Here is a 103,392-nt window from a genome sequence, read left to right on the forward strand (position 1 = left end):
CTCTAGACATAGCTGTCCAGTCATTTAAATCCTGGCCTCAATGTTACCATTCAGAAATGGGAATTCATACCTAGCTCACAGTATTGCGATACATGCTAAGTGAATTAATACAGGAGCAGTTTCTCACCCCTATGAACCACTCAATAAACACTGTTTTTTGTAATAGAACATTGAAGGAAGAAAAAAATAGTCTTATCCAGCTGGGCATCTATCAGGAAAGGCTAAATGGAGGAGGTGCCATCGAGGCCAAGGTTGAATGCCATTGAAGAGTAAGGAGAAAGAGGAGTGACCAGAAGCATGGGGAGTGGGGAGGCTCTGGTAGGATGGGGCAGTGAGTGGGTGGGTAATGGATGGCACCTGGTAGGGGGACCTATTGAAAGATCTTTGAGAGACAGGATCAAAATGAGAAAAGGAGGGGGGTTAATACAGTAGGCACTCTGCAAACTGAGCTAGGTCTCCAGCCCCATGTGAAATTTTTTGAATACTAAATGTAAAACCTAAGGGTTATCCACCAAGCAATGGGAACCATAACATTTTTTTAAGGAGAAGACAAAAACCTTATTTGGCTACCATCAATCCAGACAACTTTATGGTTTTACAAATTTTCTCTTTTCTTTCTTTTTTTTTTTTTTTTTTTTTTTTTACGTGTGTGTTTTTTTTTTGTGTGGTGGTGGTGGTGGGGGGGGGGCTTTTAGACAGTAGTCCCGGGTGGCCTTGAATTAACTATGTAGCCCAAGCTGGTCCAGAATTCACATCCTCCTGCCCCAGTCATCAGAATACTGGGATTCCAGGCTTGAGCCACCAGGTAGGGCTTGTAGTTTTCTCCTTGAGTGTTGACACCAATGACTTCTGGACGACTAGTGGTTTGATTGATGGAAAGGATGAGATTTGAAAGGGAGAGTGAATAACGGAAGGGTAAGTGTGAGGGGGATTAAAAGTGCATCTGGGGAAATAGTAGAAAAGACATCTTTCTAAACTTCCCATTCCTGGGGCCGAACTCGAGGCGTAAATTGCCTTCTTTGCACTTCGGAATTGGAAGTTTCCGCCTCAGTTCAGGGCTTCTTTTAACTTCTGCACGTTCCTTTACGAGGGAGGTGCAAGCGTAGGGCATTAGGACCCAGCGATTGTTGTAGTGAGAGTCGTTGAATCTCGATCTCTCAATTTTTCTCTCCAGCTCCCTCCTCTCCCTTTGTCATTCTCTCTGCTGCCTCCGCAGCGTGCCTCTAGCTCTCCCTGTGCTAACTGCCTGCGCCTTGACAGCCGGGCTGCGCAAAACAGAGGGATTAGTTGGGACCTGCCTTGGTGACCCCATGGCATCCCCACGAACCGTAACTATCGTGGCTCTCTCAGTGGCCCTGGGACTCTTCTTTGTTTTCATGGGGACCATCAAGTTGACCCCCAGGCTCAGCAAGGATGCCTACAGTGAGATGGTGAGTGATGTAAAGGAGCGGTGAGGAGCGCTCCACTGTGGGATTGTGGCAACCTCTCCTTTCTTTCTCCGGTCCAGTGCCTTTCCCTTAACCTCTCCCCCAACCCCGGACCCTCCTCCCTAACAACTTTGCAGCTCAGAAGGAACAGCTGAACCGAGAGCGATTTCTTTGTGGGCTATGCCGGGAGCAACTGTTTTGGTGCCACTGCATGCCAGTTGGGGGAGGGGCTGCCCAGCGAAGACCCCCCAATTTCAAGTCAAGCAGGAGGCTGAGACCTGCGTAGCACCTGTCATCAGTGAGCCTGTCCTTTCCAGTACACACCCAAAGTCCCAGGCACAACCAGTCTACAAGTCTGAGTCCTTCCCTCTAAGCTAAGAGTTTAGGGAGCCAGAGTTTATCTATTTTAGGGAGGAACAAAGGGGAAAGAGAGGAAGAGCTGGGGTGGGGTGGGGAGACGGGTTCCTAAAGCTGGCAGTTTGTAGAGGCTAACTAGGTATTCTTCGTCATTCCATGTGCAGAGCTGACAGTATTTCTTTAGGCACTGGGGTATGATCTGGAGCTTGGAGACAAAGCAGTCTTGCCCCAAATAAAGGTCACTGGGCATCTTCTGCTTCTGTCCCTTCCCTGGAGAGAAAGCTGGATGTTTCAGTTTATCTTGTGTGTGGGCTAATCTACAGAATCTATCAAGTCTGTTTGAACCGCCTGTAATCCCAACCATGCCTCCGGTGGCTGCCCAGAGCCGGGCCCTCTGCAGGTTTCCTCTCTGCAGAGTTGGAATGCCCGAAGGTGACTGGCCAAAACAGCTCTGCAAACTGGGGGTTGGGCTACCTTCCCCAGTTGGGTGCGACGAGGACCAATGTAGTGGAGTACTAGGAGATAGCAAGAGATGTTTCCAGCACTTTCGGTCTCTCACCTCCGCCCCTGTCACTTTGCCCATTCCCCGGCCCGGGTTGTAGTGAGCCTGCTTCAAGAAACCTTTGCCAGGGTGTCAGTCACTAATGGGAGCAAGCACAGAAAACTGGGCTCTCAAGGTCAAGATGGAAATGAGCTTAGGGGAGGAACAGAAGAAAGAGAGAAAAGAGGCAACAGGGTCTCTCCTTTAGGGCTGAGGCAGGAAGGAATAGCCTCAGACACTGAGTGGAATTCGTCGCGCTCCGAGAGCCCACTGCAGAGCCTCCCAGGGCCCCTCAACATCAGCTGCAAAAGGATGAAGTCTGGCAAATTGTAGATGTTCAGAAAATACTTGCACACAGCTCTGGCTTGAGCGATCTGCTTTCTTCCTTACCATGGGATTACTCTGGGATGGGGGAGGGTGGTTTAGGTCTAGCCCCAGTGGCAAATCCTGATATGCTTCTCCTTCTCATCTCCCCTCCTCCCAGTATGTGAGAGCAGATGGAATTGAAAGCAGGTCAAAATAAGTAGCCAAGGCTGCCTGCGTTGGGGAAGGGGGTAGGGTGGGGTAGCAGAAGCCACCAAAGGCCTCGAAGAGGTTGAAGTACAGGGAAAGGGCGGTGAAGAAATGCTTTTATGCTTTTGTCTTGCCTGGACTAGTTTAAGTGTTTGATGCTAAAACACGAATGTGCTCTTGTTTTACTTTTCTCATGTACGTTTATTTATACTTCTGTGCGTGTGCACCAGAGGTATTTTAAGCCTTCCCTTTCTTTAGGGACATAGCTTTCTTCACTATGCTTCCTGCACTCTGAACCTTGCCCAGCTGCTTTGAAGGAACCCCAAGCTGCACCCTAAGTACAGTATTCGCTCTGCAGGCAATTCGACTAAGATGGAGTCACCACCGGGAAGCTTCCTACCAGCTTGGCAGGCGCTCCTGAGGAGTACTAGGCACAAATGGGTTTAGAGTGAGCTTCTTCCTAGGGAGTGGAGCTGTCTATTGCAGCCGAATGAAAGCAAGAGAAAACAAGCCTGAAGATCTCCTGGCATAAACAGAAAAAGATTTAAATTGGTATACTCTAACAGAGCAGTAGGGAGCAAGTGTGTGTGTGTGTGTGTGTGTGTGTGTGTGTGTGTGTGTGTGTACACTCACGCACTCACGTTAGCTCACTTCTGTGTTTCTGTACTATGGGGCTTTTGGAAGGGTGGAAATACTATCTAACTGGAAGGTAGATGTCACAGTGATTTGAACCTTATAGAGGATTTTCAGACTGCTCTTTTCCAGGGTTTCCTCTTACACTGAGTGTCAGGTTGTGGCTGGTGATGGCTTTCTGACATAGGGCCCACTGCCCAGGCTTGTCCCAGTTTTAATCTGGAGCCCACATGAAAAGGAGGCAATATTCAGTTCTTGAACAAAATGTGCTTAATATATATTGTGGACACCACTCAGCATGCTAAAGCTGCAGACTTAGAAGTTTCTGGTTAGCTGAGGTACATACCCTGAGGTAATAAATATGCTTTTGGAGACTATTAGCCAAAAAGAATATATAGACATATATTCATATATATATATATATATGAATATATGAGTGAATGTATGAGTCAAATGAGTTATTTGTAACATTGCTTTATTGTCACCCTTTAATCTTCTCTGTTTTTTTTTCTTGATTATGCAGTTCATAAGCCATCTCATGTTTCTGAGAAGAGGTCAATAGTCCTTCAGAACAACACATTTAGGACAGATGGAGTGATTATCGAGACTTTTCTATTTCCCATTTTGGAGTGATTTCTCTGCATTAGTGGAGTTAGTCATATATTAGCTGCAGTGGTATTTCTCATAAGACCTCAAGGTGGTGGTGGTGGTGTAGTTCTAAGATTATTTATTTAGAACGTATCTGTGAGGTGGATTCATCTTATTAGACCTTTCCATTTTACTAATGGATAATTGGAGCACAGCAGGTTTAATGATTTATCCAAAGTCATAGGAAAAGCTATTGTCAGACAATAGATTGAAAACCATGTGCATAAAAGGTCATTGAATTGTTTTGGTTGGTAGAATCTACAATCGACTCTCTAAAATACCTGACACATTCCTCTTCCTTTTTCTTTTGCATGAGTTCAATTTCCCAATCTATATTTGGGGGCTTTATTTTTGAGCCAATTTTTCAAATTTAGATTTTTGCATTTCTTTTTTTTTGGCCTATTTTTATCTCTATTTTAAAGCCATTATATGCTAGCTCTTTGATACACATGTTAAATCCCAGCATTTAAGAGGCAGAGGCAAGTGAATCTCTGTGGAGCCAGCCTGGGCTACATAGTAAGTTCCAAGATAGCTAGGGATACATAGAGAGACCCCATCTCAATAAATAAATAAGTAAACAAATAGATAGATGATAGATAGATGATGGATGGATAATAGATAGATAGATAGATAGATAGATAGATAGACAGATAGATAGAGCTATTATATTATCTTAGATATGATTCCGTCTTTGAAGAATAACTAGAGAAACTGCTAAAAACCAAACAAAATACCATGAATTTTTTTCCTGGCTCTACTGGAACATACAGGGAGGATTAGAAGGCAGAGTGCAGGGTTTGTATTCATACAAGCCAGAGTTAGATTTCTGGCACTCTTGGCATCTCAGTTTCCTTATTTGTAACATAGAAATAAGAATTCCTACCTCAAAGGGTTGTACACATTAACCAAGACAGCATTTTTATGATATCTGCTACAGTGTTTGCTACAGTAGGTGTTCAAGGAAAGTGTTGGGTGAGATGATGGTGTTAATTGACTCTATTTTATGCAGTGGTTTTCAAACTAATCTGAATAGTCATTTAAGGGGCTAGAATCAAGTGTGCAGAAGAACAAAATGTACTTTCATGTGCCCTTGTGAGCAGACCTTTATGCAATCAATAATATTAAAGAATCCACTTGCTGCTGTGTGATGCACAGTGACTCTTGTACAAAATTAGCATACGAATCTCTGAATAATCTGTTTGGTATGTGTTGTCTCATACCTCCCCCAGATTAAGGAAGTGTTATTATACAGTCTTCTATATCCCAAGTGACTCCTGAGTGATCAGAGACTCCCTTGACTGAATGCCTCATTAGCTCACTTGAATTGGGAGACAATGTTTACAGATGCTGCTAAGCAGTTTCCTGTGCAGTGGCTGGGGGTACATGGATGAATAAGTTGCATGCAATTTGTATTCAGCTTTCTGTAGTTGTGTTTCTATCCAGGAGGCCACATATATATTAATAAGAAAGCACCAAAATTCTGTCACAAAGAAGCCAAAGGATTTGGACCCTGGGGACCATGGGGGCAAGTCTCTGATTCTTTCCATCCCCTCATAGAAGATTTGTTGATTCTATTAATTTGGTTATCTGTAGTTAGTTAAATGCTCCCCTGTTTGTGCAGCCTGAGTGAGACATTCCCAACATGTTTTTGCAGTTTATTTAATGTCCATGGGCAATCTTTTATGCTTCCAATCAGTGCCATTAATTGCTTTCCAACTAGGTAATAGGGTAGTAATTCACCGAAGCTTAGACTTCTTAGAGGCGATGCAGTATATCTATTCCCTTAGAGAAAAAAACAGACCCTGAGATGGGATGTGACTTACTTGGTTCACACAACCACACAAGCTGAACTATACACATCACATCAAAGCTGCTACTGGGATCTCATAGATTTTCATTTGGCTAACATCTGACTTAGTTTCAGAGTGGTTTTGACTTAACAGTAAAGGACAGATTCCCTTGTTTTAAGAAGCAATTGTAGATAGAATCCCCTTTGCTTAATAGGATCAGGTTTGTTAGAGTCCTCTTTAGGGAGACATTGATGACAATGGCAAGTGGAATCACTGAAAAGGTACTTATCATTCATGTGAATAGTTAGCAATTAAACATGATGAGCTTTTTGTTGCATTCAGATAATGCTCTATGATTCACGGGTGGCTTTTTTCCTACAAAAATTCATGAAAATCATATGTGAGTCAGCAAATTGTTCAGCTTGTGTAGGTTTTATGTGGTCTAAGATAGTAACTAGGCTGAGACTTTTAGGCAAAATATATTTTTGTCAGTGCACTCTTCCACGTTCATGTAATTCTCCCTGTAAATTGTATTGGAGTATCACACACACACACACACACACACACACACACACACACACACACAATGTATAACTGTACAGTCCCAGAAGAATTCAGAATATTCCCATGTAAGTATGTACCCATTAGCAGACAACCAGCACTCAGTTACTACCCTACCAAGGATAATTTTATTGTCGTGAATTTTAACATTATAAGATATTTGTATCTGTTTTCTTAACTTTAAATACATCTATTATATAGTATATCAGCCCATCTTTTTCTTTCAACTAGTTGGCATAAGTGAACCAATGATGATCAAACTACTTACCCTCTATTACTGTTTTGTCTTGTTAGCTTACTTAGGTTGGTTATTATTGTGATTATTATGTGACATTCTTGAGCTAACTGTTCAAGTTTAATGTCACTAATATGAGCTCATGGCCCTGGCATGTTATGAAGAATAAGTAAACACAGAGAAAAAGGGGATGAGTAAAGAACAGCTCGATGTGCTTTCCTTTACTCTTTTCTGAATCACATGTTTTCATACCAAAAGGATGAACCTGCTTGACTCACTGATGCTATTAAAATGGGTTCTGTAGCTTACAAAAGTAATGATTTCTCATTGTGTGGTTCACACAAAGTGTGTGTGTGTGTGTGTGTGTGTGTGTGTGTGTGTGTTACTTTCAGTTGAAGCTATGGTACTGTGAATCTTTGATTAAATTTCCAAAATACTCATCTAACTTATAAAAGGGGAAACTGAGGCAATATGCTACCTGTCATTTTATCCAAGCAACAAGACAGATACAGGTCCAAGGACAGTGCTGCCCAGTGGGCCTTTGATGATATTTGAAGCATTTGACAAAACACTTCGGTTTCCCGTGTCTTTGCCCCTTCGAGGAAACCATGGTTTCAGAGTCTGTTTCATTTGAAGGAAAAATAAAACCAGACATAAAAAGTGAATTGTGACAGCTTTTGGGGAAAGTGAGTCAGTCAGCTCTCTTTATACCTGCCATCAGTAGCATCAATGTCTTTAGAGATCAGTTACTACAGATTCAAGACGCCTAACCATTTGTTTGTTAGAAATGAGGTGTCACATTAAGAAAGGTGCTGGCAATGGTAGGAGTCTTTTGATGTCTGTCTTCTTTTCCACAACAGAAAGAATGCAAGGCTCCCTATAATGTCAATATTCACCCCATCTCTGATAAATCATAGTCTTCAGTTGGAGTCATGGGTCATAGCTCCTGTGTGTTTACTCAGCTTAGAACTAAAGATTTGGTGAAATGCCTTGCCCACATTCAGTTTTCTCTTGAGAAAGAGGAGGAAAGAAAGAGGCAATAAGGGTTCACAGGTTTCTTCTGGGTATGGTTACCGGGTCAGGAGGATGCCTGCTCACAGATTTCACAAACTCATAGATAAGAATCTATTCTTTTGTTTTTGTTTCCAGCAGGCTGCCCTTGAGTTCATAGAGATCTGACTGCCTCTGCCTCCCAAGTGCTGGGATTAAAGGTGTGCACCACCACTGCCCTGTTAAGAATCTATTGAATGTTAAGTGATTGATGCTGGGGAGGGTGGGGAAATCTAGAGAAGCTATACAGTGTATATCTGGATGTTAGGGGACCCGAAGAGACTGTAGAATCTCTAAGAAACTTACTTTGTTCCCTTTGTGCATCCCTCAGAAGCTCCACCTTTAGTATTTAGGAATTCTTCTTTGAAAAAGTTTATGCTGTTAATTAGAAATGGTCCTTCTGAAAGTAAAACAGTGGGTTTTTGTGACTTACTCCAGTAATCTTAGCACTAAGGAGGCACAAGTGCAAGGCTCACGAGTTCAAAGGCATCCTCAGGTACTTATTGAGACCAGCTGGGTTACAGGGGACAAGAGAGAGAGAGACAGAGAGAGAGACAGAGAGAGACACACACAGAGAGACAGAGAGAAAGAGACACAGACAGAGAGAGAAAGAGACAGAGATACACACTGAGACAGAGACAGAGACAGAGACAGAGACAGAGACAGAGACAGAGAGGTCATTCTTATAGCCAGGTACAGCACAAACCTGTAACCTCAGCATTCCATATGCCAAGACAGGAGGGAGTACAAGACCATCTTGCTTTTAAGAGATCACATTGGCTTTCTGCCTGGTTCTTATATTCTTTTCCTCAGTATTCATAGGGGATAGCTTCAGGACACATGTCTCCCCCTTTCCAGGAGATACCCAAATCTTTGGATACTCAAGTCTCACTTAAAATGATCTAGTATTTACATTATTTATGTACATATTCCCGTCTAGATTACCTTTGGCACCCAACAAGCACAAATGCTGTAGTAAGGACTGACAAATTCTAATAGAGATGTAGATTTAACTTTTGAGTCTGCAGCTGGTTGATGCCTCATGTGTAGAAATTGAGATCTGAGTTTACTAGTTCTTCATCTGGTATCTCTAAGAACTCTGTGTGCATGTGTGTGTGTGTGTGTGTGTGTGTGTGTGAGAGAGAGAGAGAGAGAGAGAGAGAGAGAGAGAGAGAGAGAGAGAGAGAAAGGTGCCCATGGAGGCTACAGACCTTAGATGCACTGCAGCTGTAGTCACAGGTAGTTGTGAACCACCCTACATGGGTGATGGGAATTGAACTTGGGTCCTCTGAAGGATCAGTAAATGCTCAGCACTACTACTGAGCCTTCTCTTTACTCCCCACTCTTTTCTTCTTAGAGTCTGAGTTTTATTGAGCCATAAAGGAGAATGCAATTATGTCATTTGCTGGAAAATAGATGCAACCAGAGTTAAATAAATCTGATACATAAAGACAAATTCACTTGTTTTCTCTTTATTTGTGAGTTCTAGAATCCTCCTCCTCCTCCTCCTCCTCCTCCTCCTCCTCCTCCTCCTCCTCCTCCTCCTCCTTCTTCTCCTCCTCCTCCTCCTCCTCCTTCTCCTCCTCCTTCTCCTCCTCCTCTTTCTCCTCCTCCTCCTTCTCCTTCTCCTCCTCCTCCTCCTTCTCCTTCTCCTTCTCCTCCTTCTTCGAATAGAGTCTCACAATCCCAGTCTGGCCTCAAACTCACTATGTAGTTGAGGATGACCTTGACCTTCAGATCCTCGTGCCTCTTCCTTCCAAGCTAGGATTACAGGTATGTCTTAACATGCCCAGTTCATTCTCCTACATGCTAGAATAGCACCCTACCAACTGAGCTATACTCTAGCCCTAGAATTGTTTTTATATTTACTTGTTTGGAGTGTGTGTGTGTGTGTGTGTGTGTGTGTGTGTGTGTGTGTGTGTGTTATTGCTAGTCTAAGGCATCTCACCCTATCTCCTTGTTGGCAAGTATACCTGTTCAATACATCCCCATGGTTTCCAATAAGACATTCCTTAAAATCAAATTATGTTGCTTCCACTGGATATGGGCCAAAGTCCAAAGCTCAAAGCTCAATAGCACAATAAAAGTTTCCACGATGCAGTTTGTATGTTTTGCTTCTATTTTATCTTTTCTCTTTCCTCTCCATGCTAAAGTGAGGTAATGTTTGCAATACATTCATCTGCTTTATGCTTCAGGGTCTTTCCTCTCTTGCAGTGTCTTCTGTTTGCCAAGTCCTTACTGTTCTTGTAAACACCAGCTTTTCTTTTAAGATTGCACTCTTGTTGTCACCATCTGAGGAGATCTGAGGATATGCCCCAGCTATAACTGTTACATTATTTTATGCAACACTCAACACTGTATCACACTCACACATTTCAGTATCTACCCTTTCCCCTTTAAACTTCAGGCATCAAGAAGGTAAGGCCTTTTGACAGATTCATATTTGCATTTGGAATAGTCAGTACAATGTCTAGCATACAGAAAGAATAAATACTGAATCAGTGAATGGAGCTAGGGTTTATTTGTTCTTCGAGACTGGGTCTTGTGTATAGCAGGCTGGCCTCAAACTCTATGTAGCTGAAGATGACCGTCAACTTTTGATTCTCTTGCCTTTACCACGGGAGTGCTGGGCTTACAGGCAAGTGCCAACCTGAGGGTTGAACCCAAGACATTATGCATGCTAGGCAAGTACTGTCAACTGCCCCATTTAAAAATAATTGATCAGAATGTTTGGTAGATTCTACAAATATACTCCAACTCTGCTTTTAAAAACCTACCGTACATTCCAATAAAGGAAGTTTGAATTAGTGAGGCTTTCCCATCCCTTGTCTTGTGCCTGGGTTTGGATAAAGTAGGCACTAGAAAGTGTGGATAGGGATCACATGAACCAGCTTTATGGGTTCAGTGAATTTCTTTTAATTTCTTAGTGATTTATAGGCAGCAACTTTTACAAAACTAGATTTGCTGCATCACTACTTTTGGTGCCTATCTTAGTCCATTCAGATTTGCCATAACAAAATATTACAGATTAGCAGTTTGTGGACAACACACATTTGATTTTTCACAGCTCAGGAGGCTAAATTCAAGGTCAAGGTGCTAGTAGGTTTGGGTCGGCTGATGGCCTTTGTGGTTAGATGGTTCCTTCTAAAGATGATGGTAGGGAAAAGATACCCACTGGTATGTTCTTTATTCTAATGTTAAACATGTGGTTAATGCATTGATTTCCTTATGATATCCCCACTGTAGAAACGTGCTTACAAGAGCTATGTTCGAGCCCTTCCTCTGCTGAAGAAAATGGGCATCAATTCCATTATCCTTCGGAAAAGCATTGGTGCTCTTGAAGTGGCCTGTGGCATTGTCATGACCCTGGTACCTGGTCGTCCCAAAGATGTGGCCAACTTCTTCCTGCTTTTGCTGGTATTGGCCGTGCTTTTCTTCCACCAGCTGGTTGGTGATCCTCTCAAGCGATATGCCCACGCCTTGGTGTTTGGAATCCTGCTTACCTGCCGCCTGTTGATTGCCCGCAAGCCTGAAGACCGATCTTCTGAGAAGAAGGCCTTGCCTGAGAGTGCAGAGGAGCAACCATCTTTATATGAGAAGGCCCCACAGGGCAAAGTGAAGGTGTCATAAGAATTGGAAGTGCAAAGAATGGACCTTCTAGGCAGTTGCTTTCTTGACACCCAAGATGACATCAGTGTGTGTGTGTGTGTGTGTTTTCCTTTGCTTTGTCTATCTTGGGGGTTAAGAGAAAACTACAATGTGTAAGTTAATTGGCTTGTGTACATTTATACCCTAAAGTGACCTCCCCACATTGACATTCGTGCACCACCTTTAATCACTCTGGAGCAACACTCAAATCTTGCTGCATGTACATGTATATGGCTACTATTGAGGTGTATTTGTGAGATGGACTCCAGCAAGCATGTGACTGTAAGATTATGTGTGGGGTAATGTATTTAACTGCCGTGTGTGGGTATACTCGTACGTGTAGAGGAGACTCTGATCTTGAACTAATCCTGCACAAGTATCCTTCCCTTTATAAATTGATGCCAACAAAGACAGAATAAAAGAACTGTGCCATAAAGAGAGTTGTTTCCTAGTGGAAAACAAATAACCTAGTTGGATTCTTCAAGGGATGCAGTAGGAGGGGTCTCCTTGCCTTTGTCTGAGCCCAAGCTACTGAGCTCTTTAGTGGTTGGAAATTCACTTAGTAACCTTTTACTAGACACTGTCAAGTTTTGCTTTAAACACAAAGCTGCCCCACTTTACCATTCTCAGGAGCCAACCAGGATCTGAAGCTTCCCCACTGTTTCCACTGAGGGACCAGGGATTCATCCTGGTACAAGTGTCGATCTCCAGCCCTAGTGGTTTTCTGAAACCTGCAATTGAATGGAGAAGCTATAGCCAGTGTTTATCTGTAGGAAGAGTTCTCTACTCCTAGTGATTCCCCACTGAACTTTGTTAAAGTTAGCAAAGTCCGTAACACCCCCTAGATATCTGTAGATATCTTCAGATACTCTATTTTACACCTCTTCAGCATTCCAGAGGGTGGAGTTTAGCTGGGGGAAGGACATTTGACATAGGTTAGTTGGATTGACCAGTATGGAAATTTGCTTTTGTAGTTACATACTGCTGTTTCTCTTTGTTAACTGTGCTTTGATGGTTTTAATATTGTTGTGCCTGGGATGGGGGAGGGGCGGGGTTGTGTGTGGGGAGAGTGCTTACTGTATTTTCTTCAGTGCCATTGTTCTTGATAATTGATACTTGTCTTCTTTCGCTCATTCTTTCAAAATAAAGGTTTTTGAAATTTGGAGGACATGGTGTGGCTATGGACTGCAAATCTGGAAAGAAAAGTTCCTATAAGCAAGGGACTTGGATTCTTTTTTCTGTGGGAATTCCTTGAGGTTTCGGTGTTGTTGTTAATATTTGTTTTAAGTCAGGGTCTCACTCTGTAGCATAAATTGCCCTCAAAGTAGAGATCCTCTTGCCCCTTCTCCCTCTCTGAAACTAGTATCCCTGGCTGGCCTGGAACTCAGAAAAATCCATTTGCCTCTGCCTTCTGAGTGCTGGGTTAAAGGTATGTGCCACCACACCTAGCTTCTGGCTCACAAACAAACATCTAGATGAAGGAGGAGAGAATAAGGGCATGATAGTCTCAATATACAAATGAGGCTGCTAGCTTTCTTATCCTTTTAGGTTCCTTCATGGTTTTTTTGATGTTACCATGTAAGAGGGAAAGCCTTAGAGTCAGGAACCTAATGCCATCTCCAGGTTTAGGAAGGTCTTTGTTGAGTGAGTCAAAGGAAAAGATGAAAAATTATTTCAGAAAAACCCCAAGGGTTCATTAAATAAATATGAAACAGTGTCTCTCACCCCAGTGTGGCCACAAAATGACAAGTTGTACTGCCACAAATTTGTCATGTTAAGTAAGCTATTTCGTCACGTAGGGTACCATTTCATCTGTGAAAAGGAGGGTGAAGCCTTCAATCCTGTTCAGTTTACACTTCTTTGAGTCTATTAAATCATTAAAAGCATGAAAAATGGCTCAATAAAAATTTCAATTTTACTAAAGAGCAGCTATCAGAAAAAAATGGACAGTCTCAATTTTTATGCATGAGTAAATGAGTTTGTCAAACTACTCTGAAAGCCATGTTAGATGTGGTAGTCATGTCTGCTGTAGTCTATCTCAGATACTTCAACTTAATCCTTCATTATGCTTATCTGACATGACAAATTTTTCCCTTTATAATTTGCATAAAGTTCATAATAATATTATGCTCACAAGTCGCTGAGAGGCATTAAATTTATCTCTTATTCCTAGGCATTTTTCTCCTTTTAAAGAGAAGGATCACACTGTCTTTAGGGAGTCCTTGAACCTTCAGTGATTGCTCTTCTTCATCTCTCCTGTGCTGGGATTACAGGCTTGAGACACCACTCTGGGTTTTACTCCTAGTTTAATAGATATTAAATTAGGGGCTAAAGTTAGACCCTGGCCTAAGTTCTTGTTGCTCGTTTCACTAGTTTAAGGCCAGTTAGTTCTTTAAAGTTAGGAATTTTTTTTTTAACTGTTGACAGCCTTCCAGTATATTAACCTGTCACTCAGAATGTTTTTAGTAAGTTTAAATTACCTGAACCCATCGTCTGTCAAAATCAGGCAGATCTTGTGGTTTCCTCTGCCCCACTGTCCCAACTCTACAGCAAAGCAACAGACTTTTTAAGCCACACAGAATAGGGGAAAATCCACCTTTATTGTCAAAATTTCAGTTTCACATTTTTTTTCTGCAGATTCGAAGCCCAGACATTTGGGGGTCCGTGCGGACAAAATGAATAGGACACTTGACCACATTAAACTCTAGCCACTTAGCACTGTTTCACTCAGAATGACTGATGCAAGCCTTTTAAAGACTCACAGAACAAAACTCAACAAGGGACTTCTGGAACAACTCTGCGGGCAAGGGCGCGCCGCAGGCCTACGAGGGTGGGGCCAGGCGCTCTGCGTCATCGAGCTGCGTCACTTTCCGCTGGCGCGCGCGCGCGCGACCTCCCGCCCTAGAGCAGCACTCGAGCCAATTAGTTTTTTGGTTGAACTAACTCTTCAGCCGCTGCGGTATCCTGGGAGCATGCGCGGGGCGTGGCCCGCGCCTTTGAATCTCAGAGGCGGTTTTTGGGCTCCGGAGGCTATGTGTTCGCGGAGGTTCTCTAGGTGAGTTGCGGAGCGGCTGGGGTTGGGGTGGAGGCTCAGAGATCTGGAATCCTGTGACTCGCGGGGGTAGAACTAATCCTGAAAAGGATATCTGGGATCGAATTTTTCTCTGTGATCCCAGGAATCGGCCTAGTCGGGAGTGGTTTGCCAATTTCCCTGTTGGGTGGGGAGGGGAGGAGAATTGTGAATTGACCCGGTGCTGGAACAATTCGTCCAATAGGGTCATTAATCTGCTCCCTGGCTCCTCCTCTATAGGACGCTTCTGTCATGGGATCTCTTCCTCCGTTTTGAATTTACTTGCTCTCTTCCTCTGATCTCATCAGTTCTAGGGTGAAGAGATTAACGTCATTCCCTCTGTCCCCATAGATTTTTCCCACTTGAAGCTAAAACCTGAGAAGTCAGTTTTGGTTCCTTATTGGTCATTCTTGAGTTTCCTCATTCCTAATTGTTTTTGTTGTTGTTGTTTTCCCGTTTTAACAGTCTCCCTAAGTGCATATGCTGCTGAATCGAGCATCTAGTCTGCCTCTAAATGAGTATCTGTTTTACACTTTTACACAGCCTGGGCCTACTGTGGGCCACTCATCTGCTTTCTTTGCCAAAGCCTGGTAAGTTTTCTTGACGCTTCTGGACTCTACTCTTCTCAACAGAAAAATATGGTCTTAAGTCTTTTATCTCCTGCGGCTTCCTATAACACTGAAAATTCAAGAGTCCCTACTTCTTGTTTATACTCCATGGCACTTAGATTTCACCTTAAAGGTCACTTGAGAGAGGTGTCTTAATTATTTTCCTATTGGCAACTTATAAAAGAAAGCATTTAATTTGAGGTTTACTATTCCAGAGAGTAGTGGAGTCCATGGCCATCATGGTGGCAGGCAAGCAGGCATGGTACTGGAAGCTCAGAGCTTATTTGATCTGATCCATACACACAAGGTAGAGGGCTAAATGGGCCTCTTCTAACGGATTAGGGCCAAACCTAATCCGTCCCAAACAGTTCCACCAACTGGGGACCAAGTATTCAAATACATGGACTTATGGGGAGCTTTCTCATTCAAACACAAGAGGCGTTTTCTGAATATCTACATCAAATTAGATTCCTACTCTGCCCTATTTCTTTCATTTCACCATGCTGGTCACATGTTGGTTCATTGACTTATTAACCCTTGAGCCCCAGTGTGGGGTTTTATTTTTAAAAAAAATACCATGATGTTTTATTTTTACAGCCTTGGTAACTAGTCTTGTGTTTGGCATAAAGATGGTACACAGTAATTATCTATTAGATGTGTGAATTAATAAATGGATAACATCATTACCCTGGGCACGAATTAGCTTTTTAAATGGTGTGGTGGTTTTAACATACTACTGACACAAAAGGATTATAAAGAGTGAAGGCAAAATCAAGGAGTGGTAAAAAGAAAAAGGAGGGGTAGGTGTAAGAAAAGATGGCAGTTTTGAAATGGAATGGTTTTGTATTTATATGATGCAGCCAATAACATTTACATTGGCAAGTTATTAATCTGTTTCTGTTTGGGTCAAGGGCTTTCTTAAAAAATGGCTAGCCTATGGGTTGAATGCCTGTTGCATATGGGAACTCCAACAAATATGGTTATGTCTGTAGTGATTAATAGTAACGTGGCACTTGTTTCTGTCTAGAACATGAATGCAGCAATGTCAACTCAAAGGCTTACTAGAAACTCCCAGCTACAAAACAGAGTTTCTCAAGGCAGTAATAGTCGTCAGACCAGTCTCTTAGACTGGAAGGTGAAAGACAAGTCAGACAACTCCAAGAGTGTCTTGAAAGAAAGCAGTTCAATGGAAGATTCTAAACATGCTGATGATCAAACTGAAGATGCTTTGCAGATAGCAATAGGATACTTCCAGAAAGGTAAAGGCAGGTTGTTTTCCTTGTGAACCTGCAGAGGTTTTGTTTTGTATTGGTTTTATTTACTTTTTTGTATTGAGATGGAGTCTCTGTATCTCAGGCTGGTTTTGAATTCACTTTGTAGCTGAGGGTTGCCTGCAGCTCCCAATCTGCCTGTTTCTAACTCCTAATTGCTGAGATTCTAGGTGTGCATTACCATGTCTGGTTTATGGGGAGCTAGGGATAGATCCCAGAACTCTAGCAACTGAGCTACAGCCCCAGCCCCCAAAGGCCTATGTCTCTCTAAAAATATTGCAGTTTTAATTGCTGGATGTAGTGGCAGACAGACCTGGAATTCCAAGCAATGGAGGTAAAGCTTAGGTAAGAGGAAGATAAATTGAAGGCTACATTGGGCTATATAGTGTGAACCTGTATAAAAATAATTCTTGGTTTTTTTTCTTAAGACCTTTTTTTGAGACAGGGTCTCACTGTATAGCCCTCTCTGGCCTGAAACCTACTATGTAGACTAGCTGGCCTCAGACTTACAGAGATCCACCTGCCTCTTTCTCCTAAATGCTAGGATTCAAGGCATCATCATGGCCACTCATAAGATGCTTTTAAAGGAAACATGTTTTCATTTATTCAAATTTTTATTTAATAGTCATTTATAGAGAATGTATTATATAATAGTATATTATATGATATAGAGAAAACAAGACATCTTCCCAGCATAGTTGGCAGACACTGTGATCACCTGAGAGAATCTTCAAAACAGACTAATGTTTATCATCTACTCTTGGCCATCTGATTTTGTTAGTGTGGGATGTAACTTGGCACTGTGTTTTTTTTTTTTTTTTGTTTTTTCTTTTTTTTTTTTTTTTTTTTTGGTTTTTCAAGACAGGGTTTCTCTGTGTAGCCCTGGCTGTCCTGGAACTCACTCTGTAGACCAGGCTGGCCTCGAACTCAGAAATCCACCTACCTCTGCCTCCAAAGTGCTGGGATTAAAGGCGTGCCCCACCACCACCCGGCCTGGCCCTGTGATTTTTAAAAGGTTTCTCGTAGGCTGGGGAGATGGCCCACTTGCTAAGTGTGCGTGAACAACTCTTGGCATGGTGTTTGTGCTTATACTGGAAGTACTAGGGCAGCAGAGATGAGAGACTTCTTGTAGCTTACTGGCCAGAAGTCTAGCCGAATTGGGGAGCTCCCAGTTCAGTGAGAAGCCTGTCTGAAAAAAGGGGTGGAGAGTCAGCAGCATCACCATTGTCTCCCCCCACCACACACAGACACACATAAACAACACACACACACACACACACATCTACACATGCACAGGAACAGGCACATGCACACCTATATACACAAATAAAGATTTCTAGGTAATTCATTGCACTGCAAAATTTGGGAATTTTTCTAATTTGAAAGAGATTTTAATTTAAGTTGAATTATTTCTCTCTCATATATATGCATATATATATATATATATATATATATATTATAGATGTCAGTGCATGATGAAAGTATTGAGTAATAAAGGCTCTCAAGGTCTTTTTTTTTTAAGGAAGACATTTGTTGCATGAATCTATCCCTTTAATAAAGTTGTAATTGTTGAGCATGGAGATGGAAAGAATTTTCAAAGTCTCGTTGTTTAATATTTTTTTCTTTTTCCAGGTCCTAAGAAAGCTTCACTGAGTAAAAATATAGTCTTGGGAAAACACTTGAAAACCGTGGAAAATGTGGCTTTGAACAATGGCTTAGCTCCAGAAGCAATTGATATTTTATTGAATGTGGCACTCAGTGGCAAGTTTGGTATGTTCCATTTGTCATCAGTTTTTTTTGTTACTTTCACTTTTCCTCATGGTTTGTGGGTTTTATTTGTTGTGTTTTGTTTTGTTTTTTCCTTGCAAAAGGAAATGTAATGTGTCTTTTCTTATTTTTTATTGACAATAGGTTTTTTATACAATATATTGTGATTCTGGTTTCTCCTTTATCATATCCTCCCAGATCATTCCCACCTCCTGACTTATCTCACTCCATTCTTGCCTTCTCTCTGTCTCTTTCGAAAAAAAAAAAATAAAGCAGGCAAACAAACAAACCAGACTAGAACAAACCAAACGGGCCAACAAAAAACATGAGAAGCATATACACACCCAGAGATACAATGAGATAACTGAAGTTGACTTAGAGTTTGCTAAGTAGACTAGGCTGGTCTTGGATTTGCTTTGATCCTTCTGCCTCTGCCTCCCAAGTACTGGCAATAAAGTTGTGTACCACCACAGCTGGGCTTCTCTGTTTTTAAGATTTGTTTATTTTGTTTTATGTATATGAGTGTTTTTGCTTGTATGTATATAAACTTTGTGTGTGTCTGGTGTCTGTGGGAGTCAGAAGCGTGTGTGGAATGCTCTGGTGCTGGTGGTTGTGAGCCACCATTGGGTCTTAGGAACCAAACCTATGTCCTCTGCCAGAGCATCAAGTTTTCCTAACTTCTGAGCCCCAATCCTTTAAGATTTTTTTAAATTAAGTTGTGTGTTGAAATAGGTTGCCCTAGTCTCTCCATAAGATCAATCTAGTAAGATGACAAGGTGGGATTTCCTATGTTTAGACCATTTCATGAGCCAAGAATATTTGTGTGCATATTGCTGAAAGTGACCAGTTACCACATTTTTATAGGGAAAAATGCATATGGGGCTCTGTCATCAGATGCAGGACACCATTTTTAGCAGTTTTTTAGAACCATAGATTAAATAGCATTCCCAAAGAGGGTCTTTAAAAGATCACTTAGTTTATTGTATTGTTTTAGGTTTATTTATCTGACAAGTTTCTATTTGTACTGTCTTCATTTCAGTATCTCTGACCCTGGCAGTCAAAATGCGTTTTTCTCCCATTTCTTGTCCTAAGTTCATTGATTAGCATAAGAGGTAGGAAAGAGACTAAGAAATCCCACCCAATCAGTGTTCCTTTTACTTTTAGCTTTCTCTCACCTGAATTCACACATTCAGGATAGCTTATCTTCATTTTATTGTGTATGGGTTAACAGGCTGACTCATCAGGCCTCTGTGCAAGCCTAAGACTTGAGTTTGGTCCCTGGGACCCACATAGTGGACTGAGAGGACCAATTTCCACTCTTCCACTAGGAGTCCTTTGACCTCCACGCATATGATACAGTATAGGGACACACACACACACACACACACACACACACACACACAAATGTAGAAGGTAATACAAAAATGTGAAGACAGGCCCAGACTGGTTAAAGAGACTTAATGTCAAAGCTAGAATCAGGAAAGTCACATTTCCTAACTCTCATTCTAGTGTCGATGCCTGCATTGCCACCATTTTCGCTAATGGTACAGTATGCTTTAACACAAACTGTTTTCTTGTCTTTGCATAGTAATGTATAACCTTCCATTCTGTTTACAGAAGTGGGTGTGAGTGTGATTATATGTGCTTTCACTCTAAAGGTACCATACTGGCTGATTTTAAGTATCTTACTTCTGTTCTTTACCTGATTAGTTAGTTCTGTCTGTGTGTTCCTAGAAGTTAAGCCAGACCTAATGGATTTCTGTCCTTGAAGGTGGTGGTTTCAGATACTTTGGTTCTCATACCTTTTCAAGAATTTGTGTTTCATTGATATCTGCTAAGATCAATTTTACATTTGTGTCTCCCTTAAAAAATATATGTAGAATGGGCAGTTTAAAATTTTTTTTCTGTTTTGATACGTAAATATCTGATACCCGACCATGAATTAGTTGTTGGAAGCTTTTCCTGATGTATGGCAGATATTGAGGTATTGTAAAATGTCTCAGACTCTAGAAATTTGTTTATGATATTTGAAAGAGTAATCTCTGAGTTAAGCCAATGTGGTAGCACACATAGGTAAATCTCAACACTAGAGAAACTGAGGCGGAGAATTGCTTTGACTTCAAGATCAGGCTGGGCCACATACTGCGCCTATCTAAAAAAAAAACAGAAAAGGAAAGAGAATAATCTCTGCCTTTTGTTACATCTATCTATCTATCTATCTATCTATCTATCTATCTATTTATTATTTTTGAGACAGGGTCTCACATTGTAGCCTTGGCTGGCCTGAAACTTGCTATATAGACAGGGCTGGCCTTGAACTCAGAAATAATCTGCTTAGGTCTGCCCCCTGAGTGCTAAGAAAAAGGTATACACCACCATACCTGGCTGTTACTTTTTTATTTTTATGTTTAATTGAAATATCCTGAGGTCAAATGTTACCATCAGGATTCCTCTTTTCTCTATTAGGTATTTCTGTATTGTTCTCCATATTAGACCATTACATTTATCTCTGGGAACATTGAAATGAGTATTTTGGAAATCGGTATGCTAGAAATGGCATCCGACATGCATAGAGACTGTAGCTCCACGGTTCTCTGTCTTCCTAATGCTGGGACCTTAATCCAGTTTCTCACGCTGTAGTGTTCCCCCAACCATCAAGTTGTTTTCATTGCTACCTCATAACTACAATTCTGGCACTCTTGGGAATCATAATGTAAATATCTGATATGTGACCCTCAAAAGCATTGCACCCCAGTTTGAGTGCACCACTGCTTTAGACTGCACACTAATTTTAGAGGTTACTGAGGAAAACAGAGTAAGTATAGAAGCCCCACTTTGAGTTTGTTATCTGGCAAGGATGTAGTGAAGAGGCTATTTGAAAATGTAAAAAGGTTAGTGGATAGAAATGGGAGATAATAAAACCTAGAATCGCCAGGAAAATCATTTTTTATTAAGATTTTTTTATTCTTTGTTTTGTTGTTGTTGTTACTTGTTTTTCCTTTTTTTTTTTTTCTAATCCTACCATCATTGCTTTGCGTCTTCTCTACAGAATGACAGTGTGGACATTGTTGGTAAATACTCAGAACCATAATGAATGGAACTTGACAAAAAGCACGCAGAAAGCACTGTGCAGGATAGAGAACAGGAAGAAATGATTAGACTAGTCCAGAATGCTACAACCCCAGCTAATCCCAAGGGAATGCCTTTCATTCTACAACTTTCCCAGCTTTTAGGGAAAGTTGAGATTGCCATCCTGTTTTTAAATTCTTTTTTAAAAGATTAAATTTTAGTTGTGTTTGTGTCTGTGTGGAGATACGAGCACATAGATGCTGGTGCCCGCAGAGCAAGGAGGCATCACAGCCATTGAACATACAGTTGCAGGTGCTTCTGAGCCACTCATATGGGCCGTAGGAACCGACCTCTGATCCTTTGTAAGAACAGTATGCACTCATAATTGCTGAGCCATCTCTCCAGCTTCCCACCCCCAACCTTTTTTTTAAATTCAAGACAGGGTTTCGCAGGGTCTGGAGAGATGGTTCAACAGTTAAAGTTCAAATCTCAGCTTCCACAACTATCTGTAACTCCAAGATCTGACACCCTCACAGAGAAAAGTCTCTCTGTAACTCTGGCTGTCCTGGAACTCACTCTGTAGACCAAATTGGCCTGAAACTTAACGATCCAGCTGCTTCTCAAGTTCTAGGAATAGTGATATGAGTTACCACATCCAGCCCTTTAAAAAAAAACTTAAATGCAACAACTCATGAAGATACCTGCTAGTAGGTTTAGCCCATTAATATTAATATATTGTGTTATTGCAAAAATAAAGTGAAAAACACTTGGAGATTTCCTTGTGATTGAAAGGCTTTTTAGTGTTGAGATATAATTCATATAGTACTAACATTTTGATGCTTTAAAAATTGAGTGTATTGGGATGAGGATATGTCGCAGTGATAGAGTGCTTGCCTAACATGCTTGACGCCCTGAGTTTAAGCACTGGGACTGAAAAATAGCCACATCGTATCTTTTGAATATTCACTGAGTCCTGCAATCATCAAAATGATCGAATTGCTAAATATTTTAATCATTTAATCAAAAGGAAATGCTTTTCTCATTTCTTCTTTGTGAGACACGGTAATACTGAATACAGCTCAGGCTGACCTCAAACATACGATCCTCATGCCTCAGCCTCTTGAGAGCTAGGATTACAGGCCTGTACTTCCATAGTCAGCTCTTAACATCCCCCCACCTTTTTGATACAGGGTTTCTCTGTGTAACAGCCCTGGCTGTCCTGAAACTCACTCTGTAGATCAGATTGGCCTTGAACTCAGAAATCCACCTACCTTTGCCTCCCAGGCGCTGGGATTAAAGGCGTGCGCCACCAGGCCTAGTAGAGGTTTTAGAGTTATGACCCATAGTGATTAATAGCAAAGTAACAATTGAGACCCTGAGATCCAGTTTAATTTAGAGTTGGTCTGTTTTCCAGGGAATGCTGTAAACACACGGATATTGAAGTGCTTGATTCCAGAAACTCACATAGCAGAAGACTCTGTGCTTAAGGCAGTATCCTGGCTCTGTGTTGACAAGTGTTCTGGTAATATCAAGGTAATCTTTTTGGATACTTTGATGATAAGTCCTTCAGAAGCCACTTAAGGGCTAGCAAAGAAGAGCCACTTATGGAGTAATGGCAGTGGCCTTTTGTACATAACCTGTGGTTTCAGAACAATATAGCTTGATAAAAGGACCCTGTTCAAAAAGAAATTTTTATGACGAAATAAAAATCCATTATCCTACTTGGTGCTAGAAGCTTTTAAAATAACGCTGGGGGTGTAATTAACGTTCTTTTGTGACAATTAGTTACGTTTGTTTAAGGATAGTGTTTTTTTCTCTGTCAAACAGGTACTTTTTTATCGTTGGTTGGTTGCGATGTTTGACTTTATTGATCATAAGAAGCAAATTAATTCGCTGTATGGCTTCTTTTTTGCTTCATTGCAAGATGATACTCTGGTAAGTAAATATTGACCAGCATTGAGCTTCAAATACTGTATTTTTACATGTTGGCATGCCACCTAATGTGTGTTCTATACTTAAAGATCTGTTAAGAGTACAGAAGATATTGTACAGCAGACATCTTTGCTGCACTGTCTCACAGATTAACAAATCTGTGGTATTTGCCTTATATCTTTAAAGAAAATAATGCTACAGACAGAATTTTGTTGATTTAGCCCAGTGATTGCCATTTCCCCTTTTAAACCATATCAGAATTCTTTGGGTGACTTGGTCTGAATTTTCTCAGCACTGCAAACTACATCAAAGCCAATGAGAAGGAAAATATTATATTTCACAAATATAATTTGTTGCAAATGGACCGATTTTATTAAATAGCATAATTATTCCTATTAATATATTAATAATGTCAAGAAATCAACCTACTGGCCACCTAGAATATTTCCAAGGACAAGCAGTAGTTTACAGACCATGTAAGGCACATACCTAACTAAATTTCTCTTGGCTTTGGGAATGGAATTCATGCATTTATTTTATTTATGAAAATTCATGTTGTCATCCTTTTTCTTTCCTCGTACTGGGTAGGCATAAATTTATTTTTATTAGAGATTTACTTATGTGTATGAGTGTTTTGCTTACATGTATGCTTGCATAGTGCCTGCAGGCTTAGTGTTCACAGGGTTCAGAAGAATGTGTTGCATTCCCTGAGACTAGAATTATAAACAATTTTAAGCTGACATGTAGGTATTGGGAATTGATCCCATGTCCTCTGCAAGAGCAGTGAATGCTCTTAACCACTGAGCCATCTTTTCAGTCCCTAGATTAAAAGGATTTAGCTTTTTGTAGTTCAGTAGTACAAAAATGTAGCAAGGAAATTAAAAAAATCACATGAAGGTAATAACTCATAGTTAAATTATGAGGATAGAGATGGCTCAGTGGCCAAGAGCAGCTGCTGCTGTTTCAGAGGGCCTGGGTTCAATTCCTAGCACAGGGTGGATCAAAACTATCTTTAGTTTTAATCAACTTTAACTTCAGTTTCAGGGGATCAGGTGCCCTCTTCTGGCCGCTGCAGACACTGCACACATGTATTACATAGTTATATAATGCAGACAAAGCACCCTACACATTTTTAAAAAGTTGAATTATAAAAGATGACAAAATAAAAACATGAAGATAATAATTACTATACTATATTTGAAAATGAAATCATGCAAATCAGTGATTAGTGAAAACATAAAAGATGTAAGCATTGAGTCTGGCCTTGGAAGGGTGAATTGAATTTGGGATTTTTTTTTTTTTTTACAAGATAGTTTCACTATGAAGCTCTGGCTAGTTTGGAACTTTCTATGTAGACCAAGCTGCCCTTAAGTTTAGAGGTCTGCCTGCTTCTGCCTGTCGAGTACTGGTGTGCCACCATGTTCTGTGGTTTAGGGCTTTGACAGGAATAAATAGTGTTAGTTATGAGGGGAAGATTTCAGGCAAAGCTGTGAGGTGTAGAAGTTGGGTTTTAGGAGACTACAGATAGACCAGCCTGACTTAGTTGAACTTGGTATTGGGTGATAGTGATTGATAATACTGAGAAACATGGTTTGGGAATAAATTGTAGAGTTTTTTTTATTAGAAGTTGAACTTTATTTTATTTTGAGACAGGGTCTCACTACATACAGAAAATAACTAAGACAGACAGAAAAATAGTATATATAACTCTTTGATTTTTTGTGTAGTCATAGAGAAATGTATTAATCAGCATAGTCAGTTTTAGAACATGATCTTACTTAATTTACTATAAAAATTAAAGAACCATATAAAATGTGGTCTCTTATAACTGGCTTGTTTTTTTGTTATATTTGTTAAGGTTTATTTTATAATTTTTATGTGTATGTCTGTGGGGATAAATTCCATATGTATATGGGTGTTCTCAAAGGCCAGAACAGGGTGTTTTATCTCCTGGAGCTGGAATTATAGATGGTGTGAGCTGCCTGCTGTGGGTGCTGAGACTGGAACTTCTTCCAGAAGAGCAGGGAGTGCATTTAACCACCAAGCCCTTTCTTCGGCCTTCTTTTTAAGTGAAGCGTTTTTCCTTAATACTTTAAGGAATACATGTTTGTTTAGTGTGTGTGCACATGCATATGCCAAGGCACATGTGTGGAGGTCAGAGCACAGCTCGAGGGAGTTGGTCACTATTTCTACCATGTGGCTCCTGGGACTTGTACTCCTCTTGTCAGGCTTGGCAGCAGGCACCTTTTTTACCCATGGAGCCATTCTGCTGCCCCTTACATTTTATCTATTTTGTGTAGCTATGTTGATATGCATTCCACAACATGTGAGGAGGTTAGAGGGCAACTTGCTGGACTTGGTTCACTCTTTGCGTCTGTGAATCCAGTGTCTTGAACTCAGCTTATCAGGCTTGGCACCAGGCAAATTTACCTGCTGAATTGTTTTGCTTGACCATGACTGGCTCTTTAAAATGAGAACTATGTTTCTATATTTTTAAAAAGATTTATTTAGTTATTTTATGTATATGAATGTTTTATCTGTCCATATGTACATGCCTTATGTGTATGCCTGATACCCTTGAGGTCAGGAGAGGACCTGAGTTCCCCTGGTCCTGGAGTTAGAGTTTTGAGCTCCCATGATGATGGTAGGAATCAAACCCAGGTCCTCTGTAAGAGCAGTAAGTATTCTTAACCACTGAGCCCACTCTTCAGCACCTCTAAGTTTTTTTTTTCTAACTGACTACATTTGTGTAAATATCACCTAGCTCAACAAATGGAAAAAGACTCTAATAGGGTTTTTTGGATATGAAAAAAATACATTGTGTTCATAACGCATGTATGTGAGTGTGGGTACTTATCTACCATGGTAGACTGTATATGAATGTGGGTATGTATGTATCATGGTGGACTGTGCGTGAGTCTGGGTATGTATCTACCATGGTGGACTGTATGTGAGTGTGGATATGGATCTACCATGATGGACTGTATATGAATGTGGGTATGTATCTGTCATGGTGAACTGCATGTGAGCATGGGTATGTGTCTGTCATGGTGGACTGTAATGTGAGTGTGGGTATGTATCTACCAGAGTGGACTGTGAGTGTGGGTATGTATCTGCCATGGTGGACATGTGAATATCAGAGAACAACTTTCAGGACTTGGTTCTCTCCTTCCACTGTGGGTTCCAGGGATCAACTTGAGGTCATCAGACTCATGCTGCAAGCGCTTTTTACCTGCTGAGCCATCTCACTGCTGCTATTTTCTGGTTTGTGTGTTTGAGACGGAGTGTATAGTTCAGGATAGCCTTGAATTCACTATCTTTCTGCCTTGTTAAAAGTGTGGGGGCTGTAGGTATGAGTCAGTCATCATGGCTAGCAGCGGGGTTTAGCTTTTAAAAGTCATATTTCTTAAAAGTCATTTTCATAGACTTTGATAGGATTCTGACTGTGCAGTGACTCAGATGTGGCAGTTAAATATTTGCCATCAAGGCAACTAGAATGTATGAGATACATATGGATTTTTCCTTTCTAGATGTGATTAAAGGAGAATGTCAGATTCCCCATAATACCAGCCGGAGCCTCAGGCCAGCAATTGGATGGCATTCATTTTGTATTCAACATGATGAATAGTGTTGCTAATGGCTCATATCCTAGGGGTGTGAGGCAATGAATTTGTACTGAAATCTAAATTCTTTCTTCTTAAAATTATGTTTAGAGTCTATCTGAGTCCATTTCTAAGTACAGAAAAAGCAGTTTAGAATATGCTCTCCTTCAAAGTATAGGGTAATGACTACTAATATGCAAATTTGTGTAAAGACTATCATTGTGTTGTTTTTTGTAAAACTAGTGTGTTTATTATTTGTATGTATGTGTGTACATGTACATGCTTGTGAGTATGACTTAAGTGTGTGTGGCTGTGCACCCACCAGTGCAAGCATGTAAAGACCAAGGGAACTTCTGGAGTTGGTGTGTTCCTTCCAGTGTTCGGTCCAGTGATTAGGCTTGCACAGTCTGAGCTTTTCTCTGCTGGCCTTCTTTTCTATTTCCACTAAATAGTTGACTTTTTCTCTTTTTTCTTTTCTGAGATCAGCTCTGGCTGTTCTGGAACTCAATACATAGACCAGGGTAGCCTTGAATTCACAGAGATCTGCCTGTTTCTGCCTCCCAAGTCCTGGGATTAAAGTTGTGAGCCACCATGCCCAGCTACAATTGACTTTTTCACGTTTGATCATTGACAGCAAATATTGACAAGCAGAAGTAATGTTTACATGTGAGGGCCATACTATTTTAGTTACAAGTGTCATTTCAAATTAGCTATTGGCAATACAGGAAGGAATGTGAGTGGCATTCATCCTACCTGTCTGCCTGCCAGCCTGCCCATCCATCCATCCATTCATCTACCATCTATCCATCTGTCTATGACATGGTTTCAGGTATCTTACTTTAACTAAGACACTGAGATACAAAATTAAAACTTTTATCCTTGGGGTAGAGTGATGGCTCAGCGGCTAAGAGCACTTGTTCTTCCAGAGGACTCTAATTTGATTTCCAGCACACAACAAAGTGGTCACTTTAGTTTTAATTTTGTATCTCAGTGTCTTAGTTAAAGTTTGCATTGTGTGAAGAGACACCATGACCAAGGCAACTCTTTTCTTTTTCATAGCATTTTATATGTTTAAACAACAATTTATATGGCTATATAATGCCTTACTATTTTTCTACACTATTACTTAAATTTCTCTATTTTTGAAGCAACATTAAGATATTTTAATATACTTTTGCATATAATTTTGTTTTCAATTACCAAAATACTCTTTGTTTCTTATATATAACTTTCATTTTATTTTATTATTGTTTTACTTATTCACTTTACATTCCACTCACTGCCACCCTCCAGGTTACCCCATCCCACTGTCTTTCTCCCTTCCCCCCACTTCTCTGAGTGAATGGAACCCCCTGGGTATCCCCCCACCCTGGCACTGCAAGTCTCTTCAAGGGTAGGCGCATCCTTTCTCACTGAGTTCAGACAAGGCAGCCCAGCTAGAAGAACATATCCTATGGTTAAGAAACAGCTTTTGGGATAGCCCCTGCTGGAGTTGAAGACCAAGCTACACATCTGCTACTTATGTGCAGGGAGGCCTAGGTCTAGCCTGTGTGTGTTTTTTTGGTTAATGGTTCAGACTCTGAGAGCCCCAAAGGTCCAGGTTAGTTGACTCTATTGGTCTTCCAGTGGAGTTCCTATCCCCCTCTGGTCTGCAATTCTTCTTATTCTTCCATAAGAGTCCCCAAGCTCCATCTACTCTTTGTGGGTGTCTGCATCTGACTGAGTCTGCTGCTGGGTGGAACCTCTCAGAAGACAGCAATACTAGACTCCTGTCTGCAAATATAACAGGGAATCATTAATAGTGTCAGGGATTGGTGCTTCCAAGGCAACTCTTATAAAGGACAGCGTTTAATTGGGGCTGGTTTACAGTTTCAGAGGTTTAGTCCATTATCATCATGCTGGAAAGCATGGCAGCATGCAGGCAGCCATGGAGGAGCTGAGAGTTGTACATCTTGTACTGAAGATAAACAAGAGTAGAGTGGCAAAGCCCACCCCTACAGTGACACACTTCCTCCAACACGGCCACACGTACACCAAGTACACACCTCCTAATAATATTACTCCCTGTGGGCCAAGCATTCAAACATGAGTCTATGGAGGCCATACCTATTCACTTACTAAATGCTAACTAGTATTGAAAGGAATGTGTAATTTTTAAAGATTTTTTGAAGTTTTCATTGTATGTGTTATTGCACATGATGCTGTATTACATAAGGACATTGTCATACAAGGCTGTATTACATACTGAACATATTTCCCTCATATTTTCCTAACTTGCCTTTTTCATACTCTCCTGCTCCTTAATCAATTCCCTTTGTTCTCTAAACTGTTTTCCTTTTACTTTCAAGTCATATATGCATATATGATTTTGTGTATCTATGTAAAAAATATGTGAGCCACACATGAGAGAAAAAATGATAGTTGTCTTTCTGAGACTGGTTTAATTCTCTCAATATGATTCTCTTCTATTAGATCTACTTTCTGGCAAATGACATGAAAAATTCCATTGATTATAAACATCACATTTTTTCTAAGCAATTTTTAAAAAAATTTTGTTCAAAGTTGTCCAGATTGTTTTTATATTTTAAAACAAAAATTTTAGGCTGGAGAAGGGATGCCTCAGCAGTTAAGAGTTTTCCTTGCTCTTGTAGAGGACCTGGGTTTAGTTCTCAGCACCCACACGATGGCTCACAGCTATCTGTAACTCTAGTTCCAGGGGATCCAAGGTCCTCTTCTGTCCTGCTTTGGCACCAGGTGGACATGTGGTGTATATACATATATGAAGGCAAGTAGTCACACATAATAAAGATCAAGCAAAAGGCAAAACAGTAATTCTCACTCATCTTGTTGCCAACTGAAACAATTTCCTAAAAATATCACTGTCGCATACAGGTTTGAGCACACCTAGTCAGAAAGCATCCAACAATTCAAATCAGATCTGCAAGTGTGCACATGCAAAGATACATGCATTCATACATGTATGTGGGCATATAACTCACAAAGATGAAAAATGGAAAATAGTGTCTTGCTTCATGCAACAAGCCATAGTCAAACACAGATACATTAAAATCATTGTGGAGCTTACCTTTAAGCTATCTGTAAACAGTATGTATGTATATGTGTGTGTATATGTACACACACACACACACACACACACACACACACACACACACATACATACACTCACCAGGGAATTTGGTATTTAGATTTAGGTATCATCCTTCAGCGTTTTCATTAAGTGCCTGGAAATAGCTCAGTTCATTTAATCACTTGTATCCAGCATTTTTGATAAGGAAATTATTGTTCACTGATGGCCTGAAATTCTTTTACTTAGCATATGATTGACATTTGAGGAGGCTATGGTGTTATTTTATTTGAAATAACATTGTCATTTCTCATTGTTTTTATTTTAACAGTGCCCTTATGTTTGCCATTTGTTATATTTACTGACCAAGAAAGAGAATGGTAAGTGTTTTCACCCCAGCTAAATTCTTTCCACTATGCAGAGCCAGCATTTGTGTCATCCTTTATAAACGTAAATAACTATCTGCACTAGTTGCATGACAACACTCCTTTTCTGAAAATTGGTTTTCGAGTACTTTAATCTGAGAGTATCTGCACAGTGCCTTGACTGAAGAGGTATTTATATTTTGAATGTGTTGTGAGAAATTATATGACTCACATGGTGATTAAGTATGACTGACTTCTTTTGCTGAAGCAAAGGCTAAGAACCACTTTTCTTTCTGTTTTCTAGTCAAACCATTTCGTGCTAGAAAATTGCTTGATCTTCAGGCCAAAATGGTAAGTGCAGAAAAGACACTGGAGAATCCATTTGCACTTTGAGCTAGGCTTTAGAGACACAACGCCAAGTGACTCATTAGCTTGAAGGAACTCACTTCCTGGAGAACTCAGTCAACAAAATGAAAAATCGTAATCAAAGCTGAGAGTAAAGATCAGTGTTTAGAAAAAAAGATCAGTATTTAGAGTTCCTGCCTACCATTCCTGAGGCCTTGGTTCAACCTCCAGCACAGTATGTTAATTTTTACCAAAAAATGAGTTCAGTTAGCCATATGGTAAGTCCTAAAGGTATCTGCAATATTTGTTTTTCTAAAAAACTTGTATACATACATATTATGTCTGTGTGTATGTATGGGGTGTGTGCTTGAGTATTTTTATTACTTCTATTTCTTTATAGTCCAGTCATTGCCCCTCTCCTGGTCTGCCCTCCCCACAGTTCCTCATCCCATTCCTCCTTCCTGTCTTCAAGAGGATGTTCCCCGCACCCACCCTCTGCCAGGCCTCACCACTCCCCGAGGCCTCAAGGTGCTTCTTCTCCTATTGAGGCCAGACCAGGAAGTCCTCTGTTGTATATGTGTCTGGACTTCTGACCAGGTCCTGTATGCTGCCTGGTTGGTAGCTCAGTGTCTGAGAGATCACAGGGGTTCAGATTAGTTGAGACTGCTGCTCTTCTTATGGGGTTGCCCTCCTCCTCAGCTTCTTCCAGCTTTTCCCTAATTCTGCCCATTGGTTGGGTGTAAATATCTGCGTCTGACTTTTAGCTGCTTGGTGGGCCTCATGGAGGGCAGTCATGCTAGGCTCCTGTCTGTAAGCACACCATAGCATCAGTAATAGTGTCAGGCCTTAGATCTTCCCCTTGAGGTGGATCCCAAGTTGGTCTGGTCACAGGACCACCTTTCTCTCAGTCTTTTCTCCATTTTTGTCCCTGCAGTTTTTTTAGACAGGAACAATTCTAGGTCATAATTTTCGACTGTGGAATAACATAAAAGAATCAACAAAACCTGTCTTTCTACTGGAGTTGGACTCTATGAGTTCCCTCTCCCCACTGTTTGGAATTTCATCTGAGGTCCCTCCCTTTGAGTCCTGAGAGTCTCTCACCTCCCAGGTCTCTGGTTATATTCTGGAGAGTCTCTCCACCCCCTGAGGTTGCATATTTCTATTCATTCTGCTGGCCCTCAGGGTTTATCTCCTGTCTCTTCCCCCAATACCTGCTCATTTTCCCCTTTCCCCTCCCTCTGTCCTCTCTCACCCAGGTCTCTGCCTCACGTGATTGTTTTCTTTTCCCTCCCAAGTGGGAATGAAGCATCCTCACTTGGGTCCTTCTGCTTGTTAACCTTCTTGAGTTCCATGGATTGTGTCCTAGGTATTCGGTGCTTTTTGGGGCTAATATCCACTTATTAGTGAGTACATACTATGCATGTCCTTTTGGGTCTGAGATAGCTCACTCAGGATGATATTTTTTAGTTCCATCCATTTGCCTGCAAAACTCATGATGTCCTCGTTCTTAGTAGCTGAATAGTATCACATTGTGTAAATGAACCACATTTTCTGTATCCATTCTTCCATTGTGAAACATCTGGGTTGTTTCCAGCTTCTGTCTATCACAGATAAGGCTACCATGGACTTGGTGGAGCATGTGTCCTTGTAGTATGGTGGGGCATCTTTGTGTATATGCCCAAGAGTGGCATAGCTGTGTCTTCAGGTAGATCTATTTCCAATTTTCTGAGGAACCTCCAGATTGATTTTCAGAGTGGTTGTACCAGTTTGCAATCACACCAGCAATGGAGGAGTGTTCCTCTTTCTCTACATCCTTGCCAACATGTGCTGCCATCTGAGTTTTTGATCTTAGCCATTCTGATTGGTGTAACATGGTATCTCAGGGTTGTTTTTGACTTCTTTGCCAATTTGTATCCCCCCCCCATATCCTTTTGTTGTCTAATTGTTCTAGCTAGCACTTCAAGTATTGAATAGATATGGGGAGAGTTGGTATCCTTGTCTAGTCCCTGATTTTAGTGGGATTGCTTCAAGTTTCTCTCCATTTAATTTGATATTGGCTGTTGGTTTGCTGTAAATTGCTTTTATTATGTTTAGGTATGGACCTTGAGTTCCTGATCTCTCCAATACTTTTAACATGAAGGGATGTTGTATTTTGTCAAATGCTTTTTCAGCATCTAATGAGATGATCATGTGATTTTTTTCCCTTTGAGTCTGTTTATATATAGTAGAATATGTTAATAGATTTTTGTATATTGAACCAATCTTTCATCCCTGGGATGAAGCCTACTTGATCATGGTGAATGATGGTTTTGATGTGTTCTTGGATTCAGTTTGTGAGTATTATATTATTTTTGCATTGCTATTCGTAAGTGAAATGGGTCTGAAGTTCTCTTTCTTTTTTGAGTCTTTGTGTGGTTTAGTGATAGAGTAATTGTGGCTTTATAGAATGAATTAGGTAGTATTCCTTCTGTTTCTATTTTATGGAATAGTTTTAGGAGTGTTGATATTAATTCTTCTTCGAAGGTCTGGTAGAATTCCACACTAAAGCCATCTGGCCCTGGGCTTTTTTTGGTTGGGAGGTTTTTAATGACTTCTTCTATTTCCTTAGTGGATATGGGACTGTTTAGTTTACTTGCTCTTGACTTAACTTTGGTATATGATATCTGACTAGGAAATCATCCATTTTATCCAGATTTTCCAGTTTTGTTGAGTATAGGCTTTTGCAGTAGGATTTGATGACTTTTTAAAATTTCCTCAGTTTCTGTTGTTACGTTTCCCTTTTCATTTCTGATTTTGTTAATTTGGATACTGTCTCTGTGCTTTCTAGTTAGTTTGGCTAGGGGTTTATCTATCTTGTTGGTTTTCTCAAAGAACCAGCTTTTGGTTTTGCTGATTCTTTGTATAGTTCTCTTTGTTTGATTTGATTTGTTAGATTTTGGCCCTGAGTTTGGTTATTTTCTGCTGTCTACTCCTTTTGGGTATGTTTGCTTCTTTTGTTATAGAGCTTTCAGATGTGCTGTTAGGTTGCTAGTGTAAGATCTCTCCAGTTTCTTTACCAGGGCACCTAGTGCTATGAATTTTCCTCTTAGCACTGCTTTCACTATGTCCGATAATTTTGGGTATGCTGTGTCATCATTTTCATTGAATTTCAGGAAGTCTTTAATTTCTTTCTTTCCTCCCTGACCAAGTTATCATTGAATAGAGAGTTGTTCAGCTTCCATGTGTACATGGGCTTTCTGTTGTGTTGTTGAAGACCAGCCTTAGGCCATAGTGGTCAGATAGAATACATGGGATTAATTCAATATTCTTGTATCTGTTGAGGTTTGTTTTGTGCCTAATCATATGGTCAATTTTGGAGAAGGTATCATGAGGTGTTGAGAAGAATATATATTCTTTTGTTTTAGGATGAAGTGTTCTATAGATATTTGTTAAATCCTTTTGGTTCATAACTTCTGTTAGTTTCATTGTGTCTCAGTTTAGTTTCTGTTTCCATGATCTGTCCATTGGTAAAAGTGGGATGTTGAAGTCTCCCGCTATTATTGTGTGGGGTGTGATGTATGTTTTGAGCTTTAGTAAAGTTTGTTTTATGAATGTGGCTGCCCTTGCCCTTGGAACATAGATGTTCAGAATTGAGAGTTCATCTTGGTGGATTTTACCTTTGAAAAATATGAAGTGTCCTTCCCCATTTCACTGAATAACCTTTTTTTTTTTATTTCACTGAATAACCTTTGACTGAAAATCTCTTTTATTGGATATTAGGATGAAAATTCTCACTTGTTTCTTGGGACCATTTGCTTGGAAGACTCTTTTCCACCCTTTTACTCTGAGGTAGTGCCTATCTTTCTCATTGTGGTGTGTTTTTTGTATACAGCAAAATGCTGGGTCCTGCTTCTGTATCTAGTCTCTTAGCTTATGTCTTTTTACTGAGGAATTGAGTCCGTTGATATTGAGAGGTAGTAAAGACAGATAATTGTTAGTTCCTGTTATGTTTGTTGTAGTAGGTGGCATTATATGTATGTGATATTCTCCTTTTGGTTTTGTTGTTAGATGATTAATTTCTTGTGACATTTTGGTATAGGTACCTTCTTTGTCTTAGAGTTTTCCTTCTAGAATCCTTTGTAGAGCTGAATTGGTAGATAGATATTGTTCAAATTTGGTTTTGTTATGGAATATTGTGGTTTTTCCATCTATGGTAATTGAGAGTTTTGCTGGGTACAGTAGTCTTGGCTGGTATTTGTGTTCTCTTAGGGTCTGCATGACATCTGTTCAAGATCTTCTAGCTTTTAGGGTCTTTGTTGAGAAGTCTGGTATAATTCTGATAGGTCTGCCTATATATGTTACTTGGCCTTTTTTCCATACAGCTTTTAATATCCTTTCTTTGTTCTATACATTTAGTGTTTTGATTATTACATGAGAGGATTTTCTTTTCTGGTCCAATCTTTTTGCAGTTCTATAGGCTTCTTGTACGTTTATGTCCATGTATTTCTTTAGGTTGTGGGAGTTTTCTTCTATGATGTTTGTTGAAGATGTTTTACGGTCCTTTGAGCTGGGAATCTTTGCTCTCTTTTATTCCTATTATCCTTAGGTTGGGTGTTTCATTGTGTCCTGGATTTCCTGGATGTTTTGGGTTAGGAGGTTTTTAAGTTTTGTATTTTCTTTGACAGTTGTGTCAATATCTTCTAAAGTATCTTCTACGCTTGAGATTCTCTCTTCTTTTTCTTGTATTCTGTTGTTGATACTTGCACTTGTAGCTCCTGATCTCTTTTCTAGGTTTTCCATTTCTAGGGTTGCCTCCATTTGTGTTTTCTTTATTGTTTCTACTTCCATTTTTAGGTCTTGGACTGCTTTGTTCAATTCCTTCACCTGTTTGATTGTATTTTCATATATTTACTTAAGGTTTTGTTTCCTCTTTAAGGGCTTCTACCTGTTTACCCGTGTTTTCCTGTATTTCTTTCAGTGACTTATATCCTCCTTAAAGTACTCTATTATCTTCATGAGATAGGATTTTAGGTCAGCCTCCTGGTTTTCAGCTGTTTGTATCTAGGGCTTGCTCTGGTAGGAGAACTGGGTTCTGATGGTGCCAGAGTATATAGGCTTCAGTTGCTTATGGTCTTGTGCTTGCATCTCACTATCTGGTTATCTCTGGTGTTAACTGGCCTAGGTGTCTCTGTCTGGAGCCTGCCTCCTGTGTCCCTGGGTTGCTGTAGGCCTCCTGGTAGACCTGTGGCCCTGGCTGCAGCAGATCTCCTGGGAGGCCTTCAGACTGTGGGGTCTTCAGATGGGCAGACAAACTGATGGTCTGCCCTGGCGGAAGGTGCAGGCTGGAAGGGCTGTATGTTTGTGAATGTATTGGAGGTGGTGGTATATGTGCAGGACAGAAGACAACATAATGTGTAACTTTTTAAATACTGCCTGCATTTTTTAGACAGGGTCTCATTGTTCTAAAATTTACCACATAGGCTAGGCTGGTTGGCCAGAGAGTTTCAGAGATCTACCTGTCTGTCCCTCTCAGTCCCTAGCGTGGTGATTTCAAGCATATGCCCCCCCCCTACTTTTTTCTATGATTGGGCTCAGTTCATTTATGCTTATAAAGCAATCTTTATACTGAACTTTTGTCTAATCCCTAAATATATTTTCTGGGAAAACATTCCATTCCATGCCTGTTTTCTCAACACGTAGGAAGCAGAGGCAGAAGGATTATTTGGATTACACAATGAGCTACTATCTAAAAATAAAACAAGCCCAGCTCAAACACTGTATTGAGTTTACAGGGTCAGAAGATGTCTTCAGCATTGACTAAACTGAACCATTTTCGTTTTCTAAACAATTTAATTTTAGTTATAAATAATCAACAAATATATGAAAAAATCTCCAGTATCTTTAGCCGTAGGGAAATACATATCACTACTACAAGGTGGTCATTCCAACTTCAATAAGTTGGAATGACTATTATCAAACTTTCCCACCCACAAATCAATTGTTAGTATGAATAAAGGGTGCTGGTTTTGCTCATTTGTTTGAAAGTCTTTAAAAATCACATTTATTTAGTTATTTAGTTATTTGTATGAGGTGGGTGTGGATGTACACATGTGGACACTACATGCCATAGCTCACATGTGGAGGTCAGAGAGACAGTTAGAGGAGTCATTTTCCCAGTTCTCTCCTTCCACCATGTGGGTCTGAGGTGCAAACCCAGATTTTCGAGCTTTGCAGGAAATACTTTATCTGTTCTCTTGCCAGACCTTTTGGAACCTTTAAAATTACCTCTCAAAGTTATTGTACAAACTAAGGGGTTTAGTTATGGTATTTTAGTATATCATTGTACCATTGCTCTCTTCTTTTTATTTTCTCTATCACTGGTGATTTCATGTCACATCCATATGCATATGCACATATATGTCCATGTATAGAGAATTCTACCTAGAGTCTACGTATTAGAGAAGCATGAGATATTTTGTTTGTCTTCTCCCTCAAATTAGCTCTCTTTTTCCCCTTATTTCACACCTTTGTCCCCTTCATAGGCTTCATTTTAATTTCGTGTCATATATATATATATATATACACACATACATATATATGTGTGTATATATATATATATATACATATATGTGTATATATATATATATATATATACATATATATGTATATATATATATATATGTGTATGTATATATATATATATATACACACACATACACACACACACACACACACACACACACACACCACAGCACACTACAGCTATATCCTTTTGAGCCCGGGTCTGTCCATGTAGCCCTAGTTTTCTTAAAATGTGCTCTGTAGACCTGACTGGCCTTAAACTTTTTGCCAGTTTTCCTGCCTCTGCCTCTCTATTACTGGGATTACAGGCATATGCTATTGTGCCTGGCTGATATATTTATATTTAATTCTAGATTCCTCATAGAAGCAAAAACATTACATTTTTCTTAGTCTGGCTTATTTCATTCATTATAATCTCTAGTTCATCCATTTTCAAATTATGTAATTTTTCTTCTTTTTGGGTGAGTAAAACTCAACTGTACATGTTTGTCACATTTTCTTTATCAATTGACCTTGATTGACATCTTGGTTCCATGTTTTAAAAAATGTAAAATGTATTTATTTTATGTATGTATTTTCCTGCATGTGTGTGTATATACCACATGCATGCAATGCCCACAGAGGCCAGAAGAGGGAAGCAGATCCCTAGAATTAGAGTTAAGAAGCAGCTGTTAACTTCCATGTGGGTAGCCCCGATGTCTCTATAGTCCCTTGGTTACATATTTTTGCTATTGTGAATAGCAATAAACATGTATGCATAAGTATATCTCTGATACCTGATTTAACTTCCTTCAGGTATATGCCCACGAAGTCAGTTCTATTTTTAGTTGAAAAAAAGGAATTTATTTATTATTGGTTGGAATTTAAATTCGTACAGGCATTATGGAGAGCATATGGAATCCTACCCCCCTCCAAAAAAGAAAACCCCTAAAAATAGAGCTACCATATGATGTAGTATTCTGGGTTCACATGGAAAGCAAATGAAGTCAACATAGCAAAGTGGTACTTGTATTCCTTTACATATTGTGACATTTATAGTGTGCATTAGGTAAGATAGACTCAGCTGAGGTACTTGTTTATAAATGACTGGATAAAAAGGATATTATAAATATGTAAAATGGAATATGTTCAGACATAAAGAAGAATGAAGTCTTCTTGCAGCAAATTGGATGGAACTAGAAGACATTAAAGTTGAATAAAAGGAGCCAGACACAAAGACTAATATCACATGTAGTTGTTAAAAAGTGTCAGTGTTAATATGGAGTATTAATGTCAATTGAAGGATGTATTAGGGGAATACAGGGAGGTAGGACTATTGCAATAGTCAACAATGCAGTCAACAGTGTAAGTTGTATTAAGCTGTTGTATTAAATGATCTCATTGAACCCAGTTAATATTATATATACATATAATGTTAATAAAAATAAAAGGTTAAAAATAAAATTTAAGACGTTTTGGGCAGGGGGTGTAGCTTAGTTCGTAGGGTGCTTACTTAGCAGACACAAATATCTGATTCAAATCCCAGAACCACTTAAAATTGAACAATATGGCATATACCTGTAATCCTGGCATTTGGGAACTGGAGACAGGTGAATCAGCAGTTAAAGGTCATTTTCAGCTACATAGCAAGTTTGAAACCAGTCTGGGTTACATGAGTGTCTGTGAGTAGAATACAGTCATGTTCCGTGTCATGTTTTAGTTAACAGTTGACCACATACAATGGTGTGTATCATAGAGCCTACCATGTAAAGTTAAGTAGATCATATGGTTATTGTAGTTTGCCTACTATTGCTTTGATTAAACACAATTAAAAAAAAAAAAAAAAAAACAAAAACAAAAACAAAAAAAACCTTTCTGAGGAAAGAGTTTGTTAGCTTACAGTTTATATAGTCCATATTGGGGGAAAATTAGGGTAGGAACTGAAGCAGAGGCCATGGAGGAATATGGCCTACTGGCTTGTTCCCATGGCTTTCTTAGTCTGCTTTCTTATACAACCCAGGGATGGCTCTGCCCATAGTGTGGTGGGCTTTCCCATATCAATCATTAATCAAGAAAATGCCCTATAGTCTTACAGGCAATCTGACCAAAACATTTTCTTTGAAAACTAATTTGTTTAAATTATTTATGTATATAGCTGTTCTGCCAGTATGTATATCTGTGCACAGTGCTCATAGAGTGCTTGTGGAGGCCTGAAAAGGTGTCACAAGTCCCCCAACTGGAGTTACATATGGTTGTGAACTGTCATGTAGGTGATGGAAATCAAACTTGGGTTCTCTGGAAGAACAGTCTGTGCTATTTAGCCCTGGAGGCATTTTCACAATTGAGATTTTTCTCTTCCCAGACAACTCTCGAGTATGTTCCAGAGGAAGGATGTTTATACAATAATGAACTCACTGACAATGCATCTCTCATAATACATCCCCATGATTGTTATGACTATTGTATTTCTCAGTGTCATTTGCTGTCTTATTTTGTATAGTATTCAATTCAGCAAAATTGTAATGTCATGAAAAGACTTGGTTACTTACTTAGTTTTTGAATGATACGCTTTTCTTTTTCAGTAACCCGCTGTATTAAAGGTAGGCATCCAGCAGCAATGACTGTTTTCATTGTAAAGTCAATCAATCAATTACCCCTCTCTGTATGTTTGTGTGCATGTGCACTCATACACCGATTGCATTATAGATGTGTGAGTGTGCATGTGCTATGGCGCGCTTATGGAGGTCAGAGGACAATTTGCCATAGTTGGTTTTCTCCTACCATTCAGGTCCCAGGAGTGAACTCATGGCATCAGGCTTGGCTATATAGTTGCCTTTACTTAGTGAGCCATTTTATCGGTCCATATCCACCTTTTTTGAGACAGAGCCTCTTCACTAGTCTGAAACTTGTCAAGTAGGCTATGCTGGCTGGCAAGTGGCCGGCTGGGGCAAGTCAACCCTAGGATCTTCCTCTGCCTCTGACTGACTCTGCCTCTGTAACACTGGGGTTACAAATGCATACCACCACACATGACTTTTTAAAACTTGGCTTCTGAGGATGGAACTCAGGTCTTCATGTTTGCCAGGCACGTACTTTGTTGACAGCTATTTATTTGCTCAGGTATGAAGTTAGTAGTTTTGAAGGATTATTTTGGTTGTATCAAGCTGTTTGACTATTGTATGCTAGTAGAGAGGGCAGCTGTAAAGATGGAATAATCAACGGCAGCCAGTACATGAAAAGTGGATTACAGTACACATTACAGGCCTTCAAACTGAAGTTTTCAGGATATATGATGATCAAGTATTCTTGTTAAATTAATATCTATTCTGTTCTGTTTTTCTTAACTTTCACTCTAGATCCTACTGCCTGATGTCTAATTGAAAGATGAGCATATTCTATCTATCTATCTATCTATCTATCTATCTATCTATCTATCTATCTATCCATTCACATTTTGAGATAGTATCTTGCTGTATAGCCCTGGTTGTCGTAGAACTAGCCATTTCAACCATGCTAGCCTCAATCTCACAGAGGACTTTCTACCTCTACTCCCCCTTCCCGAGTGCTGGGATTAAAGGCATGTGCCAGCACACCCTTGCTACTATTTTTAAAAACCTTATTTGTTTTATATGTATGGGTATTTTGCCTGTGTGTATGTATGTGTACAGTGCCCAAGTAGGCCTGAAGAGGGTGACAGAGCTCATGGAAGTAGTGTTACAGACCCTGTGAGCTGCCCAATGTGGGTGCTGGGAATAGAACCTGGGTCCTTTGCAAGAGTATCAGGTGGTTTTAACAGTTTAGCTATCTCTCTAGCTCCAAAGATTAATAAACATGGAAGCTTAAGTAAATTGCTATTCTGAATAAGCCATGGTGTGCTCGCAACTATGAGTTGTGAGACTAAACTACAGGCAGAAGAGTTGAGAAAATACACGGAAGAAGTGATTTAAGGAAATACCAATGAGAAGATTATCCATTGGAGAAGTTTGTTTTAAGATTGTGGATATAAATTATCTGGTTACTCATTTCCTTCCTTCCTTTCTTTGTTCATTTTTTTCTGATACAGTGTCTTATTTATTGCTGTTACTAAAAGCACACTTGGGAGGAAAGGGTTTATTTCATTTTACAGTGTGTAGTCAGGGAAGTCCGGAGCTGATGCAGAAGCCATAGAGGATCCTTGCTTGCTGACTTGCTTGCTCATCATGGCATGCACAGCCTTCTTTTTCATGTACCACGGGATCACCTACCCAGGGCTTGTCCTACTCACAATGGGCTAAGCCCTTGAATATAAGTCATCAATCAACAAAATGCCCTCCACAATGGCTTGCAGGACAATCCTATTGAGGCATCTCTCAGTAAAGATTCTCTCTTCCCAAATGACTTTCCCTTGTGTCATGTTGATATGAAAACTAGCCAGCACAGTTTCTCTGTTTTTAATCCTGCCTGGCCTGGCACTGTCTATGTAGACTAGGCTGGTTCTGAACTTAAGGTTTCCATTTATTTCTACTTCTGTTTCCTGACTGTTGGGAGGTGTTTGCCACCATACCAGGGTGGCTACTCATTTTCATACTTCCTATAGCTTCTTTTTATAGTTCTGTCACCTTGTAAAATGAGAGTCTGAAGGTTTAGACTTGATTTATTATTCCCTTTTGTTTAATATTAGCACTTAGTTTGCATCTGGCCACTGAATTGAAAAATGAAAAACTCTTCCTTTATTTCAGGGAATGCAGCCCCACCTCCAGGCTTTGTTGTCACTGTATAAGTTCTTTGCTCCTACATTGATTTCTGTATCTTTGCCATCAAGAAAGAAGGTAAGGGGTTGCTGGGGGAGAAGTCCTACAGTTTGTTTATTTTGTTTTGTTTGGGAAAGGATTATGGTGTGGTAACTCAGGCTGGCCTCTAACTCATCTTCCTTCCTCAGCTGCCCAAACGCTGAGACTCCAGGTTTGGACCATAACCTTGGCAAAATGCATTGCTTTTCATGAAGTTAATTTAAAGATTTGAGCTTAAACATTAAATGGATTTATAAGAATATAAGTATTTCATAATCAATATACATTCAGTTAATAATTTTAGACTCAATTGCTCTGATTCCTGAGTATCTAATCCTCTTCTCTTTACCTAAATGTATAGATCTTTTTTAATAATTCAAAAAATCTGTGGAGTTCAGCTCTCCTTGCTGTGAAGCTAAGGAACCGAGGAGCTTTTCCAGAACCTCTAAAGCTTCCATTAGGTCCAACTACTGGCTGTTCTCTAAAAAGAGTAAGTAATCTAACGTACCAAAGGACTTGTGGCTTTAAAATATGGTAACCATCCAGATGGTAGTGATCATAGATATTTAAATAGATTTTGATAATCTAGTATTCTGTGCAAACCACATCTGAACTCCTGTTAAGTGAAACATCTTAACAATCAGATTTTACAGATTTATTTACTTTTTATCTATTTTTTTTTGAGATTGTATTTTTCTAAAACGTAGCCTGGATGGCCTGAAACCTGCTGTGTTGACTATGCTTGGCTTCTGCCCCCTGAATGTTGGGATTAAAAGAGTCTACCACCATTTCTGACTTGCTTTTACCTCTTTTAAATTGTCTTTTTGGTGCATTGATAAATTGTTGTATTATCTTTTCTCCTTTAGAAATGGAATTCTCACTCAGTTATACCAGCGCTAAATTCTGCTAACAAAGAATGTGGAGGAAAGCAGATGAGTCTGTTTGATTATCTCAGCAGTGATCGATCACTTCCGCTAGAACAGCTTCAAAGTTTCCCTCAACTGTTAGAGAACATTCATTGCTTAGAGGTATGTGACAGAAGCAGATGCTCATTCCGGTTTTCTGTTTGATCTGGAGCCGCTTTGTTTCAGTACTTGGAATTAAACTCAGCCTCGCACATGCTAGGGAACTACTCCACACTGAGCCTTATCCCAGACCCCATACCCTTAATTTTTGTTGTATGTTTCCTATATGGTGTTTTACTTCTTGCTGTAACATACATTTCCTATACTAACTGGTAACTTGTTTTGTCTTTACAGCTACCTTTTCAGATGAGCTCAGTGCTAAACAATTCTCTGCTACTTCACTATATTAATTGTGTCAAAGATGAGTCGATCTTACTGAGGCTCTCTTATTGGTTGAGTCAAACATTACAAGAAGGTAAGAATTGATGCTCTAAAGCATTAGGTAAATTAGAGTCAAAGAAGATGGTAAACAGATTTCTTATTCTAAATTACAAATTCTAGAGTTTTATATTTTTGTATATTTATAGAAATGCTATGATCACTTCTAGTAATCATATATTCTGAACATGAATACTTGTGGTGTTATCATTTTAAGACAATAACAGAGGAGTGGTGTTAAGCAAATACTACTCTAAGAGCATCAGAACTTAGCAGATGACTGGTCTTAGTCTCAGAATTCTTTGAATTCCTAGGAACTTGCAAGAATGATTAGATTAATGTTAAGCCAACTGAGAGAAAAACAATTTACAAGACAAAGTATCACTTTTTTTATTGTATAATAGACTTGATTCTTTCTGGTGACCAACATGGTCATGTGTACCAAATCAAGTCCTGCCTCTAATAGCACATTGGTTATTAGCAATTGTTTCAATTGGAGAGCTAAAGGTAGTGACAGTAAAGAGGCTTTCATGTGCGCCCTAGTAAAGCCTGACCACTTTCTTGCCATTTTTCTCTTGGAATTTCACTATCACAAGTATTTATTTCTTGGATAAGCAACTTTTGACTATTCACATCTTTGCAAGCAGTTTTAGTCTCCATAGGTGATTATTCCTTCGATTTAGAGTCTTTTCTTTACAAGAGATTTGATACAATTCTTTCTTTCTTTCTTTCTTTCTTTCTTTCTTTTTTTGTTTTTTTTTTTTTTGTTTTTGTTTTTTTTTGTTTTTTGAGACAGGGTTTCTCTGTGTAGCCCTGGCTGTCCTGGAACTCACTCTGTAGACCAGGCTGGCCTCGAACTCAGAAATCCGCCTGCCTCTGCCTTCCAAGTGCTGAATTCATTCAATTTTTAATTTTTAAGTTCCCACTTATATTGTAGCTTATATTCAACTCACACTATTTATTTTTAACCATGCATTTATAGTCACTTGGGTTTCTGTAACATGAAGTTAATATTATTCACTGTAAGTGAACTTTTCCAGTGTTTTTCCTGTAAGCTTTCCCCTGTGTTACCATGTTTGCTGACTATCACTTCCAAATCTCGGTTGAAATCTACAGTGTCACTCAACCAGGTTATTTGAATCTTACAACTTTTCAATTTGTCATTTCTTTGTCACTTCAGAGTAGTCATACATATATTCTGTATCATTTTTATTATTGTCTGACCAGATGCTTATATTTATGATTTCTTCTCTAGAATGTGTGTGGTATAATATGAATAGTTATGAACAAGAAAAGGAATTTATAAACTTTCTGGACATGCTCGTCAATGTGCAGTGCTTCTTACAAGTAAGATTCTATTTGGTTTCTAGTGATTCCATCATTCTTAAGATTTGTTTGGATGTTCATTACAGTATTTTCTTAAGTATCTGACATTCTTCTTTTTTGGAGACAGGGTTTTATGTATCACAGATGTACACCTGATATTTTACAGTATTGGGGGTCAAATCAAGGGCCTTGTGCATACTAAGCAACTGTACCGTACCATAAGCCCTGGAATCTGGTGTTATCAAGTTTTATTTTTATTTACTAATTTTTCTTATTAGTGGCATCTTTTAAAAATAATATTTGCTCAAATTAAAATTTAGAGAGCCAAGTTGGACTGATGTTTATTTTTTGTACTATTATATTTGAAGAAGGAATAAGTTTAAATTTTTAAATACAATGGAAGTTTCTATAATTTTCAGAAAACAAATGATTCGATGCATTAAATTAATTGAATTATCCAGGACTATAAATCTTACAGGGTTACTACTGGTGTTCTTTTTGGGGTGGTTGGGGCAAGTGCTGGCAATCCAACCAAGGGCCTTGTGCATCCTAGGTGAGCCCGTATTCTACCACTATTCCATATCCTCAGCCCATGGCTGGTGTTCTTATTAATTAATTAATACTTTAATAGGGCCTCATTAGCCCAGTCTGGCCTTGAAATTACTAAGTAGCTGAGAATGATTTTGAACACCTGATCAGATCATCCTACCACCACACCTTGAATGCTGGGACAGGTGTGCATGACCACATCCAGTTTGGGTGGTTCTGGACATTAGGCAAGCACCCTGACTAAGCAGCTCCAGCCCATAACTTATGATCTTTTTTTTCAAAACACTTTATTTATCAGTATTTGTATATACATATATACTTATACATGTATACATATATAAACAATAATTAAATAATAAGATGTATTTAAAAGTATGGGGGGTTGGGGAGAGTGGGAGGAAGGAGAGAAAGGGGAAAATTATGTAAATATAGTGCTCATATATAAAATTCTCAAAAAGGAATCCAGTTTTTTAAAATGTTCAACAGATTAATTAACATTTTACAATATGAAAATAAATATGACCTATAATTATGTTGAAGGACATTGTAACTCATTACAAACTTTGGAGTTTAAAATGAAATCAATAAAAATTATTTGACCCAGCATACTAACAAAACCCACAATAACGTTTTATAATTCAAAGTATTTCTGAGAACAAGAAAATGGATTGGCAGGAGCTAAGTCAGCAGAGCCAGGGGGACACTGTGTGTTATTTCTTTTTTCTTTTTTTTATTATCAAATCATAATTTTTACTTTTTAACATGGGTTATAAACACGAAAATGCAGGATGTGGGGACATTGTTTAGATGGCCTTATGCATCTGAAACAACTATAGCACAAAATGAAATGGTTGTTAGAGACTTTGTGATTCTATACAAGGTTTTATGATCACCATGTATTTCAGGAGGGATTTTACTCCTGTGAGGTATTCCTGTATAAAAGCCTGCCTCTCTGGGATGGCTTCTCTTGTCGGTCACAGTTCCTTCAGCTTCTGGCCTGGGTCCCATTCAGTAGCTTCTCTGGTATGTACCATGAAAACTTATCAGTTACTTTTCTTCTGCTGTGATTTAACACCATGACTGAGACAACTTAGAGTTGATTTTGGTTTATAGTTTCGGAGCGTTAGAATCCATGACAGTAGAGCAAAGGCATGGAGTTAGGGCCAGGAAGGTAGGTAGGACTTTCCTCTTAAAGCATAAGGATGGAGCAGAGAGTGGATTAGGAATGGCGCTAGGCTTTGAAGCCTTAAAACCCACCTCCACGGATACACTTCCTTCAGCAAGCTGAAGAGTTCTAAACCTACTTGAATAGTGCCACCATGTGGGGACCAAGCATTCAAACATCAGCTTATGGGGTACATTTTTATTGAAACCACTACAACGCGAACTTATTTGATTCTATGTAATATGAGAAATTTAAAGAGTTTTGAATACTCTTCTATTTTCTATTTCCTAGAGGTGAAGCCACTTCTTTTTGATCATCTAGCACCTCTCTTCTTTACATCAACAATTTATTTCAAGGTAAAAAACAAAACACATCTGTCTCATACTCAGGAAAAAAACATAGCTTCTGTTAACTGGTTAAATGATGATATGTAATTCCTAACTGGAATTCTGGCAGTGACTTTCTATTTTCTTTCGTAATTCTGTAACAGTTGTGTGTGGGAGTGGGGGGTGGGGGTATATGTCTGTGTGTCTGTGTGTATATGCTTGTGAGGGGTGTATGTGTGTATGCATGTTTGTATGTGTGTGTGTTTGTGCACATTTACCACAATGCATGTGTCTATGGCATGGAATTTTACCTGTCCTCCTTTCCTTTCCTTCCTTCTTTCCTTCCTTCCTTTCCTCTTCCTCCCTCTTCTCATCCTCTTTGTTATCTTTCTCCTCTTCCTCCCGTTCAATACAAGGGTTTGCTAGGTATGGTAGCTTAGACTTGCCTGGAATTTGTTCCATAGACAAGGCTGGAATAGCAGCAGTCTTTCTGGCCCTTGCTTTCCCAGTGTTGATAGTACCACACCTAGCCAGTGAGTTGACTTTGTAACTATACTATATTGTGGAATTTAAAGTTAAAGTGCATAGAACTTTCTGTTTTGAAAGCTGGGTCACACACTTTTCCTGAACTTTTTACATTAGTAAGCAGCAAATGATATCATGAAAACCATATCAAATGCATATGAACAATGAGCAAACCCACTGGGAAATACTATACTTGGAGTTTTGTATTTATGCTTTTGTGTGCCTGGATTAAATGCATTATTATTATTAACTCCCCATCACTAACAATGCATTAGAGTCACATTAAAGAAGTAACAGCCCTTCTTCCTGGAGTCATTTAACTACTAGCAAGGAGGTGATACTTTTCTGAAACTTTTAACAGAATTTTAAAAGGGATTAAGCCACTGGTTCCAACTGACCCTAATTGACCCAGACAATAAACAGAACTACAAATATTATTGTTTATATCAACTGATATCCATAAGTATTGTGTTCAATATTTATGGTGGATATTCATTTTAGAAGGTTGTTTTTAACCTCTATATTTGCTGCTTTAAACAAATAATACACATGCATTGTTCTGTGTCAGGGGCATGGAAAAATACATAATTTAAGATAACAGCTCTGCACTAGCTTAGGTTTTAAAAGCTGATTCCATGGGAACTCCAAGGCAAGCAGGGTCGATTGTTACATTGTTCATAAAGGCAGGTTAAGCAAACAAATCAGATACACAGTAAGCAGGCTTAGATCCCAAGGTATAGTATTAACTCTGGCTATGAAATCCAGTCAGAGTTCTAGTCTCTTAGAATGTAAAGATAGTTTTATCACAATGCATTGCCAGAGTTTTGAACATAATACTTATTTTAGTATATTTCATAAATATACTAATTCCCCTTTCTTTTTTTGAGCGTTTTTGGGAGTTAGGGATGTGAGGTTGAAACAGGGTCTACCTATGTAGCCCAGGTCTTCCTGGAACTCAGGATAACCTTTAACCTGAATCTGTTTACTTGCTTTAGTTTTCCAGGCACTAGGATTAGGGATGTGAGCCATGATGCTCTAATTATTTCTCACAACCATGAGAGTGCAATAGTGATCAAAGCCAACAAAACGCCACTTGCCTATTGAATGCCTGGTTTTCTTTGAAAGCAGTGCTGATAGAATACTTCTTTTATAAACATTTTACCTCTTACATGACTCACTGTTGGCTACATTTACAGGAAAAATAGGTTGTTCTGGTTAGTATTCCTCATTATTCATTGCATATCACTTTATTGCCTATCACATTAACTTGAATTTACTAACTATATTACTTGTAACTTACTATTATATGAATACTGTAATTCAAATGAAAATACCAGTTATCCCAGCTATTGAATTTTCAGATATTCTATTTAAAAAAATTCTTTTGCAATTCTCTCCTAATCTTCTAGTTGAGTTCTTTTCAAAATTTTCACCCTTGTTTAAAGAGCTGCTTAGCCGTGGACATGCAGGTGAACTGTAGGCAGTTGTTATTTGTGTGGATCAGGGTGGTTGATAGTTAACAGTTGTTTTTGATTCAACCTACTATGCGTGTACCCATTCACTTGTCTATATATCTATGTCTGAGAGTGGAGGAAGGGGGAGAGGAGGAAAAGAAACAAAATATGTCAAGCATAAAGAGCAGTTTTTAATTTTCAGGACCAAAATGAGACACAATGAAGACATTAAGGAATTGTGAATGACGCCCTGGGAAGGCAGGGTAAAAAGTCTGAGAACTCAGAGATTAGAAATGTTTCTTTTCCAGAGTTACAGAAGATTAATTGTTATAACCAGCAAAAAAGGAAGTAACTTGTACTTAGAGACCACAAAGAAAAAGAGTGGAGACCTCTTACTGGTAGCAACTTGAGATGATCTCTGAGAGGACAATAGGGATCGTTTTGTTTCTGAGATAGAGTCTTCTGCGGCCCAGGCTGCCATCAAACTTGCTATGGACTACTCTGTTTCAACTCTTATCTCCCTAACTCTGCCTCCTGAGGGCTGCCACTATATATAGATTGATGTTACCATGCATGCCAAGAATAATGGTTTATTTGATGATATAAAGGGTATTATAAAGGGGTGTGATTTAGACAAAACTCTGTTCCTAGGCTAAGCTGGAAGTCTTGTTGAAGTATGTCCTAGAAAAATATTGGTAACATAAGCATGCTCTTGCATTCATCTGTGCTTTGGAGACTGAATATATTGGAGTAGCAACTATTTGAGTTCTAAGTGGGGCACTGCCATCTTCACGGTCCCTTTCATTTCTAGTCTCTGTTAGGTCTAACTACTATTTGTTTTAGATGAGTTTGTTTTGTTTTCTCTCTTCAGTGTAGTGTTCTTCAAAGTCTGAAAGAATTACTACAGAATTGGCTGTTGTGGCTCTCTACGGATGCCCATGTGCAACCCACGATAGACAGTTCTCTGTGAGTTAATCCTGTGGCCGTCCACAGAAATGTTCTACATATAAATGTTTGATATGGAATCTAATATTACGGCATGCGATGTAATTATTTTATGTAAATAAATATTTAGAAGTTTTTTGGAAATGTTTTAGTTACTCTTCATATTTCATTCCCATAATCCTGAAAGAAAAGTCAGTTTTCCAAGTTACTATTTAGATAAACTAGAGAGCCACCCTTCTGACTTACTTGGCACCTAGGTAATATAGCAAAAAAAAAGGAATATTGAACTTATACTGCAGCTTTGACTTCTATTTAATTTACTTTACGTAATGCATTTTTATATGTTGACTCAATGGTGGTTTTTGTTTCTGAGGTGTATTTTGGTTACACACATTAATTTATCAGGGCTTTGGAGTTAAAGATGAATTTGAATTTCTATTAAATGTATGCTTTCAAGGGATTACATAATCAGGTTATTAGATTCTTTCTGCCTTTTCGGATTCTCTTATATTCTGCCAGCTACATTAGTCATTAGTGCTTTTAAAATCTCATATTATAGAAAATTGTAAGCATAATCAAAATTAGTGGTAAGAGGGACCATCACTGAAGAGGAGTGGAAAGATTCTAAAAGCTGTATAACTTTAATTTTTTTAATCCTTATTTTTAATGATGGTTTTTAAATGCTTTAACCTCCCTTTTAGCCTACCACCCACTAAAGGTAGTGGAAAAGAAAGGATATGGGGAAATGGACCTGTTTAGAAAGGTTCTTTGGAGCAGCTCCTGTTTGTGTTGTCTGGAAATTGACAATTTAATTTATAGGTTAGTAGCAGAGGCAGCTCAATCCACTCGCAAACACTTAACTGAGTCTAGCAGTCCAGTTTGGTAGAGCTGGGATAGCAAACAGGAATCAGCATTGGTGGCACTACCTAGCAGAGACAGCCAGGCCTCGGCCTTGGCACAAGTCCACACGAGGGACCAGACCCTGAGGAAGACCAGGAAAAGTTTTCTGCTGTGCCTCTCTCAGGGAAACAAAGATCAGTGAAGATGTGAGACTCATAAGCTTTTTATAGCTAGCTCTATGAGTAGCGTAGCTCAGCCTCCGTCAGTGTCCATTGGGTCCTATTTATACTCTAAACATCATGTGTCCTCCACGGGTCTTGTCTTAGCATGTGTCTTGTCTTAGTACTGTGCGACTGTCTTGGTTGACATCACTTTGCCAATCAGCCCAAGTCTGTGGAAGCTGCAAGAAAATGCAACACACCACCACAAGTTTTTTTGTGTGTTTCTGTCTATGGAGCCCCAACAAATGTAGCTCAACTACACAATGTAAGGTGGACCAGTATATGTGTGTTGTTAGTGAAGAATCTTTCATCACTTGTCCTTTCATGTGTTTGTTTCAGCAAAACATCCTCTCTCCTATGTCTGTTTCAGTGAAATGTTCCTTCATGAGTCTGCCTTAATCTTTGACCTATATCTACTTTAACAAAACGTTCCTTCACATGTTTGCCCCAACAAAACACCATCCAACTGACTTTCCAAAGAATCCTTATGTTTCCACTTCAGGGCTGAATGAAACAGTTTCTTCTAGACATCACAGGACCCCTGCACTCATGCACTGCATAAGACCTGCACAAGAGCAAGCTGGTCAATATGCTAGCCGTCCAGAAGACTCCACCCCTGAGTAGCTAAGGATTCTTTATAGCTTCTGGGATAAACTCAGTTTCCTTCAGGTAGACTGTCCATGCTTCAATGAATATCCCTCAGAAATACATGGATAGCACAAATTTGGACTTGATGGCTTATTAAATTAGAAAAAAGGTCATAAAGTTGAGGCGGTATAGGGAGGTAGGAGTTAAAGGGAAGAGTTGGGGTGAATATAATCAAAATACATTGTATAAAACTCCCATTGAATAAAAAAATACTTTTAAAATTATGAATAGACCATAAAAATAATTCCAAAGATAGAAACACACACACACACACACACACACACACACACACACACACAGAGTACAATGTTACCAACCCCTAATATATTACTTTTTTGTTGCAACAACAAAAGTACCTGGCAAAAGGCAAGGAAGGAAGGAAGAAAGGGTTTATTTTGGCTCACAGTTGAGAGTGTGTAGTACATTCTGGTGGGGAAGGGATGGTTACAGGAAGGACTATGAGGCAGCTGTTCATGTTTTATTGACATTCAGGAAACAGAAGTCATGCTTGTGCTAAGGACCCCAACCTATGGAATAGTACTACCTATGTTTAGGATGAGTCTTCCTACATATCAGTTAACCTAATCTAACTGATCTCTCACAGACTTGACTAGAGGTTGGTTTCCATGCTGGTTCTAGATCCTGTCAAGTTAAGAATCAAGATTAACCACTACACTTATGGATTCGTCTTCCAGTTTCAATAGCTATTGACTCAATTGTTTGCTTTTTAAGAACTTTTATTTTTATTGGTTTTTAATAAGTGTATATGTATGATGTGTACTGGTGAGTGCAGGTGCTCTTGGAGGCCAAAGGTGTTGAATCCTCTGGAGTTAAAGTTTACTGATGATTGTGAGCCACCCACTGGAGTCCTTGGAATCCTTAGAAGAACAGTATATTCTCTCCACTGTTGAACCATCTCTCTAGCCCCAAACTGCTCTTCAGTGTTTACTTTTCTCCTTGGATTATTCCTTTTTTATTTTTATTTTTTATTGGATATTTTATTTATTTACATTTCAGATGTCATCCCATTTCCCCTCCCTAGGACCCCCTATCCCATCACCCCTCCTTTATGCTTTTATTTATTTTTTTTCCCATGAGACTCGCTGAGAGTCACACGGGAACACGGGATTCTAACTTGGAGAGTTGGGCACAGTCCACCCTCTGGTCCTTTATGCTTTTATACCATTTTGATTACATGCATGTATTAAGGTCAGTTCTAGGTTGAGGGTCTAGCAATACAATAGATGCAAAATAGTCAAGTAACAAACAAGACAATAAACACAGTCAAAGAACAAGCAAGGTGTTAAACCCAATATGTGAACACTCCTGTGATCATTGTTTCTAAAGGCTTATCAAGATGACCAAAATATCTGAGCCTACTTCCCTATCCTAGCCCAAGGTCATTTTCATGTCTGAAGCCTACTTCCTTGTTCTAGCCTAAAATTTAGATTCCTGTCTGAAATTACTTCTTTGTTCTAGTCTAATATCAGATTCCTGCCAAGCAGCCCATTTCCTTGTCCTTGGCCTGTGTCAGATTCTTGCCAGGAAGCCCCAAAGGCTCTCCGCCTCTCCCCCCTTTTTATTTCATTAACAAGACTGAGTCTGTCTTAGGTTGTTCTGACAAGAATGCCTTCCTTACACATCATGGAATATGCATTATCATAAGCAATGCACTTCTGTGAATAATTCCTAGGAAACCTAGATATCATCTCAGCTGTTAAAATGGTACCATTATGATACCCAAAGGTAACAATTTCTAAAATTTTGTAGTGCTTATTATTAGTCTGGCAGTGTGTTTATAAATGTTACATGTACATATACACATGATACCATGGTGTGTGGGAGTGTCCGAGGACAAAGCTGTGGAATTGAGTTTTTCCTTCCAACTGTCCATGGGTTCTGGGGATTTAATTCAGGTTGTCAGGCTTGCATGACAAATGCTTTACCCTCCTAGCCATCTCTTCAGTCCCATATATCTCATTTCCACTTTATTTCATTTTTTTGAGACAGGATACATGTATCTCTAGTGGCCCTCAAACTTAGCATTTGAACTCTTGACCTTCCTTAAGTGCCTTCCAAGTGCTAAAATTGAGTTGCTCTTAATGGTTCCTTAGAAGACAAGAGTGCTGGGCCTTGTTGGTGCATGCCTTTAATCCCAGCTCTTGGGAGGCAGAAGCTGGCAGATCTGTTGAGTTCTGCATTGTAGTAGTGAGTTCCAGGACAGCCAGAGCTATATAGTTGAGGCCATATCTCAAAAAAGAAGAAGAGGAAGAGGAAGACAACAACAACTACCACTAAGAGTAACACTGTGGTTAATCACTGTGCCTTTATTTTTTTTAAAGTAAATTGTACATTGAAGAACTTATAGTTTTTGAATTCCCTATACATCTATTGCTTTATATCGCCTACCTTTAACTTGGAAGCTGAGCTCATTTACTGTTGTATATCTAAGTATTATGATTTCTTATTCCAGAGAGACAACTTTGGGTGGATCCATGAGCTCTGTGTCTGAATTGATTGATTACATTGGCTGGCTGTCCATGGTTGCAATACGCTTGGAGAGCAGCAGTCCATTACTGTTGCACTTTATTTTGGACTTCTATGAGAAGGTAGTACACAAGTCATATATTTATAACAGCTAGTCACCTTATTAGCCTATGATTTAGATTTCAGGTATAATCATTAAGGTATGTTATGATCTTACTAAGTAGTTAAAATAACCATATTTTGAAATTAAAAGTTTATTTTTACCTTAGTAACTGACTTTGATAGAACAGGTATAGAGGAAAATCTGGTTGTTTTTAGTTCAGATATTACAGTCATATATATTGACCTTATAAACAAGTTGGTCCTGGGTCTATATCTAGCATCATGTTTTCATTCACCTATGTTTATTTCTGTCCTTTGGCATAAGAAAAGAAAATGTTATCTTGCTTCTTCAGATTTGTACTCCTGACTTGCAATTGCTTGGTTTTTTATGGTACCTAATAATTTCATAATTTTAGATTTTTTATTGTTTTGTAGGATTTAACATGGACAAAACTATTACCACCACTAAGTCCCATTATATTCTGCCTCTCCCCACTTATCTATTTTCATTCACTAATATCTAGTTGGTTTTTCTTTCTTTTTTAGGTAGGTCTCACGTAGCCTAGAGTGGCCACAAATTTGATGTGTAGCTAAGTGTCTTAGGGTTTCTATTGTTATAATAAAATACCACAACCAAAAAGAAGTTGAGGAGCAAGGGTTTATTTCAGCTTACATGTCCTAATTACAGTCCATCGTGAAGGGAATGTAGGGCAGGCAGCTAAAAGTAGGAACTGAAGCAAAGGCCATGGAGGATCAGTGCTTACTGGCTTGCTCCTCAGGACTTGCCCAGCCTGCTGTTTTATAGCATCCAAGACCACTGTGTCACCACCCACAAGGAGCTGGGCCCTCCCACATTGATCAAGAACATGATCCACAGGGTTGCCAGTTTGGTGGAGCTCTTTTCTCATTTGAGGTTCACTATTCTCAAATGATTCTAGCCTATATTATGTTGATGTAAAACTAGCCATCACACAGGATCATCTGATCTTCTAACCTGCTGTACCAGGTTGTATAACCACTCCTAGCTTATATGGTGCTGCGGATTGAAACCAGGCCTTGTTTGTGCTAGGCAAACATTCTGCCTACTGACATAGATCTCCAGCCTTTATTACATATTTGCCTAGAAGAATGTGTTCCTTTGTTCTTCAGGTTGCTGGTTAATTGATTGTGGCAAATAAATATTGGAGAAACTTGGGGAGAAAAAAATGCTTCCTTATTCTAACATGTTTTTTCCAATGCTAAGATGAATTTTAAATATTTTATTTTATTTGTATGGGTGTTCTGCCTGCACTAACATCTGTACATTATAAGAATTCTTGCTGCCATAGAGGCAAGAAGAGGGCATCAGATCCCCTGGAACTGGAATTACAGATAATTGTAAGCCACCATGTGGGTGCTGGATCCTCTGGAAGACCAGACAATGCTCTTAACCACTGAGCCATCTCCCCAGTCCCATAATAAAAATAATATTTTTTGAGGTAGGATCTCACTGTATAGCCTTGGCTGACCTTATACTCAGAGAACTACAGAGAACTATGTGTCTCTGCTTCCAAAGTGCTGGGATTAAAGTCATGTACTACTTGGCCTACCTAAATGAAATATTTTAATAATGGTCTTAGAAATAATTTTGAGTTAAGGTTGGTGTTTGATGAGATGTAATTTAAACAGACAAATAGCAACTCTTTTTATTTAGGAATTAGATAGATTCAAATGTAGTGATATACTATTGTTTGTCTTATATTGATGATTATTTGAGTAAACGTTATTGATTAATGGACAGTAATCTATTTATTAATATTCTTTCCAAAAGGTGTGTGACATATATATAAATTATGACCTTCCATTGGTGGTATTATTTCCTCCTGTGATCTTCCATTCTGCACTCCTAAGTCTGGATGCCACTATCTTGAACCAACTCTGTTACATTATGTACAGGTATAAGCCCCCATCTCCCTTTAAATGATTTTAAATAATTCTCTCTTCAGCATTTAACTATAATAAAATTCCTATCAATTTTCTGCCAGGGTTTTTGGAAATAGGTAGCATGGCTTTTGGGGTATAATATAAGGCTATGAAAGCTATGTTATTATTTTTATTACTTAAATTTTTATTGAATTATACTCATTGAACATAGTGCTGGTTTTTCTAAAGAAAATGTCCATTGGTGAGCATCATCCTCCCTGGTTAGATTTGCCCCTGCATGCAATTTCTGTTTTACCCCTTCTTGCTAGTCTACTTCCGTTCTCTACTATTGCTTCTGTTTTCTTATCACATGTATATATAAATGATATTTTCTGTCTATATAAAATATTGGATCCACAAATGAGAGAAAACATAGTATTTCTCTTCCTGACTCTGCCATATTTAACAATATAAGTGATTTCAAGGAGTGTTATAGAGGTATCTTAAGACACTAAAACTGTAGCAGTGCTATTTTTCAATTCCCCTGTAGGGCATATGGACTTAAAAGTCTTTGTTATGGATTGGTTTGTTTTATAATAGTGCTGTTGCACTCACCTTTGTTAATTTAAGTTTTTATGTTAAAGAAAAATTAATCACTTGTTGATAACTGTTGGAGTGTATGTAGTTTTTCTGGTTTAAAAAAAAAAAAAAAAAAAAAAAAAAAACATTTTCTGGGAGGCAAGAGAAGCAACTCATTGCCAGCCTTGTGACCCTCCAGGCTTTATTTCTGGCCTTTTCCTCTTTGTAGAGCTCTGTCAATGTTAAAATATGTAGAATGATTTAGACAGTGGTTCTCAGATAAGACAAAGATTGTTTCTGGATTTTATTGTCTGTTCTGCTGTACCTTTAAACTAACTTTTTGACATTTATTTGTTGTGGTGTGTGTGAGTGTGTGACAATACATGTGGAGGTCAAAGGACAACTTTCAAGAGTCTGTTTTCTTCTTCCACCCTGTGAGGTCCAGGGATCAAGGTCAGGTCATCAAACTGAGTGTTAAGGGTTTTTGCCTGCTCAGTTGTCTCACTGGCCTGCTGTACCTTATTTTATGGAAAGAAAATGTGTTCTGTATCAGTGATTGACTGCTTTCTTTAATAATGAAACACTAAAAGAATGTCTTCAATTGTTTGTTTTCTTTCTATTGAGTTATATTTACAGTAAGAGCACGTCTGAAATGTCTGACTCAGTTTTTATAAGTTTATCATTATTGTGTCTGTCTGTATGTGGGTGTGCATGGGCCACAGTTTGTATCTGGAGAGCCGAGACCAACTTTGTCCAGTCAGTTCTTTCCTTATACTTGTACATGGGTTCTGCATACCAAACTCAGGTTATCAGAGTTCATGGCAAGCACTTTACTTACCAAGCTGTCTTGTCAGCCTCCAACTCAATTTTGAGCCTCTTTTTATTTATCTTATTTTTATTTTTTGCAGTACTCAAGGTTGAACTCAAGGCCTTGTGCATGCCATACAAATGGTCTGATGCTGAATTCCACTTATAAATAGTAACGTTAAAAATTCTTTATAGAAAATGTACTACAGAAGTGTAAAATCTTTAACTAGACAACTAGATATTTGTGTTTGTTCTCAGTTACATTTATTTACAATATACATGTGTGTGTGTGTGTGTGTGCGCGCATGATTGTGTATGTACACTTGCATGCATATTCACGTGGAGGTCAGAGGTGACTGTCACGTGTCTTGCAGTATTGCTTTGCACTTTATCTATTATCTCTAAGTGAACCAGGAGCTCACTGACTCCCCACACCAGCTAGATGGTGAGCTCCAGGGATCTACAGTGCTAGGGTTAGGGAGATGTGCAAGCAAACCTGGTTTTTATGCAGGTGTTAGAGAGCTAAATGCAAGAATCCCTTCTATGACAGGGATTTTACCAACGGAACTAAAATGTACATTTTAAAGAATTGATTTTACATTCAGAAGTATTCCATCCAACATCATTTTAAATGTGTTATTATGTTTGCTTTTATTATTAGGTATCGTGAAAATTTAACAGCTGCCAAAAAAAAGGGTTCTTTACAGAAGGTATGAAGGATAAACCAGTGTTAAATGACCATTTTTTGTAAATATTTAAGGGACTTGTTAAGAATAAAGTAGAAAAGAGTAATAGATGTTAATGGCTATTTTATCTTTCCCATTAGGCAAAATCAGAGTTCAATCTCAGCAGCAAGATCTGCAAAGAATTTAATTACTATTTGACAGCTATGGTTTGTTGCCTATGGACATCAAGGCCATTTGAACAAGGAGTGTACATTGATCCCCAAATCATAGAAAATACTGGAGAAACAGAGTATAAAAACACCTTAAATTTTGTCCACCATCCTTCTCTGTTGAGCTATGCAGCTTCCTTTTTGCTACAGGTAAGTGTATTTAAAGAGTCTTTAGATTTCATGTGGTAACACTGACGGAAAATAGTTAATGTTATATCTGAGTTGCAAGGCATGTTCAGATTTTTTAGTGCTAACAAAAATTGGTAGTGATGGTAGGCTTTAAGGAACTTAAATATCTATTCTCTAAGAGACCTTGCTTGACCTTGTCACCGAGATAGGCTTGTTATCAAAGTGTTATAACATGATGTTGTGGAGTGAGGGAAGGGCCAACATAAGAAAGTTCCATGTTCTGCTTCTGTTGCCGTGGTGCCAGGTAAGGAAGGCCTTCATAGAATAAAAGCTCCCGTGGATCCCTCCTAAGGCAGAAAGTGGAAGCTAGGCAGTGGTTTTCTATTCCTCCTTGAAGCTTGTTGATTTAATGTAGTGAAGATAAGTGGATGTGGCTAGGTATGTGTGTCTTCTTAGATAATTGGCAAGATTACCATTTTCAATCTTATTAGTGACTTGGGGATTATTCATAATGTGAATATATTAAATGATACAATGTTATTACAGATATGCTAGAAGAATTTGGATTCACAAGTTACTTAACCAGATAGAACATTGAGGACCCTAACAATGAAAACAGTACAGAGTTAGGGCAATGGTCATTGACTAGATGTCTCAAATACACATGTGATGAGCAAGATCCTTCTGGATCTTGTTCTCAGAGTTCAGTGTGTAGTTGGGGAGACTGTCAATAAACAGCTTAACATAAACGAGGATGTTCATGGCTTAGGCAGGAAGATCAAGAGTTTCAAGCTGGTTTGACTTAAAACCAAAGCCCCAAGCAAAAGCAAACACCAAAACAGGTTTGGTAGTGTACATGAGAGACTGAGGTTAGGGGTAAGAAGAGTTGTAAGTTCGTGACTAGCCTGGGACACACACGACACACAGTGAGATGTTGCCTCAGAAATGAAGGAAAAAAGGGAGGGATGGGGAGGAAGGAAAGAAGGAGAGGAGAAAAGCAGGAAGGAAAAATAAATGCAAAGAAGTGCAAAAAAGACAATGTGAAGATTCCATTTTTTCACATATTTCTCAATGTTTATTATTTATATTTTTTTAATTAAGGGTATGAGATAATACTGAATTGTGATATTGATTTGCATTGCCATTATAACTGGGTTTTTCTATTTTTCATACTCATTGGCCACTTCTATATTTTCTTTGTAAAAACTATTCACACCTTTTGTTCTGTGTGTGTGTGTGTGTGTGTGTGTGTGTGTGTGTGTGTGTGTGAGTGTGACAGAGAGAGGGAGAGGGAGAGAGATGAATCTTATGTAACTCTGGCTGGCTTGATTTGTTTAATATGATCTCTAATTCCTCCATTTTCTTACAAATGATATAATTTCATTTTTTATAGATGAGTAAAACTCTAGTGTATATATAGGTCTCTTTAACTGCTTCCTTCCCTAGAAAAATCCCCGAGCCACTGTATTAGGCATGATGTAAGGTAAAAGCTTCTAGTCTTTGGTATACTCCAGCCAGTGTGGAATCTGTGCCTGATGAACATGCTGGGACAAAGATGAACATTCTGGTATTCTTGGGTGGTTGATTGAGGCTGGAATGTAGCCTTTTTGCTTTGCATGCTATCTTGGAGAAAGAGAGCCTTGAACCCTTAGCCATATTCTCCAGGAAGGAGCAGGTCATAGTTCCAGTGTCTCAGACATTTGTTGGTCTAATTGAAGTTTAATAGAAATTCTTTGGTTAGTTTTTTGTTAGTTTTTACCTTCTTTGTTTGTTTGTTTGTTTTGAAGCAGACACATCAGAATAAATGTTGAGATGTCTTAAAACAAACAAACCAAAACATTGGGTATCACTATATGGGTCAAATTCTGTGCCTTTTCTTAATAACATTGATCTTAGACAAGCTTTTTAAAAAGGTTTTGGCCTTCAGTTACCTTGTTGAGATTTTGTTGTATTTTGTGTTTGAGACAGGTTTTCCTTGAATAGCCTGGTCTAGTCTTAAACTCTTAACTTTCCTGAGTTCTGGAATTAAGGAAAAGTACTGCCATACCCAGTTCCCCTTATCTGCTAAATAGGAGTGATAATATATAATTAATTGTATTGTAAATAGCATATTTCATGATGGATGTGAATCTCAGTTGCTTGGCACAGAGTGATTGCTTGGATAGTGGTAGTTATTATGTATTGATTAATTTGCATCATAATTAAAGACTATTTTGAGAAATTTTCATTGGTAGCTGTTGCTTAGTACTTAAAAGCAATAAATAGTTCAAGGCCAAGGCTAACTTCCTCCTCAACAGGGTTTACAATGTCTGGAGGCAATTTTGGTTTTCACCAATTGAAGAGTAGGAATGCTGACATCTAGTGGCTACGACCAGAGATGCTGTCAAACATTTTGGTATCCAGGATATTCTCTCAAGGCAATTTTCTGGTCCCTATTTTAAAATGTTTTCATATTTGCTCTGTGTCCAACATGGCTTTTGTTTACCATTAGTGTATGAAAGGCCCTTTTATTCTTTTTTTTAGTTTGCCACTGTATGAATTTAATTCCTTATTATTAATGATTTGCTTATAATTTTATTAAGATATACTCTTGTCTACAACACTTCACATATATACAAGTATTCTGCTGGATAAAGCCACTACAAGTGGAATTGCTCTCAAAGGGACATTTTCTAAAGATTGTGGGTATTGTTAACTTGCTTTTAAGAAGAAGTTATATTGTCTTATATTTTCTCTAACAGTGAATGGATGCTCATCTCTCCATATTCTCAATACAATTACAGCTTCTATAAGTCTTAATTGGAAAAGTATGTACTGAATCAGGTAAAAGAGATTTTTTCCTTGAGAGACAGAGCATCAATGAGAGACACTAAGACCAATCTGCAGAGTAGTGAATATTATGAACTTGAACACAAGTGAACAAATTTAAAGGGTTAGTAATTCAGATTGCTTTAAGTCAGAACATGATTTTCAAAATGCCCAGTAAAGTTTCATTCCAGAAGGTAAAAATTTAGCAGCATAGAGAGTACATTTGGCAAAACATAAAACTACCATTTTTGCTGATTCTTGATCCTTTTTCTATATAGTTCAACAAACGGGTTTAAAAGTAATACAGTAAGCTGGGCAGTGGTTCACACTTATAACCCTGGCACTTAGAAGCTGAGATAAGATGACTGGATTCAAGGGCAGCCTGGACTACATTGCTAAGGTTAAGAATAATCTGGGCTATAAAGTTAAAGGGAATTACATTCATATCCCCCCACTTTTTTAAAGAAAGGGTCTCACTTTGTAGCCCAGGCTGGCACAGAACTTGAGGCAATTCTCTTACCTCAGTTTCTTAACATGCTAAGATCATAGGTATGAAATTTGTCTGTCTTTTTGAAGAGTGTCTTGAGCCCCAGTCACTAACTAACTCACAACTATTTGAATACTGTATGGTTCATGTGTTGCTTATAACCTCTGATACAATGGTGTATGATTTAGTCTAAAATTTTAACTTATTGATGTGTTTAGTTGTATAAGTTTCAGATCAGTGAGATTCTCAGTATTAATAAACTTAGCCCTTGGAAGTATTTTTTATTTTAAAACCTTACATTTATTCATGTGTGTGGAGGGGGGGATGAAGTGGGACTCACATATGTATGATATGCATGTGGCAGTCAGAGAACAAATTGTTGTGGTCAGTTCTCTTCGTTGATCCTGTGGGCTCTAGGAATTGAACGGAGGTCATCAGACTTAGCAGGAAGCACTGTTACTCATTAAGGCATCTTGCTGGCCTTCTTGGATATATTTTAAATGTATAAAGAACCTACATAAAAGAATTCCTTTTTGTTGTTTTGGAGACTGGATTTTTAGAATATTTGAAAAGACATAGGTGACCATCTGTCTTACAGGTCTGTTCAAGAATGCAATAGGAGACAGTGGGGAGATTTTTCCAGCAGAGTCAGAGTCCAATAAGTCAGCATCTACTAGTGATGTCTGCTTCCTTTGTGGAGGATAGCTTTTATAAGAGGAAGGCTGAGTGGAAGTAGGAATTGGGGACCAAGGCATTGCTGGAGTCTACATGAGATCCTGAGGATGAATTTTGTATGGGTAGTTCCAATGGACACTAATAGAAATGGACTGCTTTGACGTGTGCTTAGTGCAGGCCGGACTGCTGAAGATAGTGTGATTGAAGGTAGGACCAAGAAAAGGACTTCTGTTTGGGTTGGTGTGATTCCAGTTATTAGTAAGGGGAATTCTAATGAAAGAACTGGAGGTATTACCTTGTTTATGAAGGAGGGCAAGTTGAAGCTGTGTTTTGACCTATTTAAGTTTTGGGTGACTATAGACACTCAGGACCAAAATGTTAAGAAGACAATTTGAAATAGTGGCTTGAAGCACAAGAAGAAGGGTTGGAAGTTAGAGAAATCAATAAAGTATGGAGTTAGTCAGCATGCTCTGTATCTCGTCATTTCCTAAACCTCATTTGATCAATCCGTGTATATCAGAAATCACGATATGGCTTGTGATCCTTGCAGCCCAGTACCAACCACGAAGTTTTTGTTCTTTGTTGTTTGACAGTGCAGAAGCAGGTTGCCTTCAGACTTGCTGAATTGCAGTACCTTGGCAAAAATTTTCTGAAGATACTGTTTTAATCCCCCCAAAACAAAATGGAGAAGACAAGAAGCAGAAAAAAAAATACACATTCCAAACTTGCCTGAAGCAGGAGCCAAAAATCTGTTTGATCCTTAATATTGATAGGCTTTAGGAAACCTCTGCAGGTAGCAAGGTCCGTAGATGCTGAAGTCTCATCAAGTGATGTACTATTTGCACATAACCTATGTACCTCCTCTTGGATACAGATGCTCCTTGACTTGGGGTGAGATTTTTCTTCTTCTGGGCTCATGATAAAATTCAAATAACTATCTTAAGTTGGACCATCATTAGGTTGGAAACTGTCTTTAAGTCATCTCTGAAATGCTTATGTAATACAATATTTATTATAATTACTTAACTAACCATCCCTTAATTACTTAACTAAGTATCCAGTAGAGAGTAAATTCTGTGTAAAGAGTTGTTACAACAGATTGTTTAGGGAATGATGGTAAGAAAATCAGTCTGTACATGTTGAGAACAGACAGTACGATTGTGCCTTATAACAGTATATACATGCTAGGTGAACGATGCTGACACCAGGAGTGCTGTGGGGAGCGACAGCAGGGCATGATGCCAGCACATCTTTCCTCTTATGTGGACTCAGCATACTGCTCAACACATAGCAGATTCAATAGTTTCGATTCTAGGTTGATTATCCATAGATCTGGAGTATGTAGCTATAAAGGGTCAGCAATCATCATTTTTACATATTTGGGATGTTGTCACCAGTAGCGTTTAGATCTTTTAAGAAATGCTTCACTAACAGCACTATGGCGCACTGTGTGCACGTGTGCACCTGCACACACACACACACACACACACACACACACACACGATGCTTTTGTCAATTTGCAAACACTAACATGTTTATAAAAATGTTAAAGATATGCCTACACCTGAAACAACTCATTCAGGATTACAAACTAAAAATGCTAAGTCTGAAAAAGCGTGAAGATGTCGTCCGTGGCAGAACACAGACCGAGCATATACAAGGCCCTTGATTTGAATCTCTGGTACTTCAAAAACAAAACAAAGACTGTGTAGTAAGCTCATTGCATTGTAAGAGTTTAATATGCAGGATTTTCTAGTAGTGATATTAAAAAGCATCATGTCTGAGACTACAGTAATGGTTAGTAAAGATTGAGTGTCACAGACTCTACTGTATTCTGCTTACCTCATTAGATTGCCTTATTCCTTCTTAGTGCTCACGTTTTACTTTTTTTAAGCTTAGCTTCCAAACTGTTGGGCTTCTCCATTGCATCTTCCTACCTCTTATGATGATCTTTCTCCTGCACTTTTCCCACTCCCCTGCTCTCTTCCATCCTCCTCCAATAGCTCCTATCCACTTCATGTCACACGATTTCCATTACCCTTTTCCTTCCCTCCCTCCTTCCTTAACACTCCATTTTCTCCTGCTCCCCTTTCCAGTTTTAAACTCCCCTACTCACATACATGCTGCGCAGAAATTACATGTTGGATTTGGGGTAGATGGTTAGGGAGATGCCCAGTCAGTAAAGTGATTACAGGGCAACAGAATAACCTGAGTTTGATCCTATGAACATCTTAAAAATGCCAGGGGTGTACTTGTGAACCCAGTGCTGGAGAGGCAGGTGGATCTCTGGGGCTGGATGGCCAGCCAGCCTTCTCTAATTGGCAAGCCTCAGGCTACTGAAGAAATGCTGTCTCAAAAACAAGGTGCTTGAGGACCCATACCAGGTTCCCTTCTGATCTTTACATATGTGCACATGAACATATGCACACAAATATACAGAGAATCTAGGATTCACATGGGAGAGAACACATACAATATTTGTCTTTCTGAATCTGAATTATTCTGCTTTAGATGCTAATTTAGATTCCCACCCATCTTTCTGCACATGTCAGAATTTCAGTTTTCCTTATGGCTAAATGAATTCAGTTGTGTGAATGTACCACATTTTCTTTATTCATTAATCTATGGATGAATATAAAGGGTGTCACTGTTTTCTGACTTTTATGAATAGTGCAGTAACAGACACATATATGTTCAAGTATCTCATAGTGATGTCCATAGTGGTTACAGCCATTTGCTCTCCAACAAGCAGTTAATAAGGGAGCCTCTTTACCATTTATTATTGTCTCTTTGTTTGTTTGATTGTGATTTATTTTTATTTCATGTATATTGATAATTTGCGCGCACGTGTGTGTGTGTGTGTGTGTGTGTGTGTGTGTGTGTGTGTTTGTGTGCATGTGTGCCACAGGTATGTTTGGTGCCTCGGGGATTATAAAAGGTCAGATTTGTTGCATCTAGAATTACAACAAGATTGTAAGTCACCAGATGGGTATGAACTGAATCCTGTGCAAGAGCAGCAGCAAGTGTTCTTAAGTGTTGAGCCATCTCTAGCCCCATATTTTCCTAAAGGCCATTCTGACTTGGGTGAAATGGAATACCAAGGCAGTGTTAATCTGTAGTTTCCTGGTGGCTAAAGATGACAAACACTTTATAAAACGTTTATTAGCCATTTCTATTTCTTCTTTTGGGAAGTTTTTGTTTAGTTTGTAACATTATTGATTGGCTACTTTGTTTTTATGATGTTTAATTTTTATAGTCCTTTAGATACTAGCTCGATGTCTGTAATTTAGCAGGCAGAAATTTTGTCTGATTCTGTGGATTATCTGCTGGTACTCTCCATTGCTGTGCAAATGCCTTTTAAGTTCATGTAAGCCCCCTTGTCAATTCTGGGCATTGTCTGCTGTACTGTCACACTCCTTTCCAGAAAGATTTGCCTATGCTTATATTTTTAAAGTGTTTGCTCTCTAGCAGTTGTAGAATTTCAGGTCTTATATCGAGGTCTTTGGTTCATTTTGGATTTATTTTCAAGGAAGTTGAAAGATATGGATCTAATTTCATTCTTTTGCATGGTATAAGTACAGTTTTCAAGGCAGCTATGATAAACACCAAAAATTCAAGTAATCCATTCCAGCATATTGAAAGAAACCTAGAAATCAATAGTAAGAGAAACTACACAGATACCCAGAGACTAGAGATTACACTTTTGAATGTATGAATTTTAGGAATTGACCTAGGAATTTTAAAATTCCTAGAATCAAATGAAATCATAGCACAACCTACCAGAACCTCTGGGATACAGCTAAGCATCTCTAGAGGGAAAGCTTATAGCTACAGTTGTTTACTTTAAATAAATCACAGTAGGGTCTGGAGAGATGACTCAGGGGTTAAGAGGACTTACTGACTTTGCAGAGGACCCAGCAGCTTCGCCTATCTAACCTCTGTGAGAACCAGATGCACATGTAGTGCACATAAGTACATTTAGGCAAAACACTCATATATAATTTTTAAAAATCCTCAACAACTTTTTAAAAACAGTGATCTAAAATTAATGATGCACAAGTTTCTAGAAACATAGTAAATGGCAAGAAATAATAAAGATTAAGACAGAAATAAATGAAATAGAAACTAAAAGAGCAGTATATAAAATCAATGCAACAAAATTCTGATTCTCTGAATTGATAAACAAAATTGACAAAGGCCTAGCCAAACTAACTAAAAATAAATAAATCAGCCAGGCAGTGGTGGCGCACACCTTTAATCCCAGCACTTGGGAGGCAGAGGCAGGTGGATTTCTGAGTTTGAGGCCAGCCGGGTCTACAGAGTGAGTTCCAGGACAGGCAGAGTTACACAGAGAAAAGCTGTCTCGAAAAACCAAAATAAGTAAATAAATAAATAAACAAACTAACTAACTAACTTAGAGATGAGCCACACTTTATTACAATGGACTCCAATAAAATCCGGGAGGCTGGAGATGACTGAGCAATACGGAAAACTGAAAATGGTATTATTCTTTTAAGGTGAAATTCAAATACCACATTTCTTAGGGAAAAAGTCTTTTTTAACACCCACCAGTACTTTAATGATTGTGTACGAAATAAAAAGAGAACATCATCTTAGATTAGCTAAATTTAGAAGCTCAGCTATCCACTATGCCTTTATTGTTCCTCTTTGTGCTTTTAGGAAAAAGGAAATGCAGGGGTTATAGTGTTTATTCAGGAGTCCCAGGCAGATGGTGGGAATAGAACTTAGCCAGATGAATCATTGTGGGAAGAGCCATGAATATTATCTGATGACTTTTGTTAACCTACTGTGTTCATCTCTATGATTCCTCATTTCCTTTTTAAGGAGAGCCCAGAAGAAATGACAGTACACCTGAGCTCTATTCAGGTAAATAAACTTACTTTCCTCACAGAGGAACTTTATGTAGCTTAAACAAGAGATTTATATGCCTTTTCTTTTTCCCTAGTCTCACCCCTACTGCTTCCAAAAAGTGAAAATGAAATGTTTGCTTTCATAATGCAGTCAAATAACTTTTATTCAGATTTATCGGAATAGACCTTCATTGTGTCTAGGATATAACTCTTCCTAGTTTGACTCTTGCTATTCTGATCATTCATTGTCTCATACAATAGTACAGTTGTGTGTATCTAAACTGAAACTGATGTAACTACACTGTGAACAGTGTTTTCATTATCCTAGAAATCCTGTGTACACAGCATAGACAGTGAGTGACATAGTATCTTTTGTGTTCTTTATTTGAGTTACTGAATTTCTAGCATATGAGAATACTGGAGCTTTTCCATTTTATAGTACTTTGCTATGATGAATGTTTCATCAATATAATTAAAGTAATATTTAGTGCATTGATTAATTTAGTGAGTTAGTTCTAATCATGAACCTAGCCCTTCTAAGCTGTTTTCAGTGTGCATCCAGGATGATGTAAACTTTTCTGAGGAAAGAAAAGGAAGTAGGAAACAAGTAGACATGTTCAATAAGTAATTTTCCCTTTTTTGTACCTGCAGGGGAAGAAATGGAACTGGTATTTGGACTATTTATATTCAGAGGGTTTTCAAGGCTTAAAACTTTTCATAAAAAGTAGTATCCATCATTCTTCTGTATCCAAAACAGAGAAAACCACATGGTGGACACAGACACAAACAAACACCATGCTGGACTAAATTTCTCACTGCTCGAGAAGCTAAGTAGTTCAGCATGAGTTTCCATATCCATTTTCCAAGCTGACTACCATCTTTAAGGAGCACTAAGACTGGCCTTCTCTCCAGGGCTCAGGAGAGCCTTCGTGTTTACTAACTTAATTTTAGTATTCAGATTTTAAGGTTACTAATGAAAAATAACCTATTCATCATCCAATTCTGCCTTCACTGAGAGACAATTCTGCCTTCATGAAGAGACACATCTGCTTTCTAGTAGGAAATTTGCTTTGTGTTTTTGCCTGCTATGTTAGTGGAAGAGAACAAGTAATATAAATTAAGTTACTCCTCAGACATACTTATACAGAATACTCTGCAATCTCTGAAATCCTGGGGATATTTTGCTTTTCTAAGAAAATAATAGGATGCAACACATGTGACTCTTAGAGTACCAAGAAGCTGATGACTATCTGGGCCTGCATTGGCAGTAATTGTATGAGGGAAAAGAGGGGAAAAGATGAAGAGATTCCATTTTATTTGTTTAATTTCCTGAAAGCACTATATTTGAATGTATATGTGTATGTATGTATTTATGTATATATTCAGATTTTAAATGGCCAGGCCTGAATAAACTATCTTTAGTTTTACCTTCAGGAGTATTTCTGAATTTTTTTTTTTAAAAATCCATATCAGGGAAAATCCATTTTTGCTGAAAATTTGTTGTAAAATTTTGTTTCGTCACTACTAAACAACTTGTGTTTAATACATCTACATTGAGAATAATAGCTGATTTTTCCAATGGGAACTCTGAAAGCCAGAAGGGACTAAACAGATGTTCTGAGTTCCCAGAGACCACAGATGCCACCATAGACTTCTATACCCAGCAAAACTATGATCCCATTCTCCAGAGAGAGAAAAACATTTCACAGTAACGCAAATTTAAGCAATTCCTGTTCACCAATCCAGCCCTACAGGTGGCATTAGAAACAACCCTTCACTTCACACTAAAGAGAAGCATACACTTAGGAGGACACAGGGAATAAATAATCCTAGAGCAGTTAGTTAAAATGGGTAGGGGTACGGTTCCCATACTACAACAACAAAAATAAAGGAAATTAATAAGCACTGCTCATTAATAGCCTCGATTCTCCAATAACATGACATAGAGACTGGATTAGAAAACAGGATTCATCTTTCTGCTGAACTCAAAAAACATACCTTACCACCAAGGCCAGACATCACCTTAGTGTAAAAGAGTGGGAAAAAGGGGATTTCAAGTAAATGAATCTAAGAAGCAAGCAGGTATAACTGTTTTAATGTCTGATAAAACAGACTTTAAGCCAAAGTAATCAGAAGAGGTATGGAAGGATACTAACTACCTATTAAAGGAAAAATCCATTAAGAGGATTACAGTCACACTTAATGTACTGTATTAGTTAGGGTTCTCTAGAGAAACAGACCTGATAGAATGAATCTATTTGGGGTTTATTAGAGTGGTTTACAGGTCATGGGTCCAGGAGTTCACGCCACAAGGCTGGATGTCTCAAAGAGACCAGAATCCTGAAGAAGTAAGCTCTAATACTGGTGAACGAATGAACTTGCCAGTGAGAGTGAGGGCAAGCAGGCAGAGCAAAACATTTTCTTTCTTGTCCTTTATATATATTGGCTTTCACGAGGAGGTATGGGACATATTTGAGGTGATCTTCTTACCTCAGATGATCCAGCTAGCTAAAATCACTCCTAGGTGTGTCTAGCTCCTGGGTTTTTAGTTAATTCCAGAAGTAGTCAAGTTGACAATTAGGAGTAGCCACCACGTACATCAAGTTCAGTTCCTGGCACCTACACAGAGGATCATGGTCATCTGCAACTCCAGTAACAGGAGACCCGCAGTCCTCTTATGTCCTCCTTGGTCACTGAGTATGCATGTGGTACACATACATACGTGCAGGCAAACATTCACCCATATAAAAATAAATACATATTTTAAAGAGGACAGAAAAGGAAAGAATATTTTAAACTCTAACAGTGTCCTAATCTTGATGTCAGTCTACATCCAAGAACCTCAAGGAAATATTAGCAAATCAAATTTAGCAATATACTGTACAGAAAAGAATTAACTATATTCCATGACAAACTATAATTCACTCCAGGGATGCCAGGTTAATTTAACATTGCAAAATCAGTTAATATGTCAAGTCAAAATGTTCTTTTCAAAAGTAAAGACAATCTAATAAATGCAGAGACATTTCATATTCATCTAGAAGACTGAATATAGTTAAGGAAATTTCACCATGGTCTTCCATGGTTTAATGTAATCTTTGTTGTTGTTCTTCTTATTGTTGTTTTAAATAATCCCATCTGGCACTTAGGGAAACCAACAGGTTGGTTTTAAAATTCAAATAGATCAAATACAGGGAACAAAAATGGTTGAGGGAAGGGGACAAGTGGTCACATGTAAATTGAGTGTAGAAAGAAGTTAGCGGGTTGGGGGGGTGTAAGAAGGACAAGGCAAGAAGATGGAGAAAAGTAGAGATTTGTTTGAAAAATATTGTCTACATGTTGTGTTTTACAGCCTGAATGGCACTTCCATTATGGAGTCAGTTGGGCTAAGATCTGGGGGTCTATTAAAATCGCAGCTTGATGATTAGGAATGGAGAGATGGCTTAGCACTTGCTCTTGCAGAGCACCTGGGTTTGGTTCCCGGCATCCATATCAAGTGTCTCACAACTGCCAGTACCTCCAGACACTCTCTTCTGACCCCTGCAGGCATTCGAATGCATGTGCATATGCATGAGCAAACACAAAAAATGAACAGATATAGATCGCTGAAGTAAAACTGAGAATTCAGAAATAAATACATAGCTTTAGGATAATGTGACTTGAGAGCATGGTTGCCAAGAATTCTCAGTGGGGTTGAGTCATAGTCTTTTCAATAAATGGTGCTGGGATAACTGCATATCCCAATTCAAAAGATTCTGGCTTGGTTTCTATATAATGCCGTCTAACGCGCCCCCCGGAGAAATCACGAGACGCAGAGATCAGGTAGTTACTGCAAAACGAGGCTTTTTAATCTTTATCACCCACGTGGAGAAACGCGGAGAGACGCGGAAGGGTCGAGCTGAGGAAGGGGCATGGCTTAAGTACAGTCTAGAGTGACGTATTCACTTCTGGTTGGCTGTTCGCTCACCACATGCCTCGGGATTGGCAGTGACTAAGGAAGCCTATCTGCCTAGTAACTGCGCAGATAACAGCAGCTTCCTACATCTCCCCCTGTTTAAATTAATAATATGAAACAGCCTTTTGCTGATTAAATGTAGTACCAAATAAGATTCGAACTCAAACCCGATCAAGCAAACTCCATCTTGGGGGAATAAGCGATCAAGAGCTTATAGCCCGAAGAATTTTTCCTTACCCTAACCAGGTGCAATGGAGACGAGTCCTCTGGGTGCTAAGGGCTAAGGAGATATAAAGAGGCATTGACACCCATCCCTGTGTAATGGAGTATATATAGCTCCCAGGAGTGCAAAGGCTGTCAACCTATTATTAGGTACCACAATTATTTAGGCAAAAGCTGACTGGACAAGACCTCTCATCTACGTAGAAATTTGCACAAAATAAAATAAACCTGAATGTAAGATCATTTTTTGGTAGGGACATATTGATGTTACTTTTTTTAAAGGTGAGATCTTAAACTATTAGATTCCTAGACAAAACAGGATTAAATCTTTATGATCTTACATTAAGTGGTGAGTTTTTAGCTTCAGAACCAAGTACATAGAATAAATGAAAAACGAATGTCAAAATTAAGAATTTCCTAGAAGACACCAGAACCCTCAACCTTTCTGCCATGCCATGCAGGCAAGCAAGCATCACTGTGACGAGCAACTGTGTGGTGGAGAGAGGAGAGAGAGAAGCTGAATGGTTTGTGCAATATGAAGAGAGACAGAACTGGAGACACAAGGGTTGTGAGGGTCAGCCTGACGTGCTACCCGAGACCATGGCAAAGTCCCAGCCAGTAATAACACTGGGGGGTCCTGTCTGGGTCTATGGCCCTGCCACAGCAGGGATCTGTGGCCCATGTTATCACCAAAGGCTATGCAGATGTCCCTGGTCTGGGCTGCCAACTGGGGCTATGTTGATGTCTGAGGGCTGGACAGAGTTCGACCTTGCCCTCACCTGGGTAAAGTGGGAGACCTGGACCTGGTGGCACAGGAGAGCTGGTGGACTGGCCAGCTCAGCTACCACCTGGGCCCTGATCCTGTGCTTTGAGTTGGCCTACCCCAACATCTACCCCATGTATGAACTGCTGGAGCTTGTGAAGGACTAGTCTGGCAGAACCAAAACTACAGGATATCCATGGCACAGGGTAACAACAGGCTATCCAGGAGTCCTGGTGAGGATCCAGGACTGATAGTGTAGCAGAAGCCAGAGGCCTCAAATCAGACCAGTGATTCAATGCAATGAACAATAAAAACTAGACAAAAGGGTTTACACACTGTGACACAGTACAGCTTCCATGGTGAGAATTTTTTATTTTTGTGGGAGAGGTTCCAAAGGTGGAGGGCAGATATGGAGGGATGGGGAGATGAGTGGGACTGGGGTGTGTGATGTGAAATTCACAAAAAAGAAAAATAAAGTTTCTTTTAATAAAGCTTTAACAATTTATGAATTTTCATGCTTCAGAATGGGTGTGGTGGTGCATGTCTTTAATCCCAGCACTCAGGAGACAGAGGCAGGTGAATCTCTAAGTTTGAGGCCAGCCTGGTCTACAGAGAGAGTTACAGGACAGCCAGGGCCACATAGCGAAACCCTGACTTAAAAAAAAAAAACAACAAAAAAGAATTTCCATGTTTCTTGTAACACCGTTATGATAGTGAAATTAAGCTAGGCCTGGACTTAAAGCAGGACCATGTGTAAACACACACACCCACATACTGCTGTGAAATAAAAACATTTTTTTTTGCTGTGAATAAAAAACAATTTTACAAATGATTGTAAATCTCTTGATAATCTATATCTGAGTGACTTAAAAACATGCAGAGTGACAGGAAAATGAAAAGCCATTTCCAAGAAGAGTGTGAGTAAATAGTAAGAGGTTGAAAAGGTGGGTTTTGGCTCAGGGTTTTAGGGTTTCAGTCTTCAGTCCCAGGCTCCTTTGATTCTGCACATGTGCTAAGGCAGAACTTGGAGGTGGGAACACAAAGCAAGGGCTGCTCACCTTGTGGTCTATGGGAAGCAGAGAAGGAGACATAGGGTATAACTTTCATGGTCTGATCATAGTCACCTACTTACTCCTTCCAGTTGCACCCCTCAACCTCCTAAATTTTCCACTATCTTAAGGTGACAGTACTTAACTGAGCACCAAATATTCAGTGTATGAGCTGGAGGGGCCAGACATTCCATGCTCAATTCATAGCACTGCCTGACCCTTAACCTAAGCTACAGGCCAAGGATCCATAAGCCCTGTCATCACAATTTATTTTCAACCATGAAGAAATTAGTCTGAATTTGTGAGAAGCAAGAAACTAGAATTGTACTCAAGTTCTCCACTTGAGATCTTTCCTAAGGTATTTTGTCACAGTAATGACAAAGCTACCCTAGGCTGTAGTGGGACCCAAGACTGTTCTTACAGAACACTGTGATTCTGTAAGTCTCTTTTATATAAGAAAAGCCTTATTGGGAAATAGTGACAGTATCATTTTTTAAGCAATCTCCTGTTTCCCAGGCTGATCTTGAACTATGTTAGCTGAGGATGACACTAAACTTCTGATCCTCCTGCCCCAATCTACAAAGCTCTAAGAGTACAGATGTGCTACAGATGTGCAGCACCGTGCACAGCTTCTGTGGTACTGTGGGTGGAAAGCCTGGCCTTGCATCTTGGCAAGCTGTTTACCAAGTGAGCTCAAGCCCCTTGCCTAGAAATGGAGGCATTTTCCTTGCCATCCATGGAGATTAAGCTGGTTTGAGTTTTTGGCAGACCAATAGTTTTCCAACTCCTCTGGCTGCCTTTTCCTCCTCCCACCTCTTCCAATTTTCTGGGGAAACGTTAGTGGAATCCTTTTTGTCCCCAAACTTCTCCTTAGACTGACAGCAAGCAGAACTCCCCTTGTACCTTAGCATTTTAATGATGTGTGGCTGATTTTCATAGTTGAACTGTTTTACTATTCTTCCAGCACTCCTGCCAAGTCTTTCCACAAAGACTCCAGGGTTTTATGGGTTTGGCCTTGAGGGGTAGTTCTGAGCACAGTGAAGGCAGTTAATTTGGTCTCTGAGGGGTTTTAGAGGCCTCTCTCTTTGTACCTCCTTAGCTTCTACATAGTAGATAAAAATTTTAGAGTGGTATTTCATTGTGGTCTTCACTTGTGTTTATTCAATAACAAATGATGTCAAGCATTTCCTCATGTCCTTCTGGCTATTTGTGATGCAAAACAGGGAAAAAGAATATGAGAGTGAGAGTCTGCCTGGGTTAGGGTGCTTGATGAAAAGGAATACCCTGGGGACATGGATTTTACCCAGGGGTACAGAAAGTCACAACTTTCTGCATTTAAGCTTCTGATTCCTGAAATTCACAGCTAGAACATTTGTGCACATGAATTAGAGTAACTCTATTTTTATAAGTATATGATGATAAATTAAGCAATTTTAGTACTCCTTGAGTTTAGTTTCAGATATTTTATTTTCATTCAATATAAATGCCAATCTAAAGTCACTTATATATTGCTATATACCATTATTTTACAGGGTAATGTTTACAGGGATAAAATTCATTGATGTTTACTGGATCACTTCCAGTCTTTAAAAGTTAATCTTAAGTTAATAAAGACTAGAAGTCTACATTTAATTGATTTTTCAATTGTTTTTATAATTGCTTTCATGTTCTAATATAAAAATAATAGCTTCATTGACAGTAGAATCCTATATGAATTTCACTTGCCTTTTTATTGACAAAAATATTTTTCATAAGTATGTTCTGATTATGGTTTTTCTCCCCCAACTCCTCCCACATCTTCCATTTCCCTACCCATTCATACCCTTTATAGCTATCTAAAATAACAATTAAAATTAGATAAAATATAAACAAACCAAAACAGAACCAACCAGCCAATCTAAAGAAAAAAAGGCAAAGAAAAGGCTGAAGAAACACATGCAGATGCAGAGACACACACTTTCCCACACAGAGAAATCTCATAAAAACACAAAAACTGGAGACCATGGTATATACACAAAGGGCCTGTAAGGGAAAAATAAAAAGCCTTGACAAAGCATCATGAGACAAAAGTCTTCTAAAAATGCCACTCACAAAGTGAATTTGTTTTGTGTTATTCATCTACTGTGGGCACGGAGCCTGGCCTTAAGAATGGAGTGGTTTGTATCCCCAGTGACACTCTGTTGGAGAGATCTACTTATTCACGTTCGAATAGTTATCAATTGGAGATAGCTTCTGGTACCCCATCTGGGTTAGACGTGTGCATACTGTGTCAGTCTCTGTGAGTTCACATGTGTGTGCATTGATCTGCTGATTCAGAGGGCCTTGTTTCATGGGTGTCCTCTGTTCCCTCTGGCTCTTACAATCTTTCCGCCTCTTCTGTAGGGTTTCTGAGCCATGAGGGAAGGTATTTGATGGAAACATTCCATTTAGGGATGAATGATCCAATGTTTCTGTTTGCAATGTCTGTCCATGGGTCTCTTATTTTTGTTTCCATCTGCTGCAGGAGGAGGCTTCTCTGATGATGGCTGAGCAAGAGGCTTGTCTATGAGTATTGCAGAACATTATTAGCAGTCATCACTATGTAACTTCAGTGGACCAGTAGTGTTGGGTTTTACCCTGGGTCCCTGACCTTTCTCGACTCAGGTTCTTGGCCACCTGAGCAGTGTTGGGGATGGAGTGGGCTGTACATATAGACAGGCATTGGTTGAGAGGTTTTTAAGTCCAATAGGAGAACTGCTGGTTATCACCAAGGTCTGCATTATGGGTTTTGTGCCATGCTGTTAGTTGATGTGGTTCATAGGCACCATAGCTGGGTAGGAATGTTGATTTACTTCCCTACTTTGGAAGCCTACATAATGCCTTTTGGTACCTTGAGAGCTAGTTTTAAAGGAAGGGGATTTTGAGTTAGTTTCAAAGACAGTTTTTATTTATTCTTTTTGTCCCATGTATAGATCATGTGTCCTTGTTTATTGCCTCAACATTTTTTTTTTTGTTAAAAAGTGGACCTCGTTCCAATTTTTTGTTTTTGAGACCAGGTATTACTTTGTAGCTCAGGCTGGTTTGCAACTTTCTCTGTGGCCCAGACTTCCTTGGAATTCATGATCCTCCTGTGACGTAGGCATGCCACACCCAGCATTTTGGTTTGTCTTGGTTTTTAGTGCCAGGGTGGAACCCAGGGTCTCGTACAAGCTAGTCAAGGGCTTTATCGCTTATCTACAGCAGTGGATAGACATTTGAATAATCTGTTTTGGCAGTTCTAGAAATAATATCCTTCCCCACTGTGGATGTTGTTTCTGCTTCTTTAGATTGTAGTTGCTTGTTTAGTTACTTTCCTCAACTAGTCTTTAGCATTTGTATTTTTGTTGTTGCTGTTGTGTGTGGCCACTGGATAGTCTAATTGGTTAGTTTGGGTGTCAGCTCAGGATTGGACAATGTTTCCTAAATGCCTGGAACCAATCCAGGGTGGAGGAGTACTGAGGTACACGTTTGGCCCCTAGCTCCGCCACTGACGATGCTGCCTTACTTCTTGTGGAGAATCTCACGATTAGAGAGGTAAGAGTAGAGGGGCTTTCTCTGGCATTTTTTTGGGTAGACCAAAGTCATCTACATGTATATGTCCTTCAGGGTTCTCTAGAAAATGTGAGACTTTTTTGTTATTGCTATTTTGAGGCAGGGTGTCACTGTGTAACTCTGGCTGGCCTGAAACCTCAGACCATGCAGACTTGAAACACCAGAAGTCTGTTTGCCTCTCCTTCTATGTGCTGGCATTAAAGGTATGCACTACCATGTCCAGTTTCAGGATCTTTTAAAAATAAGTATATGTCACTTCAATTTTTCTTCTCCCACCACCCCCCACCCAACCCTTTAAAATCTGTTATGTATCTTAAGGCTTCTTTTGCCTTAGTTAAAAAGCTGCGTGTATTTGGTTTTGACAAATGCTCCCCCTAGAGGACGAATTTTATACTGCATTAGGCCTGAATCACTCAGGTACATCCAGCCTTTTAAAAGTAGTGTCGGCCAGGAAACCATTGAGACATTTGCAACAGTAGCAGTTGTCTGGGACTGGGGCTTGGAAGAGCACCAACTCCATTCTTCCTCCTCATGTGTCTACCACACCGATGCTTCCCTTCATAAATTGTTGGGAACCGCACTAGTCCCTGTTCGGGCGGCCAAAAATGTCGCGGCCTGAGCAAAATGCTGAGGCCCAGGCTGCCCCACGTTTGGGCGGCCACTGTATCCTGGCCCAAGCTGCTGCTCCAGTCCGCGGGTCGGGGTTCAGCAAGAGAGAGAGTTGAGGGCAGTCTCGAGGAATGGAGACCAGACAGAATGTGTTTCAATACCATTTATTCTTCAGTCTCTCTTCCTCTCTCCAAGTCCCAAGTCCTAAGTTCCTAGTCCCTAGTTCCTAGTGCCTCCAAGTTCCAAGTTTCTTCTTCCAAGTGCCAAGTGCCTAATGTCTAATAATTAACTCCAAGTTGTTCTCTCTAACCTAATTCCTAGTTCCAAGTTGTACTCTCTGAAGTGTCTCCTTCTCTCTTCTGTGTCTCCCTAATGTCTGCTATGTCTACTGTCTGCCTCTGCCTTTTATATGTCTTACTTCTAAGCCACGCCTCTAAGTTACACCTTTAATCATGCCCTTAGGTCTTGTCTCTAAATCTTATCTCTAAATTACACTCTTAAGTCACACACCTTTAATCTCACGCACCTTTAATCTCAAGGTATCTAAACCAAGATAATCGGAGTGTTCTCAGCTGTTGTAGGCTATTGTAATCCAAGTCACATGTCAGGGTATATGGCTCAAGATGGCTGTAAAGCTGATAGCCGCTTTCTGCTAAAAGTCGGCCCCCAGCAATAAATGGGCACTGTAAATTTACAAGAAGACTTTTGCAGAGCTGAAGAGTAGAAAGTAGAAGTAGAATAGGCTAAAATGACACTAAAGTTTCATTATTTTGTTTTAACATTTTCATGCATATATACAATGTGTTGTAATTATGTATCTAGATATGACCTGGAACTTCTGACCATGCTACCTCTACCTTATAAGTATTGAGATCACAGTCATGTGGTTTCTGTAGTATTTCAGATAGAACCCAGGGCTTCATGCACCCATTAACTGAGGTTCATCCAAAGTCTCCTTTATCTCCTTTTTATTCTACAATTCATTTGTTGAAGAAACTGGTTGTTTCTCCTCTTGAGTTTCCCACAGTGTAGCTTTTCTGATTCAGTTTCCATGGTATTATTTAACATGGTCTGCCACCCCCTTTCAGTCTCAATTAAAGGCAATTGAATCTTACAGCAAGAGTGTTTCACGGTTGATGTTTTCTTCTCATTTTCTTTATAGTGGAAGAATATCATTGGTTCCCATCTTAGGCTTTTTACAAATGGCAGAGAGCCTAAAGGCGTAATGATAATGTCTCATTTCTCTGAATTCTTTCTTCCAAAACTCATTCACCCTCATCTTCACAGTAATAAAGCATTTTATTCTATGGAATTTGAAAAATACCCCTTTCCCATTAAAGTGCACATTTTTTTATTACCATCATTATGAAAATTTTTATAATGAGCTTTTGACTACAGTATTTTTTGAAACCAGAATCTAAATCTTTGTAACCTCCAATTTTACTGTAATTTAAAGAATAGTGCCATATCCATCTCGTAGTTTAGGATTTTATATGGCTGATTTCATTTCTTCAGCATGGCAACCATTATGCTAATAGTCTCATTTCACAGGTGAAGAAATGGTGAGCTTTGAAAGATGAAGAAACTGTCACAGTCATTCATAATGGAGTCAAGTCTAACCTTTCCACGTCTAGTGACACAGATTCTCCACTTTTTATTATACCTTGTTCAGAATACAATCATATGACATTGCAAACTACTCCATGCATTTTCTTCAGAAAAATACCTCCTTTCAAAGACTAGTAGTATCATACAAGGCTAATCCTGTAATAGGGGGAATATATATTGTAAGGATGAGCCATGCAAGTACAAAGAAAATTCAATTTCTTTTCTATTTAACACTTTAACATTACTAAGTTATCGCCATCCCCGGCTACCACTTCCTCACATGGAGAATTAAAACCAAGTGCTTTACATAATTCAAACATTGTGAATTGTAACCCTGTGGTAAATCCTGGTGGAAAACATTCGAAACACAGCAAAACTTCCTTCAAAGAAAATATATTTGAAAACTTTGGGTAAAAATGTAGAGGACTCCTGGATCATTTCCCTGGCAGCTGTAAAGCCTGAAAGGACCCTACATCTATTCCTAGGCTGAAGGGCATGGCTTTAGTAGAACAGTTACCTTTAAGCAAAAGGATCTACATAAAAATGCCAGGAGTGATGACTAACACTGGGGTGGAGGGGACAAGAAAATCCTGACTTGCTGGTGAGCTCTAGGCCTATGGGAGACTCTATCTCAAAAGAGATGGATGGTGTTCCTGAAGATGATGCCTGAGATTACCTTCTGCCCTCGACAGCCACACGCATAAAACACTTACTGAACCAGAAAATGACTACTTTTGATACTGATGCTATAAGCACTGTGCGCTTCCCTCACCTATAATTGAGTACGTGCTCCAGGAAAAACATAAAGGCCAAGTACTGCTAGGCAATAAAGAGAAGATATTAGGATTATAATTCCTTTGGGGAGTTGAAACAAGACTCTTGCTATGTAGCATTGGCTGGCCCAGAACTCACTGTGTAGTCCAGCCTGGCTAGAACTAGGACTAAAGGAGTGTCCTCCATCCCAAGCCAGGGTTATAATTTTATTACCTATAAAGATATCTTTGCTCATCACACACACACACACACGCACACACACACACACACACACACACACACACACACACACACATTGGTTCCTTTGAACACTTCAGAGATTTTCCTGCCTATTACTTTTTGGAGGGACTCTGGCCAGCTCAAGCGTGACAAACATGGCTCTGGCAGGCCTTTCCCTTCTCCCTGATTCCCTCTGCCTTGCGGAAGAACCTTTGGATTACCTTCCTAAAGCTAGCCTTCAAGGTCTGTTTCCTTATCTGGTCACTTCTTCCTCCCGAGGCTGACTGCCAAGGTTCAGCTATCAAAGTACTGAAGTCCAGCAATTAAAATCCCACTTGTGACTGCCCCTGTTAATGTGTCAAATCAAAATTAGACACCCCATCCTAGCATGGGGATTCCCCCTTTACCTTTATAAACTGCCATTTTCCTGTGTGTCACATCTGTCTCCTCTCTATCCAGAAGCAGTCCTTTCACCTCTAGGACAAATACCCCTTCCCCCTCTTCCTTGCCCCACTTCCCCTCTTTCCTTTGTTCCTTTCCCCTTTTCCCTCTATCTCTTATATTTCTCCATTATCCCCACCCTCTGTCCCTCTGGAGCAAATCTTTTTTGTGCCAAAAATTTGCTCTTGGGGTGTCTTGAGATAACTCTGAGATTCCCTACAGTTATTGTGGTTAAATTGGCTGCTCGGAGGCACACTGGGTATGAGTAGCCCTAGGTGAGTACAAAACCAGACGATGGTGAGGGTGGAATGTTCTTCACACTGATCATTTGCCAAAATGCAGAATACTGAATTCTTCCAGAGCAAGCCTGAAGAACAGGTCAGGAGTGTATGACCTAGTCATAAAATTTAGAAATAGGAACAAAATTCTCACTGTATCTTACTTAGATACCAAATTCAAAGCAGAAACTTTTTATAAGTGAATATTTGCTCGTTTAACAACTGTCAATTAGAGGGAGAAGGCATAATTTATTATTTAAATCCTGGCATGATGGTATCATCGTATTCTCTTTAAATTGATAACATCTTTTCTCTTTCTTGGACAGTTTTATCTCACACACTTAAGTTCACAGATGATAAGTACAGGATACTTAATTTACATCTACACTAATACATGTGCACAGGCAAAGACTTACATGTGCACAATCACTTAGCACTCAGATGAATGCAGGCCATTTCTAGAACATCAGAAGACTTAATTTCTCCTTCCAACCAGTAATCTAAAGGGGAGCACCATTTTATGATCTATCAACACAGATGTTTTATTTTATTAATGTATTTTTAATTGAATATATATATATATATATATATATATATATATATATATATATATATGCCTGGTGTATGTAAATGCACCATGGACATGTAGCAGTACAGGGATCAAAGGAGAGTATAGGATCTCCTGGAACTGGAGTTACAGGTGTGAGGTCCTATGTTGGTGCTAGGAAGAACAGCCAGTGCTCTTAAAAGGTGAGCCATCTCTGAAGCCCCCAACACAGATATTTTAATGTGAAATCAAACTGTGTACTTGTGTAGTTAAGGTTTACTCGATAGTTCTGTTTTTTTTTTTTAAAGCTATGCACTGATCTAACTATGTGAATTTACTACAGTTGACTATCGATTCTAGACAACATCTGGCTTTCTGGTTTCTGAGTCATGAACAAAAATTTTTATGAGTAACTTTGTATTTATCTATCAGGGAACAAGAGCACCCATATTAACACAAAAGGTGAGATTCCCTGGTTATAGGATAGATGTGTGATTAGCTTCAGTAAAAACTAACTTCAGGCTTACTCCTAACAGACATGTATGACAGCCTTAGTAACTCTGTGTTCTACAACAACGGTCCTGGGAGAGCCAAGAAGAGATGTGAAATGACAACAAAGCCGGAGGCTCGCTGTCAGAGACTTGCCCTAACACTACAGCAATTTTGGTGGTTTGGTATTTGTTCCAGGGTCGTCCAGAAGATCAATGGAACAGCATAGAGAGTGTAGAAACAAAACAACCTCTATCTGTTGGTCAGGTGACAATGAGGGTACCTATGTTTCATTTTTACCACTATGATGGACATAGGATGCTATCACATACCACTTTTAAAACCTTTAAGAGGCCTGATATAACTGTCTCCTGAGAGGCTCTGCCAGAGCCTGACAAATAGAGGCAGATATTCATAGCTAACCATTGGACTGAGCACAGGGTCCCCAATGGAGGAGTTAGGGAAAGGACTGAGGGAGCTGAAGGGGTTTGTGTTCCCATGGGAGAGCAACAGTATCAGCCAACCACATACCCCAGAGCATCCAGAGACTAAACCACCAACCAAAGAATACACATAGAGGAACCTATGGCCCCAGCCACATATGTAGCAGAAGATAGCCTTATCTGGAATCAAAGGGAGGAGAGGCCCTTGGTCCTGTGAAGGCTTGATGCCCCAGTGTATGGGAATGCCAGGGCAGTGAGGTGGGAGAGGGTGAGGGGGAGCACCCTCATAGAAACAGGGGAGCGGGGAGCAGATGGGGGTTTCCAGAGGGGAAACCCAGAAAGGAGATAACATTTGAAATGTAAATACATAAAATATCCAATAAAAAAAGCCTAAAAGCTTTAAGAGTCTCTGTGTGCACATGTCTGTGTAAGGTGTGTGTGTGTGTGTGTGTGTGTGTATGCAAGTGGAAGAAAGAAGTCAATGTCATGACTTGTGTCTTCCTCAGGCTTCACGTTTTCTTTCTTTCTTTTCTTTCTTTTTTTTCCTTTTTTTTTTTTTTTTTTTTTTTTTGAGACAGGGTCTCTGTAGCTCTGTCCTGGAACTCACTGACCAGGCTGGCTTTGAACTCACAGAGAACCATATGTCTCTGCCTCCTGAGTGCTTGAATTAAAGGCATGAGTGACCATGTTGTTTTCATATTTTTAATACAAACTTTGATTAGAAGTTGTAAATTATTGTTATATTTTGTGTTTTGGAGACAGCATGTTACTCTGGCTTCACACACATTGTCCTGATTCTGTCTCCTAAGTATTGGCATGAACTACCAAACCTGGCAGGACATTCTTAATTTTAATGCTATTTAATTCATCCATTTTATGAGGTTAATTCTCTTAATTTCTTACATGGAGAAATCTTTGCCTGCTCCTAAGAAAGTGTTCTCCTATGTGGATCTGTAGAATAAGAGTCATGTATTGTAGTCTGAACGCCATATCTGGCCTACATAATGTTTGGTTAGCATGTTTTATGTCTCTTCATTTCCATATTATCTATGGTTGCTTTCACACTGTAATTAGTGTACTATGGCAGAGATAATATGGTCCACAAAGCCTAAAATATTTACTATCTGGCCTTTGACACACAAAAAAAATTGCAGATGACTGTACTACATTAAGGATTTGTTATCCATTTCAAATTAATTTTGTGTGTGTTGAGATAGTTTGGTTTTTCTTCTACATAGATGTCCAGTGGGCACTCTGTATTTAGTGTAAGGCTGACCTTTCCCAATAAGTTTTATGGTACCCTCATTGTCACCTGACCAAAGGATAGGGGTTGTTTTGTTTCTGCACTCTCCTCCTCTTCCATTGCTCTTCTGGGTGATCCTGGCACAGATACCACACCACCACAATTGCTGCTGTGTCAGCACAAGCTCCAGCTTTGTTGTTGCTTCAGAATTGCTTTGGTTCTAGAGTCTTTGCATCTCTGTGTGCATTTAAAACTATTTTTCTCCCATCAGGAAAAACACAATTTTTATATTTATAGGATATAATGTAATATTTGATAATGTGTATGAAATGTAGGATGATTAAAATAAGCAAATCATCTTGTTTTTTCCACAACACATCTGTCATTTTAATTGAGATTGTGGTGAATTTATATGTCAGTTTGGATAAAATTGGCACATTACACGAATTTTCTAGACAATGCACATATTCATCCATTTGTTTAGATTTTTAAAAATTGCATCATTTTTCTTTTACATCTGTAAAAAGAATATTAAAAATTCTATACTGTCTTTATTTCCTCTAGTCTCAAAAATTTCCAAAACAACTATTTTTTTTGTTAAATGGCATATCTTTCTAAAATAGTGTGTTACTTCTGATTCTACCTCCCACAGAAGCACAAATCATTCATTGTACTATATTTAATTGAGGAGAGTAAAATTGAAATTTTATACATTGCAAACTTCTTACCAAAATGTTAAGATAGAATTTGAAGCTCTAGTCGACCTTCTTAATCCCACTGTTTACTGTGGGTGATATGAGTCTGGGATAATATGAGACTCCATGCCTTTTCCTTCAATGTGCTTAGAAATTTTAGCAAAGCCAATTTTGATTATCAATCATCTCTGCAATTACCACATGCAAGCTCTTTAGTGTGTTGGCAGGCTTATAAAAGGCAAGCCTCTGGCATTGCACTCAAAGAGGTTTAAAACTAGAAAAGGCATTTCCATAACAAAAATTTGATTCAAGGATCTAACATCTACTGGTATACTTTTTATGTTTGTTCATTATTCATAAAATTTTACAGATATGAAAATCTTTTGTCTTTAATTCTCAAGATTTTATTAGTGAAATTTTCAGAACTTTATTTTTTAAAAACTGGGATACCTAGTGGATAGCGAGATTGGCTCAGCAGTTAAGAACTCTTGATGCCTTTGCAGAGGACCTTGGTTCAATGCCCAGCATCTTGGCTTACAACCATGTGTACAGCTTGAAATCAGAGATAGTGATACCTCCAGAAGTTCTTTTATTATAAAGGATTTTTTTTTTAGCTATCCTGGGTTTTTGTTTTTCCATATGAATTTGAAAATTGCTCTTTTAAGGTCTGTAAAGAATTGTGTTGGATGGAATATTGATGGGAATTGTATTGAATATGTAGATTGCTTTTGGTAAAATAGTCATTTTGTGTTTGGGTGAAATGTTCTGTAGATATCTGTTACGTCCATTTGATCCATAACCTCTGTTAGTTTCATTATGTCTGTTTAGTTTCTGTCTCAATGGCCTGTCCATTCACCAGTGTGATGTTGAAGTCTACTACTACTAATGCATGGGGTTCAATGTGCAGTTAAATCTGTACTAATGTTTGTTTTATGAATGTGTATGTTGTTGCAATTGGGGGGCAATTGAGAACTGACATGTCATCTTGCTGGGTTTTTCCTTTGATGAGTGAGAAATGTCCTTCCCTGTCTGTTTTGATCAATTTTTGTTGAAATTCTATTGTATTAGGCATTAGAAATGGCTACTTCAGCTTGCTTCTTGAATCTATTTGCTTGGGAAACCTTTTTCTATTACTCTGAGGTATTAATGTCTATCTTTGTTTCTGAGGTATGTTTCTTGTATGCAGCCAAATGATGGATTCTGTTTCTGTATTCTGTTAGCCTGTGTCTTTATTGGGGAATTGAGTCCAACAATGTTGAGAGATATGAATGGCCAGTGATTCTTAATTTGTTATGTTGGTGTTGGTGGTGGTTTTGTGTGTGTGTCTGTGTGTGTGTGTGTGTGTGTGTGTGTGTGTGTGTGTGTGTGTGTGTGAGAGAGAGAGAGAGAGAGAGAGAGAGAGAGAGAGAGAGAGAGAGAGAGAGATCTGGTGATCTGTCTTAGTTAGGGTTTTACTGCTGTGATCAGACACCATGACCAAGGCAACTCTTGTAAGGACAACATTTAATTGGAGCTGGTTTACAGGTTCAGAGGTTCAGTCCATTATCATTAAGGTGCTAGCATGGCACCTTAATGTCCAGGCAGGCATGGTGCAGGAGGAGCAGGAGCTGAGAGTTTTACATCTTCACCTGAAGGCCACTAGAAGACTGTCTTCCAGGCAGATAAGAGGGGGATCGCATTGCCCACACCCACTGTGACACACTTCCTGAAACAAGGCCTTACCTACTGCAACAAGGCCACACCTCCTAATAGTGGCACTCCCTTGTCCAAGCATATTCAAACCATCACAGTGTACTTCCCTTCCTTTACCTGGCAGGTGTGGGGTTATTTATTTCCTGTTTCTTGGGTATAGTTAGCTTCTGTGAGGATAGATTTGTTTGAATTTGGTTTTGTCATGAAATATCTTGTTTTCTCCATCTATGTTGATTAAAAGTTTTGCTGGGTATAGTAGTATGGGTTGACATCTGTGGTCTCTTAGAGTCTGCAAGACATCTGCACATCCCCTTCTGGCTTTTAGATTCTCTGTTGAGATGTCAGGTATAATTCTGATTAGTCTGTCATTATATTTCACTTGCCCCTTTTCCCTTGCAGCTTTTAATGTTCTTTCTTTGTTCTGTTCATTGGTCTTTTGATTATTATGTGGTGGGAGGATTTTCTATTCAGTTTCAATCCAATATATTTTGTATTCTGTAAGCTTCTTGTATGTTTCTAGGAATATCTTTCTTTGAGTTGGGGGCATCTTTTAAGCTTTGTTGAAAATATTTTCTTGGTCTTGTACATTAGAATCTTCACCTTCTTCTATTCATATTATTCTTAGGTTTGGTCTTTTCATTGTGTCACAGATTTCCTGGATGTGTTGTGTCAGGAACATTTTACATTTAACATTTTCTTTACTGATGTATCAATTTCTTCTATTGTATCTTCTATCCCTGAGATTCTGTCTTCCATCTCCTGTATTCTGTTGGTGATGCTTGCATCTGATGTTCCTGTTCTCTTCCCTAGGTTTTCCATCCCCAGGATTTCCTCACTTTGTGTTTTCTTTATTGCTTCTATTTTCACTTTCAGGTCTTGGCACAACTTTATTTATTGCCTTCACCTGTTTAATGGTATTTTTCTGTACTTCTTTAACGGATTTATTCATTTTCTCTTCAAAGACCTCAATAATTTTTATTTTATTTTATTTTTTATTTATTTATTTTTTTTTGGTTTTTTGAGACAGGGTTTCTCTGTGTAGCCCTGGCTGTCCTGGAACTCACTCTGTAGACCAGGCTGGCCTCGAACTCAGAAATCCGCCTGCCTCTGCTTCCCAAGTGCTGGGATTAAGGCGTGCTTTTCTTGTGTTTCAGTTTCATTCGGATATCCAGTGCTTGCTATAGTAGGATAGCTGGACTCTGGTGGTGCTGTATTGCCCTGGTTATTGTTGATTCTCTTCTTATGGTCTTCAGCCATATAGTTGTTCCTGGTGTTGACTGGATGTTCCTGATGCCAGCAGGATGCCTTGGGGTGGGCTTATAGGCCTGCCAGTGGAACTCAGGGAACAGCATGCTGCTCTCCTCTGCTGGCTGCAACTCAGGTGGATCCTTCTGCCTCTCCTGCCTTCTGATCTCCTGCCATTCCTTCTTATTGGCAGACCTTAACAGGAAATACAGTTAGCAAGATAGCCCAGGAAATCTATACATCAAAGAATAGAAGGTGGAAGGCAGAGATGAGGGACGATGGGTAAATTACTAGCTTCTGCTCTTAGAATAAAACGTTTAATTTTGGTTTGATGGTGCATACCTGCAATCCTAACAGTTGGGAGGCTGAGACAGGAGAATGGCAAGTTCAGGGCCTGCATGGGATACATAGCAAATTCAAGGTTAAAAAAAAAAAAACAAAAAAGATAGTGAAAATGTAAGCCCATTGACACAATGGATTCTATTTAGCACTGAAGAAAAATGAAATTAGGGAATTTGAAGGAAAATAGAAGGAACTGGAAAAGGTTATACTAAATGAGATAACAACCCCCAAAGGAAAAATAGCTCCTCTTCTGCATCACATGTATGGATCATAGCTTCATATTTGTCTTTTTATTTAGCTTGGAATGTCTGTAGAGACTGTGAAGGTAGAGAAGAGCCAAGAAGAGGGCTTCTTAGGACTCATGTGAAATGACAGAAGATGGGAGGGATACTGAGATGATAAGGCCGAACCTGAGAAATGGATGGGGGAGAAGGGGAGGAGAAAGGCTAACCCACACTAAAGATGTAAGAAGACACATGGAAACCTATTCTGAAAGCTAGTTGCAAATATTTTTTAAAGGCAAGTTTGAGAGCTGGCTCAGCAGTTAAGAGCTCTTGGTGTTCTTCCAGAGAAGCCTAGTTTGGTTCCTCCCATCATGTTAAGTAGCTTACAACCACCTGTAACTTCTCCAGGTCCCAGAAACTGAAACACTCTTCTGGCTTCTGCAGGCACCCATCACCACTCACCCCTACCCCAACCCACCCCATCCATGTCTACACAAATGAAAATAAAAGTCTATTTTAAGAAAAAGATCTTGCTTCCATCCATTTGCCTGCAGATTTCACGCTGTCATTGTTTTTCACAGCTGACTAATGCCCCACCTGAGTACTAGCTTTACAGGCATGCGCCATCATATTGGGCTTTTATTTTTCATTTAATGTCAAAGAAGAGAAGGGCAGGTAGAAATTTCACCATCAATTCCCATCGGTGCTAAATTTAGTTGGTAGGCGGAGACACTGAAAGGCATCGCATGGTGGGATCACATGGTCCGGTTGGGTTTTCAGAAATGATGAGGTGTACATTCAGCAGGGTGCATGTTGGAAGGGATAATGAGATAAATCTAAGTACTTTTGCTATAAGTAAGCCGAAATAAGGGCCCAAGTCAAGACAGCAACAATAAGAATAGGGAGACAGTAGAAAAAGATTTAGGAAGTTGAACCCACGCTGAACTTTCTGATTTAATACATAGAAGAAGCATATAGGTTCACTGTTTAACCTAAGCTACTGATAAAGGAAGCTGGTAGCATTACTGAGTTTGATTCAATCAGTTAGAGTCCACTGACTGCAAGCAGTTAAAAAGACTCTAGATGAGCCTGACTTACATGAAATGTATTGAAAGGACACGAAATATGTCATGCCTGAAATGAGAGAGAGCTACCAGAATTTAGAAATGCTAGGAACAGACTACCAGCGGAATGTTTTGTTAATTTTATGTCTAACATGGACAGAGCAAATTGGAGCAGACAAGGGGAAATGTAGATAGAGGTTAGACATGGCTTAGGTGGAATAAAGTCTGGTGGACTGTACGGGTCCAGTTGGTATGAAGTCCAACAGTCTTCTGGGGGAGGGGGGGAGAAAGCAAGGCTGATTATAGGAAAGAAAGAAAAAGATGCAAGAGACAGGCATGGGAGGGCCACTGGTGAAAACCAGCTAGCAGCAAGTGTATTTCTCATAGCCTTCTTACACTCCATTACTGTGGGAAGCAAAGCCACAAGCTAACAGAAACAATTTTGCTAAGATGTACACAAGACATTTGTTCCCATCCCAGAAACCTGTCTGAACTGTCCACCAAGGTCAACAGAATCTTCAGCCCTTAGCCTTGAGTCTCAAGTGCACCTCCTTTTATTGTTCCATACCACAGCAGGCTGGGAAATCTGCCAATAGACCCTGACCTGCCTTGACTCTGCCTGGCAGGAAAACTTTCTCTTTTTATTTCCTCTGCTTCAGAGAAGTGGCAAAAATGGCTCCCAACAGTGGACACCTAGTATGCAATATGTGTGCCCTGGTCTAGGCTTGAAGTTTGGGGGGTATATGGAGGTGAGGATCAGACAAATTCACCTTCCTAGGCCTTAATGAAGGATGTGCAGACTGGGTAAAGAGGTCAAATGGAGTGTGGAAGGTCAAGGGCGGGTAGCACAGGTCCTGGTAGAAGCCTAGAGGTTTATTATGTGGCAGGCAAGGGTGGCCAGACTAGACTGGGTCACTTAATGTGGACCCGTGCTAGATCTGGGGAATTGAGAAGGATATGTGGAGGGGAGGATGTGAAGGACTCACCTGACTAGATCCTGCCAAAGGACATGCAGGAATACAGGAGCCCAGTTTTAAGCATGTTCAGTTTGAGATGCCTGTGAAACACCCACAGATTTAACCTTAGGAAAACTTTTTACCTGCGTGATACCTACCCAAGATCAAGCCAGCCAAAATTCTATTATAGATGTGGTAGATCATCTCTAGGCCCCACCACACAATGAGGCCCTCTTGATAGTGGATCATTGCTAGAGTGGAGGGGAAAAAAATCATTCTTTATTGAGAATATGGCCGTTGGTGGCTTTCCCATATGTCAGTGGATGGCCCTATATCCATGTACATACTGATATATGGGCATCACTAATTGGACTTAGTGAGTTATACAAATAGATATGAAGTTGGGTGGGAATAGGTGTGTTGGAGGGCATATGTGGAAGTTGTGGGGGATAAGGTGTGGATATGACCATAGGTCATTGTATGAAAATTAAAACAGAAAAATTCAAATCTATTAAAAATTAAGGTATGATAAAACTATATTATAAGAAGTTACTGTCTTGTAGAAATAAATTAGTTAATGCATGAAATGAGTTTCAAATGGATGTTGACCCACTGACTACCAAATGATAGTTACTAACTAATAGACATTCTTTCAAACATAGTTAATACTGCATGCTGGACAATACATTAGATGCCTATGGCTGTGATGACAATGGGAAAAGAAAAATTGTGTAAAGTATTCAGCCTGATAGTCTCATGTGGAAATAAGTCAATACCAAGACAGAGAGATGAACTCCTGAGCAAAGGATGCACATTGCTGGTTGGTAGGGGTACATGCGGGATTTTTATCTTATTTTATCTTATTTTCACATGTATCATTTAAAAGATAGACATTTGGGCTCAGTATAGACTGGCAGATGTAACATGGCATCAGAGTTAGTGGGGAGCAGAGCAGGGCCTCGGAGCCTTGGGGCCTCGCTAGCGCCACAGCAGCCAGCAGTTGTCACCCTTACACACACACACACACACACACACACACACACACACACACACACCCGCCCTGGCCGGTGGTCCAAGGAGTGCATGAAGGGGGTTGGGGGTAACCGTCCCTGGCCAGCTGAAGTCATAAACTGTAATGTAGAGAATCTGCCTCCCCACATCTGCCTAGTGTACAAGGAGGTGACAACATTTACGGCAGACCCACCTGATGGCATTTAAGTCTTCCCCAATGAGGAGGATCTCACGGAGCTTCAGGTTACCATCAAAGGTCCTGAAGGGACTCTCTATGCTCCGTATGAAGCTCCTACTGGGGAAGGACTTCCCTGCCTCCCCACCCAAGGGATACTTCCTGACTAAAATCCTCCACCCAAACATGGGCCTCAATGGTGAGATCTGTGTCAACATGCTCAAGAGGGACTGGAGTTGGGCATAGGATGTGTGCTGCTGACCATCAAGTGCCTGCTGATCTACCCTAACCCAGAGTCTGCACTCAGTGAGGAGGCCAGCTGCCTGCTTTTGGAGTATGCTGCCCAGGCCCATCTGCTCACAGAAATCCATGGGGGTGCACGTAGCAGCAGCAGCGGGAGGGTTGAGGCTACCTGGGGACCTGCCTAGTGGGGCTACAGCCTTCTCTGCTGGCCCTATGATCCCAGGGGTCCTCGGAGGAGCTAAGGGGTCCCATGGCCAAGAAACATGCAGGTGAGCGAGATAAGAAGCTGGCAGCCAAGAAAACGTTGGACAAGAATCGAGCACTGAGGCGACTGTAGTGGGGCTCTTCCCTCTCCTTCCCTCCCTTCTGTTCTGTCCCCTCCCACTCTGTCTCTAAGTTATTTAAATTCTTCTGAAGAGAAAGGGATGGGGGGATGGCTGGAGGGGAGGTGAGAGGAAGAGACTGGGAGGAGAGGAGGGAGGGGAAGCTGCGATAGGGATGTAAAGTAAATAAATTAATTAATGGAAAAAAAGAAGAAAAAAAGGAGGAGGAAGAGGAGGAGGAAGAGGCAAGCTCCCTGCCATGTTTTGTCTCAACAGCACACATTTATTGCACATCATGGTAATTTTGGAGTCACACTGGCTTCAGTTTGAACCATAATCCTGTGACTTTGTCCAGGTTTTGCCCCATTTCCCTTATTTATAAAACGAAGAAAACAAATATTGTTATTTATATTATGTCCATTAAAGGCATTCATTAATTTAATAGATATTTATTGAACACTCTGTTTAGGTCAGTTATCTCAACCCATGGGATTGCAAAGCTGCAAGTTATAAAGATGCAAAATGCACATAGCCCAACATAACTAGTCCATTAACTAGTTGTTAGCAAGGCACAGCCTCGCTGGAAGTTAAATTCTAAGGTTAGCGCTACTGACCTGGTATGTCCAAAATCAAGGTCATGATCCCCCTGTAGGCCTCTTACCTCTTATTCCTCCCTCCCCCCAATGTGTTCATTCACCTGAGCTCTCTCCTACCACTAACTTAATATCTAAGCAGTCTTCCAAATTAAACATATCTTGGTTTTCTCCACACCTAACTGCCCTTTCCTGGTGCTGTGCTGCAGCTTGCTCAGTGGATTGAGAAAGTTGGCTGAGAGTGTCTTCTCAGCTCTACCTTAGGCAATATTCAATTGGTAGCTTGAATCACCCATGGGTTCAAGTATTGATACCATAGAGATCAGCACTCTAGAGTCTTATTTTCTCTCGGGAGCCAGTTGCTCATCAACACACCAGTTTCTTCTGGTTTAAATCTTTCAATTTTTGTTACTATGGCCATAGATGTGTTTCTCCCTCCCCCTCTCCCTCCCTCCCTTCCTTTTTCCCTCCCTCCCCTTTTCTCTCCCCCTCCCTCCCTCCATTCCTCCCTCCCTCTCTCCTTCCTTCTCTCCCTCTCCTCCCCTTTCCCTTTCTCCCTCCCCTTCCTTCCCTTCCTCCCTTCTCTCTCCCTTCTTCCTTCCCTTTCTCCCTCTCTTCTTTCTTCCCCTCTTCTCTCCCTCCCTTCTTCCCTCCTTCCCTCCTTTCCTCCCTCCCTCCCTCCCTCCCTCCCTCCCTCCCTCTCTCCCTCCCTCCCTCCCTCCATCTCTTCCTCTCTCCATCTCTTCCTCCCTCCCTTCCTTCCTTCCTTCCTTCCTTCCTTCCTTCCTTCCTTCCAACAGTGTCTCTATCCCAGTCCAGTCTCTTAACTCACTATGTAGCCAAAGTTGATCCTTCCTGACTCAACTTTCCAAGTGTTGGGATTAGAGGAATGTGGCACCATGGCTGGATTATGCAGTGATGGGGATCAAACTCAGGGTAGCATGCAGACTACACAAGCACTTCCATCACTTCCCAACACATCAGGTTTTATGATACATAAAGTGTGCGTGTGCGTGTGCGTGTGTGGTGAGGTGCACATGCCCAGTGAAGCATGTGCGGAAGTCAGAGAACAACTTCCAGGGAGTCAGTTCTCTCATTCCACCATGTAGGTCCTGGGATCAGACTCAGGTCAGCAGGCTGGTAATAAGTACAGTCATCTACTAAGCTGTCTCACTGGCCAGCCCTTTGTTTTGTTGGTGATGATTTTTTTTATCTAAACATTTGCTAGACTCTCCTTTTGTTTTCTTTCCTTCAGCCAACCAAGCCTTCATATTCCTGCTTGAGTTCTTTGTGTTCATGTCCATTGGATTGGGTTTCATCTGCTTAAAGGGCTGTGCCTTAGAGATGTTCCTTTACCACCTCAGCATGGCATTCAATGTCCTTCAGAATCTGCCACATCTTATTTTATTCCTTGCTCTAGAAGCCTCAACTATATTCCCTGAGCTATTCGCACTTAGAATTTGTGAACAATGCCCTTGGGATACCTCCTCTGCTTCCTTGCTTGCTACTTGCTCCCCAGAAATGCTCTTCTCAGCCAAGTGACAAATTAATTATCAACTCCTCTTAGAAGTCACATAGATGCTCTCTCTTTGAGGTCACAATATATTTCTCTGTCCATGTGCCATCAGGCAGAACTACCTCCAAAGGAAGGGATAGTGGTAAAATGCAATAGTTATAGTGGTAGCCCCAAGCTTTTAACAATCAGAGATCATCTGTCACGTTTGGACCCTGCTAAACTGAAACAGATTGAAGACTAAACAGTGTAGGTGTAAACCTGGCTCATCTTGGATGGAATCTGGATGTACATGCAAGGAGAGATGCACATGGCTGCAAGAGGCTGTTTCTTTGCTTTCAGGTAGAACTGCACCTGACTCACCCCAGACTAGTGTTGGAGAATATTTTGAGTGTCTTGAAAAGGGCAAAAATAATCTTAGCACATTGCTTCCTTCTGCCTACCTCCCCATCACCGAGAGTCTTCTTACCCTAAGTGGGAGGTACAAGTAACTCTGACCAAGGAATCTGAAGGAATGTAGCAAGAATGTAGTGATGAGTGTGTGTGTTGCTAGTTCCCTGGTGCTTAAAGTTCATCCTGCTTAGTCTGCCATTGCCCTGCCTCCTACACAATTAGATTGCTCATAAAGGGCTGCGCCCCCCCCCCCCCAAGCCTCCTGTTTCTGAAAGTAACCTGTTGGGGTGGAAAACAGGAGCAGAGTCTCCAGATGACAAAGTGACTTAAAAGGAACAGCAGAGCTGTCCTAGTAGAGTTCTGTGATGCTTGAAGACCATGGATTGCCAGCTCAATGAAGGACTGGGGCAGTAGAGAGCATAAACATAGAATTTTATGCAGTTCTGGCTGCAATCCTATAACAAACAGAAGTGCCCACGCACGGTGTTATGTCAGTTTGTGAATTGAGTTCAAGAGGCCCCCAACTCCAAGCACTGTATGCAAAATAAAGGCAATGAGTGCAGCTGCTGCCGTTGTATTCTCCAATCTGGAATTAAGTTCCGGGCACAAAATGCAGAATATTTTTCCCACTTCAATTTGATCACAGTTGGGAGACAGGGAGCTCATTTGTTGTTTCCTTTGTACCCCTTGCAATTCTTGCCAGCAGTGTGCACAGAGGAGGCACTCATGTGCATAAAAGCCAGAAACAGGGTTAAAGATTCCTGCCTGGCTGCCATAAGTATAATCAAAACAAAAGTCTGCCTCCCTTACCTATATTTATTTTGAAGTGTGTATTCTAGTAAGTATGGCTCTGTACCCTTGGGGTAGTCCTAAACCGATCTTGCCAGTAAGCTCGTCTCTGCTACTCATTTCCCTTTTCTTGGTGTCAGTATAATTCCACACAAAATGTTGTTTAGAAAAATTGACCTCATATGGTAAATTCTGGGTTTTGCATTTATGAACCACTGCCTTTAAAAAGCACTGTGTTGTAGATGATCCATTGGAGGTGGTTACCCCAAGATCGGTTGTTCACTGCATTTTGAACACTTAAATAATTTTCTGTAATGGCCATTGCCTATTGCAGAGAGACATTTCTTAGATGAAGGATAACAGCTGCATTTACCTGTGGGTAGGAAGATACACATTTAGAATGCAGATAATGTCTTTGTTTGGTAAAGTTTTGGAAGAGGGCTTTTTAAAAATCCTCACTAGCCTCGGGAAGGTGGGTAGGTTTCTGGTACCAGGCATGTTTTCTTTTCTGTTGAGTGAGACTTAAGCCCAATCAGGGAACATCTCAGAAGAGGAGGGGGAAGACTGTAAAAGCCAGGGGGGTCAGGAAATCTACTATGAGACCGTGCCTCCTAGCAATGACTTCACTTATGAAGTCTCACCAATATGGTTGCTTAAATAAAACCTGAGCAATGACAACATCAATAGACATGTTAGCATGGAAGGGGAAACACTCACTGGGCCCTGTCCCTAAACAAGGGCATCTAAGAAAAATAGTCCCCCCGCCCCACCAAAGATGATCCCCCAATTGGTTATTCAATACCAAGTGGTCAGCCCTGAAATTATATACATGGAAGTAGCACTAAACAGACCCCATGCAGCTTGTATCTCTATATTTATGTATTTGTGTGTGTGTGTTTGTGTGTGTGTGTGTGTGTGTGTGTATGCACGTGCACACACGCGTGTAAAACAATAGCAAAGAAAAAGAGGCCATGAATTTGAGATCAAGCAAGCAAGGTACAGGCAGGGCACATGAGAGTGGTTGGAGGGAGGAAAGGGAATTGGGGAAATGACATGATTATATTTTAACTTCAGAAAATAAAAAAGGAAGAAAGATAAAAATGCACTGCACTCTTTGTCCTATGATAGACTGCAGAGATACCAGGACCTTTGCTGTATTGTCAGGAATCAGTTAGCTTGGGAAGGATGCTTGGGTATTTAATACTGTTCTCTGTGGTGCTGATGTTCTTCTGAAACTTAAGTAGCTCAACAAATCATTCTCTGACGTTTAAGTGATGTTTCTCCTTAACTGCCACCAGTCATGACACCTTTGCCAGCGCTCTTCTCGGCACAAGACTCTTTCCCAGAGCCCATTGAGTAGTGAATGGGTCCAGGAAGCTCCATAAAGAGCTCCTAAAATTTTATCTCACCAACTGTTGTCCATTTCCCAGTGATCCATGACAGATTTGCTCCAATTCAGCTTAAATTACATTAGTAGATAATGTCCATCGAATGTTTATCGTGCCTGGCAATGTGCTCAGTGTGTTACATGTGGACGTCATTTCATCCTCTGACCTCCACTCTTCAGTGAATAACTTTAGCCTTCTCATTTTCCCAAGAAGGAACTAAAGTCGGTCCATAGGCAGTAGGCCTTCAAATCGTATGCAGATAACGATGGAAGATGAAAGTTAGCAAGAGCTCCACAAATATTTGAACAAGATGTCTCTAATTTCCAAAGGCTTCCTCTAGGCTCTGCCTAGGAGAACCTCACAGTTGTGTCCCATTGCTTGGAGGAGACTTTGGACAGGTGATTGAGGGTAGTTAGGTTGTACTTGATGGTTTTCAAGAACAATTGAGCCCCACTTCAGGAAAGTAGAGTTCAAAACTGGAATTACATTCTTGGGCCTGTTGAATATGAGTTACCTGTGCTCTGCTAGGCTGCTTACTCTTTAAAGAGAGGCTGAGGAGTGTCCATAAGGTGAGAGATTAGTTCCACAATATGCTCCCACAACGCTATGCTACCTCACCATAAGCCAAAGAAATTGGGCCAATTGATCATGGCCTGAAGCTCCCCAAACTTCAAATCTAGGGGTATGCCCATCAAGCTGACTTCTACACTGGATCTTAGCCAAAAGACTGAGAAGCGATTCAAGGTGACTTCTAAATAACTATATTTACGTCTATAGTATGGCGCTGCTGAGCTCAGTTTTGGTTAGAGGGTCTTGTCTGAAGCGGTAAGCAGAGACTTATAACTGGTCCAAGTGTTGAGAGCAACTGACTGTTGGATGCTTAGGCACACTGAGGCTCAGGAACCATGGTAGAAGAAAGAGGCAAAGGAATATAAGAGCCAGAGGAAGCTGGTGGGGAGCAGGGCACATCACTGTTTCTGCTCATGACCTGAATGTTGGTTATTGAACCCACAGCAGCTGTGGCTACCTGCTTCAGATCCGCATTAGACTAGGCCAGTCATCATCCGGTCTAGGAGTGTGGATCTTATGGGGGCCCCACCTCCCTGAGGCAGCTAGTGGCTGATGGGGAGGAGAGAAATCCTTTGCTTCTGTAAGCAACCTTGATGAAACTCATTGGGTCACACAGACACACAAAACATACAGGAAAGGAGAAGGGGGGCTAGTTGGAAAGAGAGAAGGGATTGGCCAAGGTGAAAGGGGGACAAGGGATAACAGAGGTGTGTGGATGTGATCCAAATGCATCCTGTACAAAACTGAAAATGTCATAGTGAAACCTGTTATTGTGTATAACTAATGTATGCTAATGTAAACATTAAAACCTGTGAGTCCAAATAACTTTTTCCTCTTTAAAAGTTAATGGTCTCAAGCAACTTGGTATAGTAATGTAAAGCTGACTGACACAGAAGCAACCTCCCTCATCCGCCTTTTATTTTTAAAGCAAAATACTAAAGCGAAGTGGTTCTAAGACTGTAAAGGGTCTCCGAAGGCACATGATATCATCAGCATTGTCTCTGGCAGTTAGGGTATATCGATTGCAAAGAGGTATAATGGGAATGAGTCAGGTAAAATAGATTAGAAAGGGGCCATTGAGGATCTGCTGAAGTAACATTTGCTTGTTTTTTGGGTTTTTTTTTTTTTTTTTTTTTTTTTGGTAAAAAGGCTACATTGAGGGTTTATTAGTTATAATGTACTTTAAAATTACAAGGCACTTTGTAGCCAATTTTCAGTGCAGCTGTACAAATTGACATGGACTAAAAGTAATGAGACCAGGCTGGAAAGGGAGTAGAAAATATGGATAGTCATTAAAATTAGAAAATGACAAACCTTGTAGCCCCGTACAGTATTTTTCTAAGTGCCTCTTTCCTGCTCTTCTAGCTATTATCCGGAAGACTTTGGTTTCCTAGGAGAGCTGGGTAGAAATAGAAAAATCTGAGCTGTTTTATGGCCTTTTGGGGGGGGGGCTGCTTTGAAGGGCACTGTTGAGTTGTGTCTGGTTCACCCAACATTCCTTGGTTCTGCCATGACCATGAAAGAGGAGATTCTGCATTCTCATTTGTGCTGTAGTTGTTTGAATAGGTTCTTCTTTCCCTGTTAGTCAAAAACTGTATTATCTATCTTTATATTCTGTGGCTGTAGTGATGGCTTATATAGAGGACCCAGCTTTGAATCTCAGCACCACTACTATCTATAACTCCAGTTTGAGAGGATCAGATGTCCTCTTCTGGTCTATTCTGTCATCACATGTACATATGGTGCACAGACATACATTGAGGCTAAACACCTATATCTATAATAAATAAAATAAATTTTGGCATGGTGTTGGCAATGTTTTGCACAAATGTGTCCTTCCTGATGTGCTGTCCAGCTCCACTAATGCAATCAATTCATCTAGTCCATCTCCTGGATGGCCTAGTAGGGATATCAGTTACATGTCCAGAAATCCATCTATACACTTTAATTAAGATACCTTCGGGGGGGGGGGAGATTGAGAATTGTTATTTGGGCCTGAGAGATGGCTCAGTGGTTAAGAACACTGACTATTCTTCCAGAGGTCCTGAGTTCAATTCCCAGCAACCACATGGTGGCTCACAACCATCTGTAATGGAATCCAGTGCCCTCTTCTGGTTTGTCTGAAGATAGCAACAGTGTACTCATATACATAAAATAAATAAATCTTTAAAAAAAGAAAAGAGAATTGTTATTTGATACCTTAAAAAGGAAGGAGTTAGCTGTACTGTAAAAAGATAAAATCCTTGTACTTACTGGTGAGCATTTAAAATGGTACAAACACTTTGCTAAATAGCCTAGTGATTCTTTTGTTGAATACAGAATTTCTACCATATAACACAAAAATTCCTGTCTTGCTCTTTTTTTTTCCTCTCATTTCCTTTATTAAGGGCTGGTGATGGAACCAGGGCCTCGCATGGTAGGCAATTGCTCTACCATTAAGCTAGATCTCTAACCCTCATCCAGTCTTATATATTTTTTAATGCAGGGTCTTACTGTGTAGCTCTGGCTGGTCTAGAACTGGCTGCATAGACCAGGTTGCCTCAAACTCCCAGAGATCCATCTTCCTGCCCTGCTGAGGTTAATAATGGTGTGCACCGCCACACTCAGCTAACTGATCAGTTTAAAATTCTTATTTTATAAATGTATATCCTTGAAAGAAATGAAAACGGGCTGAGTTTAATGGCCCAAATCTATATCCTCAGCGCTCAGGAGATTGAAACAGGAAAAAGCAGTGAGTTCGAGGTCAACCTAATTTACATAGCAAAACCCTGGTTAAAAACAAAAGTGGAAATGTGTCCACAGGAAATATACATGGATGTTTGTCATAGTAACCCAAATGGCTATATCTCATGAATGGATGAATAAGTTTGTGTACTCAGGCTATTGCTATCGGTTTTGATTGCCCACCAGCAAGTATTGGTAAGACCCCGTTGCGGAAGAAAGTGTTCAGTTTTGGTTACAGGACATGGAGAGATCAAGCCGACCCTGGTGGCTAGTTTTCATTCTGTATAAGGTACTGTAGGATGCAGGGGGAGGAAAGTAACCAAAAGTTTCATCCCCTGTGAACTACAATAACAACCAGCCTGGCAAAATATACTCCTGGATGTAATAGTGCCACAAATGTAGGGCCAACCAACAGCTTTCTGGTTGTATTTAAGGCTTGCTCAAAGTAGGGAATCTGTGCTTGATACTATAAATCTGGCCAAGAACTCATGGTGGAGGTCAGGCCCTAGGTGAGAACTTACTACTGTTGTTTTGCTAAGTAATTATCTTTTTAAATTTTTACTTTTATGACTTCAGGGATAGGGAGCATGCCACAACGTGTGTGTAGAGGTCAGAGGACAACTTGCGGCAAGCACTTCTTTCCTTCCACCATGTGGCTCAAACTCCTGTCATCAGGTTTGTCAGCAAGTACCTTTACCTGGTGGGTCATCTTACTGTCCCATATTTATATTTATATTTAAATCATTTTTCCACTCAAGGTTCAGAGGACAGCAAGGAAGAGGGGCCAGAAAGAATGTAGAAACCAGAGGCTGGGGCAGACTGATACAAAATACTGTCTTCTGGATGTGGCATGGCCACTGAAGTCAAGAAAGTACTAGAGCTGTGGTTGCATGAACAAGACTGGGCTAGTCCACATTCATTGAGGAAGGAGGAAGAGCTTATTAAGATTGGTGGCAGCTAATGGTGGCTGGGGTGAAGGCTGTCACTTTCTCAGTGGTGTAGTTACTGGTACATTGCCTATGCTCCTGTAAATAACCTCCCATAGTACTCATGCAGGCAACCCTGTTTAAACTCAGTGAGTTACATGGGACAAAGGATGTGAAAGCAGGGGGTAGCTGGTTGGGAAGAAGGAAGGTTCCATGGAATAAGGGCAAAGTGATGGGACAGGAAAAGGACCAAAGGTTGGTGGAGATCACATGAGACTGTCAAAGAATAAAAAAAAAGAAAGGACGTGGTGTGCCCATACAAAGGAATATTATACAGCCTTAGAAGGAATGAAATACTCGGAAACCTGGTACAACATGGCGAAGTGTTGATAAAATTATGCTAAGTAAAAGTCTGGATACACAAAGGGTCACAATATGTATGATTGCATGTGTGTGATGTCTATAATCATATTTTTTATTGAGACATAAATTGAATTAGTGTTTGCTCAGAGCTCCAAGGGGTGTGGAGGAAATGAAAAATGATGAATACTAGGTTTGAAAGTTTTGGAGACAGCTATGGATGAACTATTTAAAAATCCTTCAAACTAGAGCAAAAGAGGTGTTTCTTTCTCGGGAAGATATGCAGAATCTGGTATAATATATAAAGACACAGTACTGACTGAAAATAAAATTTTCCTAACACATGCTTTTTTTAAGAAGTACCAAATGTGTTTTAGAGAAATTTTACTTTATTCTTAGACCCAGTACCATTACTCATTTGTATGAAGTATACTTCATTATAACTTTGATCCTCTCTCTGCTGTGTTATATGTCACATGACCCTTTATAGAAAGACTGCCCAGCCAGCTAAATGCACACTGGAGGCTCATCCAGGGGAATTGCTGCCAGTGTAAAGTCAGCTTGGTCTACATTCCAGGCCTCTGTGGACTACAGACTACAGAGTGAGACTCTTGTCAAAAAAGTGAGCAAGATGGCTAGAGGGAAAGAGGGAGGGACACAGAGGGGAGGGAGAGAGATCAAAGACTGATAAATCTCGTTTTTCTGTGGCCTGGACCCCCTTTCCCACTTACTAACAGTTACTAATTCATAAATATGTTTGTATCCACACAATTTTTGTGTGTCCATTGGACTTAAAGTTTCATTTAAAGATGCCAAACAAAAAGTATGATTGTAGTAATGGTTATGTAACCCTAAATCCACTGAAAACCATCAAATTGTATGGCAATAAGAAAGCATTGCAGTGTTAATCACGTAAATAATTAGGTTTTGTTGAAGTCTTTTAGGCTTGTTTCTCAGATTAGTAGTTTTTTGGATTGAACACTACTTGGGCATATAGGCTTTGCACCATCATCTCGTCAGTGCCTGGGATTTCTAAATGTTTTCACCTGAACCTGCTCCACTCTACCTGTGCAGTGTATAGCCCATCAGATCCTCTCCTTTTGAAACCATTTGCTCTGTGTATCAAGTCCGGTGATTACATGGGAAGTGACAAACTAATGTGTGTAGTGTATAATGACTTAAAGTAGCACTTACACTTTGACAGGTTCCCTAACTGAAGGAGGTGATTAATTGGGAACTGCAGGCACCGTGGCGGGGCCAGAGGAGAAGTAATTTTGATGAGTCAGCCTTCTTCAAATTATACTAAGGAGGTAACTACTGACAGTCCACTCCCATAACAGGAATCTAAGGTCCAGTTTAAGCTGGGGTCAATGTGGTAGCTCTGAGTTTGGTTGACTATTGGCAAGGTAGGAATGTGTGGGGCATCCTTTTATTACTGATTGCCTTTCAAGTTGAAACTATCGGGTCTCTGCATCTGGAGTTTACTACCGGATGTAAATGTCAGACAACTCTTGTCTTTTAGGCCCAGGCTGGCTTTATAAAAGTTCAGGGCAACACCAGGTTTTGAAGGCACCCTGGAAAGGGTCCTTTAGCACTTGGTGGCTGAGGTATTTGCCAGATGCCATAGCAATGTGTGCAATCAAGTGTGGCAAAAATGAAGAAGGGGTAAGTTTGAGGACATGGCCTGCCCCACCTTTTTACCATTGTGAGTATGCCTGGAAATAGCAGAGCAACGGGAAGAGCATCAGCTTTGGTGAATTTGGGATGGAATCCAAGCTTGCATTTTGTATTAGCTTTATGAACTTGAATGTGTCGTTCAACCTCTTGGAATTGAAGTTGCCTTCTGTGTAAAATTGGGCATAACACTCCTTACCTTGCTGGAGTCTTGTAAGCAGAGGCAACAGGTAACAGATATCAAATGCTCCATGCTGCGTTTGGCACAAGATGTAATCCTCTAAAATATTAATCCCCTTCCTCTCTCAATGCAGGTGCCTGCCTTGCCTCGTCAACCTGAACCCAATGAAAGTACAAATCAATAGCAGTTCTTGCTAGCACAGAGAGCCCATAGCTCTTGTTAAGTTGCACACCTTATCCTGGACACTCGCATGGGAAAGGTTGCCGGGGAGTACGCTCACGTCTAAAGGTCTAGGCCGGAAGGTGGATATTATGAAGGATGCTCTGAAACTGAATGGTTAGCCCATCTAGCTAACGGACTATAGTATCTGGTACATGGTAGAAAGAAGGAGCTAAATACATCCCTAGCATGCTTTCTCAGCTGCGGTAATCTACTGTAGGTCTTTGTGTCCTCTTTAAGAGATGGAAACCACTAGGACCTTGAAGCAATGGAAATAATAACCTCTTACATTTAGAGAGCACTTTACAATTTCAATATATCCGATGTGTATTCACACCGACTTTTCTATTGGATTGTCCACCCAATAAGTGAACTAAACAGGAAAGCTATTACCTACTTTGTGGTGAAGGATCAAAAAAATATCCAATGCTCGGAAAGATTAACAGTAATTTTGTAATGAAATTGGGGTTAGAACCTTTGTCCTTTGGCTCCTAATTCAGTGTTCTTTCTACCACTTTAACTGCAGATTGAGTGGTTTGGGTCTAAATGGAATATATTTGAGAGCATAAATAGAACATACTATTTGGTTATGTAACACCACAGCTGCTGGGTCTGGTTTAGCAGAAGCTTGAAGAACAGGAGAAGGGGGTGGGAGGTAGTCAAGTGTGTAAAATGAATTCTGCATCTTGAGCTGTTCAGAAAACCTCAACAGAGTGCTCAGAGTACTGACTGGAACATTAATTCTTCAGCTCCCTTAGTGTATTACAGCTTTACATTATCCCTTAACTCCAGTGACAAAAGCCAGCTTCTTCAACCTTGTGACCTTATCTTCCTAAAATTACAACCTATCTCCCAACTTGTTGCTTTCTTCATCTATGTCATGCACACCTGATGAAAATCTCTCCCTCCTGTGGTTTCACTTCTTTGTCCCATTTCTTTTTTGTTTTGTTTTGAGACAGGGTTTCTTTGTGT

The 103,392-nt window shown here is 39.7% G+C and overlaps 2 protein-coding genes and 1 pseudogene across 2 annotated transcripts; all 3 read left to right on the plus strand.

Annotated features, from left to right (window-relative positions):
• Positions 1-1,166: 1,166 nt before the first annotated feature.
• Positions 1,167-12,568, plus strand: Tmem35a (transmembrane protein 35A). The gene is made up of 2 exons (XM_034486414.3): positions 1,167-1,430; positions 11,002-12,568. The coding sequence occupies exons 1-2, from the start codon at positions 1,311-1,313 to the stop codon at positions 11,383-11,385; spliced, it is 504 nt and encodes a 167-aa protein (XP_034342305.1). The 5' UTR covers positions 1,167-1,310; the 3' UTR covers positions 11,386-12,568.
• A 1,710-nt stretch (positions 12,569-14,278) lies between these two features.
• On the plus strand, positions 14,279-68,337 carry Cenpi (centromere protein I). Its single transcript, XM_034485321.2, has 22 exons — positions 14,279-14,458; positions 14,939-15,063; positions 16,109-16,340; positions 17,985-18,122; positions 22,603-22,721; positions 23,016-23,123; positions 30,139-30,187; positions 30,477-30,523; positions 41,776-41,865; positions 42,188-42,316; positions 42,693-42,854; positions 43,086-43,206; positions 44,425-44,516; positions 45,950-46,067; positions 46,501-46,565; positions 49,386-49,480; positions 53,642-53,777; positions 55,568-55,692; positions 57,707-57,755; positions 57,872-58,090; positions 66,885-66,926; positions 67,562-68,337. Exons 3-22 carry the CDS (start codon positions 16,112-16,114, stop codon positions 67,715-67,717), a joined length of 2,289 nt encoding a protein of 762 aa, XP_034341212.1. The 5' UTR covers positions 14,279-14,458; positions 14,939-15,063; positions 16,109-16,111; the 3' UTR covers positions 67,718-68,337.
• A 22,084-nt stretch (positions 68,338-90,421) lies between these two features.
• On the plus strand, positions 90,422-91,104 carry LOC117695042 (ubiquitin-conjugating enzyme E2 S-A pseudogene; annotated as a pseudogene).
• Positions 91,105-103,392: the final 12,288 nt, after the last annotated feature.

The sequence above is a fragment of the Arvicanthis niloticus genome, chromosome X (assembly GCF_011762505.2).
Source record: "Arvicanthis niloticus isolate mArvNil1 chromosome X, mArvNil1.pat.X, whole genome shotgun sequence".
In the NCBI taxonomy this organism is placed as follows: domain Eukaryota; kingdom Metazoa; phylum Chordata; class Mammalia; order Rodentia; family Muridae; genus Arvicanthis; species Arvicanthis niloticus.

What these genes read in the sequence shown, in the direction of transcription:
- Tmem35a (XM_034486414.3), top strand. Translation starts at nt 1,311, where the DNA reads ATGGCATCCCCACGAACCGTAACTATCGTGGCTCTCTCAGTGGCCCTG. An exon ending in AGGATGCCTACAGTGAGATG is followed by an intron (nt 1,431 to 11,001) that starts GTGAGTGATGTA and finishes TCCCCACTGTAG; the next exon opens with AAACGTGCTTACAAGAGCTA.
- Cenpi (XM_034485321.2), top strand. Translation starts at nt 16,112, where the DNA reads ATGAATGCAGCAATGTCAACTCAAAGGCTTACTAGAAACTCCCAGCTA. An exon ending in AGAACATTCATTGCTTAGAG is followed by an intron (nt 42,855 to 43,085) that starts GTATGTGACAGA and finishes TTGTCTTTACAG; the next exon opens with CTACCTTTTCAGATGAGCTC. An exon ending in TTTTGGACTTCTATGAGAAG is followed by an intron (nt 53,778 to 55,567) that starts GTAGTACACAAG and finishes TCTTTCCAAAAG; the next exon opens with GTGTGTGACATATATATAAA.